We start from the raw sequence: 104,117 nt of genomic DNA, 5'->3' as shown, positions 1-104,117 counted from the left end.
TATAGGGTTGGTCATAGATCAGCATGAAAAGCACATGCAGCTCGAGGCTAATGTCACAGTGAGCGTCTGGGTGTGCTTGAAGAAAATGAAAAGCCTCAGACAGTTCAAGTGATGATAAAGCTCTTGGGTAGTAAAAATGCCTCTGAAGGAATCGAAATATGTGTGTCTGAGACAGCCAGTCATACACCGACAATAAGATTTCTTTCCTCTTGAACCAATGCCTGGTGTTGGCACTGGTTTGGATTTCTCTGCATGAGGCACTGCAGTTAAAAATGTTTTCATAACCTATCAGCAAATAACATTTTTTGTAACCATCAGAGAAAGGCTTTATAACTCCAATTTATGATAATTCAATCAACAAACACAATTAAGCTGGAATCTGATACAAATGAAGCTGGAAATATGAGACGGGTGTAAGCCAAAATCCTCAAAACCCATCAAATCAATGCAGCGTTCTAACGATAATGGTTTTGATTCACTATTGTTTACCAAATGTTACAACCCAATCAGCTCCTTATAAATGTGTTATTTGATATCAGATTTGAAAAAGCACATTTGTGCCTGTATACGAACACTTATGAAAGCACCATTATGTCACTGCAGCATGCGGCCCAATAATTAACCCCCGTCCCTCTCTCCCTCGCTTTCTCACGCCACTCCTCCTTCCCTGCTTTCTTCCCATTACTGTGGACAGGAAAAGCATGATGTGGCGGCACCAATTATAACAGCCTATTTTCTTTAGTGGCTGCACGGAAAGCAAAAGCGTGAGGTTGAAAGTTGGCTCTACAAAACATCAGCAATGCTCTCCAAAAAAGCCAGAGTTGTCAGCCTCATTAATGATGACCATCTCACTCTAAAGCCACTGATAGATAACTGTCCATTAAAGCATTTTGGAAAACCATAGATCAGATCAGAAGTACTTTGTGTGTGTAGGCTACGAGAAAGATTCAATTATGGCTTGAGTAGGGATTTGTGTGCATGTTTGATTGGGTTGATCCTCTCTAAGCCCCGAGCAAATAATTCATTTCAGTTTAGCTGTTGTTAATGTTTTGATCTTTGATTAGAAAGTCAAAGGGCCTCATAATAAATCTGACAGAGGCTTGTTGCAGGCATCCAATAATATGCAGAATGCCCTCAGTTAGAGTGTGTGTTAATTAAACAACACGTTTTCCAGCATGTCAGATTAACATTTTAATAGGAATAAGTAAAGGCGCTCATAGGACTTATGCATGATGGTATTGCAGAGATACAGCTTTGGTGAACTACTGTATGTGTTTAGCCTTTTTTTTTAGAAATTAAAGTCTCTGAAAATGCATTTTTCACATTCTCACTAGTTCATTTCATTTGTCTAATGCATATAGTCATAATAGAAGAATTGTTTTTCTACAAATGTTTTTTCCGAGTCAATTCGTTCCTTTCGTTCTTTGAATGAACCAAATGATTCCGGAAAAGATTCGTTCAATTTGATGAACGAGTTCGAACTGGAGAGTCACAAACGTGCGTCACAGAACAGAGTAGGTGAAAAATCCTTGGATGACATGGGGGTGAGTAAATTATCAGCAAAAGTTTTTTTTTTTTTTTTTTAAGTGACTACTCCATTAAAATAAAAAAGCAAAATTACCTAAAAGTATTAAATTCATTGTAGCCTATCATAGACTAAATAATTAAGGTGATTCCATTAAAGAAATCAAGCCTTTTTAAGTAAATAGGCCTAGCAGTAACATTTTTTACAGCGGTAATTTGAGGTAAATAGGGTTCACATACCTATTCCTTCTTTATATGTCAGATTTCTGATTGAAGTTGCCCAAGGAATGTAATGAAATCTTCTTTTCTCCTCCATCGCGATTTTTAATTTAAAGGTCCGACCCTTTCACACACTGTTATTTCAAAAAGCTTCACACAAGCTTTGCTGGATGTTGGATTCTCTCTCAATCACCACGCTCAGATTCAGTGTAAGGTTCTGACTTAGCCTATTACTCTGTTGTTTCTGGTTGATCAGATCTTCGCCTGTGGCCTCTCCTGACACCAGTCCACCCTGGGGCCTGCATTAGATCTCATTTTAGATTATCTGCCTCAAATGGAAATCCAAGAGACTGACAGACAAACATTGTTTCCTTCCTTGATTATTCTCCTTTCTTGTTCAAGCTTATTCTTTCAATTACAACCAGACACTGTAATGTCCCTTGAAAATCTGCACTCGGTGGATCAATACTGTATTCACCTGAAACTGAAACATTTATTCTCTGGATCGTCAGTGAAGTCTAGACGTTAATTGGTTTGCTATGGTACGACAGTGCCCTCTTCTGGATCATAAACCCTATTGCATGTGAATTTTGGACATTTGCCATGAAGCTTTAATGACACCTAATTATAACTTGCTGCCACAAAGCTGATGAGGTCTTTGCTTTTCAGCCTCTACAATCAGAACCCTTTATGTAACACTCAATTAATCTGAATCTGGCAACACTATTGAGAGTTTTCTCTCTCCTGCAGGTTGCTTTTGAAAATGTAGCCTTGGTGATGCTATTGGCCTATTATATCGCTGACTCATACTGATACTGTGTGTACATTTAGACTGTACATGTAAAAAAAACAGATATAAAACCTAACAGTGACCGGAAAGGGCTTAAGATGGTAGTTTGTCCTTGAACTTTGACACTCAGCAAACAAGTGCTTGTGCACATTCAGTTATAGAGTGCAATACAGAGGATAATAAGCAAATGAGGTACTAATGAGGGTTCTTTTGGTATGCCTGAGTGAGATATGTAAATATTTGCCATTGAGTGTGACATTTAAAAAAAGGGTAACAATTTATTAATTAAGCTAATTATACACACACACGCACATACACACTAATACAGAGAATTAGCCTAAAATGTTAACGTGAATCTTCTAGATTTCAACATTTTCGTCATATTTCCTCATATTGTGTTCTGTGAGGCTCTATTAAATTGTTGCTATTTATTCATCAAACAAATGATTTAAATAAAATGTAAACAAAGAAATTCCGAAATAAAAAGGTGCGAAGCTATTTGTTTAAATTTAACATCCTCTTTTTGGCATTTTCCATTAAAGAGAAAGACTAAAAAGAAGCCAAAATAAAGGCTATTAATGACAAAGATTATTCTTTTATAATTTGGACTTCTTTTAATGATTTTTTTTTTTTCTTAGCGGAAATGGGATTCCATAAATAAATAAAAAAAATATGAAGTGAATTATGCTAATTATCTCTAAGCATCCCATAAGTGTGGCTTTTTATCTCATAATTTCGATCGTAAATGTAATTTATGACTTTTTATCTCATTATTCAGACTTTTTTTCAAAAAATAATGACTTTTATGTCATATTTAGGATTTACTAAAGCATATCTGTGACTTTTTATCCGATGAATTTAGAAAAAACGCCTCATAACTATGATATTTTTTTATCTCACAATTTTAATTGTTTTATGTTATCATAAACCAATGATTACCATGCATTTTTTTTCTTGTTTTTAAACTTTTTATTTATTTATATTTTTCACAAAACATAACAAAAACACATTTTCTGGGACAAGTAATAGAATAACAAAACATTTATACAAAGAAAGTGTATAATTGTAATAAAAAAGAATTTAAAAAAAGAAAAAAATATATATGTTGCAGAAATGTATATGCTTATATCATTTTAATTATATTCTTTCATTATTTTTAATCTCAGATGCTGCCAATAGCAGCTGGAAGGGGAATGTTGTTAGAAGAAGAAAATAGCAAGTGTTCTCAGAGAAACCGTCTGGTCCGTCTGACTCAAGCCCATCATCAGCACAGCAGTTGTTCCTCAATTGATGATTGTCATTTAGCTCCAACCAGAGCTCTAATTTAAACCTAAAGCTTTAAAGGTGGGTAACACTTCCCCCCACCCACTTTTCCCAGGTCTTTACAGTGAGAGTAGAGGAAAAACACACAATGTTAAATGAACGTTTAGACAACACTGAGTAGGCCTACTGTCTTGAGAAATATGTCCCTTCCCTTCAAGCATCTGTAACAGAAATGGCAACAAACTCAAGAGGAACAAGTGACCTTTCAGAAAATGACATTGTAAAGCTCTGATACTCTCTCACAAATCCCTTAGATGATGTTTTCTTTTGCAAGGTACAAAGATGCACTGTTGACTTTAACAAGAGGTATTTTTGACTGTGGTGTAGATTCTTCCAGATCCATTGGGTAGACAAAGCTTAGAACGTTATGGGCAACCTAGATCCTTAAGAAGTTGTAATGTCCAGCTTTAAACTATATGACTCAGTCAGTGAGACTGTCTGACAGGTGAGCCTTTTAAAAATTGTTTAGGTGCCATTTTTTTACATGTACTATTTGTCAGCAGCCATATCACCCTGCAGCCCAAGACTGGTTGCCCACTGAAGCTAAGCAGGGCTAAGCCTGGTTAGTACCTGGATGGGAGACCTTCTGAGAAAACCAGGTTGCTGCTGGAAGAGGTGTTAGTGTGGCCAGTAGAGGGTGCTCACCCTGTAGTCTGTGTGGGTCCTAACGCCCCAGTAAAGTGATGGGGACAATACTGTCAAAAGAGCACCGTCCTTCAGATGAGACGTTAAACCGAGGCCCTGACTCTCTGTGGTCACAAAAAATCCCAGGATGTCTTTCGAAAGAGTAGGGGTGTAACCTTGGCATCCTGGCCAAATTTGCCCAGTGGCCTCTGTCCATCATGGCCTCCTAATCATCCCCATATATATATATATATATATATATATATATATATATATATATACCAATTGGCTTCGTCACTCTGTCTCCTCTCCACCAGTAAGCTGGTGTGTGGTGGGCGCTCTGGCGCAATATGGCTGCCGTCGAATCATCCAGGTGGATGCTGCACATTGGTGGTGGTTGAGGAGATTTCCCCTTCTATGTGAAGCGCTTTGAGTGTCCAGAAAGGCGCTATATAAATGTAATGAATTATTATTATTATTATTATTATTATTATTTGGCATTGTAATTCTGAACATTTCTCAGTCTGCAGTCACGCCAAATGACAGACTGTCACCACAGGAGAACAGAGGAAACATTAGAAAGGACGTTCAACAGCTGTGAAGTTTAATATAGGCTGCCTCATGAAAGTGCGTATCTATACAAATAATGTTATAGTGCCGAAGTGATGACGTCACTTTGTAGGACAACTCGGAAGCTAGCGGCGCATGGGTTCCCTCGATCGAAAAGCTATGCATTTTCCCCATAGACTTTTGAAAAATCGCAAAAAATGAGATCTGTGTTCAACAAAGAGTTGTGACCCATGTTTTGTCTATAAAGATAATTTTTATAAGTTAATCCAAAATGTATACATTTTGAAGCCTATATAAAGTTTTTAAAAAACACCAGCAGACACAAGTTTAACTGGTGTGTTTTAAGTCATAGAGCAAAACGTGAAAATTTTAGAGGCTTTGTTTCAATAGAGTGCCGAAGTTATGATGTCACTTTGTAGCAGTGGCGTAGCCACGAGGGGGCCTGGGTGGGCCTAGGCCCCCTCATTTACATGTCCGGTCCCCTCAGATTTCTGATTGCTTAAAAAAAAAAAAAAGTTGTTTTATTAGGATTGATAGATTGACCAATCAAAATGCTGCGCGGTAAAATGCGGCTTATTTTCAAACTTGATTTGTTTATATAACGTGTTGCGCGTAACGTACGCTGTCATCTTCATCTTTGCGTGAGAGTTAATCAGTCCCTCCAGAAAAACGCGATTATGCGATCGCTGAATTCAATGCAAAATCAGCCAAAGTCCGCATATTTATGCGGGGGCCGCATTTTTTCAAATACGCCTCACTTTCGCCACAAAAATTGCCGATTTCCGTGCAAAATATGCGGGGTTTGCATAATTTCATAATCCTCGCATTTTCGTTGCAAAAAAAAGTCACATGTATCTTAGCAGAAAGTTGAAAAATGTTGCGTTTGCTTCACATAAGAGCAGCCATTTCCCCCTGTTTCCATGGGAACGTTATGAAGTGACGCAATTACGCGACGCCAGACAGACTCACGGAGGCGATTGACATCTCACAAATCGAACTCGTAGGCTATATCTGTATGTCGAACGTTCTACTGTCACATTGTTACTTAATAAACAACATAAGATAAAAGTAGTAGCATCAAACAGAAATTACCCGCACACATGGGGTGTACGACAGTTCAACAGGGAGCGCGCAGCTCTTAAAGGGGCCACACCTTATTTACACTCTTACAGTCTGAAATAAAACGAGATGAGAAATTAAATATTCCCAGCACTTTCTATGATGTAGTATGCTTGTTTATCAAAGGAAGTAATAAGAAATGACTCTTATATTAACAGGATGTTGGGGGAATCACTTTTTTTCTCTTTTTCATCAAACCGCAATTTTTGCAAGTTCCCTCAATTTTTGTAAATTCCAGCAATTTCATCGCATAAAATTGCATAAATATCCCACATATTCCATCGCATTTTTAAAGAAAACTGGCCGCAAAATCAATCAATTTTTGCCCGCAACAATCACAAAAAAAACTCTGTGTTTTTCTGGAAGGACTGAATACTATTATGGTAAATGTTAAATATAAATCGCAAATTTTTTCACAAATTTTTGGAAATTACCACCACAAAATCAGTCATTTTGATCGCAAAAATCACAAAAAAAAATCGTGAAATCCTGGAGGGACTGGTTAATATGCCGTGACAATGGCAGGCGTTTAAACTCAAAGTACAATATTACACTTTTTTTTAAAAAGCACGGAAAGATCAACTTGATATATATATAAATAATGTTGCCCCCTCATTTAAAGACGGGACCCCCCAAAAATAAAATTCTGGCTACGCCCCTGCTTTGTAGGCCAAAACGTGGAAGTGAGTTAGCATTTTAGCACTTCCTGTTCCCTCGCCCTAAAGTCTATGGGTTTTTTTAATGGGTTTTTGCTAAATCGCCTGAAATGGTCTGTGGTTAACAAAGCCTCTTAATATTTTTAAGTTTTGATCTATGACATAAAACACACCAGTTATAACCTGCTTGTGTTTTCTTTAAACTGTATTGTGTCTGCTTGTGTTTTTTTTTAAAAACGTTATATAGGCTTCAAAATGTGTAAATTTTGGATTAACTTGTAAAGATTATATTTATAGACAAAACGTGTAAGGGTCACAACTCTTTGTTGAACACAGATCTAATTTTTTTGCGATTTTCCAAAAGTCTGACGTCATCACTTCGGCACTCTTTTTCTAAAAAAACCCTAAATAATATGCACGCACTCCCCACCCCTCCCCCTAAAGCTACCGAGGAGTGTTCAGTGCATATGCACGCAAAAAAGATTTTTGGCGTATGGCACGAGAAACATTCGTGGTTGGCCTAGAAACACATTTTCATGAGACTGTGTTGTCATTTCTCACATGTATTCAGATGATGTTGTGTGTATGAAAATAAAATGCAATGTAAAAATCCTCTAGGAAACCAAATAGACATAATGTTACCATAAAGGTTGTTTTTTATTCAGTTATTGATGTGAGCTTTATGTCAATGAACAGATCAAGCATTGATTGCATCATTTTCAGTACCTTAAAATCATTATCATACCCACGTCAGTTTAAGCACCAACACATTTTTGTTTCTCTTTGTTGTTTCGAAGTGCTGCTTCACTCCACTTTCAGAAGTTCAAACTTGTCAATACTTCTGGTCCCTTTGGAAAAAGTTTGTTGTGTTCTTGTATCACAGAGATTAGAGACCTGATTGATTCTGTCTACCTCCGCCAATAAAGTGGACGTATTTTCCCAGAGCTACATTCAGACGAAAATTTTAATTGAAACCTGAGATGGGGAGAGAAAATACCAAGACTCGAACTCAGTCAAGCCATCAGGAGCTTTTATGGTGTCTGAACAGATGATTGACTAGAGGTTTGGAGGCTTGCGGGAAACAGTCATTCTCAGCGAGCACACTTGAAAACACTGACTGTCGTCTTTCATAGTGTAATTATAAAACACATGTGTCCCAACAAACTTCTGACGACTCTTTCCTGTCCTCTCCCTCATGCATTTCTCTTTAACTGAAGAAGGAACCATTGTACAATGTGTCATGCCCAAAACCATCTCATAAACTGTAGAGAAGACAACATAATTTTTTGAGACTACACAAAATAAAAATCATTTTGGTATTAGAAAACAATTTTTTCCCCCAAATGTAATAGTACCATTTAAATATGTTAGACCTGATCATGAGTCTGAATGTAACTGCCTTCCTTTGGACAATATTACTTAAGAGTTGACTTAATCATAAATTTTTTATGCAATGTTGTTTTTATCTTTATGTGACAATATAAGTATTTTAGCTGAAGAAATAACACATGTTTAAAGCAAAAGTCTAAGTGGTAGCCTCTACATTATTAGAAATGGGTTCAATCATTTTTTAGTAAAATATATTCATCATCTGAAGTCAAAGACGTCTTTACACTTTAATCAGACAATGTTCATTGCATGTTTTATATATTAAATATGTCAGTTCAGTCAGTTCATAGCTAAAGGCACAATTGCCCCTGGCCTTATAGCTAAGATAAGATTTTAGCAATAAGGCTAAGAACTTTTATGGCTCCCAGTGACAGTGTGAGTAACGCTTATATTAACTCTTTATCCTGGGGGTTATTTAAGAGGCTGAAGGAACAGTGAGTGCAGTGACTAGGCCTATAATCTGAGTAAAATATTTAAGTGTCCCTAAGGCAATTAAGTCAAAACTCTTAAAAGATCTTATTTTAATGTAGCTAAATGTTTTTTTAAATTTTATTAATTTGTCATAGTTTTTCTATTCAAAGCAATTTAGACTTCATTTAAGGGTCACATATGCCTATTATCAAAATCGTGCATTCTTTGGGAATCGAATCTTTGCATTGCTAATTTTACTGAGCGACATGGGAAATACAATATTTGTGTGTTGTGTGTGTTGCCAAATGGAAATAATTGTGTATTTTGTGTGTAAAAAGATGTGTTTTAAGACAAAAACAAAAATATATAGAAATAGATATTATAGAGATCATTTTACAAAATCACTTTAAGTTATCTATCTGAATAACCCAGACGTGACTACCACAACTAACAGTGACAGTCAAATCCTGTGAGAATCCCACCTGCGGACGTGGGAATGCAACTCTCCATCCAATGCAATGAGGCTATGGGCGTGTCCTCCTGCTGCCATCCATACACAAGTTAAAACTGAGCTCGCTCCCTCTGAGTCCGTGGGAATGCCGCGCGAGCATCCTGGCGCCCGTGTGGGATTTCTGAACTTTCTGTGTTTGTCTCCTGTTCCCTCGTGGATGTAAATATAACAGCGGAAAACCCGGTCGACCACTAGTTGGATATTTGAATTACTCAAGAACATCCTGTGGCTGTTTTACATTCGCGTTCAGCATGGAACTTTACAGATTTCTCATTCTCTTGCTTTCACTGACAGGTAGTTCAGCGCGAGGAGTTGAAACACACGGATTGTCGTACGCGTACACGCCAGAAATCTCCGAGGACGCGATACTGGTGGCAAACAACGGCATACACGTGCCTTTCGGGAGATCTGTTTACATCGATCCCATTAACGACTTGGTCATTGAAGTCCAGCCTGGAGACAGGTGCAGTATAACCGTTCTGGATAATGACCCACTGTCTCAGAGACCGGGACATGTGTCTCCGAAAAAGTTCCCTTGTGAATTTGGTCCTAACGATGTGAGATACTCTCATTTAGGTTCTAGGAGCCCTGCGGGTGACAGGGTGAAGCTGCAACTCAGGTATGACACTCAGACTGAAACTATTATCATCCCCTTTATGCTGGAAGTTGAGGTTGTTTTCACACAATTGGAGATTGTTACTAAGAATATGCCTCTTATTGTTGATAAACTGCGTGGTACTAGTAATCCTATTGGCAGAAAGGTTTTAGAATTTACCTTTGATAAAGACTCTGAACAATGTGAGGTAACATCGCTGGCTGCCAGCAGTGTTCTTCCTAGACATGGTAAAGTGGTTGATGAGAGCAAACTGGAGAAAATGATGGACTGCGACCAGTTTCTCAAATCAAATATCCGCTATGAGCACACGTCTTCCCACAAGTCACCTAATAAGGATTATATCCCAATGGTCGTGGAGCTACGGAGCAAAGAAAATAATTTACTGAAGCAAGAGTTTTTCCATGTGATGATCCGAATAAAAGAGGGCGAAGAAAACACTCCCCCCAGACCGAGTTTTGTGGCTATGATGATGATGGAAGTTGATCAGTTTGTTATGACGGCTTTAACTCCTGATATGCTGGCTGCGGAAGACACGGAATCCAATCCTGATAGTCTCATTTTCAACATCACTTCTCCTCTGTCCTTTGAGGAGGGTTATATCGTGAGTACAGATGATAGGAATTTACCCATCACATCCTTTTATCAAAGAGATCTGAAAGATCTGAAAATAGCCTACAAACCTCCCTCTCTGGACTCCGATACAGAGAGGATCTTTCAAATAGAGTTCGAGGTCATAGATACAGATGGTGGCATTTCAGATCCTTTTGCTTTTATGATTGTTGTGAAGCCCATGAATACATTAGCGCCAGTAGTCATTAAGAATACCGGCCAGCTATTATATGAAGGCCAGTCTAGGTCTTTGTTTACTCAGAGCAATTTAGAAATTGGTGATGAAGACAACCTGGACAGTGTGAGGATAACGGTGGTTGATGGACTGCGTCATGGTCTCTTAACTGTTCTAGGAACCAGCAGGAAGTATTTTACGCCAGCTGACCTGGAGGTTGGCATTGTGGTTTACCAGCATGATGGTAGTGACACATACAGTGATAATGTAATTTTCAGAATGTCAGATGGCAAGAATGAAGTTGAGTTTTTGTTCCCCATCACAATTGTACCCACAGACGATGAGCCGCCCATCGTAAATGCAAACACTGGGCTTATTTTATTTAAAAATCAGATGGTGCCCATTTCACAGCTTATGCTCAGCGCAGCAGATATTGACTCTGAAGATTCCACTATTACATTTACAATCGAGCCTCCCCTTTCTGCTATTGGTGAGGTTGTGGTGAGGCAATCTGAAGCACCTGAGGACCCATCATCCTGGAAATTTAATGCAGAAGATGGTGTGTATGAGAAAGTAGTCACACAGTGGCTACAGAAAGATATTACGGACGAGAAGCTCTTCTATAGGCATACAGGTCCACACATCACAGAGACGGTTACTGATCAGTTTGTTTTTAAAGTACAAGATGATGCTGATCCTCCGAACCAATCTGGTGAGAATGTATTTATTATAAAAATTTTACCTATTGATGATATTCCACCTGTGCTGTTCCCTGGCACTTCTTTGCAGATGACAGTACACGAGTACGAGCTGACTCATTTTAGCAAGAATGTTCTTCGTTACACTGACTTGGACTCTGAGGACCGTGACCTGAAATATACAATAACTCGACCACCAACTGACATGGATGAGAATAGTCCAATTAAATTTGGGTCTGTTGTTTTAACGGACAGCTCAGATACTGAGATAACAGAATTTACCCAAGCACAAATTAACCATCATAAGATTTCCTACAGTCCACCAGACCTTGAGCTCGGCATCATACCTCATGTGGTGCAGTTCCATTTCACAGTAGAGGACACCGCTGGAAACGGAGCTGATGGAGTTTTTACAATTTTTCTGCAGCCTGTAAACAACAAACCCCCACAGATAACGAACTCTGGATTCACAGTCCTTGAGAGAGGGGTGCATGTCATCACGAGTGCCGAACTTGACGCAAATGACCTTGACACTGACAGTAAGCTAATTTCATTCACACTAAGTAAAACCCCACTACACGGCCATGTTGAATTTACATTTACTGAGTTAAAACAAGGGAGCAGTTTCAATTTGATGGATATCTCTGATGGCCGAGTATCTTATGTCCACAATGGAGACGAAACGCCAAATGACTCTTTTAAACTTGATGTTAGTGATGGTGTTCATGTTGTAACGATCACCTTGAAGGTAGCGGTAAAGCTTATTGATGATAAGGCACCAACGCTCAGCCTCACAAAGGGCACCTTTGGCTCTCGCCTGGACGTCCTGGAAAATGGTGCCACAGAAATTACAGCTAATGTCATCCAGGGAAAAGATGAGGACACCGATGACTTGAGGTTGACGTTCATTGTGGAAGAAGCCCCTAAGTTTGGAGAAATTCTGGTGAGTGGAGTTTCTTCAAGCAGATTCACCCAAGCTGATATCATCAGTGGTCTGGTTGTGTATGCTCACACCAGCGGTGAGATTGGCTTTACTTCGATTGGAGATTTTTTCAACCTGACCCTTTCTGACATGTCTGATGAGTGGAACGTAGGGGGTAACCGAGTAAACGGAGTCTGTGTTCACGTCACCATTCTCCCTGTAGATAACCAGACTCCAGAGGTCACAGTTGGCAATACCTTTAACGTCTTTGAGGGGGATAAAAACACAATCGGTAGGCATCAGATAAGGGTTGAGGATGCAGACACTCCAATTGAGGACATCCTCTGCACCATCATTGTTCAGCCCACATTAGGATATGTGGAGAACATCTCTCCAGCACCAGGCTCTGAAAAGTCAAGGTCAGGAATGGCAGTAAGCGCTTTTACCATCAGAGATGTGAATGAAGGTCATATTTATTATGTCCAAAGCATACATAAAGGAGTTGAGCCAGTGGAGGACAGGTTCACGTTCAGATGTTCAGATGGTGTGAATTTCTCGGAGAGGCAGTTCTTTCCCATTGTCATTATTCCCACCAACGATGAAAAACCGGAGATTTTTATGCGAGAGTTTGTCGTAATGGAGGGCATGAATGTTATCATTGACACACCGCTCTTGAATGGAGTTGATGCTGATGTTCCTGCAGAAGAGTTGACATTCATCATCACCAAACCCCCACATCATGGGTTCATCGTCAATCAGCTTGCTAGTGGCTCCATGCCAATCACCAACTTCACACTGGGACAAATCAAGGAAGCCTCTAGCATAATTTATGAACATGACGATTCTGAAACCACTGAAGACAAGTTTTATGTTCTTCTTACAGATGGGAAATATTTAGTTGAAGGCACTATTATGATCATGATTATCCCTGTGGATGATGAAACCCCAAGGCTTGCCATTAACGATGGACTTGAAATCGATATTGGCGAGACAAAACCGATAAATAGCAAAGTACTAAAGGCAACTGATCTAGACTCAGAGGATGATTTCCTTACTTTCATTGTTCGCTATGGCCCAAGTCAGGGCTTCCTTCACAGAAAATCAGGATATGTGGAGAAAAGATCTGCCGAATCTCTGGAGAACATAACAGTTGGCATGAATTTTACACAAAACGAGGTGAACAAAGGTCTTATTTTGTACACTCACAATGGACAGGAAGGCATCCGTGACCTTGTAAAGTTTGACGTAACAGATGGCATCAATCCTCTAATTGACAGATATTTCTATATTACTGTGGGCAGCATTGATATGGTCTTTCCTGATGTCATCAGTAAGGGGGTGTCTCTTAAAGAAGGTGGCAAAGTGACGCTCACTACGAACCTCCTTAGCACTAGCGATCTCAACAGCCCTGATGAGAACTTAGTCTTCACCATCACAAGAGCCCCAGTGAGAGGGCATTTGGAAAGCACAGATACACCAGGTATGCCTATTGTGTCTTTTACCCAGTTACAGCTGGCCGGGAGCAAGATCTACTACATCCATACTGCCGATGATGAAGTCAAGATGGACAGCTTTGAGTTTGAGGTGACCGATGGCTACAACCCTGTGTTCCGCACATTTCGTATTTCAGTTGTTGACGTTGACAATAAAAAGCCAGTACTTACCATTCATGACCTTCTAGTGACTGAGGGACAGAACAAACTCATTACGCCCTTTGAGTTGACCGTTGAGGACCAAGACACAGCCGAGCGCCTACTTAAGTTTACTGTTACCCAACTGCCCATTCATGGCAAACTGCTCTTCAACAACAGCCGACAAGTGACTTTGTTCACAAAGCAGGACCTAAATGACAATATGATCAGCTACAAGCATGATGGCACTGAGTCGGACAAGGACAGTTTTTCTTTTACGGTCACTGATGGAACCCATTCAGATTTTTTTGTATTCCCTGATACCATTTTTGAGACACAAAGGCCTCAGACCATGAAGATCACCATTGTGTCTGTAGACAACGGTGTGCCTCAGATAGTGATTAACAAAGGTGCACCGACTTTAAAGGTCTTGTCTGCAGGTTACTTCGGTTATCAAATTACGAGCAAAGTCCTGAAGGCAGTGGACAGAGATAGCAGCCCGGATGCTTTGGATTTTCACATTACCGCACAGCCAGAGCATGGCTACCTTATTAACCTGGACAGAGGGAATGACTCCATCAACACCTTCACACAAGGTAATGTATCATCAGGACAGGAATGTTTGCATTATGTAAAACTGTATTACTTTTACACTTAGTGTGCCCAGAACTGTGCAGTGCTCTTTAGAACTGTCATTTAAAGATATATGTAAGAATTTTCTTCAAATGCTATGTACCCATCATATTCAGGACACGTTCTCTGCTCTTATTTAATGCTTGAAATAATGTAGTTCCATCTTGAAACGGACACTTTGCCCTTTGCCAATAGTACAGGCTGTGTTTGTCTCTTAGCCTTCGGCTTAAATTCTTGACGAGACAACTAGAGCGTTCACACATCTCCTTTTAATTAATTACAGAAGTTCTCATACTTCTGCCTTCTAATGTCCCTGTAGTGAGTGACTATTGTTTGAGTTACTGGTTGGAGGCAAAACGCATTGTAAATAGAGTTAAAGGTGTAGTATGTAATTTCCTTGCCGATAGCCATAACAAACAGAATTTCAATCTGCATTTTTGGAGCATTTTGACTGGGCCCTACACAAAAGTGGCTTAACCAGTGGCATGAGTTTGGGGGCGGGGCTACCTGTTAATGGAACTATGGCACATTACACAGTCAAACTTTAACTAGCTTTTTTAAATACTCAAGATTCTTTGTTTTATTCCTTTTAAATATTCACACGGTTTAAAACTTGTTTTCGTAGGGGCAATTGGATGTTTAATGATTAATTTATTGTATTACATGAATGAGATGAGACCGTTATGATTCCTAATAAATGACTGGCATCATGCAGTGTTGCATGATGATCTGTAACAAGTTTAGCTTTTTTGACACCAGGCATGAAATCTTGTCATCGTAAAAAAGTAAAATTTTATATATTAATAATTTTAATGTTATATCTAAAATTATAATTGTATACATACAAATCTTCATCTGCATTTTTTTTATTTAATTATATAGATCTTGCAGATTTTGCAAAGGGATTTACAGACTAAGGAGCAACTCTTGTTGCTTTGAAAATTGTATCCTATCACCATAATAATTATATAATCAATATAATAATTTTGTCTTAGCCATGAAAATACATAAACGAGTGTCAAATGTTTTAAAAACTTTCCATAATGCAAACCTAGTCTACAAACCTATCAAACTCTATGCAAATTTGCTAAAAATGTAATCTACTACTCTGGCTTTTCAATTTTAAAAACGTTCTTTTGCACATCCTTGTAAATCCTTTCAGCCAGAATAATAAATTTCCCTGATCAGCAAAGGTTCATGACCTCTAACAGCTAAAGCATAAACGCGCTCCTTCAAACATGGGTGTCAAGGGAGAAGATGCGAAATCCATGTCAGACTAACTTAGTCTGAAATGTGTCCAAGACGTTGGAAGAGGGCAGATGTGCGAAAACGAGAGGGAGAGACCTGGCAAACCTGACTTGACCTCATCAGTACGAGCAGTGAAGCAGAAGGGACAATCACTTCTCTTTATTTACTTTGCCCTTTCCCCACATTCTTCTACCACTTGCTCTTTGGCATTCGCTAAATATTTTACTATGAGAGTGTGTGCTGGTGATGAAAGTAGGCATTTTATTTTCAATATGAAAAGCGGTTTCATCCATGCATACTCGATCATGGGTTTACATTTTTATGAAGCTTCTTCCTCTAATATAAATAATTTAAAGTAGTGAGTCCGAGCAAAAGGAACATAGAGCCAGGTTGTTCGTGGTACACTGTAACTTAACCACTGTGTATCAGTGCAGATGTGGTTAAGGGGTCTAATTTGGTAGATGGGGCAGACCAGATGTAAGGAAGTCAGGCTGGAATCCTGTGTTTAAAATTCTTGTTCTCGCCTGTCATTATGTAACAGCTTGTCACCTGTTTTGCTGATTGTTTTGTGACTCCCTCTCTGCTGCTTTGGTGAAATCTGAAGATGTGTTTTGGAAAACCAAGAATGCTTTTTGCATTAAAATGAAGATATTTGTAAGTTGAGCGGCTTATAGAATAATTTGATCTTTGAGCATTTCACTCCAGGGTCTGTAGATCATAAAATATGAGGATTTTTATAGATTGTTTTGATCTATTTTCATCTGAATGAATACATTACATTTGTGAGGTTTAATCTTACAGTTTTGTGTTGGGTTTTTTTTTCTGTTTTTTCAGCTGACATGGATGATCTTAAGATCTGCTATATCCTGAAGGATGAGGAAAATGCCACCAGTGACCTCTTTAGTTTCACTGTGGAGGACAATGGTAAGTCCTAAAAAAAAATTTAAAACGTTTTTTAGGCTATTTAATTATGCATTTAGCCATATAAAGTGAGGAATAATACTGCCCAAATAATTTTAATTCATGAATGTTATAATGTGCTCTGATTTTAGGTGTCATTGCAAACGGAATAGCTTAGATGATTTAGACCTGAGAGGCATATATTCAGATACGTAGCAGCATTCAAATAGACTTTTTCTTCCCATGGTAGATTAACTATCTCTGTGCAGCTTATTACATGCTATGCTACCTTTGACTGTGGAAAAAAAAGAAAAAATTAAAATGAGTTTTTAGTACATCAAAGAAAAACTTAAAAGTGAGTGTGGGTTAGAATGACCCTAGGAACATATTTTAACAGGGTAGGATTAAATCTGGTGAGGCATAGGTAATCATGTATAAATTAGGTTGAACGTGACGATTCACTGTTACTGGTCTGGAATCCCTTACGGCTAAAGTCCTTGTTGCGATTAAGCTTGCGGCTGCTAAAGACCTTGTTGGGGTTACTGATAGTTTGTGTTTTAGTTGGAAAGCCAAATATGTGATATGCACTTTACAAAGCACACTATAGGAGTGCCACGCAAAGTGTCTTTGTCAGTCCTCAGAAGGGCACATCATGGATTGAAGGGTCTGCATACACACAACCCAAAGGGCCGTTTGAGACAAGACATAATTAGAGCTTGTAGCTGGGATTTTAAGTCACACACCCCTTGTCTGGCTTACAATTACTTTAAGGATTAGAGGGTCTCTGGCATTGAAAAAGAGTTGGGAAATACAAGCTCAATAGAAAAACAGCTGGAGAACTGCATTATAAAGGCTTCATGTCTCTCTCATGCTCACAATCACCAGTTGTGTCATGAAATAATCTGTTGCGGCATGAAACGATAATAATTAAAGGCGGCTTAGCATCTTCAAATCAAGAGGCATTAACTATTTGAAAGGATGGGTAATGGCTGCATTTTGTGTTTTTAGTTGGGATGTTAAATAGGGGTGTATGATACTCTAATGCAGTCACAATACGATATTATTGCGATATTTTAAGTTTTTTTTATTATTATTATTTATAATAAAATATTATTATTTTATTATAATCAGGACACCACAAATATCATTCATTGCATTATTATTATACTGTACATTATATTCAACATTATAGTTGTTAAATGTAGTAATGTCACTGACACTCAGTAAACTTTCTTTTTTTCCTCACTTACTCGCGCTCAATGCAAGCATTCATTGGATCTCTTACACAAACTCTATACCCCGCCTCTCCAATTATTACTACACTATCTAAAACTTTATGAATCATCATACACTCAAAAAAATAAGCTGTTGAACAAACTTAATTCAATTAAGGAAAACTTTTCCACAAAATTAAATTACATTTTTCCAACAAAATCGAATTAATTTGAAATTATTTGTTGTAATCGTTTAGTATGAACTTAAACTAATTTAGTCAAGACTACTACTACTACTCCAAATCATATCGTTTACATCAATGATACATATCGTCACATTTTTATATTGCGATATCGTGATATGATGTATCGTGACACCCCAATGTTAAATGATTAACTGTTATACACGAGTAATTGCTTGTTGTGCTGATTAATTGTATGTTTATTATATTTTATAAAACTTTTATAGATATTTTTTAAAATATTTTTATATAATTTATATTTTAATTTATTTATATATATATTTAAAAAAAAATAATTAAATCACAAAATCAGTTGACTTGCCCAGTTTTTAGAATTGTTTTGGTTCCTGTTTCTATTTGTTCTCTTGAGTTTACCCCCCATTTTGGTGAGTGGTTGTCATTTGTCCTACTGTCAGTCATCTCTCAATTCAGGAAAGACTGAGGAGTAGGAACTCTTTGGTATGCAGCTGTGTTGGTGTCTGACCCCTGAGCCCAGTGGGCCATTACCGGTTTTGTTTCTGTGTATTCCTGGGGGAGAGTTTCACTCCATTGCTGGCGGAGGCATTTATTTATAGGAAAGATTTTTACAGATGTAGTGTGCAAACACAAAATGGCTCAGTTTAGCTGTTTTTATCATGAGGTGCCTCAAGGTTTTCTCCTAGGACCCTTTTTTTTCTACATTTGTGCAGTAAAATACAGCTTCAGCTTGAAATTCAGTGATACAAACACTCCACATTATGCCTGAAAAAGCTGGGCTAATTAGACCATCTTAGATTGTGCTTGTCTAAAGAGCCCAACAACCACCGCAAACATAATAAACCCCATTTTATGTCCAATTTGTGTTAAGCAGCTGCATTTATATAATGCCCTCTGTTAGATTGCGACTTGCATATTTAGTACAAGTAGTATTCCAGAGGGGTTTAATTAATTGTTTTGTTTTTCAAAATGTTCTTTCCTTGCATATAATGATGATGAGGCTGCATGTTTTCCACATGCAGTTTAGAGGATGTTTTTAAGTTTGAGTTTGAGAAAAAAGATTGTGGCCTTCTGAAGATATTTCTGGATGCACTTTTTGTGCATCCTTATGGTGTATGGCTAAGGCTGAATAATGCTAGCTTTATATCCGTAAACTATCCATCAGAGTTTGGCCTAGATCAACTAGTTTTTGTTTATCTTTGCCTCTGTCTCTTTTGCTCTGTTCCAAAACCTTGTGAGCTGCCTCTGGAGACAACATTGTAAGGCATCAAAGGTGTTCTCCAAACGTGAAAGCTGTTCCAAAATGTTCACTTCACTATTCTGCCTCCTAAAGCACTGTTCAAATTCATGGAGGTCGGCGAGTTGCTGGGATGTTGGATTCTGTTTGGTCTTTGAAATCACCAACTTTAATTGAAAATGAAAATGAATGATATTTGGTTGTTCTGTTTTTGCAAATCATTGTCATTACAATATTAAAGGGATACTCCACTTTTTTTGGAAATAGGCTCATTTTACAGCTCCACTAGAGTGAAACAGTTTAGTTTCACCGTTTTCAAACGCATTCACCTAATTTTCTGATATTTAGAAGAATATCAGTAACCAGACAGTTGCTGGTAAAAAATATACTATGGAAGTCAATGAGACCAGAAACTGTGTGGTTACTGATATTCTTCTAAATATCAGAAAATCGGCTGAATGGATTCGAAAACGGTAAAACTACAGCTGAGCCTGGTGTCCATAAAAGCTTTTATTGGACTAACAAGGACGTTTTCAGTTCTGAAACTTACAGGATATTCGTATAATATGATGAAAATTTGATTTCTCAGTTCATCACCCCTTTAAGAAACTTTGTTTTAGCCAAATCTATCACGTGTATCCCTTAATGAAAAGGTAACCCAATAATGCAGTAAGTTCAGAGAAAAAAAAAATGTTAAAAGTTGGACAAGGCAATTAATAAACTTTAATTCAATACTGTAACGTATTGATAAACATTATATGTGTTTGTGCTATGTATGTATACCTAAAGAGAGGTGCTGTTAGCTTAGCAACATGCTAACGGCACACTCTATCGCTGTACCTGAAATCTGCTGTACACTTGTTAACCATCGGCGACCTTAAAAATTGTGTGCTTAAAGTAGTGAATAAAAACAAGTGAGCGAATTTGAACGCTGCACCAGATTGCTGTGGACGCAATCTTTTGGAGAGACACGGGAGTTAATTTTCTGCTCAGTGAATGGGTATTCTCTAACTGCTAGACAATGAGCTTGCATCGGTTGTACACTCATTATTGAGGTGCATTATGGGATTGAATGAGTTCACGTGATATGGTTTCAGACACCATTACAAATGGCTGTCTCCATAGTGGCGATTTCGGACGCAGCGCATTTAAGATGTTCTGCCTTCTGTGTTGTCGGCGATGCAGCTCATTAGGTTTTAGAACAGAACTAATAGGTGTTTAAATGGCTTTTAGTCACGTAAACACCATCTGACTGACACTAATAAATGCAGTTCTGCATTTCAATGATTTTGCAACTTATGGCCCCCAAACATAATGAGTAAAAGAGGACAGATTTATCAGTTACCCTTCCTTTGCAAAAGGTCATGATGGTCGGATAACACGCATTCTGAATCCTCTACCACTCTCCCTGCATACCATCATGCCTCAGAGGCACAGATAGATATATGACCGGAACGACTGCAGGGACACACAGAGGCTACAAACAACAGAGGGAAGCTTTACGTGACACATCGTAGCTCTGGGATCTTTTTTTTTTTTTTTTTTTTTTTTTGCTGTTGGGCTGAGGGAATTATTTTTCAACATTTTTTGATGTGAACTACAGCAGTGTTCGCTCTAAAGCAAAAATGCCAATATGTACTCAAATATTGTTATTTTTTTATATCATTAAATATAAAAAAAGCTCGCTATATTTTTCTTGAAAGAAGTTTTGCAAGACTGTTTAGGTTGGCCCTAAAGCTCTGTTGTCTTTTATTTATTTATTTATTTATTTTAAACCTGAATTCTTGCTCTGTTTTTCTTGTTGTGCACATTGCATTATGGAGATTTTTGCTAGAGGATTTGTTGAACATGGTCCAGTTCGTTGCATGAACAATAAAGAACAATGCTTTTTTTAGCGTGGATGTAGATAACCATATGTTTGAGCCATTCATTTTTTCTTCCATATCAAATTAACCAGAGATGATGTTACAATGGGATGTTTTGTAGCTCTATTTCTCATTGTTGTCTTGAAATAAGATTGTGTATTCACATGTGGATTAGCAAGAGCTAGCATTGAATTTCCACTGAATGTTCTGGCGTTCTGTTTGGTTTTGGGGGGGTAGTGCAGGTATTTAGGGTCAGTTCAGATGTGAATTTCTGGTTTAACCTTAGACCTGCATGGCTGACTGATTCAACGACAAGACCACACCTGCAGGTATTCCTGGTTAAACATTTTGAAGTGCCGTTGATCGAGTGGACAGGTGTCAGACCGATGTCAGACCAAAAGTCTAATGCTCTTCAAAGTCAAACAATGTTTTTTCTGAATAAGGTTAAGCAGGTCATTGGCAAAGACAGAGGGACAGAAGGGATTAATTGAGGGCATCCAGACAAGCTGTGACCTTTGTGGAAGAAAATGTCCTGTGTTTGTGAACCTATTGTTTAAATCTGAGCAGCCTAGAGACTCTGATTTGTCTTCATTGCCTGTCCACATGTTCTTGTTGAATGTATCCAAGTTCCTAGACTAGCTCAGTCTTCTCAATCCAACCAGAAAACAGTAAAGCAAACAGCCAAGACTTTGTGGCTGAAGCCAAGAACACATTGAGCTAGATGAGGAAAGGCTAGAGGATCCGTGAAAAGACCAACAAGCTGCTGTTTTTTAGCTGAAGCACAGTTTGAGCAAACACCCATCAGAATCAATGTGTTGATAATCTAGCTGATAGTTATGTTGATATGTTTTCTACTCTTCGAGAAGCACCTAAATGCAAAAATTGCATTAATGTCTTGATGTATTCTGTTCCTAATGTTTATTATCTGCATCAATGATGCGTGTGAGGGAAGGCATAAGACCTTGTCAGTGGCACACAACTGCTTATCCGATATGCATGTAATCTTTTATTAGTGTTATTATTATTTTTAATCTTAGTCACTAAAATCTTAGCAATTGTAGTTGTTGTTTTATTCATTTCGATTAAAATATAATGTATTTATTACTCAACATTTGTGAACGACCTATCAAAAGTTTTTAGGGTCAGTATGATTTTTTTTTCCCCCCAAGAAATTAATAATATCATTGAGCAAAGATGTGTTAAATTGGTCAAAAGTACCAGCAAAATAAATGCTTTTCTCTTTAACTTTTTATTAATAAAAGAATCCAGTAAAAAAAGTATCAAATATTAAGTAGCACAACTATTTTCAACGTTGATAGTATTAAGAAATGTTTCTAAAGCAGCAAATCAACATATTAGAATGATTTCTGAAGGATCATGACACTGAAAAGTGAAGACTGGAGTAAAGAAATTAAAAATATAATAAAATTGGGGAATTTTTTTTTTATTCATTATAATAATATTCCACAATATTACTGTTTTTACTGTATTTTTCTCCAAATAAATGCAGTCTTGGTAAGCATAAGAGACTTTTGAATGTAGTTTGTTATAGAAAAAGCCTATTCACAACGTAACTTGTCTTGTCTACATAATTTTCTTTTTAGATTTTTCTTATTCTAATTCAGTTGTCAGATTAATTCTATAAACTAAAGGTGAGGAAAACTATTTAGAAATATTAGTATGTGCAACAGATAAAATAGTGTAAAAAGATATTGTAGGTTTAACTTAAAAAATGAAGTAATCTGGTTGCCTTAAAATTTTTAATTCATTGAACTGGAAATTAATTGGAGATTGATTTAAGCATCATCTCAAAATATTATGTTATCTGAACTACATAAATGATTTAAGTTGATTTGACAAAAGAAAAAATGTTGTGATTACAAATCATGAAAATATATGTTTTACAGTGTTTGATAAACAGGACTCAAAGTACTTGTTTTTGACTTGTGTTTAACTAAGTTTTGGGAGTGTGGAGCTCCTGAGGATTTGTTGATGTTGATGCTTTCGGCAAACCGAAATAATATAAAGCAGGAATTTGTGGCTTAAAGCTCATAATACTCTCCTATTCTCATTCATTCTCATGTTCAGATATATTTTCTAACTCTGTTAAGATAAGACTTTTATAAATCACTATGTACGGAGACCCTCGGGGGTCATCTCAATTTGACTTCTGTCTGACTTTATCCAGTCTTTTGGGAGGATTGAGGTTTCTACTATCTGATGAATTATTCGTGAGCTCTATTTTTAGATGTTGTTAAGAAGTTCTTTAAAGTTTCTGGATAGAGTAAAGCTTCTCATGCACCAGGCACTGATTAGCTTTTAATGAGCTATTCTGAGCGAATGTCAGCTGTTGTGCTGTCAGGTCTTTCTAGGAAACTCGGTCTGAACTCTCCGGCTTTGAAACATTAGTGTTTAATAACATCATTAGTGGCTTTTTGTGTGAGAAGTTTCATGGAGACTGTCAGTATTAGGGTTTGGACAAATCCACTGGGCTTCAAAGCAAATTGTCAGTAGATTTTTCATTGGCAAAGCTAATGAGAGCATTGTTCAGCTTGACAACCAAACAAAAACAATAAAACAGATTTTATATTCACATGTGTGATGCTTTTATGAGTAAATAGCTTGTTTTCTCTTTTCTTCTCATTTATTTAGATTTCTTTTTTTTCCGGTGGCCTCTAACTGAGGCAAGAATCAGTAATACTGTTTCTTAGTTAACGTTTTCAAAACCCCAATAGTAAAATTATATTTTTGTTTCTTTGTTTGTTTGTTTGTTTAGTCATACAGTAATTTAGTTGACTTTCACCTTAATATACTGTAATACTTATTATTTAAATCCTTTGATACTAATATTTTTGTTGACAATTACATTACTTTTTGCATAATTGTATATAATTATAATAGCATTATAGTTGGCATATTTTTCACAGGCAAACATACATTTTTAGAAAATGTAAAAATCCACTAGATTTTTCTCTTTTTGGTAACTGATGGTGTTTTGTTTGCTCAGCTCATTGACCTGAATGAACAAACTAAACCCACAGGATAGTGAAGTCCTTGGGCTGAAAGAGCTTTTTCTTTACTGGCAAATTTTCTTTGCAGACATTTAAACAACACCCTATCAATCACTTCTTCCCTAAACTGATAGAGGATGACGAGATGAAAGTAGAAGTGTCATTTCTGCTCGGATAACGTGCCGCATTAATACCTCTGCGTTGACTGCAGAAATCATGGGAGCATTGTTTACTGCCTAACAGTGGTATAATAAAACATAAGACTGTAAATAAAATCAAACATTGTCACCTGTTAATAGTGATAATTAGAATCTTTATTTTAACAAATGGATGTGGTTGTATTGCTGTCAAACGATTAATCGCATCCAAAATAAAATTTGTGTTTACATAATATATCTGGGTGCACTGTCTATAATTATATATATATATATATATATATATATATATATACACATGCTTGTATATATTTAAGAAATATTTTCATCTATATACTGTATATAGATTTATATATAATTTATATTATATATAAATATTCATATTTTATATATAAATAATATTTTTTTTCTTAAATATAAATGTGTGTGTATATATATATATATATATATATATATATATATATATACATACACATATATATATATATATATATATATATATATATATATATATATATATATTCACAGTGCACCCACATATATTATGTAAACACAAACTTTTATTTTGGATGCGATTAATTGTTTGACAGCCCTAATATATGTGTGTGTGTGTATACATATATATATAATTTCTTTTTTTTTTTTTATTCTCTTTTCATGGTAATGCAATACGAAATCCCACAATAACAATTTAGCAAATCCAACAAACAAAAGTACATTCCATGACAAAAAGAACAGGAGTGGGATGAAGAAAAAAAATCTTATAAACTCCTACCCCATTCTTACAATAAAAAAAATATCACAAATTAGATGGCCTCACCGATATGACGAAATTATATATATATATAACTTATAATTTATTACAGCTTCCTTTTAACATTTACCTGCAATCTATATATGGACGGACCCTGGACTCTTAATTATGTGGACCATTATGATAATTCAACGAACCATGAGGGTTATGCTGCTAATTCCTCATCAAATGTCAAATATAATCACTTTAACATGAAAAAATTGTTTATTTTCCTACATTCTGAATTAGATATGGTCTATATCATCTGCCTGACAGTTATCAACTTGCAACCGTATGTAATTACAGACTAATATTGAGTTATAAATGCAGTGGTATTAGCAACATATCAATTCTTTTTCCAGCCATAACATATCCCAGACATGGTAAGTGAGTGAGATATTAGGAGCCTGGGGTTAGCTTGAGGAAATCAAGTGAAAAAAGCATAGAAAAGTAATGAATATACATGGTGTAGATAAATTGGGAATTTGTCTCTGATGTTTTCTGTGCACGTGAAGTGAATTAACTCCAATACATGATGTAAATATAGATTATATGTAGCCTATAGGTCTGAAAGTATGTGTGCACTAAATGTGATAAATTTACACAGACTTTGACACAGATTTAAATATAGGCTTTGTAATGCATGAAGTCTAAACTTTTTGTTTATGGGTATTTGTTCATTTTTAATGTACCGGTATTGGAGGTGCAGACTGCCTTCGACTGGAGCAGAGGGTACCTTAATAATCATGGACTCAATTTATATTTAAACTAAATGAAGATGGTAATTGAGAGGTACAGCTGGATGACACATTTAATGTGAGATACACCAAGATTTCTGAATCCAAGCATGTGCGAAGTCAGCATGCACAAGACATAAATATTACATTATGTCTGTTCTTCACTGAACTACATCCTTTTTTCTATATAAACAAACCATTATTTTTAGTGTGCATGGGTAAAAGACCGCTGCTAAAGCAATCTGGGGCGAGAACCTATGTAGAGACATTGTAAGTGATTATTTTCGGTTTAAAATAACAAAGATTATACTACATGGATCCTGTACATTGTGCTGTTTATATGCTATAAAACCCAAACGGTTTACATGTAAGATGTAGCATATGAGAGAGTTATTTCCCATGAATCCCTTAAGCAAACACAACCGGCGGTGTGCACATTTATGTTTGAATTATAATCTCTAATTAATCCCCTCTGAGTCCATTATGAGGGTCATATTCATAAGGCATTGGTAAAAGGTATAAGGCTACACTGAAAAGCTCTGCAGATTTCCACAGATTCATCATGAACTACAGTAGAACATATCTCTACTGTAAAAAATACTCGTAATTTTAATGGTAAAAGACAAATGCTAGAGTGGAAAACTGTTAATTGGTTAACAGAAAGTTTCCGTATCATATACGGTAAATAACTGTGATAGATCTCAGGGTATATTTAATGTAATTTTACTGTAAAATACCGTTAAATTTATAGTTGTTGAAAGTGAAAAAGTATCATTTACAGTGAAAAAAACGTAAATTTACATTCCCACAATTCCCTGTGTGACACTTTTTTTGTTTTTGAAAAATTTGTTGAATTTTTCTTGAAATAACTAATATGGTTCCTCATAGGTTTTTTTTTTTTTTGGTTTTTTTTTTCTAATCAGTTTTGTACATTAGGGTTTTATGTTACATTTAATGTTGTTAAATTAATGTTTATTGCATTTTTTTTTTATATCGTGTGTTACCATGATGGTGTTTAATGTTTGTGTGAATGACGCTGTGCAGCTTCTTTACAAGTATTAACCTTTTTATGTAAGATGCTTGTGATGAGCTTTGATTGATCATGTGACTCTCATATCTGCTGTGATTGTTGGTTGTCAGTGGCACAATGGTACAAAACGGATATCAATACTTAAATAGGTTGGTAAATTAACATTATATCAGATAAAGAAATATGGTTTATTACTGTAAATTTTAAGTTAAGTCTGTAAAACCAATAACGTTGCTACCGTATTTTTGATGGTAAACTTTTTTTTTTTTACAGTGTACCTAGACTAATAATTTACAAAAATATTTTATAGAGCTCTGCAGGAATGAGTCCTAAAACCCATTTTTGAACTTTGCGTTATATTTTCACAAAGTCAATAGGTTTTTTTTTAATTGGTATTTGGTAAATTCCAGAAATAGGGTCTGTGGTTAACACAAGCTTAAGATACGTAAAAAACTTAAATTCATCTACATAAAATACATCAGTAATAGTTAACAAGTGGCTAAATGGGACTACAGTGGTTTTCTGTGACATTAAACATCATCACGTAAACTTCTACTTATTGTTCTTTTACAGCCTCATTGTGTTTATTATCATGCTTAAGTCATTTATATAATCCAACATTTTTTTATTTTATGACAGTTGTATTTAACACACAAGTTGTGTTAATTTGTGAAGATTATATTATTGAACAAATGTGTAAGATAGATAAACATTTTTTTATTTTCTGCAACAATCCAAAAGCCAATGGAAAAATCCTATTCATTTTTGCTGAAGGAATCAGTGTAACGGTAACTTCAGGGTTGGCCTAAAAATTCCTGCATCACTGCAGCTCCTTTTAATTTCATAATGCTTTCCGCTGCCAATAATAGTGCCTCGCTGTACACATTCTATCTGTTATTTTCAGGAGGGAACAAACTGAAGAACCAGCAGTTTCGTCTGAACTGGGCTTGGATTTCTCTAGAGAAGCCGAAATATGTGGTGGATGAGCAGGATAAAGTTCTCGAGGTGATCCTTAGGCGTCGAGGTTTTCTGGGTGAAACGTCTTTTGTCGGTGAGTATCACAGTATTCACATTTATTTGTATATTGATTTTCACAATACATCGTTTCAAAGCAGCTTTACAGAAAATGTCTACAGTATATTACAGTTTTGAGTGATCTGTTATCAGAGGTGACTGTGTCCAAGTAATGCATTTCAGAAATGCGCATATGCAAATCACAGAGTTGGCAAACAATGTATTCATTCATAGCAGACACAATGAGCACATTGAAGGAATGATTACAAGTTGTGAAGATAATTATTATAATATAGAAATTCTTTATTCTTTATTACCAGTAAAATAATTTATTTCATAAATGTGTCCTTCTCCATCACCTTTTTTTTTTTGCCGCAAAAACAAATCATTATCCAGAATTGATTAAACTTGACAAGAAGCAGTACAATCGTTAAAAGTGAATCATTAGCATTCAGTGTCGTCTGTGTTCACAGTGAGAGCTGTTATTACTTGAGCTTATCAACGGGAAGCTGTTAGAGATGTTTTTCTAAGTAGTTTTGGCTTTTTTGTGTCTGAGATGAAAGCCCTCTCTCTCTCTCTCTCTCTCTCTCTCTCTCTCTGACATCCGTAAAACAGTCGGAACATTTTTTTGAGCTTACACCTGCTTATCTTGCCCTGCACTGTGCTCAGTACTGCCCCACATTTGGTCAGTATTCATGAAACCAAGAGTCTACACTGCTTCGGATTTGTGGTTTGTGTGTGTTGGCTTTGAGGGATGTTGAGGTTAAAAAGAGGGAATGTGAAAGTGGAGAGCATGATGAGAAGGAAGGGATCAAATAGAAAAGATGGATATGGGGTGTAAATAATGAGGTTCTATGCAGGGGAAGGAAAAATGAGTGATCTAAACCTAGTTTTTTTCATTGCGCTGACATGCATTTTATATTCAAACTCGTGTTCGGTGTGAGTGGCCTCATAGGCTTCTGCTAATTTTGTCCCTGCCATTCTATAAAATAGCTACCAAAGAAATGTGTGTAATACAGACGAATCATGTCGTGTAGTTGAGACAGCAATTTTGGTCATTTCAAATAAAAAGTATATTATTTTACATTGAATCCTGGGATTACAGAAGTTGCATTTACCTTTCTTTTTTTATTATCTGAACTGAAAGTTGGCTTCCATATAGAAGTTCTTATACTGAACATTTTGAATATACTCTACCATTTAAAAAAAATTGGGGTCAGTAAGACATTTTTTTTAAGAAATGGATACTTTTATTCAGCAAGGATGCATTAAAATGATCTAAATTGATAGGAAATACATTTATATAATTGGTATAATGGGATCCAGGCAGTAAAGCAATGTTGATGTCAAAGATCAAAATTTAATAAGGAAAAACACATTTATTAAGTAAAAATGTAAAATTATAGAGACAAGTAAATTAGAGTTTATTATAAAATCAAATGAATGCAGAATGAAAGGAGAGGTAGAAGAGACAAAGCAGGAGAAGAAGGAGAACTGAAGAGCAGCAACAAATGTACAGCCTTTTAAACTTATATTTTGGTTTAATTAGAAAAGGTCACACAGATGTATCCATTATATCATAGTTGGTGAAATGGCTAAGTCAGAGTGACTGGTCAAATGTCAAAGACAGATGAAAAAAAAAATATATATAAATATATATATATATATATACAAGGTGTTGTTTTGACACCTTTCAGAGAGTAGGCTACTGCAGATTTGCATTTTCTCATGTCTGCAGAGATGGGAACAACAAAGGTACATCACGTAATCATTCTGATGGAATATACTGTACACCCACTCAATCTTACAGCACAGAAGAGACACCAAAGATCTTACATTTGGAAATAATCAAACATATCAGAGCATATAGTAGAAAATATTTAAAAGAATTAATGAAAGAAATGTGAATAAAGACATTTTCATAAACGTTGACCATTTTGGATACACCAATACTGTTACAAAAGATTATTTCAAATAAATGCTGTTCTTTTGAAGACAAAAAAGAAGCAACAACTGTTTTCAAATGATTATAATAATTTCTGGAGGAAAATATAACGCAATGATGCTGAAAATTCAGCTTTGCCATCTCAGGAATAAATTACATTTTATGTATATGCATATATATATATATATATATATATATATATAACAAAAGAAAACAGTTATTTTCATTTTCACTTTATAAGAGACTAATGTACAGTATATCTTTAAATAAAATGATATTTTATGACACTCAAATTGTCATTGCTTCAAATCACCGTGTAACAGAAGAAACGAAACAAAAATGGTTTTGAACTACATTACCGAAAAAAAAAAGGGTATGTCCGAATACAATTTTCGGATGAACCATCCTTGTAACAGCCAAAGTGTGATAGTGTTAGTGCTCTTTCTCTGTGCTCTTTGGAGCCTGGCGCTCCGATCTCTGCCAAACATCATCCCCCCCAAACAAAGCTTTCCACTTTTTCACACCCGCCTGCCTCGGTCCTTTTCTCCTTTTCCTTGTGTCTGGCGTCCTATGCCGCTTGTTGTGGGTAGAATGGGCCCCCCTGTTGTTAGAGAAATGGAATTGAAAGTGAACTCTCTCGCTCTCATTCTCTTTTTATTGTATTCTCCTTATATCTTTCAATCAATTTCTGCCTTTCTGTGCTTTCTTGGAAGATTTTTTTCACATGGTTGAGTGGAACATTTGAAGGTTTTTGTTCCTTCTGAAGTTGTAGCTGAATACTGCAGCTGCAAAAAAAAAAAAAAACTTTAATGGTCACTTAAGGGGCCTTATGAACATCAGTTTCACAACCCCTCTAGTGTAACTGAAATATAATGTGACCCTGGATCACAAAACTAGTCACAAGTAGCACGGGTATATTTGTGGCAATAGCCAACAATACATATGGGTCAAAATTATCCATTTTTCTTTTATGCCTTTTAAATCATTAGACTATTAAGTAAAGATCATGTTCCATGAAGATATTTTGTAAATTTACTACTGTAAGTATATTAAACGTTTATTTTTGCGAATGAATGCAGCGCAAAATGAACATGATGGACAACTTTAAAGGCGATTTTCTCAATGTTTCGATTTTTTTTTTTTTTTTGCACCCTCAGATTCCAGATTTTCAAGCAGTGATTTATACAAGTAGTGAGTTATTCTAACAAACCATACATCTATGGAAAGCTTATTTATTCAGCTTTCAGATGATTAATAAATATCAATAAATAAATGACCCATGTGACTATGTGAATCGCAATTTTTAGAAATCACATATCGTATCGGCACCCAAGTATCGTGATAGTATCAAATTAGGAGATATCTATATCTTCCCTGTCCTATATTTACTAATGAAATAACGTCTTACTTGTGATGTTTCTAATTTCTAAAATACCAGTTCTCGAGGAACACAGTATCAGCCATAATTTCTGCATTAAATGGTAGAAAAGTCTCTAAAAAAAGTGTCTGCTGCAATCAGTGATTGTTCACAGCTTTTTGTTGTAGTCATACATTTTTAGTCATAAATATTCTTTAAATTTAGTCAATACTTTGTAATGACAAATTCATATATATGAGTCAAATTAACTTGTATTACGTTACTACCGGCATTTTGCTTTTCTTGTCATGTTGTAGCTTAAGTGTTATGGATTGAAGAGCAGTGATCATCCAGCATTGATCTGGAAGACTGGGGTGATTTAATTCCTCACATCTGTTTGGGAGGTTCTGGCAGACGGATCCCTGGCAGTGTCTCTGCTTGATGTATCAGAGATCAAACGCTTCTGGGCAGGTTCACGTCAGGTTTTCCCACTGTGTGGGAATCCCATCACAGCTTCATTCTTGTGTTATAGTAGTGAGGAAGTTGAGTGTACATGCTGTACTTGTTCCTTGATTTTGTTCCTACATCTTAGCCTTGAAGCACTAGACACCAACAGCCACGTGGCTTTTTTAAACTTCTCTACATAGTGCATCTCTTTCTGCATGGCATCAATGATCCGTAGACACTTGGGCTGTTGTGTGCGATCTTTGTAAATCTAGGAAATGCAGACTTTAGCTAATCCCAGCTCATAAATGTCGTAAAAAGCTTCTTTGAGGAGATAATTCTCAAAGTCTTGAATTGTGACTCATTTGGAGGCTGGAGATATGAAGTCAGGAAAAGTTTGACAAAATCGTTGTATTTCTGCTGTTTTTTAGGGATTGGTACTCTGGATGGCAGTGCCGAGAAGGGCAAGGATTTCCTGGGAAAATCTCAGAAGCAGGTACAATTTAACCCCGGCCAGACCACGGCCACATGGAGAGTGAGGGTTCTCCCTGATGAGAAATATGAGCAGTCCGAGACGTTCCAGATTTTCCTGACTGAGCCTGTGATGAGTCTTTTGGAGTCACCAGCAATAGCCACAGTTGAGATCGTGGATCCAGGTGATGGTAAGTCCAACAAAAACTGACCAAACTAAGATTTATCCTTTTTAGAACTATAAACTGCCTAACTTTATTACAGCTGAAAAGCTATTTCTGCACCTCTGAGCATTACAGAACAGTAAAAACAAGGGTTAGAAGTTAAATGTTTTGTGTATTTTTATCTTCTGGCTCCAACCTTGACTAATTGTATCCAGTTAGATTGAATAAAAGAGCAGTTAATGTTCTCTTCTTTTTTTTTTAAATGCAGAGTTAAAATGCTGATAAGCATTCAAATGGGATGAAATGCAGGTGATATACAACTACTGTTCAAAAGGTGTCCATAAGATTTTTAAATTATCTCATATAATCAGTTTGTGTCTGAAAAGCCAGTGCACATTAGATAAACTGTAATATACTTCCGTTCTTGTTTACTGTGAGTGCATGGCTATTATGAGTTCTCTGTGTGCCATGTGCTCTTGTGGATTGTCTAGCCCCTCCCATCTTGTTGCCTCATTATTGGATTATTGGTTTCACCTAGTTTCCCTCGTTACCTTCTTTGTTTGCCTTCCTATTTAGTCTCCCTGTTTTTGCTGTCCAGTGCTTGTTCGTTGTTAATATTATGGGTGTGTTGTTGTGTGTAGTTCTGTGCCTGCCCTGCCCTGCCCTGCCCTGCCCTTCCCTTCCCTTCCCTTCCCTTCCCTGCCCTGCCCTGCCCTGCCTGTCATGTTCCTGGATTTATAATCTAGTTCTTGATACATGGATTTCTTATGTTTGTTTGATCTATGTTTTACTTAATTAAACACTTCTTCACCTCTGCGCTTGAGTCCTCACACTATTCTCCGCAACCGCCCTGTGACAAAAAGATTGGGGTTGGTAAGATTTTAGGTTTTTGAAACTCTCTTATGCTCACCAAGCCTTTATTTATTTGACCAAAAATGCCGTAAAAACTGTAAAATTGTGAATAAATAACTATTTTAAACTCACATCATTGGTTGAGTCGGTATGCTACTGTTGCCAAGCGGCTCTAAAAAGACAGAGCAATGTTTTAAAAGTGACCCTTTGTTTTCACCTTTTTTTGGGTAAATCGGGTGTAATCTTGAAAAAAGGCTTACTTTTATGGTTGTCTTTGCATATTAAGCTGGGCTAGAAGTATTTTATTATTGGAACATTTCTGGTTGGTGCAGACCAGTAATTATAAATTACACCTAAAGCTACTGTGTAACTCTTTTAGTTTATTCTTAGCTAAAACACTTAGTTCTTTCAAAAATATATGTGCTCATTAATGTATATTTTCTTCATTCAAGTAATAAAGTATTCTCGTGAGTGTATAATATGCCATTGAAAATACATACGGGTAAGGGGTTCTAATGTCGGTCGCCATGTTGCCCCTCCATCTTGAATGTACATTAGCCAAAGAGGGACATACCCGTTAATTCAAGCTTCGCCTTTTACGTTTACGTTTGAGTTAACACTCATTGACGAGGTCGAACTGGAAGCCATGTTAATCTTGGACTACACTGGCCACCGTAGGAGTTAAAACGAAATCGGAATTGAGAGGAACCGAAACTAATATTCACTGGATGGTCATATATCTTTTCACCGCTAGATGGGGGTAAAAATCACACAGTGTAGCTTTAATAAATAAAAAAAAAAGATTTTTTTTGTTGTTGAAATAAATTAATACTTTTATTCAACAATTAATACTTTGAAAGTGACAGTAAATAGATTTTATAGTATTACAAAATATTTATATTTCAAATAAAAACACTTTTATTCATCAGAAATATATTTTTTTAAATTCTCAAAAATATGAAGCAGCACTGTTTTCAGCATTGATAATATTAAGAAATGTTTAATCAAATCATCACTGAAATCACACTAGACTGAAGAAATGATGCTGAAAATTCAACTTTGCATCACATAGATAAATTACATTTTAAAATATATTACAATAAAACTGCATTTTTGATAAAAAATAAATAAAACCTCTGTGAGCAGCATAAAAGACTTTCAAAACATAAAAAAGTTGTGAACACAAGTGTATATTACATTCTATCTAATGTGCATTGCCTTTTCAGACACAAACTTACCCAATGATTATATGTATCTTTTTTCAGATACATTTAATTCTTCAAAAATATCCAAACTTCTCCGGTCCAGCCGCTCAATATACTGAACCCCCATTACATATAGCGAAGTAGTGAGTGAGTGGTAGAAAAAAACAACAACAAAGCTTCTAAAAACATTCCAGGTTATTTTATCATTTTGTTCAATGTTGCAGGTAAAATACAGGCATTATCTCCATAGATGCTTTTTTCCATCTTTCAGTAGACCTCAATTATCATAGCATTTGATATCTCTTCCTATCTGCGAGTTTTCAGCACACTGTCCACCTCCGCATATCGCCAACCCTTCTTTTTGTCTGGAATTCTCCGCACAGCTCTTTCTTACTTTGAAAGCATCTCTCTATTAATGTAAATTGTTAACAGGTGTTTGAGAAAGGTTTGACCAGTCTGCTCTGGCTCCCTCTGTAATTAAACCATTCACATTTAAATGTAAGTTGCACATTTTTTAAGGGGTCATTTCTGAGGAGAAGCACTTTTCTTTGCGAGGACCCAAACAGAGAGATGGCATAATAGCAACAGAAAGCTGTAATCAGACCATCGTGGATAAACAATAAACCTGTCTTCAAAAACACTTTTTACACAAGCTTTCTTTTATCTCCAGACTTGTCAGTCTGTTGATGAAGCTGCGTCTTTTTTTTTTTTTAGCTGAGAGCCGTAGCTGAATTATTTGCCTGTTCATCATCACGACATCATCTCATATTCTCACAATTACGGGCATATTTGAATGTGTAGCTTGAATAACCGGAGGCTTACATTGTTTTATTCTGTGTGTTTTTGTCTTTATCGCCTCCTCGGGGTCCCTGGGTAATTCAAATTTTCATCTACAATCCCAAACGTTGCGATAGTTTCCTTTTAAATGTTACTTAAACCTTGCTATCTTTGCAGAAGTTATTTCTCCTTCGAAAAAAAAGAAAGAAAACTCTGCTGCTTCCCCAGTGAACTAATTATCAGTCTTACGGTGGGGTTTGTTTTCTGAGGCTGATGCCCCATGGGAAGCTTGACGTGACAGTCTGGCTGCTCTTTCTAATGGCGAGAGGGAGGGGAGGATGAGGATGAGGCGGTCGGCATGCTGTGGTCCTGTTGCTCCATGTGCAGTTTTTTTTTCCTTTCAGGTTAATTATCCTTTTAGCTTTTATGCATGTGTGGCAGTGTGAGGTCAGGCATTAATATTTGAATGCAAGAGGGAGGTGGTTTTCTTCCGACAAGGGCCTTTGGAGACCTGTCTGACCCAGTTGCCACAGAGTCGTTCACACATGATGGCTTACAACGACCCGCTGGCTCAGACAAAAGCCTGCATCTGGAGTCACATCTGTGACTGGGATGGCTGTGATGTGACAAGCTTCCTGCTATACAGCCAGAACCTTTCACTGCTTATTACCGTAAAAGAGCCATTAAGGAAGAGGAGAGACTACTGCATTACTGAAACTTTGCTTTCAGGTTTTATTATTCTTATGTTGAAAAGGGGTTTAATGAAAGCTAAAATGGCTTTACCTTTTCCTGATGGAATATTGAAATACTCTGGTTTGTTTGACCTTTTCAAGGTCACACGATCTTCAAAACAAAAATGCAAGAAAGTCTTTTCTAAATTAGTATTAAAACTATATATCTTTAAAACAAGCTGCATTTTCTTGAAGCAAAACTGCATAGGAGATTTAGGGCACTATTTTAACAATCTAAGCGCATGACTTAGACTTAGACTTTTTTTTAAATATTATATCTTGAATTAAAATCATATTTCTTACTTATATTTTGTGAGGAAGGAAAGAAGGAACCTAATGCAATATATGCATTTGTGTGTTCATTCAAAGTGAATATAGAAAAGTACTGCAATACTTTTTACAAATAACCTGTTATGATTGGCATATAATTAAAATAAATCCTATCTATACCATGCTACTCTATCAATCAAAAAAAAAAAGTCATTTTTGACCGCATAATTGCAGATAACTCAACCAAGAGCTGAATATAAATGTATAGGATTTTACTTTCTAATCGGCCTTGTTTTTGTTTCTTACAAAACAAGGTCATTATTTTTGGCCCTGATGCATGAGAGTTTCCTGTGTGAGGGTAAGACACAGTCTCTCTCTCTCTCTCTCTCAATACATAAGCCTTATACCTGAGAGGCTACATTCATTTGCTTTATTGTTATTCTTTTCTCAGAGCCAGTGTTTGAGTCTTGAGGGCTGTAAGATTCATTCTTATCAGCAGAGCCGTGACTCTGAACGGAGAACCATGTTTTGTTTTTGCAGAGGATATTTTGTTCTGAAAATCACAAGTTCATGTGGTTGAAAAAAATCTGGGGCGGATAAATTGTTACAAAATATAGTAATTGCTGTCTTTCTCTCTTTTTTTTATTTTAAACAAATTGGGAGAATAGATGATTGACATTTACTGAAATACCTGTCAATCAGAGGATCAAACTACTGTAAATTTTATTAGAGTTTTATTTCTATTAATTTTCCTTTAAATCCTTTTTAAACCTGTTATCATGTCTAAATACATATTAATAATGCCTTTGATTTGATGTTATAGTCTTTCAATATACATTAAATAAACATGAAAAGTAAAGAGACCAAATAAAACAATTATATTTGAAAAAAATATGCCAGAATTTGTAAATTAAGGGCCTATCTAGTTTTAGACCAAATAAAGTTGGCTAATATTTCCTATAAATTAAAGAAAAATATTTATTTTTTTAAAATTAAATTGCAACTTGAGTAACAGGGTTAAATATCAATTCATGTAAAAATGGAAACATTTGATTTGTTCCCAACTAGCCCATTAAGTTAATTGTATCACACAACATTTGTGAATAAAATATTTTTATATTTTAAGTCCCGAGACACCAAATTCTACTGTAATTATTATATGTTATCATTCAAAGCTGTCACTGAAAATGCATGTGTCTTTCCCTCCATTTTACCCATTACTTGTACAGCTACAGTATTTGCTCTATCTTTTACCTCCTCTCTCCCTCGGTGACAAAAGACCACTTATAGACTTCATGTATACTTGCATAGAAGGCTTTTGGGGAAGGCCAGGCCATGCAAAGAGGGATGATCTTTTTTTTTTTTTTTTTTTTTTTAATTATTGGTCGCTATGCGCCTCTGTTTCAAAAACACAACCAGGCTTTGACTTGTTCTCTTCACTAGTCTTTTCTATAGATTTTCCGTCTCTGGCTAGAGTTTTAATTTTTTTCTCCATCAGTTCAGTGTGCTATAAAATATCTGTTTATATGCTGTTGACTCAATCCTGACCTACGGTATTTGAAAATAACAACGGCTGAACAACTCCCACTCAGTCAGACTGTTTACAGTGCAACACAAGGCAATACACAGCCATTTCGGACAGATATCGATGCCGCGCTGTCCAAAGGCCACTAAAAACCTACGATATGAAGCGCTCAATATGAAAAATCAATTTTCTCATCCAAAATGTGTTTTTGCCTTTTGTGCAAGATAAATGTGCATTATAAACGGCCAGTATAGAGCCGTATGATTTGAAATAATTATATATTGAAGAATCAATCCACCGCCTGTGGTGTTCTAAAGCCCTGCGGTAATGGTGTTTCTGACAAGGAGCCGCTAAATCCCTCTGTGACTGATATAACAGAACAGCAGTCCTAATACTGAGCCAAATCTTCTTTTTCCTTTGACAGAGTCCACGGTGTTCTTTCCTCAGGCCAGCTTTGCTGTGGAAGAAGATATCGGAGAACTCCTGATCCCAGTGCACAGGAGGGGAGATGTCAGTGAGGAACTGATGGTGGTCTGTTACACCCAGCAAGGTGCAATACACAGCATACTCAACTTTATATATGCTTTTGTTTTTTATGCAGACTGTCTTTATATTTAATAGAATGGCAGATTATGATGGCCAAAAGTACTGCACAAATACTAATCTGGATCTATTATAATAATATATATTATTATATATATATATATATATATTAAATAACATATAATAAATATTATATATATATATATATGTGTGTATATATACAGTATGTACTGTATATATATATATATATATATATATATATATATATATATATACATTAAATTAATGTTAAATATTGAATATTAATAATAAATAATAGTATATAAATATGCAAATTTTATGTACATTTTTTAAAAATTTTACGTTATTTACTTTCCTGTAATGCTTTTTGTTTGTAGTGAAACTGCAGGGAGTTTCTATAGAAATTCTATGCTAAATTAAATAAAAATGTATCATTAAAAATTAAAACATTTTAAATTAACAAAAACAAATATAATATATATTCTATATTTAGTTTTAAATAAAACATTTTTTTATGCCAACAGCTTGGTTGAAAAATTCATTAAAATTATTGAATGTTTAGTTTAGTCTTAGTGTGTACAAATACTGTAAATAATTGATTCACAACACTTGAGCTGAGCAATATTCTTGTTTTCTTAATTTGCGGAAATGGTATAGTTCAATCAAAACTGAACATTTTGTCTGTGGAACACAAAATTAAATGTTTTTTTCAAAGAACCTTGGATGAATGGATGGATGGATGGGTGGATGGATAAACGGGTGTAAAGTCTTTTGAAGTTATGCAATAGCTTTTTGCGACGAACATTGCCTCATTGCCTTGAAATGGTTTGGTCTGTCATTCATTCTAAAACATCATTCATTTTTGTGTGTTTCTACTTTTGTGTCCTATTTTTAAAAAAAATGCAATGTTGAGTGTATAATAACAGTCGTTTTTGAAAACTTTCATTGTCATTTTTGGGTAAACTCTCTCTTTGAAGATTCATACTTGCAACATATCCTCAGATGTGTCTTATGTGGATTTGAATGAATTCCCTGCGTGTGTCCTTTCTGTGTCTGCTGCAGGTTCGGCCACAGGAACCGTCCCCACTTCTGTTCTGTCCTACTCCGATTACATCTCCCGTCCAGAGGAGCAGGCCAGCATTTTGCGCTTTGATAAGGATGAGACAGAGAAGCATTGTCGTGTGGTGATCATTGACGACTCACTGTATGAGGGCGAGGAGAGCTTCAACGTGACCCTCAGTATGCCTATTGGAGGCCACCTGGGGCCAGAGTACCCCACTACGAAAATCCGCCTCCTGCCGGACCTGGACGATGGTAAGTACTTATTTGCTTTTGTATGATTTAAAGGAACAGGAAATTTTCTCTCCATGAAGTATTGATTATAACTTTGACAGTTTGATGATATATACACGTGACCTGAACAACGAAAGTTGCAAACGTGCAGTGGGTTGAATAAGAGCCGTGGCTTAGTGGTCAGCGCACATGCTCTTGGGCTGTGGTGGTCATGTTGGAAATTTGAGTTTGAGTCTGGCTTCCTGTTCCAGTTTTTTCTCCCTCTCTCCCTTATCCTTTTTTATCAATAAAAAGTGCCAAAAGTATCAAATTAAAAATAAATATAAACCGTTTTCTTTGAATAAAAAATGGAAACAAGGAAGCAGACTTACAATTCAGTCTGTGAACCATACAAATTGGAGCTATTCACAGTCCATATCATGCTCAGACAGATATGTATTTTTTAGTTCAACACACAGTGATATTTAAGGAGCAGTTTATCTTTCTCCAAAGCCTTGTATAGCGACAGAATTTTAGCGTGTCTCGTGTGCACACGGCAGCCAGCGGATGAACCCGGAATAGACACAATGCACATGTAAATGGGCAACGCTGAAGTTTGCTCTTTCTTCTCCAGCGTTATGAGGCCTGAAATCACAGATAAAGTTGAGTTATTCTAAAGCCGTCTTTCCTCAAAGCAATAGAATTAATTATTTTTCGGTGGAAAGCGAACAGATTTTTGTTCTTTTATCTCTGTTTTGTTGTTATTATGGCACCTCTCAAAAGTTTGCCGAGGAAAATAGGAGCCGCTGGCTTAGCCCACCTAATACAGAAGGCGTGAAATTGTACTCGGGAGAGAGCTGGGAGGGGTCGAGTTCATCCTTTGGCTCACCATGACTAGGAAACTATATATTAACATATATGTATATAACGCTGTGTGTCTGAATCCCTTTGCTGCTCAACGCTGAACGTGGGTTAGTGGCGAGGGGAACGCTTTCATCAAGTTAAGTTCAGCTGAGCATTCTGCGTTCGGTGTATCTGACAAATAGTATTAAAGCGTAAATAGTGTGTGTGTGCGTTTAAGAAAGGGGCTGTGTAATTAGAGGATGTTCTTGGCACTTTGTTTTGGCATGTCTGTCTGACACTTTATCTAGCTCTCTTTCTCACACACGAACAGTACACCTCAGGCTACTAAAGTTTTTTTCTGGGGTAATCCTCTTGTCTGTGTTACAATATCCTAAGGGTATTAGATCGTATCTGCCTCTATCTTAGGCTGTTATCAGTAAATCTGGGCTAAAACTACCGAAACATCAATCAGCAGCTTGTAATAGCAAAACACGCCTTACATTCAGGGATAGAGCTGCAAATGAGTGTATCATTCCAGCTTATTGTGATTATTTAAGCTTAACGTAGAGGTTACAAGGCTCCTACAGGCTTTAAACATTTATTATAAGATAAGTGTAACTACTATAAATTGTCTTTACTTAATCCAGGACATGAGCTGTGAAAGATACAATTCTGTGGACAATATACTTACAGTATTTTAAGACAACGTAAGCATATTACAGCACCGCAAGGTCGGAAACAACATTATTCTTCCCTCTAAAATACCAAATTTCTTTGTATTACAACAAACTTAAATTGTTCAAAATCAACAGTCAACAAAAATGTGCATTTATACTCTATTCTGTAATGAAAGGTATTGATAGAAATAGTTCAATGACTTTTAAAATAGTAAAATGAAATGACTATTTCACACACACAAAAAATGTAAATAACTTTTATTCAGCAAGGTTGCAATAAATTGATCCAAAGTGATTGTAAAAACATTTATAAGGTTACAAAATATTTCTATTTCAAATAAATGCTGTTCTTATGAAGAATGCAGAATGCTGAAAAAATATTTAGAAGCAACTGTTTTCAAAATTGATAATGATATGAAATGTTTCTTGAGCAGTAAATCAGCATATTATTATGATTTCTGAAGGGTCATGTGACACTGAGAGTGGCATGGAGTGGAGCTTTGCATCACAGGAATAAAATATATTGAACATAATGTTAAAAATAGACAACAATTCTTTTGAATTGTAATAAAATTTCACAACAGTAATGTTTTTTTCCTGCCTTTTGGATCAAATAAATGCAGCCTTGGTAAACATAAGAAACCTCTTTCATAAACTTTAAAATAACACAAACTTTAGAACGGTTGTGTATGTGTACATGCTTTCTATTTCATAATAATTTTAGAGCATTGCTTCATTGGCTTAGCATCGTGATCATTTCAAATTAATTCATTCTTTCTTTTTTCCTTTTGAAAAAAAAAAAATGCTTGAAAAACACTAACAGCAATACATGCCACAGCAGCCTTTGTTTGTCTCTCTGTGTGTGTACAGAGCTGTTTTTCTACATTCTTTCTATTTGAAATGCTGACTGTGAATAAAAATGAAATTCTACATAACCCCTAAATCTGTCAGTCTCTCTATTTCTCTCTTGTCGCACATATGCTTGAATTATTGATCTGGTGGCCCTAGTTTGGCTGCTCGAGTAGATTGTGTATCATTTCTGTTTTTATTTTTCTGTTTATCAAGGTTTCAGAACCGAATGAAGAGAGTCTACGAACTATTTTCTGTTCCATTTAGATTTATGTCGAGTGGTTAACTGCAGATGGAGAGATAAACAACTCCTCCCAAACGACCAGACACCTTGAGGAAAAAGTGTGTGTGTGTGTGTTTGTGTGTGTGAGGCAGGAGTTTGCAGGTAAACAGACAAAGGTTGACTCCCTCAGGCAATGCAGGGATGATTTTATCTCCGAATGCTGGAGAGAAGATCTCCACGAGCGAGGAAAGAAGGTCAAAACTACAGATGAAAATTCAGTCCAAAACTCAATTACTCTCTCTCAGTTGCGTGTATGTGTGCCAAACATGAGAACGGGTTTGATGCTGTCTGTGTATGAGATAAACCATGTTGGGAAGTTACTACATCTTGGGAATGAACTATAATTTTTCCAGTTGCTTGAAAGTAGAGTTTGGAAGTCCAGTCCATTCTTCTGTCTCTCTCTGAGGGTTAATGAACTGCATCAAAACAAACAAGGTCCGGATGCCGAGCTCAGTGTTATTTGGCCGACAGCGACTGAGCTCACTGCGGATTACAGTGAGGACAGGAATAAAGAGTACAACAAAAACTAGTGGAAATAGTCTAACATAGCCAGATTGCAAGGTATTCTTGCTACTTAAACAGAAAGAGACCTCTTGATTTACAGTATTTGTAAAATGAACAGTCATAGGCTACTGAAATTGAGAATTTGCTGCAAAATATACCTGCACAGGGAAATTAAATGAGCTGTAAGCAAGAAATTTAGTTCAATTAATTATGGAGGTAATAATACGACAAAATGATTTGAATTTGAATTTGTAAATTTGAATTATTTGCAAGTGTAATTTAACAAAGTAGAATTTTAGGTGTTAGTTTAAAATAAATAGTTCTGAATTTGAATTTTTTTGTAACGAATATTGAACGTTTGAACAAACGTATCAAACTGAAAGGATTTTGTGGCTGAATTTTATTGACATTTATTTTCAAATAGCTAGTTTTTTGTTCTGAATTAAAATAAATGTTCAGTTTTAAAAAAATACAGATTCAAGTTTTCAAGATGAAGAAATTCGGAACTTCAAATTCATTCAGTCTCAAAAATTCAATTTTTAAATTATTCAGATTCAATAGATTTCAGATTTAAAAGATTCAGATTCAATTTTAACATGAAATAGTTCTTTGAATTGTAATACAATTTTACAACAGTAATGTTTTTCCTGTGTTTTGATCAAATAAATGCAGCACAACAGACATCTTTAAAAAAAAAAAATGTTTAAAAAAAAATCGTACAGACCCCAAACCTTTGAATGGTACTGTATATTATATCTTTTCCCAGATAGCACATCATGCATATCATAGAGACGTCAATTTATTGTTATTATTTATTGTGAGAGCAAAAAGTCAGATATTAAATAGGTGTACATTACATTACATTACATTATAGGTTTTTTAAGCCATTGAAAAGAACTTGATGTTATATTTACAGCTCTGGAGATTGGCTGAAAACGTTTGTGTGAGCAAAGATGGCAGATTCCTAATTGTGTTCTCCAGATGAGCAACTGCCATTGTGATGAATGGGAATACTATCGTATCGCTCTCTGAATATAATATAATAAATATGTATAATATAATGCTCTAAAATGCATAGAAATGCTCGTATCAAAAGTTCAGGGTGCGTAAGATTATGTTAATGTTCATGAACACCAAGGCTGCATTTATTTAATCAAATCAGTGATCAAAAACTGTAAAAAAACATTTTTTTTTCTATTTTAATATAATTATTTTAAAATGCACTTCATTACTGTGATGCAAATCTGAATTTTTAGCTGAAATCACTCTAATATGCTGCTCAAGAAACATTTCTTATCACTGTTTTGTGTGTAAAATGCATTGAATGGACAGTGGGAGGTCTGTACGTGTGCCGCCTGAGGCTGAGACGTCCAAGAACCAGAGAATAATGCCTGAAATGATGCTTTCTACTCGACATTGTTTGTATGACAGTGTAGCCCTGGGTGGAGGTGGAGAATATGAGAAGTACATGTCTGTTTGGTAGAAGTGTATCTACAGAGGCACCTGTCTGTAGTTTGAAATTAATGCCTTGACAGCATGCGCTTCTGTCTGACAGATGTTCATAGTTGGAGACTAGCAAGTGTTTATGTCTAGAGAAACTCAAATATTAGCAAACAACACGGCATGCTCTGACTGTCAATGAGCTTTGGATTCACATTAAATACACTAAATAACTCCCTCGTGCCTTAGCTTTCAGGGGTGTCGATTTCAGAACGCAGCATAAAGATGCACTCCAAACCCTGTAGATCATCAAGAACTGCCGCACACTGAGCTAAAATGGTGTTCTCAGTCAGAAGCATCAGAGAGCCAGCTGTCTGAAAAAATGCTTTGTGCTGTTTCCTGTTCTGGCATTTAGTGTGTGGAATGTGCACACAGGTATTATTGCTCATATAAATCTGTCTACTAAATCAGTGGTGTTGAAGCCGCAGGGCATAAAGACTGCCTCTGCATTAGCGAACCACCTGTGTAGCTCCAGACTAAATCAATACTTACTTTAATGCTCAGATGTGGATAGTGGACCCGTGCTCGTGCTGTTTGGTGCTATTGTAGTTTATGTTGGTTTAATTTATTCTTTTTATTGATTTTGAAAATGTATCATGGTTGTATAGTATCATGTGGTCTAGAGGAAATGCAATATTACTGTTAAATATCTATCTGTCTGCTTGTCTGTCATTTTTAATAATTAATACTGTTATTCATCAAGGACGTGTGAAATTGATCAATAGGGCAGCAAAGACTTTTACATTGGTACAAAATATTTCTACTTCGAATAAATGCTGTTCATAAAAACTTTCTATTTATCCTAAATAAAAAAATGTAATGTTTTTATAAAACATTTTTAAAACAACTGTTTTCAACATGGAAGACATTTCTTAAATAAATTATTTAAAATTAGATTAAATTTGACATTTTTTCCATTTAATTTTAAAATTTTATTTTACAATATTACCGTTTTTACTGTATTTTTGGAAAAATCCAAATCCAAAAATCTATATTGTTTAATTGATCTATAATGTTTATATATATATATATATATATATATATATATATTTATATAAATTGTAATTTAATAAGATAAGTATTTTTCTAACTACAGGCAATGAAATGTTTTAAATATTCATGCAAAGTCTAAAAATATTTCTAATGCATGTGTTTTGTAAGGTAGTGAGAGAATCAATGTGATACTCGAATAAAACTAAAAATTAGGGCTGGGCAACGATTAATCGCGATTAATCGTATCCAAAATAAAAGTTTGTGTTTACATAATATATGTGTAGTGCATATAATTATTTTTTTTATATAAAAACACACACACATGCATGTTTATATTTAAGAAATATTTGCATGTAAATACTGTATATATATATTATACATAATTTACATAAAATATAAATATTAATATTTATGTATTAATAACACATTTTTTCTTAAATATATACATGCATGTATGTGATTTTTTTTATATATATACAAAATATTTATACACAGTACACACATATATTATGTAAACACAAACTTTTATTTTGGATGCGATTAATCGTGATTAATCGTTGCCCTGCCCAACTAAAAATACACAACATTGCGTGTAATGCATTTTTATGATTATTGTGGTAATATAGCTGGGGTTTTTTTCTTATCACCATTGCAGTTATTTTCTAAAGGCTTTTATTTAGGAAAAAAAATATTTTTCTCAACAAATAATATATTTTGCATTATAGAAATAACAGTTTCCACTGATTTCACCACCGTAACGATAGTTCACCTGTGATTTAGTTTCACTACAAATCAGTTCAGCTATGGTTAATATGCAAGAATGTCATGAAGAAGATACTACATGTCAAAAACACTCGTTTGATGTCCCTTTTCAGAATCGTTTCCTTGTTGATAGTAATTTCAAATCTTATTTCTCCCTTGAAGTGTAAAAAAAGCTCCAGCTTTTGACAGATACAACTAAATACAGCACAGATCTCAATGCTTAGTTCACTGAAAGATGTTTCACAAATCTGTCAAAACTGCACAAACCCATCCGCACTGCACTCCATGCTACCGACAGACATGCTAGCGAGTTCAAACATGAATTTGCACAATCGAAGAACACACAGACTTTTTATCCATCATCTGAAGCTTTAAAAAGCGCTGACAGACTCGTGCCTGGCTTCCGGAAATAGACATGTCGTGCTGAGGTTTTGATTGGACCAGGACATCTCGGGGGTAGACAGCCACCAATATTTGCCAAATATAATGGAGGTTTTGAAAGAACACAAGCTATTTTTGATAATTGGAATATGGATCTAACGGTGCTGCAGATGAAAACGTGTCCGTCTAATCGAAACTCTCTTTGTTTGGACACTTGGTTATGGATTATCCCCATGTCCATGCGGGTTTGATAATGAGCTGTTTAGTCTAATTGTATCTTCTTCTATATAAAATTGAATCTTGTGCAAGTTTGCTCTCTGTGGCGCAAATGTCGTCACACACCTGTTTTGTGCATGAATCCTTTCTCATTAGCCCTATACTGAGTATGATAACGCTCTGATGATTCAGCACAGTTCATATATGCTGTGATAAATCCTGAAATGGGTTTGCTTGATGCTTCTGGCTGTGTGTCCAAATATAATGCAGTGTGAGATTTTACCCAGAGGGGCTTTAACCTTCAGCTTCACCCTTCGTCTCATGCGGCTCTGACTATTTCAACACACTAATTCTTTTTTAATGCTTCCTCTCATTTTCAACAATTGAATCATTTTAAAACATCTTAACCGTGAATACTTCTGCCCTACAAAGCAAAAAGGCCTCGGTTAAAAATGAGTTATTATTAGGGCTGTGAAACGATTAATCGCGATCCAAAATAAAGGTTTGTGTTTACAGAATGTATGTGTGAACTGTGTATATTTATTTTGTATATATAAATACACACACATGTATATATTTAAGAAAAATGTGTAATTTATATATAAAATATTTATGTATATTACAATATATATATATATATATATAGTATATAAGAAAATATTTCTTAAATGCATGCGTGTGTGTGTTTATATATACAAAATAATTATACACAGTTCACAGTTCACACGCATGTATTAGGTAAACACAAACTTTTATTTTGGATGTGTTTAATCGCGATTAATAATTTCACACATGCATGTATATTTAAGAAAAATGTGTAATTTATATGTAAAATATTTATGTATAGTACAAATATATATATATATATATTCAGTATATAAGCAAATATTTCTTAAATATATACATGCGTGCGTGCGTGCGTGTGTGTGTGTGTGTTTGTATTTATATATACAAAATAATTATACACAGTTCACACACATGTATTATGTACATAACACAAACTTTTATTTTGGATGCGATTAATCGTTTCACAGCCCTAGTTATTGTAATTTTCATGACATTCAAGGAATCCTTTATGTGACAAAACATCTTATCTCAAATGTGTGTCGTTTTTGGAGAAAAATGGTGCAGCTATATTTTTGAGCATATGCAGAATTATTTAACATTTATGATTAACTAAATACATGAAAATTAGCTGAAGTCTATTGCAGATATAGATTTCTGTACATGCTTATAACTACATTGTGAACTTGCTCTCTGGTGTTCATTAGCAGGTGTTTTGACTGTTCCAATATGGCGAATGGAGAGCCTATTGAGTCATCTATATATGGCTGTGTATCAGATGCATCTGCACTAACCCCACAACTAGAAATTAAGTGTTTTTGGTCTGTTCATTTCTTAAAGATATACAACAACATCTACAAAAACTTAGATCAGGGTATTTATATGCTAGTGAACATGAATCTAAAATGACACATTAAACCCTGTAATTTGTGACCTGATCTTATGTTTGGAGTGTGTTCTGAACAGAGAGATTACAGGCCTTTTTGTAAGTGGCTTCCTGTAGATAATGCGAGATGACAGCTGTTGAATCCTCGCAGGAACCTCTGCTCTTAGACGCCGCGGGTGAGAAAAACAGAAACCTCCACGCAAGGTGTCAGTTTGTTGTCATGGAGACTGGCGTCCACTGTTCACTGAGATGGTGAATGTAGTGGTTATGAAAAAAAGCTGGTTTTAGCTATCGTAGGCTACACGTTTTATTTCTTGGTAGAAGGCTGATTTACTATTCAGTACATCATTTGTTCAAGGTTTTTCGCAAACTTTACTATTAAGTGATGTTTTTGTAGTTCTTGTATGTCACAGAATAAAAGGGTGAAGAGTTGAATTTTAGAGATGGTTCATGTACTATAATTTCAATAACTGCAATCAACAGGGTTTCTGCAGCTTGCTTTTTGAGTGTTTAGGCTTTTTGAGGATTCAGTTTTCATTGTAGGGTGGTTATGTCCACACACTGCAAAGACACGTTTATATGCAAACACCATTGTAAAAGTAAATTTTGCATCCGATGACCCCTTTAAGGACATAATTAAGTATTTGGCAGTATATGGGAAGTTGTGTGTGGAGTGATGGATCACAATGACAACGAGTTACATGGTGATCATGCCCCAGAGCGGTGTCTTCGAAAATCTGCTGAGAAATATAATAATAAATGCATTTCTACCACTTTTTTCAACAAGTAAATGCTCCTGCCCAAATTGCAAAGACAACCAATAAGTGGCTTGATAACAAGCTGAGAGCAATATTTGGTCTCACATTAAACTCAAACGAACTGAGAGACATTTTTCAACTACTCATGAACTGATTTAAGCCATTAACATTGAGTGAAACAACACTGGCTCTTCTTCCAAAAGCGGTCTGCATTTTTAGTGTTACTTTATCTACAGTATTTGTGTACTTCTAAATCATTTTGGTTTGGCGTATTCTTTTGCCCAGGAGTGTAATGTGCTATACATGAATAAATGGCTAAACATTGCAAGAAAAATAATAGCATTAAATAAAATAATTAAACATTTTTGTTTTTTGAATGCTTTTCAAATTTGAAGAATGTCACATTCCCGGAAAAATTATGAAAATTCATTATTCTTAGAAAATTGTCTGCTTATGCCCTTACAGCTCCTGTGTTCTACTTCGGCAATCAGGAGTATCACGTTGATGAGAGCGATGGCCACGTTGAAGTCCGTGTGTGGAGGACAGGGACGGATCTCTCGAAAAAAGCCACAGTCACTGTGAGATCCCGCAAAACAGACCCTGTCTCTGCTGAAGGTGAGTGATACCGGATTTTCCCAGTAATCCATTGTTTTTCCTGCATCCTCAACCAGCATTGTTACAATAACAGAATTCGTAATCATAACAGAGGTCAGCACAAGCCTCTTTTGGGGTTAAAAACTACTGTCAGGATTTACTTTCAGGATAAGACAAGCAGTGTAAAATTAGCAATGAAAAGGCACGGACAGTTATTTTTGCATCTTACCTATGCATATGCATTTTTAGGAGTTTCCCTTTCAGCTGCAATATTTAATGATGGAGAGTATTTAAAGGAATCATGCAACATGATTTACTAAGGTTTGTGCTAGTCAAAAAAAAACATGCCGTTTTGCACCTGTGTTGTTGGTAGATCACACGCACCTGATTATCACCGGCTCTGCTTACACAAATTTGCGAGCTCTTGATAGACTGCGTTGGTCATTATGGAAATGATCTGGCTGCATCTGTGTTTTTTAAAGGCACACTATGCAGGAATTCCGTTTTTGTGAAACAGCGACCCCTAGAGGCGATGTGGAGTACTTGTATTTAACGTTACTGTTGCCTACTCAATCTCCACAGACAGTTTTTAATATTTTATCTGACAATAACTACAAGGTTTTGCTTTAGTATAATTTAGGGACAATTAGGGCCGGATTCGGGACGACAGCTTAGATTTCGGGACTGTCACAAATTTTTCGGGACGTCTGGCTCTATTCTCTATTCATTCTGGTGAAATCACAAAATAAAATGCACACAAACTTAGAAATATGTACTTACTAGTCCATCGACAAGATCGCCAGGTCAGCATCACTGTTGCATCCAGTGGTGCTTTTTAGCTCGCGCCAACGAGTGAAAAGCCCCATCTATGGAAAAGAGTGCGACTCTTGTCTGGTTCCTCACTCGGTCAGATTATCTTTTCCTAGCCTCTTCCGACCGTGTTTTCTTCGCTTTTTCCATTGTCGAGTATCACGTCTCGACATGAATGCGCGCAAGTGTCTTTAAAAGTTGTTGTTGATGTTTGTGACGTTGTTGCCGTAAAGCATGGCGTAATTCTCGCGAGATTTGTCGGGGGGCGCTCCTCTCAAACTTTTATTGCTGGTTTTTCCAGCAGCATCCCCCCCAAGCGGCAACATTCTAATCTGAAAGATGAAGCCTACCCGGAAGTGCGATAAACTGCAATACATCTCAAATCCGCTAGAGGCAGGTCCCAAAAGGGAGCAAATATCCATAGACGTCATGTTATAATGTCCGTTTTCACAGCATAAATTCATATGTTTACAGTTTGGTCCCATGGACTTTTATTGTAATCTTCAATATGTTCCGCGTGCCTGACAACTGTGAGGGGGGTGAACTTTTTTCTAACTCGTTAGTTTAGATCATATTTAGATATAAAACGTATATAACAAATAAGGGCGGTTAACTTTGATTGACAGCTGATAACGGGCTGCGCCGAGTGAATTTGACGTCTCGGCCATGATCTGACACAACACATCATACCACCTCTGTATCCTTTCTGAAACTTTTGTATTTTGTATTTTCCAAGATTTTCCAGTTTGGCGCCGCCCATACCCCCCATAAACAGCTTCAAACCCGTACTTCAGAGAGTCTATGGGTGACATCACAGACGCTTTGTCCATATTTTTTACAGTCTATGGTCCCCCCAAGCTTTACTACCAGGATGATTCACCCTATTATGAGTTTGTTTACTATCGAAATGACTTTGAAGCTGTTATATTAAGGTACAAATCTTGCATAGTGTGCCTTTAATGTGCACACTGCACGGTGTCAGTAAATCACCTGCAGAACTTTCCACTCCCATCTGAACTTTATGGGATTGGGGTCTCGTGCTAATTAGTAAATCTGGCCCTTAGAAGAAGAGTCAATCTAATTAATGGCCAGTGAAACTCAATGTAAAACTAAATTAAGCCTTTTTTGGTTGAGGAAACCTAGCTTGCAGTATGTTCGAAAAAAAAAAATGCTACAAATTTGTGTAAAGAAATCTTTTCAATATCCAGTTCCTGTCTTCTCAGCAAACTCACGAACTGCAAAATGCTGAACAGGACAGTCCAGGGTCTTTCAGAAATGCGAGAGTTAGTGTTATTGACTCTTTTGGCTGAGTCCTTGAACAATTGACATGAGGAGCTCTTAGCAAAGCTGAAATATAAAAGAAATCTCTTTTCAACCGAATCTTCTGTGTTCAGCCAACCCAAACTTATCTATAAGTTCTGTACTGTACATTGATCCCTCAAAAAACAGCAGCAGCAGCAGTCTCTCTTGAGAGGATTAATCGAAAGTGAGAATCCTGTGCTTCTGCCATTAAACCATCTGACCTCTTTCTAACCATAGCCTTATTTCTGTGTTCATCCGCTAGCGGGGGTCGACTATGTGGGAATCAGCAGAAACGTGGACTTTGCAGCGGGTGTGAGCATGCAGATGGTCCGAGTCACCATCCTGGATGACCTAGGCCTGCCCGTTCTGGAAGGAACAGAGAGGTTTGAGCTTATTCTTCGGATGCCCTCCAATGGAATTCTGGGAGAGCCAGCGAAGGTCACAATCTTTATCAATGACTCCGTTTCAGACTGTGAGTATTTTTTAACAAAATTGTGACTGAGACAGACACACACACACACACTCACGTTGGATTTTCATGTTTAATGTGGATTTTCCATTGACATAATGATTTCTATACAGTACTTTCTATTCTATAATGTACTTCACTCATACTTTACCTAGGATTAACAATTGTTCCTGGTTATTAATAAGCTGAAGTTTCACACTTTATATTCATAAACCCTGGGTTAACATAATATTTGCATATTTGCTGTGTCAGTTTAATTGGACGAGCGCAGCATTCAGCCTGTTTACATAAAGGCTCCAGTATTGCACATCCTCATTTTATACATTGCCGATTATACTCTGAAGGTTTCTCTGAGTATACTATAAAGGTAAGAATAAAATAGTCTTTTCTTCACTCCAGTTTTTGCCTTTTCTTTCACCATTTGCCATTTTCCCCCTTTAAATGTTGAGCCTATTGTTTATGCAACACATGGTGTTTCTATGACTGTCCAAAGCATGTGAATTATACGAGGCATGCGATTGGGCACCTGTTGCTAAGCATCAAGCCGTAACATTCTAAAACCGCATTATTTGGTTTGTCAAAAGCAGTGCTAAACCTGCTCCAGAAACTGCGAAACGTTCCTCTACCCAGGGTTAAAAGCCGGATTTAGAACAATGATAAGCAGTGTGAAAAGGCCTATAATGTTTCCTAGATTTGCCCACAGAATGAATGACCAGTTTTTTTCCATGATGCGTAGGTAGATGGTTGCATATTAGAGGATCTTGATTTGTATGTTCTTTTTTTTTTAGTGCCAAAGGTGCAGTTTAAACAGGCTGTGATGACTGCAGAGGAGAGTGAAGGTCACATCGCTGCAATGGTTCACCGCAGCGGAGACATCAGGCACAAGTCCACTGTACGTTGCTACACCCGGCAGGGCTCTGCACAGGTGGTGTCTGACTTTGATGAGAGACCCAACACGGATGCGTCCATCGTAACTTTCTTCCCTGGTAAACAACCTCTTATGCAAGCCGGGATTAAACTTGAAATAAACAGTTTCAAAAAATACAATTTTTCACCTTTATTTGCCCAAATTCAAGTAAGTGATATGACCCTTTTTGTAAGTTGGGATGTGCAATGGGGGTGAGGGGTGTGTTCAACTGAATAAACTAACAAACTAGTCAATTAAACAGTTGAGCAAAAAATCACATAGCTCACCTTTGCAAGGTGCGCCATTAGTCGCTTTTTTTCACTGTCAGGCTGAACGGTAAGGAATGGTCCCAGTTATGTTTACACTTGAGCTTGGTTCGGCACGGCACCATTACAAACCGTTCTCAGCACTTTTGGCTGACCGTGTAGTGATGTCACCACTCAGAATTGGTCACTTGTCTGTTGCCTGACTGTCTGTAGTGCTTATTTGAGAAAGGTTTTGCTGATAATTAACTCACCCCCATGTCATCCAAGATGTCCGTGTCTTTCTTTCTTCAGTCAAAAAGAAATTAAGCTTTTGATGAAAACATTCCAGGATTTTCTCGAACGAACGAATCTTTTTCAAATCATTTGGTTCATTCAACGAACAAAATGAAGGAAATGACTCGAAAAAAGATTCGTTCATTTTGATAAACGAGTTCGGACAGGAGAGTCACGAACACGCATCACAGAACAGAGCAAGGCGAGCATTTGTGCTTATAAAACTTAAACTTTTTTATTTAGTTTTGAAATGACCCATCGCTCCGCTAGATAAGACCCTTATTCATCGTCTGGTGTCGTTTAAAGCCATTTGAAGCTGCACTGAAACTCTCATTTGGACCTTGAACCATTTGGTGCCCAGTGAAGTCCAATATATGGAGAAAATCCTGAAAAAAAGGTCATGAGGGGGAAAAAAATTAGCTGTTTTCAGACTTAGTCTCCATGTTTTGGTCCCTAGGTGAGGCTGACAAACCATGTGTGCTAAAACTGGTGGATGATTCTATTCATGAGGAGGAGGAGGAACTGCGGTTGGTTCTGGGAAACGCGAAGAGTGACTCTACGTATGGAGCGTCCATTGGCGAAATGAACGAAATGCTCATAAAGATCAATGACAAAACTGACAGTAAGAAAGAAACAAACTTTTTTTTGTATGTATGCATGTATGTTAATAACTAAAATAAATACCTGACATATAGGTTCTAGAATTTGGGTCAAACTTCAGTAAACTCTTACAAATTCTTTTTGGCTAGGAATCTCTTAATGAACAAAAACTTTTTTCAAACCATTCATTTTCCTCTGTCAGAGCCCATCATCAAGTTTGCCGAGACAAAGTTCAGCGCTAGCGAACCAAAAGAGTCGGATCAGGTGACGTTGGTGAAGATCCCCATCCGCAGGACAGGAGACTCTTCGAAAGTGTCTCTGGTGAGGGTGCACACAAAGGACGGCTCTGCCATATCCGGAGAAGACTACCATCCCATCTCCCTCGGTGAGGTTTCTAGAGGCCAGAACGGGTCATTTGCATTCTGAATATGATGCATCTAATTATCCTTGGTAGATTGGCAGGTGGCTCCAAGCAGCCTCCACATGCATGCATTTCCTGTCTACATCAGGTTAGATAGAGTTCAGGATGCAAATGACAAACGCAATCAGGTGTGGAAGCGTTTAGGAGAAGAAATATCAGGATGTTGTTTATCTTTTAGTGTGTTTATGTAATCAGATATTTTGTGTGTGCAGATGTTGAGTTTAAAGAGGGTGAGATTGAGCATGTAGTGGAGGTGGAGATTCTGTTTGATAGCATAAGAGAGATGAGAGAGGCCTTCACTGTCCACCTGAAACCAGACGAGAACATGATTGCTGAAATCCAGGTGGGAAATGTTCATGTTTCCCTGTTGTACCTTCTTCAAATTCGAAGTTTCATACACAAATAATGTTGAATTACAAGTCTGTGTCTCTTTGTGTTGCCAGATGACTAAAGCCATAGTGTACATCGAGGAGAGCAACAGTATGGCTGACGTCACGTTCCCTTCACTGCCTCACGTTGTGTCACTGTTACACTATGATGATGTGAGAAGAACCAAAGAAAATGCCCACCCAGCTGCTGGATACCCCGTCGTCTGTGTCACGGTAGGTTTGTCAGTAGAAAAAGTCAGTCAGAAGGTTTTCAGAATGTTTAAAGGAGTAGTTCACTTTAAAAAAAAAATAATAATAATAATTTACTCACCCCCATGTCATCCAAGATGTCCATATCTTTCTTTCTTCAGTCGAAAAGAAATTAAGGTTTTTGATGAAAACATTTCAGGATTTTTCTCCATATAATGGACACTATTGGTAACCAAACGGTTCAAGGTCGCAAACTGCAAACTGTTCAAAGGGCTTTAAACGATTCCAGACGACGAATAAGGGTCTTATCAAGCGAAACGATCGCTCATTCCGTGATGCACGTTCGTGACTCTCCTGTTCAAACTCGTTCATCGAAATGAACAAATATTTTCCCGAGTCAATTTGTTCATTTCGTTCGTTGAATGAACCAAATGACATGAAAAAAGATTCGTTCATTTTTATAAACGAGTTCGAACAGGAGATTTTTTTTTTAATTAAAAAAAATCATACCCCAAACTATTGAATGGCATTTTTTTTTTCATTGAAGCTGCATTATCTGATGTTCTTTCTTGTCCTTGTTTATTTCTCTGACTCATCCAGGCCTGTAACCCCAAATATCCCGACTATGACAAAACAGGCTCCATCTGCATTAGCGAGCGCATCAACGACACACTGACTCATTACCGATGGCTCATCGGCGCCCCCAGTGGTCCGGATGGCGTCACCAGCCCCATGCGAGAGGCTGACTTCGAAACCTTCTTTACGTCTTCCAAGATGATCACCCTCGACTCCATTTACTTCCAAGCGGGCTCGAGAGTGCAGTGCGCGGCCCGTGCCGTGAATACTAATGGCGATGAAGGTTTGGAGCTGAGCAGCCCCATTGTGTCTATTAGCATGGAGGAAGGTGAGCCCAAAACCATTACATTAAGTGGAATCATATAAAAATGGTTTGCTTTTGTATAGCAGCTCCTGAGCTGCTGGTTTATAATGTACTATTTGCAATGTGGAATTAGACTGTCAGTAGGTGGTAATATGCTTGAAGTAATGTTTCATGTCTTTGATGTTCCTGGGCAGGAATGTGCCAGCCACGTAAATTTGGGACAGTAGGTGCTGAGCCCTTTTCTGCCAAACTACGTTATACAGGCGCTGAAGACTCGGAATATGCCAATCTCATCAAGCTTACTGTCACCATGCCCCACATAGACGGTGAGAGAGTTATTTCCCCTCTGGCTGCCAGGTTGTTTGCTTAGTTCAGCTTCGACGTGAGAAACCCTACTTATATATTCCCTTTGGGGGGAAAGGGGTATTCTTGTGGGATTAATACGTTATTTGCTGTCAAAATTAAATATTACAGCTCTCTTCCAAAGCTTATATCAAAGTCTGAAATATGCATAAACATATCAAATGACACAAATTTGCCAACAGCGTTTTCCATCAAAATCATGTTTGTCTTCGATCAAAAAGATTTCTGGGATTAAAGTAATAAAAGAGTGCAAAGTAATTTGGGAATAAATTGTCACTAGTAATTTTTCACGTCAAAAATCTAGGCCAAGCAAGACCAACTATGGTTACGTACTTGCATTAATATTACCTTCTTAACTCATCAAAAGCTGCGTTAGCTGTTCTTTTTTTCCATAGCTTTTCCTACAATACTAAAAATAATATAATTATTATTTCACACAAAAATGATATCATTATTTACCCTAATGTTGTTCAAAACGCAAATCTTTATTTCTTCTGTGAAATTTTTGAAGATTGTCGCACATAAACAAATATTTCTCGTCCTCTGAAACCATATGATAGCTTTGTGTGAGGAAAAGATTCAAATGTAAGACATTAAATATACAAATATAAAATATATTCCTGTCTGTAGTAGTTCTCACATCTCATTTGGACTGATATGCAAGTAAAGATTTGAATGTGTAATAATTGATGATAAAGTTTGAATATGAAGAGTTCAGATGCAAAAGCCTCTAAATGCCATTTGAAATTTTCTTCTTTAATGATGATTTTTATCCAACTTGTATATTTAAGTTCAGTAATTTCACTTAAATAACAATTAATAGGTAATTATCATTGCCATTTAAGTGAAATCACTGGACTTAAATATACAAGCTTGATAAAAATGATCATTCTAGAAGAAAATTTCAAATGGCACTTAGAGGCTTTTGCATCTGAACTCTTCATATATAGATTTAAAAGATAGGAAAATAGTGTTTTTTGTTGTTGTTTTGATTGCTAAATGCTACATAGAAAAGAGGAGCATTCGCATTCTTCAAAATATCTCCTTTTTGTGTTTACAAAAAAAAAACATAATTCAAGAAAATAAGAAAATAATGAGAAAATTTTCATTTTCAGATTCATATTTCTGTGGTATATCTCATAAACAATGTTATGACTTATTCTTCTTTATTAAGGCAGCATAATGAATGTGATTTCAGTTTAATTGTCATTTATTTTCTATGTGCCCCAGGCATGCTCCCTGTAGTCTCCACTCGTGCGCTGTCCAACTTTGAGCTCACTCTGAGCCCCGATGGCACTCGAGTGGGAAACCACAGGTGCTCCAATCTGCTGGACTTTAATGAGGTGTCCACACGACATGGCTTTCTAACCAAGGCCACCCGGAATATAGAGAGCGTCGGGGAGACTTTGCCGTATCAGTACAACCCTGCCATCAGAGGCCAGAGCACTCTACGCTTTTACAGGAACCTGAACTTGGAGGCCTGTCTGTGGGAGTTTGTGAGTTATTATGACATGTCTGAGCTGCTCACAGACTGCGGGGGGACGATCGGAACAGATGGGCAGGTGAGACGTCGTCGCAGATTCAGACTTCTAATGACTAGTGGTTCATAAATTGCAACTGTTCTTGTCCTACGGCTATGAAACGAATTCCCTGGTTTGTGAAGACAATAGATGTCTGGTTTCTCATTTATCTCTTCACTTTAGTAGATGTGTTTACATCACTATAGCTTTAGCCAGGGCCGTAGAGTAAGTTCACACTGTCAAAGTAACCCAATTTCGAATTTTCTTTGTTTTTGTCAAAATTACATGAATCTGACATTTTCGATTTGGATCTGAGCCGCTGACTAGTTCACATTTAAAAAATCTTTTGTTGATAATTTACTCACCCCCATGTCATCCAAGATGTCCACGTCTTTCTTTCTTCAGTTGAAAAGAAATTAAGGTTTTTGATGAAAACATTCCAGGATTTTCTCCATATAATGGAATTCATTGGGAACCAAACGGTTCACGGTCCAAATGAGAGTTTCAGAGCAGCTTCAAAGGGCTTTAAACGGTTGCAGACGATGAATAAGGGTCTTGTCTAGGACCCTTTGAGTCATCGACTCGAAAAAAGATTTGTTCATTTTGATGAACAAGTTTGAACAGGAGAGTCACGAACGCACATCACAGAACAGAGCAAGGCGAGCATTTGTGCTTATAAAACTTAAACTTTATTATTTTATTTTTTTTAAATGACCGATCGTTTCGCTAGATAAGACCCTTATTCATCGTCTGGTGTCATTTAAATGCCTTTGAAGCTGCAATGAAACTCTCATTTGGACCTTGAACCGTTTGGTTCCCATTTCAGTCCATTATGTGGAGAAAATCCTGGAATGTTTTCATCAAAAATCTTAATTTCTTTTCACTTTAATTTATAGTCTACAGTATATGCTATAGACTAGAGTAGCGGGATCATGTTTAAACAGAACATCTAGTTGCATCAAATTGATTAACACCTCTCCACGAGTACACGTCTCCATAGGTAGAGTTATGCTTTTGGACTTTTCTTTGTTTTCATCTGTTATTATGCACAGCATAAACTGGCAGCCATAGCACTCAGGATTTATTTCTGGCACACTTTGTCCTCAACAGAAGAGTAGACTTTGCTGTAACCCGCAGAGCTTTTGTATTCATTCATTTCATTTCTGAATTTAAGGTCTTGCTTCAATGCCTCCCCTTCGTAATCTAGGGTCTAAATGTCTGAATGATCTATGTTATTACAAACTTAAGCCTTAAAATCTGCAATAGCTCCAATAAACAAGATGTGAATTCAAAACCCTTCATCTAAAGGATGTACCTGGATTCTACTGGGGATATTGAACACGGAGCTGGTTGAATATGAAAAGCCTTTTCTTTCTATGAAGATATTTTTGGTGATATTTTCAGCCCACAGATACAATTATGAGGTTTTATTTAATGTATTGCAAAGGTATACCAAATGATAACGATTAGTAAAAGCCACAGTTAAAGCTTTGCGAGGTGCAATTTATTCGACGAGTTGAAGTTTGCTGCATTTTATACACAACATTTCTTTTATACACTCTTAAAACATTTTTCTCTGTGACTTCACATTCACTGATACACATGTGTGGCTATTCTTCTTTCCAACTACAAATTTCTCTGTCACAGGCGCTCGGTGGTTTTGCACCAAATATATCTCCATATCTTTCCCTCAGGATGGGATTTTGCCAATGAGCATGGGGATTTTTCTCGTCTTGATTAAACCCAGTCCAGCAGGTGTTCGTTCAGACTGGCCTCATTACCGAGGAGCACATTTTTATAGCATGGTATTTTGATTATAATTGACTATGTAAATTAGCAAATGTTTCATTCAATCAAAACCGCTAATCTTTTCCTCAGACAAAATGCTTCCTGGCTTATTGATGAACTTTACTTTGTCTAACAGCCAGCATGGATTAATTGCAACCTCTATTTTTCATATATTTTACATTTTTGAAGCAGCTTTCTTCGCAGTCTATCAGTAATGATGGGTAATGCACTGTTTTGTTCCTGTTTTATGTAGCCCCTCTTTCAGAAAAGTGCACTGATTGGTCAATATCTCATCTCACAAATATCACTGTCCTTAGCATCTCGTGTGGCTTTGGCAGGAATTATTCACATGAGTACTATTGTGACGTGTACGTTTTTGGACTCGACGTGCCAAATTTATTATGTCACTTGGACAACTCAGAAGTTAGCGCTGCATGGGTTCCCTCGATCGAAAAGCTATCCATTTTCCCCATAGACTTTATTAAAATCGCATAAAATAAGATCTGTGTTCAACAAAGAGTTGTGACCCTTACACGTTTTGTCTAACAAGATAATCTTTACAAGTTAATCTAAAATGTATACATTTTGAAGCCTAAATAAAGTTTAAAAAAACACAAGCAGGTTATAACTGGTGTGTTTAATGTCATAGATCAAAACGTAGAAATATTTAGAGGCTTTGTTAACCACAGACCTTATTTCAGGCGATTTAGCAAAAAAGGGCGAGGGAACCGGACGTGCTAAAATGCTAACTCGCTTCCGCGTTTTGGCCTACAAAGTGACGTCATATAACTTCGACACTCTACTTCATGGAGTTTAGACACAATGCTTACTTCTAGAGAAAAACGTGCGCTTTGTATCTTTGCAGACCCCTGCACATAACGAAAGTTGAAAGTGTAAAAAAAAAAGCATAACAGGTCTTCTTTACAGAGTGTTTTTGCATTTTGCAGTGTTTGGAGATATGCATCTTCAGTATTATTTGAATGTGTTTTTAAAAGGTGCTGAACCTGGTGCAGTCGTACGTGACCCTGCGGGTTCCTCTGCACGTCTCATACGTGTTTCATTCCCCTGTGGGCGCAGGAGGCTGGCAACACTTCGACCTGCATTCTGAGCTGCGGCTCACCTTCGTGTACGACACTGCCATCTTGTGGAAGGATGGTGTTGGTAGCCCTCCTCAGGCAGAACTGCAAGGCAAGTCAGGAATTTGAGCACCACATTTATTTATCGTCAGAAAAAAAAAAAAAAGGGTTATTCAATCTTTTAGATGCCATGGACCCTCCAGATATGCAAACCTTGTGCGAGGCACCCCCAAACCTCAATTTATACACTTTAAATTTAAAAAGGTGTAAAATATATTCACTTATTAATTTTTCTACTCGCTATTAGATGTATTATTTATTTACACGTTTACATACTTTTCCATGGACCCCTTAGCACTCTCCCCGGACCCCAGTTTGAAAACCTCTGCTCTAAGAGTAAAATGTTCTATGAATTATACAATATGTGTATTGTTATATGTTATATAAATGTTATAAAAAACCATTCTAGTTTTAAATCATTTTAAGTCTCTTAAGTGACGTCTGGTGTTAATGCCATAATTTCTCTTTTTTTAATTCAAATATTTCTTTTATAATGTTTAGAAACAGTTCCAATAAGGGTAATTTTTTCACATCTTTCCTATAAATATAAAATCATATTTTCAATACTTTTGTTATTTGTGTACTGTACAGTAATTTTGATGTTATTTTTGGCTGTCATGGAAATGGAAAGCACAATAACTGATAGAGGAATATTGAACTAGTGCAGGGTGTGTCATAGAATATTTATAATTAAAGATCTTCATATTGGAGCATGTTTACTCTGCAGGAGCTTTATATCCAACCAGCATGAGGATTAATGAGCAGGGGAGGCTTGTGGTGAACTTCCGCACAGAAGCTCGCTTCAGAGGGTTGTTTGTAGCGGTACACAATGGTAAATCTCCCTTCTCTACATGTCTTCCAAATATGAAATCTTATTAATGTTATTAATTGTATCAAATTTGTTTCGTATAATAAAGAGCTGTTCCTTCCAGCAGCAAATTTGAGGAGTCTGAAGACAGCAGGTAGAATGAAGATCATGTACATAGCGTATGGAAGTAATGGCAAAATGTTTCTTTTGATTGAATTGATTAAATGAACTTGCTATCTCTCACCTGATTACCCAGCATCCTCTGTGAAGTCCATAGTGTTGAGTGCAGACCACCCAGGCTTGACCTTTAACCTCACTCTGGTTAGGACTGAGCCGACCTACAGCCAGCCCATCCAGCAGTGGATGTTCATATCAGACTTTGCTGTGAGTTGATCGCTCTTTCCCCAGTTTTTGACTGTAACCCTATACATTTTTTATTTATTTATTAATGAAGAGTTATATTAAAATCTGAGTATCAGATATGATGCATCAGGCTTTTGAGGCACATTTAACATCTATCAATCATCATTGTATTGCATTGAATTGCATAGAATGCATTATATAACATTTTTAGGGCTGTGAAATGATTAATCACGATTAATCACATCCAAAATAAAAGTTTGTGTTTACATAATATACTGTATGTGGGTGCACTGTGTATAATTATTTTGAATATATATATATATATATATATATATATATATATATAAATACACACACATGCATGTATATTTAAGCAAAAAAAAATTAATATATAAAATATTTATATTTATATATATATAATATAAGTTATATATAAATCTATATGCAGTATATACATGAAAATATTTCTTAAATATATACAAGCATGTTTGTGTGTTTATTTATATAAAATAATTATCCACAGTGGACCCACATATATTATGTAAACACAAACTTTTATTTTGGATGCGATTAATCACAATTAATCGTTTGACAGCCCCAAAAATTATATATATATATAACCCCCCACAATAAACACCACAGGACATTGATGATAAAACTAAGCATTTAAATATTGTCTTACATATTACGTATTATTGGGAGATATAGAATGACAACTGATTCTATATTAATTTTATTCAAGTAGTCTTCTATACTGTTATAAAGACAACATCATTGATTTATATTACAAGTATTACAAGCTAATAGCTATCAGGATTTCATTTGACCTTTTTGGCATTTAAATATCAGCAACTTCTCCAAATTGTATATTTTGAATACAAATCAGGTGTTTCAATTTATCTTAATTTTGGAGCTCAATTTTTTTTTTAGCTCCAAATTATGCAATATCATACTATATAAACCATAAAAGCCTGATTTATCAAATATGGTATTTAACAAAAAACACAAATGCATTTATATATATTTTTTTTCTTCTTCAATAAACCATTAAATGCAAGTAAACAAAACTTTACCAAATCTTGTCAAGCCTGAAATACATGAAATAATAGTTAGAAATTATGATTTAATTTGAAAAATAATTAGATTTTTCTGATTATTATTATGTCAGGCTTTACAAGATTAGGTAAAGTTTTGTTTATTTTGTATGATAAACAATTTTGGTTGTATTTGAGTCACCACTTGATGTCCAATGTAATGTGTCCTGAAGTTTTGTGTCCCAATGTGTCCTGAAGTTTTGTTGAAAACGAATGTAAAAAAACGAACGCAATGTTAAACATGTATGATCCCTGTGTGCCGGTGACCCGCAGGTTCGTGATTATTCGGGCACTTACACAGTGAAGTTGATCCCATGTACAACAGCACTGAATGTGGAGTACACCGTTCCTCCGGTCTGCAACCCTAGAGAGCCCGTCACTTTTGATCTTGACATCCGCTTCCAACAGGTAAACTAAAAAATAATTTTGCTTTAAAGAGGAAGTAAAATAAATTCTCAAATTCATGTTTTTTTGTTTTATTTTAAATGCTCACTAGACTTATGTTTATAATATAATTTGTAATAGAAGAACAGTGTATTAATGAGGGAAGAATCCATTCTACTGTATGTATGTGTGTGTGTATATATAGAGTATGTGTGTGTGTATATATATATATATATAATTAGTTGCTTGTATATCAAAAAAATGTATTGTAATATATTGTATAAGTTAAACCTGAAGCACTACTAAAGAAGCATTCCTGTCTGTACTTGTTTAGGTGAGTGACCCTGTCGCTGTGGAGTTTAGCCTAAACACACAGATGTTCCTGTTGTCTAAGAAGGCGTTGTGGCTGTCCGATGGATCTATGGGTTTCGGTCAGGAGAGTGATGCGGCTTTCTCTGCGGGTATGTCTACTGGAACACATACTGTATAACTTAATCAATTCAAGAGGCTATTTCTTTAAGCAAATGAAGGTATGTAATTGCTTGATTGAATGTTAGCAACTACCCAGAGCACCATATAATAGGAACCACCTAGCAATGCACTGAGAACCACATGAACCACCACATAGCAAGCATTGTAAAGCATGACAGCGGGTTTTGGATGGACAAATATTAATTATGTTTTCATCAGAACGTGTAAAAATCTAGGTTGTTTAAGTTAATGTTCTGGGTTATACTGACTCCTCGAGGCGACACAATCTATGGACGAGTGATGGTGGACCCTGTGCAGAACCTAGGGGACTCTTTCTACTGTAACATCGAAAAGGTGTATCTGTGCACCGGCGCTGACGGATATGTTCCTAAATACAACCCCGCCAAATCTGAGTTTGGATGCCTTGCAGACTCTCCCTCCCTGCTCTACCGATTCAAAATCATTGTGAGTATGTTAGCAGTATTGTTATTGTCATCTAAAACTAAAAAGAATGAAAAGAATTTTCATAAATTGAAATCAAATTTTACAGCTTTTTAAGTTTAAAATTACTAACACAAAAAATGTAATAAATATAAATAAAGCTAAATAATAATGTTAAAAAATGAAAAAAATTCTATAATAGTTTATAAATAATACTAAAATAACTATAAAATAAATCAAATAAAATACATCAAATTAAATCTTATTTTAATACATTTTTATTGCATAATATAATTGAAATACATTCATTTATATACTTTTTAAAGTGTTCTGTTGAGAAATTTTTGTCTAATAAAAGTCCCATGACTTCACCTTGCTTCTAGGACAAAGCCCAGCCCGAGACTCAGGCCAAGAGTTTTGGAGACATGAGTTTCAAAGCCCAGCTGGCTGTAGACGACCCCTCTGCCCTCTCTCTGGTGAAGCAGCCAGGATCTGACGGATTCAGACTGGATTCTACTCCCCTTTTCCAGGTCTAATCCTTTTAAACCTTCATTACTTATGGTGTGATTACATCCACTGGAGTACTGCACATCTGTGACATCACATGCTGGATTCCTGTCATTTAATAGGTCAATCAGCATGACTTGATGAAATCCTCTTGTCCTTCTGTTCTGTAGGTGGCGGTCGGGAGAGAGTGGTTCATTCACACCATCTATACTGTGCGTTCAAAAGACAACGCCAAGCGTGGGATTGGCAAGCGAAGTGCGGAGTACCACTCAATAACATCAGGTGACCTCGTCCGAGCGGAGGCCAGAGGACGCTCCAGACGGGCCAACAGAGACGTCCCAGAGGATATCGGACCTGACAACAACCGAGGAACGAATATCATGCGCGTCGCTCTGGACCGCAGGCAACGGCGCTCTGCGCCCGGGGAGGAGCTGCTCGCGGATGGACTGTCTCCACGGGAGCTCAGTGGACGAGATGCCAAAGAGGACGCGGTAACGGTGGCGGGAGTCCTCGTGGGACTGCTTCTCACCATCCTTGTGGGTGTAGTGTTGGCACTGATGGTTCGCTCAAGGCGGACACCTGCAAAAAAGGCCCCAAGTGTCTCGTCCAGCCTGCAGCCTGTTATAGTTCGATGTAGCCTTGATAATGGAGACAGCTCGGAGGTCTGAAGGACTAATGGACTACTCGGAGACTGTGCTGTTCTCCTTAGTCATTCATCGGATCCGTTTGTTTTGTTTTCTTTGTTTTAAACAAGTGCCTCTCACAGGTTTTATCTTACCGAGATCTCACGACCCAGTTCATCACCAGCCCAAAGAAATCGCCATCCACTCCTCATGCCATGGCCAAGTGACATTATATCCTTTCTATCAGAATTTTGCTCGTCCAGCAATTAATTGTCGAGGTGTGCCAGGTGACGTGGTTAAAAAAAAAAGACATTTAAATCGATTCAAATAAATTAATTTAAAAAATAATAATATTAATTACATTTTATTAATTGAAATTAAATTTTTAAAAATAAAATAAATAACTGTAACAAATAAACGAATGTATCCTTTGATACATTTAATTTAATCATTTTTAGGTGTTTTGGGTGAATTAATTTTTTTAATCATTAATGAGAAAGAAAGAAAGAAAGAAAGAAAGAAAGAAAGAAAGAAAGAAAGAAAGAAAGAAAGAAAGAAAGAAAGAAAGAAAGAAAGAAAGAAAGAAAGAAAGAATGAAAGAATGTAAGAAACAAAGAATCTCTATTACCCTGAGGTAATTTATTACTATCCAACCTTTGATTCGTTACTAATACAATATTATGTGTATTTCAATACCACGGTGATTATTCAAAGTGTGTGAAAGTTCATCAAAACATTCTACATTTTAAAGAAACTCCCTTTGAGAACCCCTCACTTTACTATTTCTACCACTTTGTTGATAATAAAGAGGCATTTACAAAAAATACGTGGTCTGAGAATCATTGTTAATGAAATGGTGCACTCAAATGAACTGATCACAACACTGACACTGGTATTGTGTATTTCACCTTTATCTCAAGTATGAAATATTTACTTGTATTACAGCATTGGCTACTGTATTTTGGGATATGTGATGTCTTTGGAGAATATGACTTCTTTTCTCAGTGTGTTTAACATATATGCTGGTTTTTAACAGCAAGTGCCATGCTCTCAATAGAGAAATGCTGAATATGCATTTCATATCAAACTGTCAAATAGTTGTTGTCCGAAAGTTTACATTGTCTATCAGATGTTGTCAAATTTCATCTTGTTGCTGCTGTTTTTATTAATATTTGTTTGTTATATCATTTTAAGCGTTAGTATTCATGAGAGCCGCATGGATTAATTATTGCTGTGTTTTAAAATAAGGGGGAAAACTGTGACAGCGGAAATCCCTCAGATTTCCACATTTGTGTTTCACTGTGTTTTGCAGTCAAATCTCTTGCAGTTGTTTTTTTCCAGACCAGGTCCACTTTTGTATCAACCATCACATTTGTGACACTTCAAGGCTAGCGTTTGTGTATGCATTTAAAAACATATTCACGTTTATTAGTCTAGAACTGATCTATGAAAAACCAGCATCATGTTGTCAAATTCATTTCACCTCCAGACAAATATATTCCTCATCAGGCTGATAATATTTAAAAAGAAATGTGCTATGCAATAAAATCGGTGGATTGTTCCCATTTTCACAGAGGATTGTGAGGCTGATTAACAGACATGAGCATGGCGTTTTGGGCACAATGAAATATTCTTTGTTTGAAATGGTATTTATGGTGAGATATTGTGTTTTTGTACATGGTTCACAGCTAAGTATTTCCAATGCTAAAAGCATTTTTATGTACTGGGCCTTGAAGCACAAAATAAACAAGTCTTAAAACTTGAAAGTCTTATTACTGTGACGACAATGTTCTGTTCAGTTGTTCTTAAAGGGATAGTTCACCCAAAAAATGATAATTCTGTCATCATTTACTCACCCTCATGTTCCAAATCTGTATTCTGCTGAACAAAACTAGATATTTTAAAGAATGTTGGTAACCAGACAGTTGAAGGTAGCCATTAACTTTCATTGAATTTTTTTCTTACTGTGGAAGTCAATGTGGACCATGAAACTGTTTGATTACCAACATTCTTTAAAATATCTTATTTTATGTGCAACACATACATTCATACAGGTTTGGAACAATAAGGTGGTGGGTAAGTGTCAGTGATGTGAGAGTTTTCATTTTTGCATAACTCTTTAATTCATAGTTATATAGGAATTTAATTGTTTTGGTGCAGAAATTGCTTAAACAAAATGAAATATCTGGATGTAAGTGTAAACTGGCTCATGGCAGCCATAGATATCCATGTCTTATGGCTGAGTCTCTATCGTCATCACCGGTGGCCATCTTTTCACAGGCAAGCTTTCTGGGGCTGTGTGGTAACTGATGTAAGACGAGTGATCAACAAGAACACAAACTCTTATCTAGTTTAAATCTTGTTTTACAAACTGTTTGGTTTCTTACAAACATTATTAACATGGCTATGATTCTGTATTATTATTTATTTACACACTTATTGTTAGTAAGTATGCAGTGTCATAATAACTACATCTCTGACGTTTGAAACAAACCAACTCGTTTGAAAATCGGTAGAAAGTTGAGCAGGTTATGGTTATTTAAAAAGTACGCATCATTTAAACTCAATGTTAGAGTGAGCGACCTGCCTGTGACAAGATGGCCGCCAGGTGACCAGCAGGGCGGACGAGACATTTAGGCTTTATTATGGATATCTATGATGGCAGCACAAGCACAACAAGCCACTTTGTTGGATAAAATCATATTAATTGTGCTCGTATGACTTTTTAGTGGTGTAATTTTTTTATTTTTTTTTATTGAAAAACAAAATAAAATATTTATACAGATGAATGGTATATAAACAGTCAATTTGCATGGAAAGGTGAACACTTCAGACCTATTCATATTTCTTATTCCAAAGTCTTATAAGGAAATCAAAACATTTTACATTTTCTTTTCAATAAGTAAAGGGTTATTAGAATTTTTAATGTATTTCTAAATATTAATGGCGCAGTGTATGCTGAACCGGTTCTTTGATAAGCTCTTCGAAAGAACCGATTCGCGCAAGAAGCCTTGATAACATAACCAATCAGAATTGCCACTTGCTGACTGGACCCCCACGTGAGTGGACCAGGAAGTGAGTAGAGAATGGGCTCTCTCTCTCTTCCAGGCCCTGTGTAAAACAGTAAGACTGTTGCTTGGGAAAACATGGCCACTGCCGGAGATTCGAGGGGAGAGCTTCAGAAGGAATTAGTCTGTTCTATCTGCCTCGATTACTTCGACGACCCTGTCATTTTAAAATGCGGCCACAATTTCTGCCGCATGTGCATTTTGATGCACTGGGAGGAAAATGGAGGCGATGATGTTGGTTACCAGTGTCCCGAGTGCAGGATGGTGCGTGGTTTGTTTTGATAAACGTTGCTACATCCTGGGTTGCTTAACGTTAGCTAAGTTACAGCTGCTTAAATTCACATAACGGGTTTACATACATTGACGTCATAATCATGGCTCAAACCGACAGTCTAAATAATAACCGTACTTTGCTATGTTGTTAATGTTAGGTCGGTGTGATTACTCTGACCACGTTGATTGAATCACAAGATACAAATCGCCCCGCACGAGCGTTTTCTCAGTGCAGCACCAATACTTTTCTGCCTCGTAACGTTACATGACACTGTGTCCTTTTTTGCAGGTGTTCGCAAAAATGAGTTTCACCAAGAACTACCTGGTAAAGAACTTAGTGGATAAACTGAGCGACTTCGATTACCTGAAGACGTGTAGGCCCTCTGCACCCGCAAAACCCGTGAAAATGGACGGGAAATGTGAGCGACACCACGAGGAACTGAAACTGTACTGCCACACGGACAGAAAGCCCATCTGCGTGGTGTGTCGGGAATCCAGAGCGCACAGGTGAGGCTCTCAGTGGACCCCATATGTTTGTCCCACATTAGGCTTGTCTCAACCTACCGTTACCTAGACATTGAATTGATGGACAGACATGATGTCAGCTCAATCGGTTATAATGCATTGACCACTGTCTGAGGACCAATGCTCTTTGTTGTCAAAGTTTGCAATAAAATGGTCTTCGGAAGTAAACAATACATATTTTTTTATATATATATAGACACCATGATGTTGCTCCTGTACCCGAGGTTGTTGAAGACATGAAGGTTTGTACTAGATTCCTTTTTTCCTCAGAGTTTGTTGGTTTTTGGTAATTATTAGCCTTTCTGTCTCTATCACTCTTTTGTGGTGTCTATTTTTCCTCTCTTCTTGTCCTACTTCCTGTTAATCTTAGTCTAAATGTCTGACTTGGCACTAGAAACCGTTGATGTTGTTTCTTGGCCAACCTTGGAGATAGAACAAAGACTAACTATCTGTCTAACTAATGCTGGATGTACACGTGGGGTTTAGCACTTTAAGTGTTTTTATTTAACAAACACAGACAGCCTTTAAATGGCTTGAAGAAGCACTTAGGCAACGTTTACAGTCTTAATGTGAGACAATTGTTAGAACCAGTGTTCGGAACAGGGTGTGAAATGAACACCCGTCACCTGCTTTTTGCACAGCAGCAGGTCATTTTTCTCATCTAGCCACTGTGGCTGATACACAGATGTTTGTGAGCCTGTGAGGAGATTTAATCACAAAGCCAAGATTCTTCAGGCTCAAATTATGAAAGGATGTTCGGAAGAATAATTTTTACCTCTTAGTCAAGACCTTAAATGAATTGAAAGTCTTTGGGATGTGTTGGAATAGACTTTACAGAGTGCTTGACATTGCCAATACAAGATCTTGACCAAACATTGATGCACCTCATGATAGAAATAACATCACATCAAATTTCTGGTCTACTCCAGGACATCACAAAGACTTCATAGGTGCCAATTCATGTGTGAAAATGATTTTCACAAATTGAGCCCTGATGAATCCTGACATTGCCATTATGGAATATGACCATGATGTATCTTCCTACATGGATGTTTAAGAAATGAAAAGCTACACACTTCATCAATTCAGGTTAGAAGAACTGTTGCCAAACATGCTAGAAACAATAATTACCGAAATAATGATCCATTGACTTTTGCCTACGACTTTTTTTCTTTTGACTGGGTAGTGTATTAATAAAATATTATATTGTTAATGTATGTATTTTATTTTTAAACTAACTATCGTTGTATAATTCCACATATTATGGTTAATGTATGTTGTTAACCTATATGTTATTATTTATATATTATTAGTTGGATTACATATTAGAATTTGAATATATTTGGAAAATCAAAATGGCTGATAAAATTGTGCTTTCATCAGTAACTGTGGCTGGTGGGCAAGAAGTTAATTTCTTACACTTTTCTGGAAACTTCCACAAGGAAAGTGTGATGTATTTTCTGTGAATTATCTTTCCCTTTGGATTCTTTGTGACACTCTTCGCTCACAGCCGAAGGTTAAACATGTTTAAACATTTGATGTCTGCAATGCTAAACTCCCTCAAGTCTCGTGTCCAGTTTCGTTATTGGAACTTTCGTATCTTTGCTGATACAGTAAGGTCCATATGTCCACAAAATCCCTCACAGAAATATTTCTCCCATTACTGATTGTACTTGCATAATAATTTGTGCTGTAACACTACCCGTCTAAAGTTTTCTCTCTTATTTAATATGCAGAGTGAGCTCAAGCTAAGACTCATCAAGCTGAACTGGCAGAAATCCATGTGTACTAGAGTAAAGAGCACAGACGAGCAGGCCAGATCTGATGTCAAGGTATGAAAGCCTGATTTGTTCCCACGCTGACTTTGGGCATACAGATGACTCGAAATTGTTGGTTTTATAACCTGTTGAGGATTTATGATCCATGTTGAGGTCCTGATGTCGAATCTCAATTATTTCTCAACAGCTTAAAAAACAAGCCTTGAAGGAGAAGATTCAGGAAGATGTCGGCGCCCTGGTTCAGTTTTTGTTGGATGAGAAGGACGATCTGTTGGAAAGGTTGGAGGCCGAAGCGGTGGCCACTATCGGGCTGATCGATGCCAACCTGAAGCGTGTGGAGAGCGAGGCTGCTAAAGTGGACAAAGCCATCACTGAAATTCAAAATCACCTGAGTGACAGCGCTAACTTTGAGGTGAAGAAATTCAGCAGCTGATATATTAGAAACTAAAATGTCCCTAATCACACACGCACGTTTGTTTATGTGACGCCCATTTACGCCTCCGAGTAAAAACACAATAAGACAAATGTTAATTCTTATCTTTTACAATTGCAACTTTATTTATTGAAAAGGCCTGTTCGCAGCAAGAATGAAAATTATATTAGCTATATAATAACTATATTAGCATCCGAAAAAAATATCATCCAACAGTTGTGTTGTATGCTCCCTTACAGGTTGTGAACTATTCCTTTATGAATTTCTTCTGCTGAACACAAAAGAAGATATTTTGAAGAATGTCAGCAAGCAAACCCTTGTAAATGGACCTCATTGAGTTTCATAGTGGGAAAAAAAATACTATGGAAGTCATTGGGTCCATCAACTGTCTGGTTACCGACATTTATCAAAATGTCTTCCTTTGTGTTCAGCAGAAGACAAAAAACAATTCTGGAAGTGATTCCTGCAATATTGTTCTTCTGTCGTTATCATTTTAGCTGTGGAGGTCTCTATTCTCGTAAAATTGTCCTTGTTATAACTTTATAGCTAGCTATAGTTATTTTTACAAGTATCGTCCTTGCTGTAAACCGACCTTTAGGATTTAGCATTAAGCTTTGTATTAGTAGAAAACCTGTAGTATTTTCGAATTACCATGCTTTCCACCCTCATATCCCCCGAGACGAGAGATTTATGTATTTTTTTTGTCTGGAAAAAAAATCGTTATTTTGCAATTTTCATTGTTTACATGCACACCTTTTGTTTCAATCTAACTGAATTTATTCCATTGGTGAATCTGAGGCCCTGTTTCCATGAGAACGCTCGCGGGTGAAAACGTAAAAATGTGCCTTTCGTTTACACGGCGACAGTGTTTTGGGGGCTTAAAAACGCAAAAAAGTGAAACCACCCGCCAGAGTGGAAATCTTAAAAACGCTCCACCGCCGCGCTCTCGTGTAAACGGTAAAAACGCAAAAGTTTGCTTGACAGTGAAGGTTGTACGCAGGCGCATGGACTTGGTGTTGTTGTAGTATGCACTCCTAGCCGCCTGAAGTGCATACTACATTGAATTTCACACACTTTTGCGTCTCCATTTGCACGCGGATTTCCCACACAAAACGCTCGTCTAAACGCAGAATAAAAAGTGATGACACAACGCCACTTTTGCGTTTTCTCTTCAAAATCGTTTCCGTGTAAACATAGCATGAATGTAGTCTGAGTGTAGTGTCGCTCATCGGTAATCACGCCTCCGGCCTCGCGCCGTTCTCCCGCGGCCCTCACTCGTCCTGCTCGCCATAGCAAACATAATGAATGGCGACTGTAGAGCGCAAAAGCCAAATCCCGGTCATTTTGGGCGATCTCGAAACACATTTTCATGCAGACTCATCACGGAGACTCACTAGACTTGTTGTTTAACTAATGCGCTCTGTTACCGGTAGGCGTGGCCTCCTAGGGCAGCGAAGCAAGTGCATTCTGGGAGTTGTTGTCGTTCATCCACATAAGCCAAAAATACATTTTCTGGCTTTTCTCAGGCTAGAAATCTCCAAATTCAAAAATAATTACACATTTCTAATATATAAAAATGACCCATTTTAAATGCACATTAATCTTTCCAGAGGTGAAGTATCCCTTTAAATATGACTACTTGTGAGTAAAACAGTTATGACAGTATATCTCGCTGTGTTTTTATATTGTGCAAATTGCGAGTTTTTTTTTTTAATTGACACTATATCTTCCAGTTCTCACTATGTGACATTATTAACATTTAACTTTTTCCCCCCTCCAGACTATCAGTAATTCATACTTGAGGTATGTAAATCTGTTAATTCCTAAACCTGTTAGCTAAATCTGCCGTGCTAAAAATCAATGTATTAGTGTTTTATCTCTCACAATGTGTTCTTTTTTTCCCTTCACAGCCCGTGCCACGTCAACCTTGGCGTCCAGGCCTCTAACTCCCCTCCAGATTTCTCAGAGTTCACAGGACCCTTTCAGCTCATCATGTGGAAGAAGATGATGCACGTATTACACACAAGTGAGTGCTATTGTTGCGGCCACATTTACCATTGGCAAATTTTTTGTTTCAATCTAACTGAATTTATTCCATTGGTGAATCTGAGGCCCTGTTTACACGAGAACGCTCGCGGGTGAAAACATAAAAATATTTTATCGGATGTGCCTTTCGTTTACACGGCGATGGCGTTTTGGGGGCTTAAAAACGCAAAAAAGTGAAACCACCCTCCAGAGTGGAAATCTTAAAAATGCTCAACAGAAAAATTTTCAACAGAAAAGCTATGTATGTCTGCAGAAAGAAAGCTGCTTGGTTTGAAAATGGCTTCCTTGTGAACGGTGCTTCATGCATTGCAACACTATCAATAGACAATGAACCTTTTGTTTGCCCACAAAATTTTGCCATGTGAGAGATGTGGTGCCAAGTCATATGATTTGTTGCGAGTGTTAAGTTGACATGATGAAACGGCTAACCAGATGTTCCCTGTTTTCCAGTGCCCCAGAATTTGACTCTAGATTTAGACACCGCTCACCCCTCGTTGACCATCAGCGACTTTGACACCAAGGTGGAGGAGGGTCGCGTACGCTCCCAGGAGCCCGACATGCCGCAACGCTTCACTCGTTTTTTCGGGGTGCTAGCAACCGCCCAGTATTCCAGCGGCCAGCACTACTGGGAGGTGGACGTGCGGGACAAGGGGGTCTGGTATCTGGGCGTCACCACTGAGTACAGCAATCGCAAAGGTTTTGTAAACCTCTCGCCCTCCGCTGGCTACTGGAGCCTGTGTCTCCAAGACCGACTGTACGCCAACGAGGAAGACTCGCGCGTGCCCGTGGCGGACTACTGGAACTCCCCTCGTGTCGGCGTCTTCTTGGATTACGACCGGGGCCACGTTACTTTCTTCGACGCCGTCACTATGAAACGCATCTATAACTTTGTCACATACTTTGACGAACCTGTCTCACCCTTCTTCAGCCCGGGGAAAAACGACCCGGGTAGCCGACTACAAATATGTCATTTCTACTGAAAACGAAGCGATGCGTACATGCAGTTCGCAAGAAATAATAATACTAATAAAAAAAAAAAAACGATAAATGCGCCTGTTGTTGCATCAAAGTAAACGTTTCAGGGCATTTTCCTTCCTGGAAGTAGGGAGGAAGTTTGTTTTTAAGCTCTGCTGTGTCTTTGGATTCAGTTGATCTGAATGAATTAGTTGCGTAGAGCTTTGATGCAACATAATCTGAAGGAGTGAGATGAGTTTTTCTTGCTCGTGAATTATGATGTAGCCCCACTGAAATTCAGGTAGAGTGGCATTGCCGGATTTTACGCAAATGTCGACTTTAGCTGCTCTGTGTCGTCTTGTTTTAGACCTCAGTGTTGTCTTTTGTACATCAGTGTAGAGGTGAAAATAAGGACTAAATCAGGCCAAATATGTGAATGCTTGGTATCATTTCATTTTTGGGGGGAAATTATGAATTTTTTTTTTTTTAATCACCATGTATTCTGTGTTATGGCATATAGTGACAGTTTTTTCTCTCTCTATTTTACATTTATTTTCAATGTTTACATATTCTTTTTGTTGCAGTTTTCTTTTTAAGGAATGTATTTGTTTGACAAATAACCATGTTGCATAAAGACTCGTATTGTAATAGCTCAGACTGCAATAGGTGCTATGCAACTTTCAGTTTGTGAGTTTCCGACATTTGCTGCAAGGAACGTCCATTTAATTATGTAAATGAGTTTATCCTGAGGCTTTGTGCTGTTCATGTTATGTCATGTACCTTTCAAATCCATTATATTATTTTGAATCTATTATATTTGTTTAGCAGTAGTTGAATCTTTGCTGTGGGCTGATGGTGTAGAGAGGCTGAGTGTGTTTGCTTTAGTACCGAAACAAGCACAAAGGGACATTTCTGCACCTTTTCATTGAGCTCAGATGGTTTGTTGTTCATGTTGATATTTACTGAGCTAGTTTATATACTAGAACCGCAGCAGTCATGTGTTCAAAATGTCTTTTGAGCTGACTAAGGATCAGGAAAACACTGGAACAGCTCACTTCTGGATTTTAGGATGTTTTGTACATATGCTGTTAACTTGAACATGCTCTCACAACACTCCATGATAAAAGTTAGGATCTAAGTTAACATTTACTACATTGGTAATCATTCTATTTCCTCATAAGAAATGAGTTTAACTTGAAAACTTTGACTCTATATGTTTGGTGTACATATAAATGTGTAATTGGGCTTTCTTTTAATTGCTGATGTAAGAGAACTGTTACAACACATTTGGGCATAACTGCTGGATGGCACCATGAGTACATTTTACTTTTTATGAGATTTAAAACCACTGCAATGTTAAATGTTTTCCTCTACACTACAGTCTTCTAAAAAATAAAATATTACAACAATTGTTTAATTTTAGCATTTCATAGAACCAGCAAGTTCCGTTTTATATCCTTATATAATATTTTTAAAAAGTGAATCATTTTGATTAATGTCTTTAAAGAGACAAAATATTATTTTCAAATGAGTAGGATAGGTTTTATTCCAAACTCGAATATTGTCCAGTGAAATGTACATACGATTGTTTCTTTGCTGTAAACTATTTTTTAAAACCACATTTATTTAATGATCTGTCCAATCCATTTATCATGCAGTGTCCATCCATACCAATGTAAAAATTAGTGTTCACACCACAAGACGATAATGTAATAGATTCTAAGATCCCTGCAGTTGTCAACATGAATGTCACCATGAAATTGACTATTCAAAGTATTATTTTTTTTATATTGCAGTATTTATGATTTATCTGTGTACATCAACATTTTTTTAACCCATTCAGACCCAATGTCGATTACAATGGACATCACATGTCAGCCCTCTTTTTTTAACTTCTGGATCATTTCACCTAGTTTAAAGCCTGCAGTCCATGAGATTGGACGTTTGTCATCCAATCAAATGCCAGTAAAGCTCTGCACGTAGTAATTATATATATATATATATATAAAAAACTCTACATTGAAGAGAAGCATGGCAGCACTTCACTCCAAACACAGAAGCAAGCAACATTTTCTAAAGTGTTTTTACATTTTGTATATATTTTTGCCAGTATTTCATAGTTTGTATGTAAAATAGAAAGATTGAACTTATTAATTAAAGTTAAAAATCGAACGTAGAATTGCACGTTTTAAATCAGGATTTTTTTTAATGTGTCTGTCTAGGTTTGAAAGCTACTGAAGTCACATTTTCAGTGATGCTGATTGAAATTTCTTTTATAAAATATACATATATATATATCTTTTTCATGTGCAGAATATACAGTTCTGAAGTGCTTGAACATATGGCTGATGAAACATCTCAGATGTTCACTTTATGTGGAGTAATGAGGAATATGGAGATGTAAGAAAAATATCCATATTTAAAACTTTATATAGTAAAATAACTTCCAGCCAAAAGAACATATGGATTTGACTTAAATCTAAAGCCCAACTTAAATATGAATATTTTAAATATTTTATATTAATATATATTTTGCACTTTTATGATGGATAGATGCACTTTTATGGACCTTCAAAACAGAAACAACCATTTACAGCCAATATAAAGCTTGGAAGGGCCAGGACATTGTTTAAAATAACTCTGATTGTTTTCTTCTGAGAGAAGAATGTCATATACACCAAGGATGGCTAGAGGCCAGGGTGAATCATGGGCTAATTTAAATTTTTGGGTGAAGTATGCCTTTGAAGGTATAGTTCAACCACAAATTATATTTGTCATCACTTACTCACCCTCATGTTGTTCTTGTTCCAAACCTGTATGAGCTTCATAGCCTACCATTTTTATGTTGGACACCATCCCACCTGCAATCTTTTGAATGGGTTTCGGGTAGTATATTTGATAGACATTTTAATTAAAGTTCCTGTCGTGATAAAACTATTTTACTGCACTCAGGAGGCCCCCTGGGGTCCGTAGCACCAAGCGCCTTCCCAAAATTCCTCCGTCCGTGAACCCACAATTTTTATGGCATTAATGCTATTGCTATGTGGGATCTCAATATCTCAGCTCTGGAAGGGTCTAGAGAGCCTCCATTTTTGCACTCAGGTATAAGTCTCATGGCCCTCTATCAGAATCCAGAGTTTCAAGACGATCAGAGATATAATGTAAAAAAAAAAATTTCATTTTTCATCTGGACGACTGGGACACAAACAATGCAATAATCATACGAATAAGGTTTCTATGTAATAACACAACAAATAGGCGTAAATCTGTGAAAATATCAAGATCCTGCTAAATAAAGCAAAAAAACATAAATGACTGAATTTATTAGCATAAAAAAGCATTCAGAAAATATTATATTAAAAGCAATTTTAGTTCCAGCAGTTGTTAGTTCGCTTCAAATTGTAATATACCAAAATGTGCTAAACAAAAATGCACATTTAACCCCCCTCGCATTTTCACGACTCTTCCCGCCCATTGGGAGTGATTGGCAGCTTCACCGACCAATAACAATGACTTGGATTTCAACTGACCAATCAAAATCTCAAGGGCAGGAAACCGGCGTTTCATGTTTCATAAACAAAACAGATAACATTGTATAACTGACAGTGTCACAACACTTACAAAGTCTCTCAGTTGAAGAGAGGAACTTCTGTGGCATAAATATCAATGAAGATATACCTCCTAAATCTGAGTGCATCGTAAGTAAACTAGACTGGTGACAGTCCAAGATGTTCAGCAGTTGATAGTTTATTGTCATGATGCTTGGAGGTTGATGGTTAACCAGTTTGAGAGGTTTAACCAATTATGTTGGGCTACAATTAGTCTGATTATGTGGACTGATGATTGCCTTTGTTCATCTTGGCTTTGCAGCACACATCCTCGACGCTATGAAGAGACTGTACTTGATCGAGCCGATCGTCGCGATTTACGCGTTTGCCAGTTTTATGGTGTATCCTCTCGTACAGCAGTACGTGTATCGCAGACTGTGGCTGGAGATCACAAACTCATCTTACCCGGTGTCCAACGACACTTCCCGATGCGCCGCCAACAGCAGCAACCACACCAGCCAACAAGAGGTAAGTAGGATCACAATCTGACACACAATTATTAAGATATTTGGATCTTAAGCCACGCTTTAAACGGATGTCATTGCATTATAGCAACATTTCAAATCAAGAGTTGCTAGAGCTTTTCTCATAACTAACATTCTTTAGCAGTTGCTTTTAACTAACTGGTCCCAGGATATTATGGTAACATTTCATTTTAATGTGCCCTTGTTACATTACTATAGTAATAATCCATTGTTATCCTATGACATTCATGGAACCAAAATACAATTTGGTTAAAATAAATGTTAATTTAAATTCCTTATCTGGACATGATATTAATCACAAGCTTGCAGAAAATAAATAAAATGGGACAAAACTTTTTCAAATAACAAAATCTTGTTCTTAAAGAGCAAAATCTTAAAGGAGTAGTTCACTTTAAAAAAACAAAAAAACTTTGCTGATAATTTACTCATTAATTTACTCATAATTTACTACCCCTTTCACTTGATAAGACCCTTATTCATCGCCTGGAATCGTTTAAAGCCGGTTAACTTTTTCAAATAACAAAATCTTGTTCTTCTTAAACAGCAAAATCTTAAAGGAGTAGTTCACTTTTAAAAAAAACTTTGCTGATAATTTACTCATAATTTACTACCCCTTTCACTTGATAAGACCCTTATTCATCGCCTGGAATCGTTTAAAGCCCTTTGAACAGTTTGCAGTTTGCACTGAAACTGTCTTTTGGACCTTGAACCGTTTGGTTACCAGTAAAGTCCATTAAATGGAGAAAAATCCTGAAATGTTTTCATCAAAAACCTTAATTTCTTTTCGACTGAAGAATGAAAGACATGGACATATTGGATGATATGGGGGTGAGTAAATTATCAGCAAAAGTTTTTTTTTAAAGTGAACCACTCCTTTAAGGCTTAGAACTTGCTTTTTCTTCCAAAATACAATAAGATGTTTTTTTTTTGTTTGTTTGTTTGTTTATTTGGCAGAGATTAACACATAGGAAACAAACCGTTGTTGTTCCGATGTAAGTCTCAAAAAATTCTTCAGAAAATCAAAATAATCATTAATATAGGATCAAAAACGCATGCATCAAAAAAATCTACATTTGTCACATAATGACACTTCTGGAAATATTTGAATCAATTTACACTTGGAATAATGAAGCCCATGACACACTAAGTTTAAACTGTCTTGCATCAATGAAACACCTGTGGACAAGTTCAAGAACAAAAAGCCATTCGGTTCATTGCTGAACATTCTGAATCTTAACTGTTGTCCATGGCAACACTGTTTAACAGACCGGAAAACACCCGGGAACTGTTTAATTTCTCTTGCCGTAGAAAGACAGAACCCTAATAAGTTAGTGAATAACTAAATAAGATGTTAACTAATAACTCAAATCAATTTTCATGTCCATTATCACAAAATAAAAAAGTCTTGGTCAACCTGTCAGGGCTTATTTTAGTGTATCCACGTGTTATTGTTTTAAAGAACCGCCTGTTGTAGTATAGTTATGGTCATTGATACCTAAGCACACACATCTGCGTTTCATTTCCTCTTTCTTTTCTTTTTTTTTTTTTATAACTGTTCTTTTTTGTACCAGGAATTGCATCAGATGTCATAAGATACATATGCAGCAACAGAGTTTTGAATGGACGTTGGTTTTATTTTGCGCTTCTTTTTTTTCAGGAGGTGCAGAAAGCAGCTTCTCTGTTCTCTATGTTCAGTGAATTGTCTTCCTTGATCCCCAGTCTCGTAGTGACCCTCCTCCTGGTGGCCTACAGTGATCAGCGCGGGCGAAGGATCACCATTATTATGCCCCTCGTTGGGTCTCTGATCTACACGCTTTCTTTCCTGGCCGTCTCCTTCTTCGAGCTAAACCTGTATCTCCTCATTGGCGCCTCTTTTGTTAGTGCCCTCTTTGGTGGTATCAGCACCATGCTAGGCGGCTGCTTCGCCTACGTGGCCGATTTATGCGCGGACGACAAGCAGAAAACCATTCGCATGGCGGTGGTGGACATGATGATTGGCTTGTTGGCGGGTGTGGCGTCAATCTCCACTGGGTACTTCCTGCATGCGACCGGTTTCAACTGGCCTTTCTTCACGTCAGCCATATTTCAGGTGGTTAACTTGCTATACGCTATCTTCCTCCTGGAGGAAACCAGGGTGATTGACAGCTCAGAGACTGTGGCTTGTTGCCAGGCCCTGAAGAAACTAGCATGTGGTATCTACTGCTTGTTTTCAGGAGAAAGTACTCGAAAAAAATGGGTTCTTGCGCTGCTGATTGTTACGTTTTCCTCCTTATCTTTTGTCAATACCGGGGGTTTGTCCATGACAACACTTTATGAACTCAATAAGCCGCTGTGCTGGACCGAGATCCTCGTGGGCTATGGCTCTGCGGCCAGCACCTCCATTTTCATCACTAGTTTTCTCGGTCTGTACTTGTTCTCTCTCTGCCTGCCTAACACAGCTATCGTCCTCATCGGGATGCTGTCAATCGTTATAAGCATGTTGATGACGGCTTTCGCAAAGACTACGCTTATGATGTTCCTCGGTGAGCATGCACGTTACACTAAAATGTTTTTGGGGTATCTTATAAAATTAATTGATTACAGTACAGTAGTCAACATTTGAAGTAGATCAAAAAACAAGAATGGGTATTGTAACTTTGATGAAAGGTTTTGATCCACTTAAAATGTTGACTACTGTATATATATATATATATATTAATGAATTAATTTGATAGCGCTAATACATATATACGGTATATGTATCTGTGTATATTCCTTTCCCATTATCAATTTGAAAAGCACTAATAATTACTAAATAAAATAGCATAAATAATTAATTAGTAAGTAAATATAAATTTTTTCGGGTTCTACATGAAAATGCTATGATGCCTAATTTCACTTGACTTTACTTTTCAGTGTTTTGGGGGGTTTTTTAGACAAAAAATTTAACATTTTAATATCTATTTTATTTATCGGACTTACTTAACATGACAATAATTTATTGTACTGGCCAGAATTTTTATATAACTACATCCCAGTTTTTTTAGAGCCTTGGTAACAAGCATTTAGAGTCAAGAATGACTAAACCTTCAACAATGAATAAATCGCATAATTACAATTTTATAAGGCATCAGAGTCAAATAAATAATTGTATATGTGTGTGCTGTCTCACAGCGCAATTTTGTTCTTAATATACTGACTGTAAAAGTGGTATATGGTCCACTGCGTTTGTAGTTTTATATTATGGTGAGGATTTATAAAACTAATTAAGAGCAAACAGCAGCTGTTCCTGGATTACAGTGACCTCCCGTATCTTATCACATTTTATGCAATTATTATATGTAGGCTACATTAATCCTAAAGTTTGCTCTGATAACGGTCTGAACACAATTACACTGGTATCTGTACTAAAGTGTTAATTAATTTCATTATCAGATATCATCAGTGATCTGTTCTATATGTTGGACACCTTTTTTTGTTTTGGTAAATTAACTACACATATTAAGCCAATATGACATAAACGTCAATGTGAGCTGTAAATTTGTAGCCATCTAAAACTAGGTAAAAATTCAGTCATTTTGGAGGCCTTGTTTGTTTAGTTTATGTGAGTATTGATGTGTTTGCTTACAGTAAGGATTCCTGCTATGTTTGCCATCATGCCGTTTCCCATCCTGCGTTCGATGATGTCAAAGGTCGTCTCAAAGTTCGAGCAGGGTGAGTGGCTCTCTGAAAAGCACTGTTCCGAATCAAAACTCCTGATTCAGCTTATTCATGCTGCTCATAAAAGCTCTTTTCTGCTCAAGAGATGTGTTTTTGTGTGACTATGCACCGCAAAGGCATTTCAAAGACAAGCCTTCTGTGAATTGCAAATTAATACACTGTGTACATTCTTCCTTTGAAAAGACAATCATGTATTTTCCTTGTTTACCCTCTCAGGAGCGCTCTTTGCCTGTGTGGCTTTTATGGAAAACCTGAGCAGCAACGTGTCCTCTGCGGTTTTTAGCAAAATTTATGCAGAAACTGTAGCATGGTGTCCAGGCTTTGTCTTCCTATTAGGTGCTGGACTCAGTGTCATTCCCATAAGCCTACTGGGGTAAGAGTTGCTCTGAAACATAACCAGTTACTGATCTTTATAGAACGCTGAACCGTCTAAACTGTGCACTTTAAAGGGATAGTTTACTTTGAAATCATTTTGATATTTAGCTAACTCGAGTGCATCCAAGATCTAGGTGTTTTTGTTTCCGCAGTAGTTTCAATTTTGATATTTTTAGGTCAAACCGTTGTTGTGTGTCAGTCATATAATGGAGGTCTATGGTCACCACCTCAAAGATCATGCACAGAGAAGTCCAAATTAAACATGATTTAATGACTCGTAAATGTAAGTACACACTGATGGCCTAAGACACGAAACGAGCGGTTTGTGTGAGAAAACGAACAGTATTTAAATCGTTTTTACCTCTTGTTACCACAGCCACAAAGCGCCCGCGGATCACTTGAACAGGGCTGTGGTTACAAGAGGTAAAAACTATATAGATACCGTTCGTTTTCTCACACAAACCGCTCGTTTGACCTAAAAATTTAAAAATTGAAGCTACTGCAGAAACAAGGGCACGTACTGTACATCTTGGATGCCCTTGAGGTAAGCTAAAAGATATCAAATTAATTTCAAAGTGAACTATCCCTTTAAAATGAGTGCTGATTATGTAGCACTTTGGGTATGAGAAAAGTGTTATTATGTTATTAATGTTAATATATCAAATTCTTTTTTTTTGTAAGACCCAAAGATTACTTGGTTATCCTGTTTCTGGCAGATGCCAGATCTTTTTTAGACACTTATCACTATGTTTGTAAAAAAAATCTGGTAACTTTTTAGTACCAAAATTAAAATTCTACCCAATGCTAATAATAAGCAAATAATTATTTTCACTTTAGGACTGATACTGATCTGTCTGATATTAAAACTCTACGCTTTTATGTAATTCTATAATTTTATCTGAATAAATGAAATATAAAACGCTAAAAACTAAACTCAATCAATTTTAAAGTGCCACTATTATGCTGTTTCGAATATGACCTTTCTTGCTTAGTAAAATATAGCAGTTTGTGAATGTAAAGTGTCTGCCTGTAAAGCTTTGTAGCTGAGGCCTGGAAGAGTTTGGTTTGTGTTTTTATCATGTAGACACGTCACTGTTTTCTATGGTTCACTTCCAAAGAATGATGACTTGCACTGTCTGGAATTCATACTTTCCAGTCACATGACCACAATTAATGCCTGGCGGGCAACAAACGGGTATTTTAAACGGAGAGTCCTGTAGTTCCAGGTCTTTCTACATTTACATTTATTCATTTAGCTGACGCTTTTATCCAAAGCGACTTACAATTCCTTTATATGTCAGAGGTTGCACGCCTCTGGAGCAACTAAGGGTTAAGTGTCTTCTCAGGGACACATTGGTGTCTCACAGTGGATTCGAATCCAGGTCTCTCACACCAAAGGCATGTGTCCTATCCACTGTGCCATCATCACCCCAAAGTGTGGTAGACCTAAGGTATGAGACCTCCAAAACAAAATTAGAAACCTTTAAAATAGCAAAAGGGGGGCACTTTAAATGCTACAAGTGATATAGGCATCACATTATATACAATATGAAAAGGATTTTGAGATTTGCTAAAGATTACATTTGACATTGTTATTAAATTATTAGTGTTTGGATAATCTAAACATGAAAATAGGAAATTGGCAATTAAATATCCAATATAAGCCGATACCAATACATTAAAAATTAGGACTGCTGTACTGTGTATTCCTACTTTTTTTTAAAATTAAATTACAATTACACTCAGTTTTGTTTCGTATGATATGATTTTAGGTCAGGAAAACACCTTGTTGGACCCGTTGGTTATTCTTAACCGTTGGTTCTTCAGTGAACATAGGCTGTAGTTCCTCATTTACATTTCCTCTTTGCCATTTTGCTTCTGCTGCATGCATTTGTTATACATGAGGGCGTGTAGTTAACAATGCTGATTCATTCTGACTCTGTCTCACTCTAGCATCCTTAGGTTTTTCCATCCATTGGATTCTAATGACACTCAAGCACTTTTATCAGAAGATGGGACAGAAGCTTCAGACGACCCATCTGTAGCTTAAATCCAAAGGGAGTTCAAATACCTCAGTCATTCACTTCAAATCCCCTGTGTGTTTATTTACTTTCCTCATACCGACACAGGGAGATAAACTAAGAACTGGATACAACTGAGAACATGTGAAGCCAAAAGTCTGTTATTAGTATTTTCAGCCATAAATATGTTTTTTTTTTTTTTTTTCGTGAAATGCAGTATATGATAATAGTGGTTTTAGGGAAGATCACAAAAGAAGGGAACATAATTTTATATTTCTAAAAGGGAATATATTTAATAATAGTAATTTCAGTTTACATTTCTAAACGGAAACATTAGCAGCTTGCAAGGCTGCAACAAAATGGGATTGAAGTTTAAGGTACGCTAAGTTAAATTTTAAGGTACTGTGTCATCTGCAAACAACAATCAATGCATATTAACTGTGAAAGGCTTCTATAAATGTTTAAATCTATGCAATGAAGATAAGTCCAATCACAATTCAGGATGCAAATAGATGTAAGAAAGAAGACCAGTCAAATTTAGTATGCAAATATGCCAATGAAACCATCACTTGCAATATTCTTTAAAGAAATGTAAGATTAAATGTCGAAAATCAAGGTTATTCTGAATTCATTAGTTGTATGTACTACTGAATTAATTGCAGACGTGTATTACTTAGAAGAAATATCAGTACATGGCTGCCTTACAAGTATAGTAATTATCTAAAGTTTGGACTGATGTGCAATACGTTCTTATTCTGTTTAGAGTAAAAGATTTATACATTTTTATAAGACACAATTTCAGATTTTTCTTTCTTTTTTTTTTGTTATCTCTGCTTTTTAAAGTGTGGCAGGTTTTCAATAGTGTCACACTGGTCTCAGATTGAGTCGTGAGCAATTCAGTCTGGCTCTGATCTACCATTCACCTTTTATGGGCCTGTTGTCCTGTGTGATGTGGTGTGGTGCTAAATTGATGTGTTCTAGATAACATTCTATACTCCAAAAAACAAATCGATTGGTGTAGATCTGTTTACTTTGTTTGGATGCTTTGCAGTGGAAAAAAAAAAGATTTTTGAGGACTGGGTAGATTGATTTTTGTACGTATACCCCATACTTGTGCTCCTACGCACTGAAACCATACGCAATTGGAAAGCATACTGAACTATTACTACTAAAACAAACCAGTCCACCTCATCTATTTATACAAACATGCTCAAACCCTACTATGGAAACAAAGTTTTTTATATAATAAAATAAAATTGCTATAAATCAAATGGCTTCTGCTTTGAGTTTGTCTATCAATTTTACAGGCTTTCACAGGCCCAGTGATGTGTTATTAGCAACATACTAATGCTTTTCAGGTTAAAAGGTGATAGAAATTATTCTTATTGTTATGATCAGCTAATTAATTTGCTAATTTAGTGTCTGTCTGCCAAATTAATTCAAATAAATTAACTAGAAAATGCTGTTTAGGAGTCCAAAATCTCTGCATGTACACCACTATTGTCTTAATTTAACATTTTTGTTGAAATAATGTTTGTTTTATTGAACATTTTCTGTGCGCTTCGTGTCCTGAAGGTGGCAGTATAGATACATATATAAAAACGGCAGACGGAATGTAGACTATATTGCTGCCTTTTTATTTACATGAAACTACTTTTAGTTTTATTTACATAATTTTTCTATGGCAGAAATAGTCAGAGTAGTATGTGGTTCCGAATTCAGCATTTATATGTCTAAGCAAAGTTTGAATTTTTATTGATTGGTTGTTTTAGGTCATTAAAAAAAGACTTTTATTTAGCATACACTCATGATAGGCTATACGATTTCTTTGTTGACAAAACATTTTTTTTTAAATATTAAAAAAAAAATCGATTTTTAAGCAAAAAGTAACAGTGGAATATATGATGCAATACATTTTTGTTCTGGGAAAAACAAACAGTGTGAATACACAATGGAAATTTGAAGTGCCCAAAAGTGGTGATCAAAACCACAACCTTTCCAAAGAGAAATAGTGTGATCCTGTGTATAAATGCAGAAATCCACTGACGTCTGTCCTGCCACACCTCCCCATGGGTTTGATTTCCAAGCCCCCTCATGATGAGAGGTCATAGATCTGCAGATCTTCATAATTGTGCAGTCAGAGTGTCTGCCGGGTGAAAGTATGATAAATCTGAAGTGGAGGGGTGGTGGGCTTCTCTGGTTTCCAAACTGAGACTCAACATGATCTACCTTACCACAGACTGCCATCTCCCCCTCACCCTATTTATTTCCCTCTCTCATTTCTCTCTTTTAATATGTGTACTGTGTACTCTCCTTTCTATGAATTCTCACCATCCATATACAGACACGTTTTATTTGATCTTTATTCAGATGCACACACACACATACACATCCCTGATTCACAACCCCCTGCACTTCTTGGCTGGCTTAGCCAGATAACACTCGCACCCACACGCCACCCAGGGATGAAAAGCATCCAGGCTCCTAACAAACAGTTGGACCCTTCCCTTAACGGACACATCTGGGGCTTGTTGGACACAGATGTTTCTGCAGGCCCACGCCCCACAACAGGGGTTAGGCACAAGCTTGTGTCACATAAGGTAATGTGAACACTTTTTGCAAGCACTGCAACATACACTTAAATTGACAGTTCACCCCGAAATGAAAATTCACCCTCACACTTAAAACTCACATTGTTTCAAAACTTGACTCTCTTCTGTAGAACATAAAAGAAGATATTTTAAGATTTTTTTGTTTCTGTTGTCCTTACAATTGAAATCAGTTGTCACCAAAACTGTGGTTAAATGATGACAAAATTTTAATTTTTCCTACAAACTATCCCTTTTATAAAACAGTGGACGAAGGGCAAATAAGCTCCAAATTATAAGCTCCAGATCTCAAACTCTAAACCTACCCTTAAAATCAGCAACGCACTGGCTTGCTTATATGTTAGAGAGAATGTATTTTAACATAAAAAGAAATAACTAATTATCAACTCAGGCTCAAGTAGAAGTCAAGAGGGGCTGAGTCTCAAAGAAGATAGACTGATATTCTCCAGTGGTGCGTGTGTGGAGCTAGTAGTCAGTGGAACTATATTGGATTCTGGCAGCCGCATCTGTCTTGGACACTTCACATGCTGTGCTGCTGGCCAAAGGATTAAGTGTAAATACATATTCTGAGTAATGACTAGATAACTGCCATAGCGTGTTTGCAGTATTTTACTATTGTGATTTATATCTTGCCATTGGCTGGGTTCATCTACTACATCTAGATCAGAACCAGGACAGCTATGAGAGTATGAGAAATTCTTCTCTGCTATCAGAGGCCGTCATGAAAAGAGCATTTAAAACGTAATAAGTACTAATGTTGTAAATGTATTTTTCATGTATGTTTTATGACGTTATTTTCGATTTGATCAAGAACGTAAACTTGCCAACGCTGTTTGGTAGCCAGTCATTTGCTATTGTTGCTAGTCAGATGCTATTGTGTAAAACAAACGTGTATAAAGTTAAAAAAATGTAGCAAATTTTCATTCAGAAACGTTTAGTAGGAGCCGTGTGTGGTGAGGTTCTGTTTGACTCTCTTCATCGCGGCTTTAGTTTCTCGGTCTGATTCTGCCTCAAACTGATACAACAGTTCGATATTTACATCTGGACCGAAGCTAATGACATGCACATTTCGCCCGTAATGGTAATGGGCGTTAACCTTCCGGACAATGTGAGCGACAGTTTAGCCAATCACAACACACCGGTCTAAACTAACCAATCTGAGACCACTGCCTGTTTCTGAGCGAGTGCTTTTTTCATTACTCAGGAAGTCGACCGGTCGTTCGAGGACAGAAGAGAGCACGGCTGACAAAAAAGGTGAAGTTTATGAAAAATAAGACTTAAAAAAAAATAAAAACCACGAATACATGTTATATTGCACCCCAAAGGTGAAGTTTACGAAAAATAAGACTATTAAAAAAAGAAAAAAACACGAATGTTATATTGCACCCCATAAACACAATCATGCAAAGAAAAAAAGCAGTCACTTCAGCAGATCGTCTTGACCATGCCTAAATGCATAGAGTTACTGTCATGTGATTAGATATGATCATCTAATTAGATAGACATTAATGAGCAGTTGCATACGTGTACCTAAGAAAGTGGCTGGTGAGTATACTGTATATTGGCATTGTTGCCAGTTTCTCAGTCTTTTACCCTTTTGTTTCCCTTTAACTGAAAGGTCAAAACGTTATGTTTTAGCTCTCCTGTCGCTATACTCTTTGCTCTCCCCATGTAATTTCTTACAGGCTTGTTTGTATTTAGCTGACGCTCTAGCAGTGGGTGAATGCTTTGTGCCTCACCCATAATTACAATGTTTCAATGCCCTGCAGCTTTGCTCTGTGGGAGGGTGAGCTTCACTTACTGTAGCTCACTATATCACTGCAAAGACAGAGAGGATACTACGTCTGTGTCTAATAATTGTGTAATTGTGTGTCCTCAGTATACATCTGTTGCATGTAGCTAACAATTTCTCTTTCTTAATGACAAGATACTGTAATTTTGTATAATATTAGTTAAACAAAGCGCTTATACGACCATTGTGACATTGAAGATTGAGCATTTAGCGTTGATCATAGGAATAATTATAGCACTTTTAAAAATATTAAAACCAAAAATTGTAATAATATTTCACAATAATATTGTTTTACTGCATTTTCGACTTCTAAATATTAAGATACTTCTTTCAAAATCATTCAAAAAATTTGGGAAAAAAAAATTGGAACAACATGACGGTAAGGAGTAAATAATGAGAGACAATTTCCATTTAAGGACGAACTGTCCCTTAACCTAACCATTTTGTCCAGATTTTATTTATGCAGCTCATGTTTCAATGCCAGCAATAAGCTCACCATGAAAACCAGCACCATCTCACATTGCCAGGATATGTGGAGGGTCCTGTTCCTTGCTTCTGTCTTCCATCTCCTCTCTAACCACATTGGTGTTACAAATTGACAGACTATTTATTTTCAATCTCAAATATAGATCAGCACTCTACGTTTCAAAACCACAGTGCCCGGTCCACCATTGGCCCGGCTGTCTCTACCACTCAATCCCAATCTGAGGAATCTCAAGGCCAGCCCACCTCTGCCGTTCTGCCCCAGGAGGAGTGAGTCTCATGTCATGTGAACCTCAGGTCAGTCCAAGCACAGCTGCTTCATCTCCTCTGACAGGCGACATTGTTCTTGCAATCTAGTCCTTTTTATAACGCAGAGGAGGAAACCATCCTTCCGTGTTTTGAGAGCATGACTTTTCTTGATGTCTCAGTTGTGGTTTATATTTAGGAGACTGATGAAATCATTTTTATGCACTCTGTGCAAAAAGACATCAATTTCAATTTGAATCATAAGCAATGCAGAGGTGCAGGATGGAATAGCAAGCAGTAGAAAACAATGACAAATTATGTCTGTGCTTTATTTAGGTGAACGTGATTTCACCAAGAACAACATTACTCAGTTACACTCAATGACGCTTATCTACTTTACATTGCTGATTATGTGCAGTATATTTAGATCTGCAATATTATGATTCACAGCACTCTTCATGCACAACAGTCATGAAAAGGTTAGTGTGTCAATCAATAAATATTTAATTCCCATCCCGTCTGTGGGACCCTTCATGCTACGTGCCATGAATTCTTGCTGCATCCATACAGTTCAATTCATGCTCAGGCGCAGGGCATTTCATTGTCTATTGATTGCATATATATATATATATATATATATATATATATATATATTGCATATACAATATATATATATATATATATATATATATATATATGAAACAAGAAGTCATATTGAACAAGTATACATATATTATCATCTTATAGCAAATATTACTGGCCGATACTAAAGTTCTATACTATTTTGTCTAAGTAAAATAAAAAATACAACACAAACTATATCTTTTAAATACTACAAGTGAATTAGAAAGCACACACAAAATAATTTTTTTTTTATTAACTTTGCCACTATTCAAAAGTTTGTTTGCTAGAAAAATTCTTCTTTTCAAGATAATTCAGTTTTTCTTTACTGCACCAATGGTGTTCCTTGAAGAACATATAGTTGTGTTTTTCATCATCTTTTATCACAATTTCATTGCATAGGCATATTGGCCAAAAATTGCCCTGTTGTCATAAACTTTTGGATCCGTTCAACCCCTGACACTCTCTCCCTCCCATCCTCCATAGATCTAATGTGTAAGACATTTTAAACCATGTAAAGTCTGTTTTGCCTATTACCAAGGAATTCTACTGGAATAATGTCATCATAACTTTAGTTCCAGGACTAATTACTGTACATGATGATGAATAGTCAGGTTTTAGTGAAGCAGCTGACTGTAAACAGACAAGATAAGGGCATTACTCCTATAAAAGCATTATCACACTGCAAAATCCTCCCTAAACATATTTCTGATGGCTCCACTGTCTTAGTCCCACCACCCCACGCTCTGATTTGCACAAACTTTGATGTGTAACAATAACAGGTGTTATTACTTGATTATGAAAGAATGTATAAGAGCTTGTGTGATAGACTGTTTAAAAATCTTTTCTACGTTCTTTTGAAACCCACTCTGGCTTTTCTTGTTTTGAGGATGGTTAACCTTACCTAAACCTCTTCAACAGCTGTCTGAGTCACTTCCTACAGTACATCGGACAAACTCCAAGGATGTGTCAGCCTCTGTATAAAGATTGTCTTTGAGTGAAACAAAGGAGTTACCGCTTTGATATCTGATATATTGCACAGCAGAAGAATTTGTCCCCCGCCCTTTAGTTACCAGCGTTTCGCTTTATATTTTATTCCTGCTGGTGTGTTGAAGAAATGTGACGAGGAGAGAAATGTTAAATGATGAGATTTGCTTCCTCCGCCTCGCTAAACTAAAAGTCACGCATAAAGAACGGAAATGTTTTGCTTGTGTTCAACATGTGGACTGGACTCATATGGCACACATGCTTTGTCGAAACATATGCCACCTACAAAACTGCCAGATTGGACCCTTTTAAAATATCAATATGCACTGTAATGTCAAACTCAGATGAGAAAACTTTATTCATCATAACTTATACAAAGGAGAGAAAATGATTAAAATAAAGAACTAAATTGCTTGACTGAGCAATTCTTTAGAAATGTTGGCCCCATATTGATTGCAGTTGATGGAGATTTGTGGGATGCACATCCAGGACACGAAGCTCCCGTTCCACCACATCCCAAAGTTGCTCTATTGAGTTGAGATCTGGCGATTGTGGGGGCCATTTTAGTACAGTGAACTCATTGTCATGTTCGAGAAACCAATTTGAAATGATTTGAGCTTTGTGACATGGTGCTTTGTCCTGTTGGAAGTAGCCATCAGAGGATGGGTACATGGTGGCCATAAAGGGATGGACATGGTCAGAAACAATGCTCAGGTAGGCCGTGGCATTTAAACGATGCCCAATTGGCACTAATGGGCCTAAAGTGTGCCAAGAAAACATCCCCCACACCATTACACCACCACCACCAGCCTGCACAGTGGTGACAAGGCATGATTGATCCATGTCCTCATTCGGTTTACGCCAAATTCTGACTCTACCATCTGAATGTCTCAACAGAAATCGAGACTCATCAGACCAGGCAACATTTTTCCAGTCTTCAACTGTCCAATTTTGGTGAACTCTTGCAAATTTGACAGTTCCAACATGGCGGATGACTTAGCGACCCATTGAAATAGAGTCAATGTATGTATATCTATGGTTCCAACCTTGTAACTTTGCAATGCTATTTGCAAGTTTTATTTGATCTATGCTTTCGGGATATGATGAATCGTTGAACGATGTTGGTAATGACTGAACTTGTGACCAGTTGGCAGATTTGTTCAACTGTCCATGATCACAATAAATACTTTTCCCAGTATAATTCATTCCTATTCACAATAATTTAAGCCACAATCTAAAGCCACAAATATGAAGTCTATGTTTTCCTATGCTGCCACTTTCTGAAAGATGATGCAATTGAGGAACTAGCATTTGTCAAATTAATATTTGTGCTTTATTGTCTCAGATACATTGTTTCTATAATGTTATTTAATACAAACAATCAGTGTTGTGCACTCGAGACTCGGTCTCGGACTCAGTCTCGAGTCCATATTTTAATGGACTCGGTCTTGTCATGGACTCGTGTGCATTTTAACTCGGAATTGACTCGTACTCGAACATATTGGGAGTTGGGATTCGGACTTATTCCCGAGTCCACTCGAGTCCCATTCAAAATATGTCATGATTATTACTGTATGTTAATATTTCTTTAAATTGTTGTTTGATTGAAACGTCCAATGATTGCTGACTTTCTTGTGCGCAACTGCGCATGACTTGAGACTATAATGTTCGCGGCACGCAAATGCAGCAGGACCCAGGTCAGATGTGATGTGGAGCTTCTAGCTCAACTATGTATCGAAAATGTCTGCCTTATCATCCATAATTCAGTTTGCATATTAGAGCCACACAGAATTCGTGTACAGTAATGTTCTATGAAAGAGCACTTACTGATTGTAATAATTGTAAGTAATAATCATAATAAAATTCCCTACACCACTATATGGCCTTTTTACCATTGCAGTGTACATGATTCCATGGTATATTTGGTTTACTGTTTGAGTATGGTGCCAATTTTATTGTTACCACCAAATATTTTACATATTCTTGAAGATATCTTTAAGTCTGGTTTGAGACCCAACCTTAGGTTATCCAACCTCTATGGTCTCGGTCTCGACTCGGACTCGACCCTCTATGGTCTCGGTCTCGACTCGTACTCGAGTGAGCTGGTCTCGACTACAACACTCTCAATTAAATAAAATAAAAAAGGAGATATTAAGCTACAAAATGTTTTAATGGCGATGTCTACTGTAATCAAATCAAAATTTACCACAATGTTCACGTAATTATAATATTAATTCAGTATTATTAGAATTGTCCTCGCTTAAAAGTTTTTTCTGCAACTGCTTGTATTTCCGATAAACAAGTCCCCAGTCTTATATTTCTTATTTATGTTGGTAAACGTGGAGGAAGAGTTCGATGGTAAACTTTGTGGATGCTTAGTTTCCTGTTGTTTATAGTAGCCAGGCCAGGCTCAATAGAAAATCACCACTCAAACCACACATCCATCTAATTTCGGATGAATATGGGTGGATCTAACAAAGACATGGATTGCGTGATGCTTTCATATACGCCTTTCCTCCATGTGATGTGTTTTCATTGCCTGACAATCAGTCCTGTGGCCTAAACGGCTGTCTCACAAGCGCAAACCAAACAATGCGCCCCGCTCAGAAAATCCCTGCACCGCAGCAGGGCACTGGAGATGTTTCCTGCTCTTCCAGAGCGACTGTGGCCACATCATCAATGCCAACTTGCCGTTTCGGTACTGTGGGGTTTGACCGAGACAAACTCAGTTCCACATCGCCAAAGTGTTGTGGTTTCTGATGGCCCTCCATTCCTGATACTGTTCCTGGTTCCACCCAAAGTGGAAAACTATCAACCACACCCTGAATTGACCCAGCACGGCATCATGGGAACCACCCTGGTGCACATGGCCCCACTTCCGGAAATGCCTCCCAAACACACTCGCACAGATATTAATAACTTTTACCCGTTTTCCTGGTGTCAGAGGAGCGAGATGTTCCCTCTCAAACACGTTTCCTCCTTTCCAAGATGCCAGAATTCTCCCCCCTCCTTTGTTGCCTCCTGTCTCCGTCTGTGGTTTCCTTCCAGTAGTGCAATAATAATAAGCTCAGCATTTCCCTTGATGCACCTGGAGCTCAACTGTTTTACTGACATGCTCTGCAGGATGGGCTTATACGAATAAAAGAAGAATTACACAGGTGGCGATTACTTTAGGCTGTCCAGTCAGCCAAATCCTTTTGCGTTTTGATGTATTTATTGGTGTTCGTGTGAATCTATCATGTCAGCATGAACCGAGCACTCAATCACAAAGGACCATATCAGGAGCAGATGAGGTTTTCATCTCACCATCAGCCTCCGTTTGATGTTTATCGGACAGCTGTGAGTGAAGACACCTTGACCTCTGGCCAGATCCCTCTCTGGGTTTTGGCAGTTCATTCTAATAGAGAAGTGAATAAATATTGACACTTGCTGTGAATTCCAGGGGTTCCCTAACTGATGTAATTTTAACACTATAAGAATAACACTCGATTCATTAGTTTTTCTTTATTTTGGCATCATGTTTTCAGTGTAGGACGCAATGACTCTAATGGTATATTGGCTTTGATGTGATCTATAATGGTTCTAAAATGATTACGCTATCATTTTTCTAGAAAGATTATGTTTCTATTTTGCTGATAACATTCAAATAGATTGTCTTTGTATAACAGTTTCTTACAGGGTTGTGTGCCATTGAGATTTGAATTAAGAATGCTTTGTATATATATTTTTTGAAATATAAATCAAGTTTTCAAACATTATTTAGAATTTCAATTTGAATGTATATAAGAAGTAGAATTTCAAAATGAATTTAAATTCAAGGAAATACATATCCACTGTAAAAAAATATTGTTGGTTTAACATAAAAAAAGAGGTAACCTTTGCCTTAAAATTTTAAGTTCATTGAAATGGAAAAATTGAGTTAATACAATGAAGGAGATTGATTTGACCATGAGAAACTCAAAATATTATGTTATCTGAACTACATAAATTATTTAAGTTAATTTGACTAAAAGAAAAAAAGTTGTGATTAAAAATCATGAACATATTTTTTTTTTTACAGTGAGGAAAAAAAAAAGCTAAAAAGTAAAAAAAAAAAAATCCTTGACCTTGGATGGATGGATGGATAGATACTTCCCAGTGTTTCCCATTTCCCAGAATGCGACTGTTTGAAATTTGTCCCAGAACAAAAAAGCACACACACTGTAAACAAATATATGATCAATAATTTATAACAATGTGTGTTTTTACATTGCTTTAACAATGTTATTTAAGCAATTTTCATTTTTTTTAATACATGTTATACAAGATTCAATTTAATGCAATTTAAGTTGAAATGATTTAAACATCCAAGTTGATTGTACTTAAAAATATAAGGCAGCAACTTTTTTTTACAGTGTCTAAGCTCATCAGGAACAATATTCTCACAAATAATGGAAAATAGTGTAATATTAAAGCCTCATTCAGATATTAAAATAAAACAATATGTAATGTTCCTACTTGTACCAATTTGTTGGCAGGACTAAACGCAAAACGTGTCAAACCTTTTTAACAAGTCCCAAACTGACAAGGGACCCATGTGATCGGCAGTGCGTGCCTCTGCCAAAACGACAAATACAAGAGAAGAGGAAGGGTGGGCTTTGAACAAAGAGAGAAAATAAACTTACTCTGGACAACAATAGCGGAATATTTTTACATTTTGGTCTTTGCTTAATAACACATGAAAAGCATGTACAAAGGTTGAAGTGTTTCTTGATTCTTTTCTGAAATGGTATTGTTGACATTTTTCTTTTTTGTCTGGCTAGATGTCGCATTCTTTCCTTGCACTGAAACTCACGGTCTCAAAATGGGTTTCACAGTAAAATCTGTCAATTAGAAGTGAAGCCTTCACAGTTTACTGACTTTATGCAGCCATGTTTTGGTGTGTGCAGTGTCCCAAAATATTTTCATCTGATATTTTTAGTTTGTCAGCATGAGTGCGTAACCCAGGAGTGGTCAGCTTCTGATGTGTTCATGGCCTGTCGCTGTATTTAGAGTGAAAACACCATACAGCATTTTACCAGATCATCGCACACTATCCCCACTGCAAATTAGAGCCTGTGTGCTGTGCCCTGGCTTTTTAAACTTTCTTTCTCCGGTGCTGTTAAACGGAAACATGTGGCAAATCCATATACAAACACAGTGCACATGCAAACTCATGCATGCACACAAATGAAGTCTCATGATTGCATAAACAGAGACACAAACATCATGCTGTAATGAGTACAATCTTTTATTTTTCTTGTTAAATATGGATCCTGCTGGATGTGGATGCAATTTCTGTCATATCAAAGATTTGGAAAGATGCCAGAGAGTTGCTCTGAAATGAAATCCCAAATTTTCCAAAGAGGTAACGGTGCACAGCCACCCACTCTGAAGTGTTAATCAATTTTAATGCTTGCCTGCTGCATTTTATGTCAATTAACAGTTGCCCTAGGGAAATATAAATCATTACTCTGAAGTATGATTGAACATACATGTCATATAGCCTACATCTAACTTGAGGGTGAGTAAATCATGGGTTAAGTTTCATTTTTCGGTGAACTAGATTTTAAAGGGCACCAATGTTACAGGTTGGACTGTTTATGTAAATATTTTAAAGTGAAGTTGATTGGAGACATGAATTTGTCAGGTGCTTCAAATTATTATTTTTTAAAGCAATTCTTAGGTGATCATTATGAATTGGGGTATATCGATGCATGGAAAATCATGTCGCATGAAAGTTGATAAACATTTTAAGTTAAATATTTAGTACTGTTTCATGAGAATATAAAATCCACCAAACTACACGCACTCTAAAAATGCTGGGTTGTTTTAACCCCAATTTTGGGTAAAATATGGACAAACTCATCCATTGGGTTACATTTTTAAATTACATTTTTAACCCAATGGCTGGGTTTGTCCATATTTTACCCAAAATTGGGTTAAAACAACCCAGCATTTTTTAGAGTGCAGGAATAACCTAAATGTGTGCACAAGTTGCACACACAAAACTTCTATGGTACTTGTTATTGTTCTTTTTTGACATTAGGGAGATTAAAGGAGTAGTTCACTTAAAAAAAACAAACTTTTGCTGATAATTTACTCACCCCCATGTCATCCAAGATATCCACGTCTTTCTTTCTTCAGTCGAAAAGAAATTGAAGTTTTTGATGAAAACATTCAAGGATTTTCTCCATATAATGGGCTTCAATGGGAACCAAACGGTTCAAGGTCCAAATGAGAGTTTCAGTGCAGCAAAGGGCTTTAAACAACACCAGACGATGAATAAGCATCTTATCTAGGACCCTTCAAGTCATGACTCGAAAAAAGATTTGTTCATTTTGATGAACGAATTAGAACAGGAGAGTCACAGACGCTCATCACAGAACAGAGCAAGGCGAGTATTTGTGCTTATAAAACTTGAACTTTTATTTATTTTTGAAATGACCGATCATTTTGCTAGATAAGACCCTTATTCGTCATCTGGTGTCGTTTAAAGCCCTTTGAAGATGCACTGAAACTGTCATTTGGACCTTTAACCGTTTGGTTCCCATTGAAGTCCATTATATGGCGAAAATCCTGGAATGTTTTCATCAAAAACCTTAATTTCTTTTCGACTGAAGAAAGAAAGACGTGGACTTATAATAACGGGCAAATTAGCATAAAACAAAAAACTTAATTTTTAATTGTCTTATAAGTCAATTCTCAGTAACACTATTGCTCAGTAACCCTAGTAAAATGCAATGCATATGTGAAAGTGAAGAAAATACGATATTCCTCTAATGAGGCTGCAAAAAACCACCGTAAAATGACGTCTGGGATAAAGTAGGTGCTAATGACAATGGAAAGGTCACCTGGTCCAATTAATGTGCTTTTATGGGGCTGAGTGAGGCTTCTTTTACTATGATGTTATACAGTCTTTGAGTGTGTGCGATCTCATTTGCTGGTGTGCTAAAGGAACACCTTCAGTTCTGCCAGACTGAAGTTCACTCGTTCTTCAGAATCAAAGGACTCGGTTTTGGCAAGGTGGCTGCGCTCCCTACTGTGTGCTGGTTCTTTAGTCCTCTCACTCGAGCTGCAGACAGGCATCAATCAAACCTCAGCCCGGGGCTCTTGCCATGAGCGAGAGAGAGACCGAAAGAGAAAGCGAGAGGAAGAATGAGAGATGTGGGAGAGAGTATAGCGCAGAGGTGATTGAGAGCTGGCTTTCCTCACAAGCTTTTCTGGCATCTCAGGCGAAACACTCTCAGTCATGCCAAGATTCTCCCCATTTCCCATGCTGGTGTCCTTCACAATCTCCTTTTGCAGTCTCCCTCTCTTTCTGTTGGGTACGGGGCCAGGTCAGTGCTCTTGTCAGAGCCAACTCACAAACACTTCATGCAACACTCTGAGTGCCTTTAAAATGTATGCTTTCTGTTGAGTAATTGCAGTTCAGCACATGTTGTGAGGTCATTTAAACCCGTTCAAGGTGTAAATTTGCAGGGGTGCTGTGAATGATTTTACAGTGATGACAGATACTGTATCGTTGTTCAGAACCATTGTAACATCCATTGATAGTTGCTTGCTGTTGTGTTTACTGACCTCTAAATTAGATTAGCAAAATAATTCATTTTAATTAATAAATAAATACAACATTTTTTAATTATGATTTAATTATGAATTGTACACTGTAAAAAAAATATTGATGGTTTAACTTAAAAAAGTAAGTAACCTGGTTGCCTTAAAATTTTAAGTTCATTGAACTGGAAAAAGTGAGTAAATCATTCTTCTTCATTGTATTAAATCATCAGAAACTCAAAGTTATATGTTATCTGAACTAAATAAATTATTTAAGTTGATTTGACAAAAGAAAAAATGTTATGATTACTACACTGTAAAAAATATTGTTGGTTTAACTTAAAAAAGTAAGTAACCTGGGTAGCCTTAAAATTTTATGTTGATTGAACTGGAAAAAGTGAGTTAATACAATGAAGGAGGATTTAATCATCAGAAACTCAAACTAATAAGTTATCTCAACTAAATAAAGTATTATAAAGTTGATTTGACAAAAGAAAATATGTTGTGATAACAAATCTTGAAAATATTTTTTTACAGTGTAAATATGATATAAATATGACAATTTTATTTGCTTTTTGTGTCATACTTATAATTTATGCTATATAATTTTGACTTTTTATACCATAATTATGACTTATCTCATGAAATTGTCTTTTTAACTCTCAGTTATACCAGTTTTCTTAAGCCCGGAACACACCAAGCCAACGGTGGGCCGTCGGGCCAGGCAGTTTTTGTGCGTCAGCCGACTAAGTTTCCTCGGTGTGTTCTGCACGGTTTCGTGCCGTCGGCTGAAATTGGTCCTCGTCTGCTTTGTTTCGGCCATTTCGACATGTTGAATTGGCGTTGGGCCGTCGGTGATGGGCTGTTCAGCTTAGTGAACGAGTCCGTGCACGAGAATAATAGCAAAACAGCGAGCAAAGAAGTCAAAACGGTACAATAAGGCTGTTCATATGTTACGTCATCTTACCTGAATGTTCCTTGGCGAATATATTAATATTAACATGAGCAGAGTGGTATATTGTTAAAGATATTGTTTAGCAGGATTGTGTTAAAACGGTAAGCACTGGGGTGGTGATGGCACAGTGGATAAGACACATGCCTTTGGTGTGAGAGAACCACTGTTCGAATCCACTGTGAGACACCAATGTGTCCCTGAGCAAGACACTTAACCTCTAGTTGCTCCAGAGGCGTGCGACTTCTGACATATATAGCAATTGTAAGTCGCTTTGGATAAAAGGTATCTTTTTTTTATCTAGCGTCTTAAAGGTATGGGACAAACCCGTATGAGGTACGTGACAAACTCAAAAAAGGAGAATTAAAAACAAAGGCAATAGAAGGAAGTGCAAAGCAGTTCATGACAGCCACAAGACAGCCAACTTAATATCTCTAAGTTGACAAATATGTTAAAAAGTGACCGTCAAAAATTCATACCAGTTTTTTAAACATTGTTTGAAGCTAAATGTGACAATGTTGCTGTTATTTGAGATGCATGGCCAATGCATGGATGCACGGATGGATGGTGGAAGGATGACGAGTTTAGTGAAGCGGTTGCGGATGAAATAATAGCCCATCCGCGCATCTCTAATACGTAACCTAAAGTAATTTAACTTAAGGCAGCAACATAGCAAAATGCGAGAAAATGAATGAGTATGAAAACTGTTGGATGCAAGGCACTGTATATATGGCTAAACATGTCCCTAAATTACCGATTAGCTGTGTACTTATGTTTTTTATTTTATTTTAGAGTTATACCATTTACATCAATTACCTCATCAATCCACGTCATTACTTTTAATCTCTCAGAAAACATGATGGCATTAGAGGAGAGATAGACAAATGAAAGGAGTGGAAGGGACCACAGAGAGTCGGATCTAGACACTAAAATGGGAACCACCTGTGGGTCGCTGTGGTAATTTCTCACACTGTACACTGAGATGAAACATGGGATTGATTGCTTAAACTACCCCTCTGAACTTGCAGTCCTTGGGGTGTTTTTATTTTCAACCCAAAATGATCTCAAAATTAAGAGTTTCAACCACAGACACTTTTTAGCAGAGCCAAAATGGATTATCCTTCAGATTTTGGCTCAATACTTGAACGCTTTTTGGCTTCCTCTCTCGGCTGCTTTTCCTGTCCCTCCCTAAAAAATGCAGCCCCCCCACCACAAACAAACGACCACAGAGCCACGCAAACAGATCAAATGCTTATTTTGAGTTTAGTATTCACTTTTTATGTTTTAAGTCAAGTCTATTTTTACAAAATCAATTTCAAAGTTCTTAATAGTTTAAAGGAACAAGTTAAACTCTATTGGTAGCACCTGTGACATCACGGACAATAATTATTTCGTGAGTGAATCTTTTTTTTTTCTTCTTGAATAATTTTTTATTTTATTTTATTTTTATTTATTTTTTTGCGTTATTGAGTGTATCGGATAATAACATTATTTTCCAATCGTGAGATGCAACTTGAGACGCAGTTTGCAGTGCAATGAAAAACAACATAGGTTCTCTAGACCTGTTTCAGTAAGACATTCACAGCATTCAAAGAAAACATGTGAGAAATTTCTCTTAAATGGTAATTTAACAATAGTATTATTTAAGCAACATGCAGTCGATGTAATGATTAGGCTACGTTTCTCTATTAAGAAGACCATAATTAAAGGCCAGATAACTCTGAATGAACATTCTATTAACTTTACTGGAAGAACGTACATCTACTGTACATATTATGAAGCATCTTTAAAGTTCTGTGGTAGATTTGAAATTGCATTCAGAACTGCTTACATGGGGGTTTATACAATGTTAAATGTGGTCTGTGTGAAAGTATGTGGTGTTTTATGCCTTTGTTGTCCCCCACGCACACACCATGGATAAAGGACCAGGTGGGCCAATGTGTGTGTTCTATATTTTATGTCTTGTTGCCACATCATAAGTCTGTGAAACCATGGGACTCATAAAATGGCCACCTTTATGGTTTTTATGGGATCTGTGGTGCATCACCCAAAAAAATCTGAATATTTTTATGCAGAAAATGGAAGTTTTGTGTAATATTTAGAAATATATGAAATTTATTCTGAAATACAAATCATAATAAATGACTGGGTACAGAGGAAATTCGTTTCATACTGGCTTGTGGGTTTAATTCATGTTTCAAGAGTGGATATCATCGTCAGATCCAAGTTTTACATCTCGAACCTTTTATCTGACAGCTGTGAGCCATTACGTTCAAATCAAACATGTCAAAACATTTTTCATTATTTCCAGCACATGAATCCACACAGACACAGAATGGTGCTGTTATTGTTGAAGGGGACATATCATGAAAATTGACTTTGTCTGTGTTTAAGTGCTATAATCGGTTCCGGGGCATCTAGCAACACAGAGAATGTGAAAAGTGACAACCCAGTAACTTTGCTTTGGTAAACCTTTCATTGCAAGCATCATGTCAAAAAATAAGCCAATCAGATTTTGCTCCCCTACTGACATAATATTACCGTCCCTTAATCTGCACGTTTCCACCCAAGGGGCTACCGTTTGGTTTACAACAGTGTAACCAGTTCGTAACGCAATGGCAAAAGTTATGCAAACTGTTCTCTCGCTGGCTACACAGACGAGCACAGAACACTATTTAGAGTCTTAGCCAACCTCTGATGACACGAGAGTAGTGGATTCATTTTATTTTCAACGGAAATCTACCAGAAAAGATGAATCAATGTAACTAGAAACTAGATAAATGCAGGGCTGCCAGCTAACGTTTAAGCTATAGAACCACATTACGCAAGTAAAGGTCCTTGCACAGTACGAAATTCGCGTCCGAAATATTTAAATATTCACGTTAAAAAATAAATACCATCTCACGTTGTGTCAATCACGCTTGCACACTGCCTCCAAAACTTTCGTTCGTAATAAAAAAAAAATCGGATCAGGTTCGATTTGCTGCGTTTTTTTCCGCATCCGCATCCGCATTTTGACGTTCAGAAAAAACGCTTATGAAAATTTCAGACTTTAAGGCCATTGCATACTGAGTCCGAAAATTCGCGTCCGAAATTTCCGCACGTTCGCATTATGTCAATTACGCTGGCACACTGCCTCCGAAACTTTTGTCCGTCATAAAAAAAATCAAATCGGATTCGATTTTCAACGTTTTTCGCATCCATAGCAAGCAGTTTGAGTGGAGTTTGAATGGTGTTTTGACAATTCAGAGCCATTGAATCATGAATACGAAAGAACGCATACGAAAATTTCGGACTACTCGTAATTTTTTTGTGCTGTTTTTGCAAAATTCTGTGAAATGCTTTGTAAGGTGTTGAAAGTAGTAAACCAAAATAGTACTATTCTTAGTAGCTTGACCTAATATTTAATAAATTAACATGCAGAGGGTAGGAGATGTGTAAAACTTTGTGAATGATATGCGTTATATGTCCTTACATTAATTTTATCATTATAACATTACAGAAACAACATTACTGAACATCCAGATGCATGGATGAGGAAAGTTCTGCACAGCCCCGTTTATCCATATGCTGCCCATATTTAATTACACAGCGTGTTAATATAAAGCACAACTTCCTCATTCCATGTTTCTAACACTTTTCTTTCTTTCTTTCTTTTCTTTTTGTTCAATGCTCCTTTCACAGAGGGAGAGAAAATGAAGAGATTCGGAGCTGCAGGTGATCTTTGTGAGTTGTTAGGTGACCTACACAACTTTAGCAGAACGTCAGGTCAGTTCAAGGTAACGTGGTGAATGTCCTTCACACCTGCTATGATGAAAACCACAACCATCCAATCAATTCATGTCCCGTCCTACTTTTTTTTTGTTTTGTTCAAGAAGCCGTTTCTCTGGGATAGATGAAAATATGAATAGGGAAGAAGAAAAGACTATCGCAACTTCCCTGCCAATTTTAAAGCAGACAACCATTTCAAAATTCAAATTTTAGGTATGAATTTTCAGAGGTCATTTCTGTTATTTTTTCATTTATGAAACAACTTAAAACTGCTATACTAATTTTCTTCTGGGTTTTAGATCTGCAAAATGCACAAAATTAGGCTTTTCAATCACTTTCAGTGGACCTCTGTCTTTCACTAAGTGACAGACGGACACCAGATGTTAGAAACCCCCATCTATGGAGTTGATAATGCTGTGAATATTATTTAAAAGGAAGGATATTTTAACACAGATTATTTGTTCTTCTTTCACTGCAAGAGGCATCTGGTGCTTAGAAATGAATCAGGATTGATCTTGCATGTTGACCGCATTAAATAATTCAGCTTGCTGCTCTTTGCTCACAATGAGAAATATTCAAGAGT

General features: G+C 36.6%; 3 protein-coding genes and 1 long non-coding RNA gene across 6 annotated transcripts; all 4 read left to right on the top strand.

Moving 5' to 3' along the window:
- The first annotated feature begins 9,164 nt into the window (after positions 1 to 9,164).
- Positions 9,165 to 65,719, top strand: frem2a (FRAS1 related extracellular matrix 2a). Of its 3 annotated transcripts, none has more exons than XM_039667524.2 (25): positions 9,165 to 14,383; positions 16,503 to 16,592; positions 27,733 to 27,879; positions 32,020 to 32,250; positions 38,008 to 38,133; positions 39,210 to 39,461; positions 49,101 to 49,250; positions 51,604 to 51,813; positions 52,599 to 52,796; positions 53,714 to 53,878; positions 54,059 to 54,241; positions 54,490 to 54,620; positions 54,721 to 54,879; positions 55,456 to 55,759; positions 55,930 to 56,061; positions 57,329 to 57,660; positions 60,402 to 60,594; positions 61,270 to 61,374; positions 61,478 to 61,504; positions 61,607 to 61,734; positions 63,081 to 63,215; positions 63,526 to 63,652; positions 63,940 to 64,127; positions 64,487 to 64,633; positions 64,781 to 65,719. In XM_039667524.2, the coding sequence occupies exons 1-25, from the start codon at positions 9,388 to 9,390 to the stop codon at positions 65,276 to 65,278; spliced, it is 9,354 nt and encodes a 3,117-aa protein (XP_039523458.2). In that variant the 5' UTR covers positions 9,165 to 9,387; the 3' UTR covers positions 65,279 to 65,719. The 3 variants fall into 3 exon arrangements, with proteins under 3 accessions (XP_039523458.2, XP_039523456.2, XP_039523455.2); XM_039667522.2 differs by having other exon boundaries at positions 61,475 to 61,504; XM_039667521.2 differs by having other exon boundaries at positions 9,166 to 14,383; positions 61,460 to 61,504.
- Positions 65,720 to 68,272: 2,553 nt separating this feature from the next.
- trim47 (tripartite motif containing 47) lies at positions 68,273 to 75,727 on the top strand. Its single transcript, XM_039667520.2, has 8 exons — positions 68,273 to 68,565; positions 68,864 to 69,081; positions 69,296 to 69,341; positions 70,836 to 70,931; positions 71,065 to 71,289; positions 73,091 to 73,113; positions 73,221 to 73,336; positions 73,807 to 75,727. Exons 1-8 carry the CDS (start codon positions 68,380 to 68,382, stop codon positions 74,334 to 74,336), a joined length of 1,440 nt encoding a protein of 479 aa, XP_039523454.1. The 5' UTR covers positions 68,273 to 68,379; the 3' UTR covers positions 74,337 to 75,727.
- Positions 75,728 to 77,873: 2,146 nt separating this feature from the next.
- LOC120476480 (lysosomal proton-coupled steroid conjugate and bile acid symporter SLC46A3) lies at positions 77,874 to 85,769 on the top strand. Its single transcript, XM_039667519.2, has 6 exons — positions 77,874 to 78,008; positions 78,181 to 78,386; positions 80,061 to 80,925; positions 82,013 to 82,096; positions 82,319 to 82,475; positions 84,431 to 85,769. The coding sequence occupies exons 2-6, from the start codon at positions 78,198 to 78,200 to the stop codon at positions 84,525 to 84,527; spliced, it is 1,392 nt and encodes a 463-aa protein (XP_039523453.2). The 5' UTR covers positions 77,874 to 78,008; positions 78,181 to 78,197; the 3' UTR covers positions 84,528 to 85,769.
- A 2,523-nt stretch (positions 85,770 to 88,292) lies between these two features.
- Positions 88,293 to 103,651, top strand: LOC148969381 (uncharacterized). Its single transcript, XR_016149416.1, has 3 exons — positions 88,293 to 88,361; positions 89,529 to 89,679; positions 103,448 to 103,651. It is a non-coding gene; the product is annotated as an uncharacterized LOC148969381 (long non-coding RNA).
- The last annotated feature ends 466 nt before the right edge of the window (positions 103,652 to 104,117 follow it).

This window comes from Pimephales promelas, chromosome 23, assembly GCF_988280905.1.
Source record: "Pimephales promelas chromosome 23, fPimPro1.hap1.1, whole genome shotgun sequence".
NCBI lineage: Eukaryota > Metazoa > Chordata > Actinopteri > Cypriniformes > Leuciscidae > Pimephales > Pimephales promelas.
The sequence above is the reverse complement of the archived record's forward strand: the minus strand, read 5'-3'. Positions and strand labels throughout refer to the sequence as shown.

Excerpts from the sequence above, each read along its gene's own strand:
- frem2a (XM_039667521.2), top strand. The coding sequence starts at position 9,388 with ATGGAACTTTACAGATTTCTCATTCTCTTGCTTTCACTGACAGGTAGT. Across the intron at positions 57,661-60,401 it reads CGATCGGAACAGATGGGCAG|GTGCTGAACCTGGTGCAGTC; the intron begins GTGAGACGTCGT and ends TGTTTTTAAAAG. Across the intron at positions 64,128-64,486 it reads TCTACCGATTCAAAATCATT|GACAAAGCCCAGCCCGAGAC; the intron begins GTGAGTATGTTA and ends CCTTGCTTCTAG.
- trim47 (XM_039667520.2), top strand. The coding sequence starts at position 68,380 with ATGGCCACTGCCGGAGATTCGAGGGGAGAGCTTCAGAAGGAATTAGTC. Across the intron at positions 68,566-68,863 it reads AGTGTCCCGAGTGCAGGATG|GTGTTCGCAAAAATGAGTTT; the intron begins GTGCGTGGTTTG and ends CCTTTTTTGCAG. Across the intron at positions 70,932-71,064 it reads AGGCCAGATCTGATGTCAAG|CTTAAAAAACAAGCCTTGAA; the intron begins GTATGAAAGCCT and ends ATTTCTCAACAG.
- LOC120476480 (XM_039667519.2), top strand. The coding sequence starts at position 78,198 with ATGAAGAGACTGTACTTGATCGAGCCGATCGTCGCGATTTACGCGTTT. Across the intron at positions 80,926-82,012 it reads TACGCTTATGATGTTCCTCG|TAAGGATTCCTGCTATGTTT; the intron begins GTGAGCATGCAC and ends GTTTGCTTACAG. Across the intron at positions 82,476-84,430 it reads ATTCCCATAAGCCTACTGGG|CATCCTTAGGTTTTTCCATC; the intron begins GTAAGAGTTGCT and ends GTCTCACTCTAG.